This window comes from Salarias fasciatus, chromosome 7 (genome assembly GCF_902148845.1).
Source record: "Salarias fasciatus chromosome 7, fSalaFa1.1, whole genome shotgun sequence".
Classification (NCBI taxonomy): Eukaryota; Metazoa; Chordata; class Actinopteri; order Blenniiformes; family Blenniidae; genus Salarias; species Salarias fasciatus.
The window spans coordinates 14,416,753-14,560,931 of record NC_043751.1 but is presented as its reverse complement, the minus strand read 5'-3'; the positions used below and the strand labels follow the sequence as shown (position 1 = coordinate 14,560,931).

At 40.5% G+C, this 144,179-nt stretch overlaps 1 protein-coding gene across 2 annotated transcripts; it reads right to left on the bottom strand.

Annotated features, from left to right (window-relative positions):
- Positions 1-76,219: 76,219 nt before the first annotated feature.
- On the bottom strand, positions 76,220-141,903 carry LOC115392568 (leucine-rich repeat-containing protein 4C-like). Of its 2 annotated transcripts, none has more exons than XR_003931861.1 (4): positions 140,298-140,662; positions 109,515-109,588; positions 90,763-93,163; positions 76,220-76,247 (listed from the first exon to the last, which is right to left on the bottom strand). XR_003931861.1 is itself a non-coding variant. In XM_030097267.1 (4 exons), exon 4 carries the CDS (start codon positions 93,110-93,112, stop codon positions 91,166-91,168), a length of 1,947 nt encoding a protein of 648 aa, XP_029953127.1. In that variant the 5' UTR covers positions 93,113-93,163; positions 109,515-109,588; positions 140,298-140,362; positions 141,270-141,903; the 3' UTR covers positions 90,331-91,165. The 2 variants fall into 2 exon arrangements, 1 of the variants encoding a protein (XP_029953127.1); XM_030097267.1 differs by lacking the exon at positions 76,220-76,247 and adding an exon at positions 141,270-141,903 and having other exon boundaries at positions 90,331-93,163; positions 140,298-140,362.
- Positions 141,904-144,179: the final 2,276 nt, after the last annotated feature.

Below are 144,179 nucleotides of genomic sequence, written 5' to 3'. Positions count from 1 at the left end.
TTATATTGAACTTTTTTTTTCCCCCACTGGGCTAATGTTGCTGAAAACACAAAATTCAACAATACATCAAACACATCAACATATATTTTTCCAATAATGTCAAATTAAATACGACGTTGTGTTCTGCTCCCCCAGAAGAGGGCAATGAGGTTATGCTCAATATTCCAATGTGTGGATAAAGGAAGGTCACAACAGGGTTAAGCTGGATCTGTCTTGCAGGTCTTGATAATCGTATGTTGCAAAACATCTTTGATTCAACAATGTCAGAGAGATTGGAAACTTTTTTTCCAAGGTCAACATATTTGCAGGGAACACATAGCCAGAGAAAGGAAGCAGTTTGTTCACAATAACAAATTAATGTGGAAACAATACAAAACGTGATTCGGTGAACCTTCTTTAACCCATCAGTGCTGAATTCTATCTGCATAATCGAGAAGCTCCACTCTTTCTCATGTTTGCTGCAATCTAACCTTGCATCCAAACATAATTAAGTAGGATTAGAGGAAGCCCCTTCTCATTATCTCTTTAGAGTGTCTCAGGCTCATAGAGGTTTTAATTGTGCTTGACTGGCAGGGCCTTGGTGCCCTCTTGTAAGCATTTGATCTTCAAAGGGTCCCCTCCATGTCACGGCACAAAGAGCACCAGATGATCTCCGCTCGCCGCTCGGTTTCTTGGCTGCCGTCAGCACCAGGAGCTCATTCATATGTGCATGTAGTGAGTTGTGTACACCTCACGGCACGGTTGCACAAAAAAAGATCATTATGCTCAGCGTGATTACTGTACGCGGTACAGAAGAGCGTGTGATGCTGAAACACAACACAGCGAGAGAAGAAAGGAGGAAAGCAGGAACGCTGAACTGCACAGCGTGGGTGTCAGGACATAGTATCAGTTCGCACACATCGTATAAAACTCTCACCCGAACAGCATCAGATCACAGAGAAAAATGTTTGTCAAGTCTGAGGCGCCCTCCATTTGAGGATCAGACGTGCATCAAACAGCTTCAAAACAAAAGGCCTCAGACAAATATCTCACAAAACTGTATTTGATAGAACAGTCGGGCCGCCTGTCCTGATACAGTTTTATCCCTCACACCAAACAGCCTCAGGCAGATTTTAGCAAATGTTCCCACTCCCCTTCATCACATGAAAGCACTTTTGCAGTGATAGAAACACAATTTCTGCTTCTCAAAGCGAAGTTGTAGTCCCCGATTTTTAATCTGTGTAAAGCACGTCTTTTAAATGATCCAAAAAGTGTTACAAAAACACACTGAGTTCGGAGCAAATGCCATGTTACAGCCTGTCTCTGTTCATTCAGTTGCTTTCTTAGCATTTTAACATGATTTTATACAGATCTGCAAATGCTAAAACAAATATGAAAAATGTCTAAAAGGTTGGGCAAAATACATTATGATGTAATCAACTAACAACTTACATTATGCACAATTATTTACAATACCAAAAAAGCTTAATTTTTTTTCTAAACATCCCTATGAAACACATTTAAAAAGCAGATGTGAACCAACACACTCCTTGGCAGAGATGCTTGGTGTTACTGTGGTGAGAGGCAGTTCCTCAGTTATCCTCAAAAACTATTTTTGAAAACAGATTTTATGAGATATTTTCTCCTGCCTGGCCTTTGTTTTTTCCTGTTGTTTTGTTGTTTTGTTGTTTTTTTTCCCCCACAGTATGGAAGAATGTCTCACAATGTTTTTCTTGTGTTTCCTGCCAAATTCAGATTTTTTTTTTTTTTTTTTTTTGGTGTTTTGCTGTAGTTCTTCAAATAGTTTGAAACAGAGTCTCACAAACAGTGTAGAGTCATTAGGAACCTGTAGTACTCTGGAAAAACTCATAGATGCACAGGGTACATGGATACAGCTCCCAATCTCAAACCTTTGAACCTTAAAGTGTTTTTATTTTATTTTTTTATTATTGTTAATAAACCTCAGTTATACAGATAGTCCCCATTTACTCAAGTCCCCTGTTTTGGACAGAAGACAATGTGCAGTTACAAACTGATCTGCACGGCAGTGTACAGTACTGATACACATGAAATACAGTAGAAGCGTGCTGAGCACACTGGATATTTATAGACAGGAACAAACAAGCTTTCTTTAAACTCTTCAAAGGAGGCTTAACTTGCCTGTGCAGAACAGTATGAAACCGGGTATCTCACCATTTCCTGGATGCACTTTGAAGATATTGGCAATCCTGATCAGTGGTACCATGAAACAGGTTATCAACTTGATACTGCAACTGAGGCCTTTCCAATCTTGACCAGTGCTGTGCACATACAAGGGGCGGGGCTTGCAGCTTCTGACCAATCGCAAACCCTGCAGAGGAGTTTAACTCATGATGGAGGAGCAGACAATTATTCTTCAAAATTCTGAAGAATTCAAAGACATCACCCAGGCAAAAAGCAACACTGTCGTCGCAGCAAAAACCAGAAAGAAATGCTGGCAAAAATTTGCACACTCTGTAAATATGTAATGTGAAATGATGAAATATTAATTCACTGAACAGTATAAATGGACAAGAAGTGATTCGCTCAATCCTACTTTATCACAGCATAGATGTTTGGGACTCTTCCTTTAAGTTTATTGTTTTCACTGAGTCCTTTTAAAGGCTCAGCTCCCCAGTGTCAGCATATTTTGTAGATGTGTGTTAAAATGTTAAAAATAAATTCATGTTTCTGCAGCTGTGCCACATGTGACCATTAAAGTTAACCTCATTTTTTCACAGGCAACCATAGTGGAGCTAAACAGAGGTGAAAATACTTCAAAGCGCTCAGTGAAAAGACTTTATTTTAACATGTCAAAAAGGTTTGCATCTGTCCTACAAACTCTTCTCTCTGAAACTCTCCTCTCATGGTTCAACCAGCAATCAGGTTCATCTCAGACTGTCAGGTCATTTTGCAACAGAGCTGACTGATCAGGAGGTAAGGCTTTGATACTTGTTGATCTCTTGTCCAGAACAGAACCGGCTCTGAAGCAGGTCAGCCGTTCAACATGAGTTAACCTGGTTATTTACTCTGATAAGAAGTTGGCCGAGTTCAGATAACAAAAAATCAAGAGTTAACCCTGAAGGTGCCTCGACATAAAAAAATACCGCTTCTGGGCTATAAGCAAAAATGACACGAGAACGCTACGTTTATACACTGTCTGGACAGTATAAGTGTACAACATAATGTAGAAATAAACTGACATTTCCAACAGATGACATAAATGTGTAACAATACAAACTGGAAGCGTATGTTGGTGTTGGTGCAGCCCATGAGTGGGGACATCACTGACCCGGGGCTGTTCTGTCTGGCAGTGTTTTGTCACAGGCCGACTGGATGTTCCGTGGTGCAGCACTTCACAGATGACAGTATTTTTCCCTGTAACCTGAAGCCTGTTGGCCTCAGGAATGACGCACTCCTGCATGATGTCCAAAAACATTGCTGACGCTGAAATGCTTTAAGATGGGATTTTTGCAGCACTTGTTGTCAGTAAGTCTTTTTTTTTTTTTCATTTCACATCTGCCATCAACTTCTTTATTGTTCCATTCCACCTCTTTGTATCGGCATCGTTCACACTGTTTTTTTTTTATTTTATTTTTTTATCTCTGTCTCTTCCTTTGGCGGGTTCTCTCTGTGACACAACACGAGCATGAGTGACAACTTAAGTGTGAGCGCAACATTCAGAGCGAGGAAATTGCGGTGCCACACGGATTCTCGCAGTGACGTCTTCTCAGCCATGTGCCCGAGCTTTCAGTCTGTGGCCAATATCGCAGCTTCTAAATAAAAAACAATCCATATACTCACAACATCAGTGTGACAAGTTCAATCTATTTGAAACACTATAGAAGAAGTAGAATAAATAAAGTCTAATCTATCATCTATATTTTGTGTCCACTTCATCTTGAAGCCTACCTCTTTTCAGACATGTGTATTGGGTGTGTTTCTTCTTTTATTTTCTTTTATTTTCTCTTTTGCAGATATGCGTTTTGTGAGGAAAAATAACTAACTAAATAAATAAATAAGCCTTTGATACAACCTGCAAATGGAACATCAAATAACACACTATCAAAAGTGTATCATGTCTTACAATTATTGCACTGCAACATTTCAATTTTCAGCATTCGGTGCGTAGAGATTTGTTTTTAAAATTGCCTCTTGGTGCAAAAATAAATAACTGTTACAACACAGGAAAAAAAACCCAAAAAACTGGAGATTAGTTTGGCTGGGATCACTGAAGCTAAACAGCTGTGTGATCACAGCTCATCTCCTCACACAGGCTGAAGAAGGTGTGGGCTTTAACAGGTCGGGCTTTTCATGAGGTTCATCACTCCGGTTCTGAGCCGGAAAGGAAGCTGGGAAAAAAAAAAATCATTGAAAACATGCAAACTCTAAAAAACACATTAATTACCTGGAATTTAACTGGATTCCTGGTACCAAACACTACATCTGTTTACATACATACTATTTACAGGTAGATGCAAGAAAAAGTAGGTTTGGTTTCAAAGGGTTAATATTTCATCATATAAGAACTTCTCCATTTCTTTCTGCTTTACTGCATTGTATAACATTGTGTAACACACAGCTGTAGTACGGGGTGATTAGATTGACTGCATTTCATTCTTCGCTCTCTGTTATCACTTTCCATCGTCACGGGTTCAACGAGAACGGTGCTGAACTGAATAAATCATTTTTCATCTCCATCCTCAGCGAACTGTGCGGTGTTGACATAGAAAGAAAATATGAAAAAACAACAACAGCAGAAAAAACTGGAATATTACACAGCTCTCATGTGTGAAACACCAAGGAAATTGCCTCAGGTGGAGATGGAAACATCGACTCTGCGAGAAGGAAAAAAAATGTGCTTGGACAGGGTTCTCCAAAATTCATGATTTTGGGCGAAAGATCACGCAAAATGTTAAAGTATATCTTTGACAAAAAAAAAAAAAATGATACGGCCGTCTGCACTTGCTCACCCCTGTCGTATCCAATGGAGGTCCAATGATGGGTAAGCATTTTGGAGTGCTGTATGAGCAGGATCTGTGTCCTAACCAGCAACTTTATGCATTAATGCAAAACTGGTTTAGTGTAAATAAAGCTAAAAAATGCACCCGTGTGCAGAGACACTAAATAAAGGTTTCACTTTATAAACCAATGCTTTAAGGAATCTGAATTTTATTTTTATTCTTCTTAATGCAAAAAGCTTGAGTTCTTTTTTTTTTTTCAACTTATATTCATAACGGCCCATGTATCATTTCCCCTTATGTTAATACAACGGCTTGTACTCTCTTGACATTTGTTGTTCCATCATGCTTGTTCATTTATTGGCGTATCGATCGTTAGGGTGATTTGCTGTGTGTTAGTATCTTCCAACAAGCACATTGTTCAACCTTTGCACTGACAGCATTAGCCTTTTAAACAGTGAACGCTCCGTGACTCGTTCACGGTGCAGATCGGTGGCCAGAGACGTCCGAGCCAAGTGGCAAACCTGAAGATCATCTCCTCTCCGAGATGAGAAGTAAAGAAAAATAAGACATTTCTGGATGATCCAGAGGGATGAGAAAGGGGTAAAAAATGTATTCACTCAATATACGTAGAAGCAACAGTTGGCTTCCACTGTTAGTCTGTCACTCAATATATTTAAAGTTAGTGCATTATTCACTGATCAAGTGGCTCAAAAATCTTTATAAAACAGTTTTGTAATGATGCAGAACAATAGAAGAAGAAAATAGAGGATAGATAAAATATTACATTTTGAAAGTTTGAAGCTGTTTTCTCATATCCTGAAAAGTATTAGCTCATTTTCAGTGTGACAGCAGCAGCATTTCCCCCCAAAAAAGTAAAAAAAAGTTTCAAAAGTGTTGACAATGAACTGGTGCAGCCACTGAAGGTCATTTTCAACAGTTTGTGGTGTAATTCAATGTGCAAAGGTAAATCTGAAACTAGAAGACAATTTCAGAAAAGATCCTTCTGTTCACAGAACATAAAAACAGTCTTTTGTTAAAACATTTAAGACTCACCTTGCATCTAGTTTGCCATTAGAGAGCACAGCGGCAAGAACTGTGATTACTGTGTAGCCTAATGGAAACGACTGCACAGGCTGAGGGATACTTCCACAAACCAGAGGAGAATCAAACTGAAGCAATGGAGACTGAACCAGCTGGAATCTCAAACCACAAGGTGAGAACTAACTTAAGCAGTTGGCGTTTACAAACTTTTCTTCTTCTTCTTCAAAAAAAAAAGGCATTTGGCATTATTAACCCTTTAATTCCAGTCATGTTGCTGCTAACAGGATTAGGAATGCAGACTGAATTTCTTATAGCCATCGCACCCTGGATGTTTGTCACATCTAGATATTTCTCTGCCCTCCGGACAGCAGGGAAACAGAGCTCCATGACCTCCCGGGACTTCAGCCAAACAACCGTCTGATCGAAAACAAGATTCACCAGAGTGTCTTCCCTTTCGAACATGAGCTAAACAACAAACATTTTAATTCAGGTTTTCACAAAAAAAACACGATATTTGTATTTGGTTTCATCTCCATCTCCATCTGCTATTTCCATGTAATCCATTGTTGCTGAACACCAAAAGTTTTGTGAATATGGGATCGAATGAAATGAAAACTTAAACAATGGATTGCAAAATAGTATTACTTCAACATGGACATAATCTTCTTCAGTCTTTTTTTTTTGCCATCTGCAAAGGCTAGAGACAGATAAATGCCCCTGGACTGCAGATGAAATTTCAGAGTTAACATATCTCCAATTGTCAGAGAGTGAAAAGACCTTTAGACTCATTTTCCAGCTCACACAACAAGAGAGACTCACACAGTGAAACCCTGCTATCGCTGCACAGTCTCCTTCTTTTGAATTTTCTCAGATCTTTGTGATTTTACTCTCTTGGACAAGTCAAAACAAGCACCACAGGATGGATTATTGATTATAGCTTCAGTTCTACTACTCGTTGTGCGTTTCTTTTTGTGGCCTGTGGAACTGATGTGACAACACAGTGGGCGCCACTTTGGAGCAGTGAATGAGGGCTAATATCAGACTATACACAATGCTGCGCTTGACTTTGAAACTCGTCCCAATACCAGTGTGCCTTTGGAACGGCAATCCTTTTCACTTCAGCCGATGATAACAACTATCGAGTAAAAAGACATTTTACTCACCGGAGGGACGAGGGAGGATTTGCATGCAACATTTGTTCTGGCGGTCTCATCTAGAAAATCACAATCATTGGCTTCGACTTCAGAAACAAGTGTTTTTCTGCAGAGGCCAAACAGGTTTCACATCGCACGTTTAAGCTCACACAACTGCTCCAACAATTCATATTGTTAACTTAGTTCTTCATCATGACATTGTAGGGCTGCGTGATTTGGGAAAGATTTCTGATTGCAAGTGCTATGATAGATATTGTAGTTTGTGATTGTACCTATAGATGCCAAATGCATTGCAGGGTCACCTTTTCTGATAAATTTTAAGTTTCTTGCTGCTTAGATCCATTTACAGTAAAGTTGGAGTGGGAAACCCTGATCCTGCAGGGCTGCATTCAATCTATCCTCATTTCAACATGTCTGATCGGAATGACTGACTCATCGTCAGGATTTCTGCAGAACTTCATCATGGTGCACTCATTAAATTCAGACGTGTTGGAGCAGGAAGGCACTGAAAAGATGCAGGACCGTGGTGATCCTGGATCAGGACTCCCCACCCCTGCAGTAAAGCTTTCATGCTATTTTCAAGTGCAAAAATGATATTGAATGCAAATATGTCTGCACAAATAGATCCCAAAACAACCTAAGTTTAATTGAACACTTTCAGTTTTGAAATATGTTGCCAGACTGCAGACCGCCTCCTTCAGCTGCTCTCGAAGAAGTCCCCATAGTGCGCCTGAGAGAGATCGGCACAGTCGCTTTGCATTTAGACCCAAAACTCAACTAGGTCGACTTAAATACAGCTGCTGTCTTTGATGCTGATCATGATTTTATTTGCCTCCTCTTGTAGTCCAGCAATAAGTGCATGAGCCTCTGTTGCCTGAAATCCAATATAATCCTGCGCTTTTTTTTCTTTACTATGTTTCTCTGTGGGCAACTCAACCAGCTCTGCAGACACCATTGTTATCTCTGCTTCTCTCCAGCTGGTTTGTTGTTGGTGGACGGACACGATACAGTTTGGCCGATGGTGCATGATTGGTGAGCATCACTCAAGAAGTTTAAATGCATTTTCTCTCAAAGATAAGAGCCCTATCTATTTTTACTTTGTGGAAAGACCAGGGAGTGTGTCTCATGTCATTTCAAATAGCAAAGTCTCACACTGTAATTCGCCTTTCTATTTGATTCATCAACCGGACCTACATATTAGTTTTACCGTCTGTTCAGCATAACAGAGTTTTAGAAAGAGTAAACTTAAACTTGGATTATCTTTTCCTGCAAATCGGAAACAGCTGACCGCAGAGCCAACAGTTTATCTGAGTTACTATTTGCTTATCCAGTTTCTAATTAAAACAGGAAGTGCCTCCCTTGTGGCCTGCGCGACTGAAAAACAACCTAAGAGAAACCGGTCGCTGGGAGCCACAATAATGTATCACCAAATGTTTGTAAGCCAATACTTCCATTAATTCTCAGGGCGGCATTAACATCTCCCTTGCTGACCTCAGCAGAAACACATTAGTCCCTGGCGTGATGGATTCTCAGTGACTCCATGCATCTCTTCCCCTCACCGTGATCGGCTGGCTCTGTGTGTGTGTTTACATATTAAGCGTCCGTGATTATGTAAGTGATGTGAACTTTAGTGTTGGGACCCAAGAGAATACGCCTGACAGTAGCAACAAAACAGCAGAAAACATACAAGGGTATTTAGACGTTGGAACTGGTCACGCTTCGCAATAAGGAAAATGACAATACTTCAGGGCTGGAGGTACAAACATGGCCGGGGTGTTATGCAAAAGCATTAGAGCATAGCCCTGTATTACAGGTCGGATTAGATAAGTGTGGCGCTTCACTTGAGTGGCAGATTCAATTTGCTCAGCTGTATTGCAGACGAGGCCTGTCTCAAGAATGAGGCTGTGGAGCGGGTGAGAAGTGACTCCGTTCAGCACAATATTGAGGTAATATCTATTATGTATTACACCTGGCGAGCGGAGGTTTAAGGCCGCAAACCGGCGGAGAAATAATACATCTTCATCTCAGCTGTTTAGAAATAACACTGAGACAGTTTCTTGGAACGTGAGCAGAGATTACGGCTTTTTAAGACACTATGTGTGGCGCTTAGCAGTTGTTAACATGGTGCCAGTGTTTGATTCTAGTAATCATGCTGGCGTGCAAAGAACCGGATTAGAAGTGCTGCTCAGGAGGGACGTGGTGGTTTTTGGAATAACAAATATGTGGTGTGGACACTGTTACTGTGTTGTGTGTGTGTGTGTGTGTGTGTGTGTGTGTGTGTGTATGTGTTCCTCCCCCTGCAGTCCCTCAGTGAAATGCATTGGAACAGCTTTACATGAACACATGCCTCTCTGACAAGATGAAAAGGCAACCGAATGATTACAGTCTGTCCCACCACAACTGTTGTCAAATGAAATCCTGCTGATCTGCTGATCAGAGATTCTTGGAGACGGTAAACTATTTCTCATTGGCAAATATCTCTTAGTTGCTACGTCAATATAAAGCATCAGACACAACAATAAATTCTAAGTGTGCAATTTCTTCTCACTGAGTAGTTCTTTATCAAAAAAAAAAAGGTTCAATTGAGGCTATGGGATGAGTTTGTAAAGCTGGCTGTCTTATCGATTAGTATATAAAATCATAGGCAAAATGTGCATTTTTTTTTTTAGAGAAAATTTTAAGGTTGATCACATAAATGTGATCTAAATGTATGCAGGACGCACTTATACTTTCCTGCAGAAATCCTTCCTGTAGGAGTGTGAGACCCCCACTCTTAGGGAAGTGGAATTTACCCCGCCTCTAGTGGACGCATCCTTCCTTTCTGCTGAGGTGTTCAGCTACAGGGAGGAAACACTGAAGACGAGCTGATTCATCTCTAACAGTAATTAAAGCTACTCCAACAGCAGACCAGACAGAACACATCAATTCATTGTATTTTAAAAATCCATGCATTGAGGTTGAAAGTCACACTATAAGCCCAAAAATCACACGTAGCATGTTTAATCTCAATCTCAACCCCTGGTTGTTTTATCACATTTAAACTGCATTACTCCCGAACATGCCTGAGATTTATTTCATATTCCCTTATCATGATTTCTTGTAAATACAATACAGGAACCATCCACCTGCCTCTGGTTTCTGCACTAATGTCATTCCAGTCACAAACAGCAGAGAAGGACCACCGTCAGCAGGACGAGTCAGCTGGTAACGGCGCACATGGCTTCCTGGAAATGCGAACACGTTTAATTGTCAAGCATGCTGCAAACATGTAAACATGAGCGGTTTTAGCTCTTGTCAACTCAGTATCTGCAGCAGCCTCTTGTTAGAGCAGTTCCATCTGTGCAATGTAAATAATAACCTATTTTAAAGCACCTCAGATGAAATGTAAACATATCGACACACACACACACACACACACCATACTGCAACACATCTCTTCAGGCATTGCCTCAGGTGATGTCCACTCATTTAAACGGTTTAGAGAAAGAAATACCTGTAACCAAACACATCATTATGGATAGATGCAGGGTAAAAGGTCTGTTGAAGCTCAGGGCATGGCCTGTGGCAACGACTGCATATAATTGTCTCACCCTGAATTGAGAGATCTGAACTCTGACAGGCTTGAATATAGGTGGCAAACACAGGAGGGTCGGGATGAAGACAGCAGCGGGGAAGAGGAAAAGGGGCAAATCAAAGTCTTGAGAAACACTATTTAAATCACCAAACTCCAAAACAACAAGCTAAGACAAAATGTGAAGTTAGTAGCGTCGAAGAAGGGTCGAAATGTTAAATACAGAAGCAGCGAATCACTGTCCTGAGAGTGAAGCAATCCAGATGTCAAATGTATTGTTCAAAGTAATTTTCAATCTAATTTTAATCACTCAATTACAAAGTGACGTTTGAGATATAGTGTGACTTTGGCTCTGGGTAATGATTAGCTGTGTGCGGTAAATGTCTGTGAGAGCAAGGCGTAAGTGTACAGGATCTCTATGGGCATGCATTATACCGCCATCTGTATCTGTACATCAATCTGGTGGAATGACATACAGGACGTCTGCAAAGGAGACATTTAATGCCTTGTCAAAACATTACCCCTGTGACTGTTCTCCCTAACTTTGACAGACTACCTTGTCAAGGCATGGAGCGTTTTATGTCTCCCATCTGCCTCGTCCTGCTGACAGGCGGCTGAGTCAGACGGTCTGGCCCAAGAATGGATGCATAGCGCCACACTCAAACACACGCTCACACACACACACACACACACACACACACACACACTCGCCGACCCATTTATCTTTTATTTGTTCACTTATGCAACGTGCGGCTGATGTGATATATGACTTTTGCGTGTTATCAATCTGTTTACCTCCAAATTCTGTCACGACACTGTGATCATGAGGCTACGGTCACAGTCTTAATCAGTTCACAGCTTTATGAGCCACGACAAATTGGTCTGACTTTAAATAAAACTGTGAGACAGCTTGTTGGGTTTTTTTTTTTTTTTCAATATTTGTGTTAAACACAACTTGTATGAGATATCTTTTTTTTTAAGTGTCCTCTTTCACACTACTTGATTCATTGCTTCAATAAAACATATTTATTATAGACTGTTTTTTTTTTCACGCCAAAACTGTCAATCCACTGACTTTACGATGTTAGACAACAAATCAGATGGTCATTCTCATCTCCTATCATCGGTGTATCCGTGTTACTCTGGATGTTTATGTCCGTACCATGAGCCAAAGGCTGCAGCTGTACTCATCGGCACAAACATTTCTGACTTGCTTTGTGTGCCTTTAGGTATATCTGTATCTATGCACCCAAGATTTTGCATTGAAATTCCATCATTGCTCAAATTGTGGCTGAAAAAGTTGACAAATTTAAAGATATTTTTTGAGTCTTTAAAAGGTAGTTGGATCAAAACAAATCTGATTACATTAAATTAAGCTGTGGGGGAGTGAACGTTTCTAAATTGTGCAGCTCCCATACTTGTTTCATCTTTTATTGAAAATAAATCATGATTGCAATTTTTGCACTTCTTCTTTCAAGTTATGAAAACCAAAAATACAGTTTCTCAGATTATTTGAATATGAAGTGGATGTCTTCATTATTACAATTACCAGAAAACTTCTATTAATTTGTGTTGAAATGACTGACAAAAGAATTATAGTTTAAATGAAATGCATGTGTCTTAGGTTTGCATTCAATATTACTTTAGCAATTTAAGATGACAGTTAACAAAACACACTGGTGTCTGCTTTCTATATCTGTGCTTGTTGGCATATGATTGAATTTGGATTCAAAATAGGGAACAAAAAAAAAAAAAACTTCAGCCCCTCTGGAGACACAATGTCAGTCTTCATGTGAAGAAAATATACAGACATCACAGTTCACTCACTGTTTATACTGAACAACTGACCACTGGGGACATTCATCTCAGACCAGAAGACAGTTAGAATAAAGTCACATTGTTTCTTGCTGCACAGGCAATTTTTTTTTTTCTTTTTTTTTTTTCTTTTCTTCTTTCAGTAAAAGCATGTCCAGAATGTTTTGCTGGTTAGAAAGTCTGTTTTCAGCAGATAAATGCTTGCTACTTCTATTCATTAATTACCTAATTATTCTACTGTAATAGTAAAAGCAACACAATAGACCTCATGTTTTTAGCACAATGTTTCCATTATCTTGGTATGTTTGTATTTTTTTGGATATTCTTATAAGGTCTGAGGGGAAAAAAAAAGGTTAACAATCTGACTCCAGTCACTGGAAAAACAAATATGGTTCAATCAATCAGCCCCTTTTGAGGCTTTGCCGCCAATTTTACTAAGAAATTTGATGAAATTTGCAAACTTTGTGCTGTGGCTGAGGTGATGGAACATGACATCTCTCACCTGAGGGTTGACAATATCAGACAGAGAGGGAGGAAGAAATTCATAAATAATCAAACACAAGTGCCACAATCCTACGCGGTGTGATTGATTGCCATGATAATTTACTTGGTGAACATATCTCCGTCCCTGATGTAATTAAACTGAAGCTGTTTTACTCATGCAAATCATCAAATGATACCAGCACAGAAAATATATCGGCTCTTAAAGCGCTACTCCCAAAAAACAGAAAGGCAAATAAGAAACCCTTTTGCGTGATTGTAAAACTGGTAGTTTCACATGCAGGATGCTACTTTGCTATTTGTTGAATTGCACTGGAAAAATGAAGGGAAATAAAAAAAGAAAACGTGCCTCCTAATGATCAAGGATGGAAGTTAATTAATTTCTCAGAAAGCAAATGTGTTGAGTGGAAAAGGTGGGAAAGGTCACAGAGAGGTTCACATGTGATGTATGCTTTGTTAGCATTCGCTAATTAATCATCCTCCACATAATAGATGCATATTGAAATGAGGTCTGATAAGCCAGGGATGACAGAAAATGGCTGTGTGAATACTATGATTAAATATCATCAATGTGAAAACTGCTTTTGCTATGATGTACTCCATATGTTTTTGAAAAAAAACATACAAAAAAAAATTTTTTTTTTCCATTCAAAGAATAAATTACATTTAAGCCTAAAACTTTGACAGTGACATCAATAAAAACGGTTTCATTCGTCAGACCCTGTTTGCGCGACAGCATTTTCAAGTGAAAACACAAAACTTTAGTTGCTTTTTGGTTGATTGTTTATACAACATTAGTGGTTGGAGTAACTGAAAACTCGGGCTGTTAAAATTACTGTAATAATAACGAGTTCATTGTAATTCCTAATGACGTCACAAAATTATTTGACGCAAAATTAACTCGTGCACGTTTTGTTACCCTCGTCTCGCACCATAGTTTGAGAAACAAAGGTTTGTGATGTGATGCTGCACACTCCTGTACAGTAGGTGGCGGTATGCACCTAAAAGCTGTTTGTGATCCACAGAACACAAAAGAAGGAGAAGCAGTTTGGAAAAATAAGACATAATATGTCAAATGAGTTGCGTGGCAGCGAGTGGTACCTCCACAAGATAGCGCCGCGTGGCACGTCAGCTCCAGTCCGCAGCAGCGTGAATCCAGCGTCTACGTATCTGATGTCTGTGGTGACAACATGTTGGATTAGCAGCAGAGAAGAATAAGGAGGCTGTGCCATTCTCTTCTGTTATGAAGGCTCCAGGTAATTCTCTTCTAATACTGACCAAAAGGACTTATTGGCTCAGGAGTCTGTTATTGTGACGCATGAGCTCAATCAGCCTGTGTTGAAAAATGTTTGGAAAACTGGAAATGTAGCTGTTTGGACACTACACTAGCCCCACTGAAAACACAACTTTTTGAAAATGCTCCAACTCGGACATCGGAAGCTCTGTCCAAAAGCAAGTCGGTGTACTCACCATTAGTAGTATTTTCACATACTCTGCATGCATGTGTGTGGTTTAATCACAAAAACAAGCAGCTCCAGCTAGTGGCTCAACTTGAAAACCACATTGATTTCATCATTTCTGCTGGTCCCGTGTAAACGGACATCGTTTCCAAAATGTTGCAGCACAAACACAAAACAAACTGAAATGAAAATGCAAAACGATGGTTTTTCACTTAAAACTTTGTCACATAAACAGGCTCTTAGTTTGCACTGATTATTTGTCTGTCATCAGTTGTTGGTTTTGGGGTAGCACGTGTGTTTTTTGAGGAGAAACAACAATAGAATTCAAGAACTAAACATGCGGTTGACTGTGTGTGCAATACTCGGTATTAGTTTGCAATCAACACAATGTACAATTCCACTCAACAAAACATATACATACATATATGTAGAATTTTGGATTCTATCACATATTTTGAAAATCTATTAAATAAACTTTGTATGTCGCCCATCAAAGCACACAACGGGCTTTGAAGAGCCAGTGGCTGCTCTCACTGTGTCTTAATTGCTCTTCTTTGTCATTTTGGATAAACTGGACGAACATATTGTGTGAACTGATGTGAAATTTGTCACAGGATTTTCTCTTTGTCATGAGAGTAACACCGATGACCCCAATAATGGAGACATTTTAATTCAAAAAGACCAATTGAAAACCAGTTTTCAGCTCTCTGTGATTCACCACTGAAATAAACAGAACAAATAACCTTATTAAAGTTTACATTGATAACTATTTTTATTTTTATTGTTATTTTTGTTGAGCACAGGCTTCTCTTGCACATGACAACTAGGAACTGCACTACATTTCCACTATCCAGTATTTCCACTGCATCACTTCAGCAGTGAGGTAGATTAAGGTGAGAAACTGAGATAATAGCAAATCACAGCAGAAATAATAGCTCACCAATGGTATTTTATCCAGAGCATGAGAAATGATTTGCGGCACTGAGAGCTTGGCCCTGTATGGTAAGTAGCAGATAATGCTACAGGCGCACGGCAAGGCTGAAGGACAGGAGCTCTTAGGACTGTCAACCTCCGAGCACAGCCGGGCCCACTGGGATGATGAGCTAATGCAATATCTCTCCTCGCTGTCCTTTGCCTCTGATCCTCTCTTCAGCCTACCCCACACTTCACTCGCCTCCCTTGTTTCCTTTCCCCCATGTCTTATCCTCCTCTCTCTCTCTCTCTCTCTCTCTCTCTCTCTCTCTCTCTCTCTCTCTCTCTCTCTCTCTCTCTCTCTCTCTCTCTCTCTCTCTCTCTCTCTCTCTCTCTCTCTCTCTCTCTCTCTCTCTCTCTCTCTCTCTCTCCCATCTCTTTCTGCTACCTTTAGTTTTTTGTCTTCAAAAGCATTCCCTTTTCACCCTCTTATCCTCCGACTCCTGTATCTCTGCTGTCTGCCCGCCACCAGCTTTGTATTGTAGCTGCCAGGAAATGAGAAAGGCACTCAATTACGGTGCTCATTGAATCATTAATGTCAAGGTGGTGTCTTCTGCCGGCCAGTCGGCAGCCGCTAACAGACAGCGTGCCTCGCAGCAAATCTTCTGCTGTATGTCCCAGCAAGACAGACGCGGTTTGATATGGGCCTCGCTGATAACAAAGTCCTGGATGGAAATCACGGCAGACACAATGATAAGAGCAGTATTAATGACGGACCTGGCCGGCCCTGTACACACAATGATAGGATGGGCTGGGCTCCTAATAGCAACAGGAACATATCAGATGGAAGATTGTCCGGCCAAAGAGACTCATTATAATGTAACCTTGTAAACCTGCCTGTTCTGTGAACATGACAAAGCTTTTGTACTACTTAAACACACATGAACGATTATCTTGTGATTGCATAAGGTTATTGGTGCCAAGAACAGCTGCGTGGAGTTCCTTATCGAATTCATAAAAGGCGCATGCACTGTACATTGTGTTTTTACAAGTGAATCTATGCTTCTTGTGTGGCGTAACACTGTGGTCAGACAGTCTTGTTTTGAAACAGATTTTGTTTCATTGAAGCTGTTTTTTGACTCTGGCTTGATTGCATTATTAGTGTGATCCATTTGTAGAAGAGAGAGCACAGCCAGCGGAACCCTGCTGTGCACCACGTGGGCAGACTCAGACTTTGAAGGGCAACTTCCTAACAACACACAGCAAAAACAAAAGGGAGAAGAAGAAGAAGATGAAAACCCTGTATTTGTCACATGTACACCGTGATGTGATGAAGCTCTGCCTCTCTGTGCCGCCGGGGGTTTGGGAGCCTTGCTCAGGGGCCCCGGAGATTAGGGACAGAACAACCTGCAGGTATCAGGGATTTGAACCTTTAGTTACCAGCTTGCTTTACTTTTCACCACTGCTCCTGGCAACAAAGACATCCAAAAGGAAGAAATACAACATGCTGCAGGTACTTTGATCTTCTTGCAGCGTTTCCTCTCTTTCAGATATTGTTTGTGCATTTGGTGGGTTTGTTAGTCAGAACTGCAACTGCCACAAGTGTTAACAGCTTCTGACATTTCTTTACTTTTGTGGCACTAAAACTCCTCTTTTCTCAAAATTTCAGCCAGCTTCTTGAGAGATGTTTCTTTGACAGCCTGGGAAGCAGAAATAGATCGAAATAGGTGATCCTGCCACAAATGAGACAGAGCTGCAGACATGGCTCATGCCAGAAATATCTTCCAGGGAAAATATCAACTATTGCTCAGCTGCTTTTACCTTTTTTTAATGGATTATTTCAAGATTTTAATGCCATGACAGACTGGTATTTAATGTTTGAATACAGGGATACTACTTTTTGACGATCAACTGAAATACCACTCAAAATATTGGGCTAAACATGTCCATCCAGAACATTATGACCATGTGTCTCATATGGCATGGATCACTCTTGTTCTACCCATATAAATAAACTGCTGTATCTTGTCTGTTGAAGACTGCACGGTCAATCTTCACTTCCCACCAGAAATAGAGTCTGAGCTGCTGAGTCCGACATCCTAAAAGATATCTGCTATTCTTGATTCTGAATTTAATTTGCCTTTTCAGGATTTATTTTAAGGTTCTAATTTGGGCATTAAGTATTTATTTCATTTTTAACAGGAAATGTCCTACTTTATGTTAATCTTTAATGAAAAAGAAAAATTAAAGTACTTCCTCATGGAAGCCTGTTGCGATGTTCACTGACAACATAATGGCTGCATGCATGATATCATGTATGCCTTTCTTTTGCTTCTCCCAACAAATGTTGATGAACTATGTGCTCTGACAGCTCTGTCAGAAGCAACATCAACTTCTTAAGTTAAAACTACATTAGCTGATCTGTTGAACAGGACGACAGTGACCCATCATGCATCAGAGTCAATGATTCCATGTGGCTGGTTCAGCCTGTCCTGAACATTGTTCGCTTCACCAGTAAGTGGTCATAATGTTATGGCTAATCAGTGTATGCAGGACAATTGGTAAATACTTATATCATTTAAAGTCATTTATTTTTCCTTTTTTAATCAGGATTTAAATGACAGTCTTTAAACAAACCTGTTCAGGATGGCGCTCTTGGCCACCGCTGTGGTAACATTAGCATAATGTTAGCTCCTTGGCTCGTCTCCAAGTTCCAGTTCCTCTCCACCTCCAGACAAAGAGAGGTTAAATGGGCACAGGTTTTACCCATTGTGCTCAAGAAGCTCCTCTCCTGGCTGTCCATGCCTCTTGACCTGCTGTCGACCACAGGTCTGATTCTGCTGTGCTGCTGGAGGAACAGCATCTGGTAAAAAGTAGTGGTCAGCAAATTACCGTACTATGGTGAGCCTGTTTATGCAACTGCACATTGTGTTCAACTCAATTCAGAGAGTATTTCAGGTGTACACCCTTCTTCGTGAAAGATTTTTTCACACACAGCATTATAAACGTGGTCATATTCGGTACAATGGAGATGTTTCATTCATGGCAAAAGGCGGGGTGCCTGAAATGCATATGATGAGGAACGAGATAAAGAAAAAACACAATAGAGTGACAGTGAGTGGGAATTCACATTTATTGAACAACAACTATTAGTAGGAAAAGAGATAAAACAAAGAAAGTAAATGTACCTATTCAGTGTATTGACTTACGTTAAAGTAGCATAAATTATAAGTTATGAAATGTATTTCAGTACACACACAACACACACACACACCTTAACTCGTTAATTGGCAGTGACACAGATCAACATTCAAATTCAATCACAGATTCAGGTGAAAAACTAAATTAATTTTTCAATCAAACAATAGTTACCTGACTGAACCCCACAAACAAACTATGACTTAGTCTTAAAATGTTTTTTGGAAGAACTTTCAGTTTTGAAGCTGAAAGCTTTGCGGTATAAATATACCATTATCAACATTTCTCAAATACTGTTAATTTGGTCAACAATGTTCCCAACATTTTCTGGGATTCTTTCACAATAATTACACATAGCTATTCTACAAGAAAGCTCTGCCACCTCTGAGGCCTCTTAAGAGTTATATAGTGTCTCTAACTTTGCAGCAGAGTTGCTTCAGTTTTTAGGCTTTTCCTTTACGTATTAATACCTGATACCAGATATTTCTTAGTACCTGATCGTCTGTGGTTCCAAATGAGCTGATTTGACCTGAAAATGTAACGCCACCAGACAGCCACCATTTCTAAAACACAATCAAAAAGAGAACGATCACGATCAGAGATGGATGCACAGAAATGAACCAAGGGGAGCAACGGCGAGGTGCAGATGTGTCTTCTGGTGGCTGATGAGTGGATTCAGTGGGAAGCTTGGCGGAGCGACCCGTGACGTGTTGCAGAACAAATAACGTCGCTTCAGTGTCGGGTCGCCTTGATACGAGGACTCTGCACATGCTGAGGTGGGACTCATCATCGCTCATTGTCATGGAAAATGGCCGAGGTCGAGTCGAGCCGAATGCTGGAACTGCGCAGTGGAAAAGCGCCAACAGAGAGCTGGAACCTGCTCCAACTTCCCGCAACCCTTAATTGTATAAAGACAGATAGAAGATTGATGAATGGATTGTGTTTCAAGGATTTAAAAACTCTGGTTGGTAAAACTTCAACCTCTACTTTAAAAACTGGAGATTAAGCAGACTGTGTGTTGATTGATGTTTGAAAGTTGTGAATGAAATCTCCATGATTCCCTTCATCCATTTGGCAACCGCAGGGGTGTGGAAGCTTCACGCCAAGGTCTCTCCATGCGTTCGCAATTCTTTGTGAATGGGACAAAATACTCACAGCTTCCATCTAAATATTTTGTCCTTGTTGCAGCCGTCAAAGCATGAACTATAAACTCATTCTTTTGTCCTGCAATACAATCCTCACCTTTTTTCCAGCACCTACCCCAATGCCACCCAATCACCTACGAAAACCGACTTTGCTTCACAATGAAACACTTTACTTTCCCAGAATACAACTAATTAATTACACAACATCCAAAACTGATTATTTATTCTTACGCGCATAAGGGACGGCTGCTGTTTTGTGGAGGTGTACCAAAGCACCTTTAATTTTACACTGACATCCCATTCGGAGCCATTGCCAAGCTCCAGCTTGAAACCAGGACAGAACAGATCATTACACAGTCTCTCCCTCATATAATGAATTGCTTTGGACTCGCGCTGCCTGTCCACGCTCTGTTCTCCAGCTGAGCTCGCCCGATCATTTCTAAAAAGTCAACAGATGGTCGCTCTTTCTCCTTCACTTCCCTCGGCTCGTGGACCGAGGCTGTGGTCTGTCTGCCCGTCTTAAGGAATCACCCACAGTTTCTATTTTTAAAATCGTACTTACATAATTTGCACCACCGTCATTCCCCTCTTTCACTCCACACGACCTTGCTCTGCTCACCTCGACCCTTCCAGGCTGTGGTAATATTTTGCACATTGATAGCACCACTGAAAGCATTTAGACGAAAATGAAACTGCTAGATTGCAGTGACTCATTCCGGGCTCTTTCTGCATGTTCTCTCTTTGCCCCGTGTAACTTGTGCCCTTGTCTGCAGCCTCCCCCCAACTGACGCATTTTATTTTTCTCCTGTTTTTCCCGCAGTCTCTGGAGCAAGATGCCCTAATCTCTGAGCCGCCTTCAGTCCTACTCAAGGTTGCACTTCACATCTTATGGGTGTGTTGCTTTCTCTATCCTTGTACTAACCTTTGACCAACTGGCTGTTTTTCCTCCATACCCTAGCCCCTCTAATGACATCTTATCCCCACAGCAGTGACTGCAGAATCTCTGCTGACGTGCCGCCATAGCATGAAGACCCACCTTTTCTGAAAGGACACACTCTCACATTTTATTTACCTCAAGACTGTGATTTTCGGAAAAAAAAAAACTAGAACTCAATGTGAAATGTTTAGTGTAAGCTGAGTGCCACCTACGGCTATTATATGAGAACACATGCCATTCCTGGTCACGAATCCAAGGAATGAGCGAGTTATTCTCCTGCAAAGTGTTTTGTGTTATTTGCTTTGGATAAAAAAAAGAAATTAAAAAAGAATCAAACACATAAGTGAAATGTGAGTTTTTCTGCAACCATTACAACAAAGACAGTAATTAAATTGCCATCCAGCTTGCAGAACTGCTTGACCTCATCTGGGCACAAAATCAACCAGCTTCTAGAACAACTGCAGAGAAAGTTTCCTCCAGCTCTCTTCAGTCAGCAGAGCTTCCCGTTCATCTGCACAAGAGCATCAATGCTGCTCCGCCGGCACGCCGCTTTCACTCCACAGCCTTGGTAGACGCCGTGAAAGGTTGAAGCCGTCTTCACAGCAGTCCTTTTCTGCCATATTCCACATTCACCCATCACATGCACATTTTGAAGGAGCAGATATGCAGCTATTTTAAAACATCCAGGAAGCGGCGTATTCCATCTTACACTTGCGCAATGCACCAATTAGCGCATAGAGTTTTAACAAGCTGACTCATGGTGTGCTATTGTCCAAGCCTCCCTGGTAACTTGTGTGGCTAATTTACACGGATTATCACTGTTTGCTTCTGTAATGAGAGCATGTTGTTCTATCTGCAACATCTGCACAGATGCTAATTATTCCAAAGTCCTCAAATTGCTTCATGTAAAATGTTCTGTTGTTATATATTTTTCATACTTTGTTCAAGAGTGATGCATCAGTTTTAGGAGAATTATGAAGAATTGTGCCACACTTGTATCAATAAAACTAGAACCATATCGATAGAAAAAACACACACACACAGATACTTGGCCACTGTGTTCATTTAGAAACTCAGTAACAAAGCATTCTCTTTACAGTGCAAAAAAAGACAAAATAATCGATTGTCAAATTGCAATAATTAAAATAAATTTTCAAAGGAATATAACAAAGTCAACATCAGACATTGACAGTTTCAAAAAATCCTGAAATGACATATTGAAAGAGAAATCTTAAAAAAGATGGCTTCCATTTCATTTACAAAGATGGTGCAAAGTAAACAGCAATTAATGGGGCTGAATGAAAACAGCCACGCAGACATGAGAGAGATCTGAGGCACTGATTCCTGCTTTGAAGGAAGGCTTCTAAGAGTCCTCAGCTCCTTTCATGTATAATAGACTAATAAAGCGGGCACTCTCTCAAGCAGGTACTATATTTCATTACCATACCTGTGGCATAATCGCGATGCCCTCAGGAATGATTTTCCCCATGTTTACCCCGACAGTACAAAAAAATAGTGACAGATATTGTGATACAAAGAGTCCCAAATGGTTGAAATTAGGAAATTAGGAGGCGGATGTCGTGTGACAATTCCATCATCATCATCGGGAAATTATTGTGACGTAATAACGAAGGAATCTTCAGATTTCTCATCTACAAATCATCTTAAAGATGATGAATGCAAAAAAAGCAAGGAGATGTTACATGACTCAAACTCTGTATTTAACTGGCTGAAATGAGCTGTGAGAGCAGACCTGTGGTGCAGGTAGTGCAAATCGGACTCAAGAGCTGGCACAGGGACGAGGGAGGTGGAAAGAGTTTCTCCTTTTATTAGGAGCATTTGAAATCTGAAGTAGAGTGGACGAGTGAAGCTTGAAAAGAGCCGGCGTGTGATCGACATGGAGGTCCAAGCTGAGGATCGGTGAATTCTCCACAATTCTCCTGCAGGTTGACTGGTGATCCTGTTCTGCAGGTGTGCCTGAAAGTGAGCGTCTGTCTCTGGATGGATGGAACTTCTCAGTTGGTTGAATATGCTGACGATAAGGGAACCAAGCACAATTTGTGCCACGGCCCGTGTTGTTCCAAAACTCGAATATGCTGTTGACAGTCTGAGTGTGAATGACGAATTCACAATGCACAAAAACACCAATTCTGCTCACAGCTGTTGTCCTGACCTACCTTACATTACCTCCTTCTGGAGGATGCCTCGTCTCCCATTGTGGACGCTGCCGTTTGTGTCTCATGCACTTCTTTCAACTTGCAATGATAGTCGGCATTGTAATTATGTCATTGCCAAACGTGTGCAGTTCTGGGATGGCCCACATGGTGAACCCATATGGTGCTGTGTCCACTCTGGCGTGAAATCTCAAAATGTGCATGTGGTCACAACGTGTTTGACACAGGTGTGGACGGAGGGACACCTTGTCTCACGCAGGCTCTCGGCTCTCACTGCAGACTGTTGTCCTCACCGTACCTCCAGCTCGTCCACTTGGAAGAGTTAAACTTTTTGATCACATCTCACGTGTATTTATATCAAGACACACACACACACGCACACACAGGCAACAGGTCAACAGGGCAACAGGTCAAACAGCTGGGCACCGGGATGTGAACTGTCCTTGATGATGTTGCGAGCTCTGCTGAGGCCCTGGGTGGAGTAGATGTCCATCAGAGAGGGGAGAGGGCAGCCGATGATTCGCCGATCCAGTCTGGAAAATCCACAAATCCACACTGAGAGGCATAAATGTTCATGTTGAATATTATTAAATTCCAAATACATTTAAAAGATACCCTTGCAGAACTTCTTAAGATGTCAGACAAGAATTATTTGAGCTTCAAAAGTCATCAAAAGTACATCTTTAAACCTTTTTTTATTCAAATATGATCATAATGGATTGTGAGTGCATTAAAAGCTATTTTTGAACTCATCTTTAAAAGTTGCACCAAATCTATTTCCATTTGTGAATTGAGTTCAAAGTAATTCAGGTCATAAACAGCACCGATCACAACATACATTCACTTTCTGATGAATAAATTAAAACAGTCTACATAGACGAGTGTAGGTGGCAGAAACAGAGAGAAAGAAAAAAAAACTTAGCAGAACAGGATTTTGAGGTAACGACCATCTGCTTCAGCAAGTTGGAGTCAGACGATCTTTTTTCCCATTCTATTAATCTGAACAACACCAGAGGAAATGATCACATACGTCTGCAGTGTCTCGGTGTTAAGGAGCCTTTTACCATGTTTCAGATCTTTTTACAGTTCAGAGTTGTTTTGGTTTCTGCTTCTCTTTCTGAGCAGTGATTCCAGCTGCTTCTCACAGCTGTTCAACAAAAGGAAAAGAAAGCTTAAATAAACAGCGTTGTTTACTTGCCCAGCAGGTACCAGCAGCTCAACTGTAACAGTTTTATAGTTCGCTATCCCTCCGTACCATCTGCACAGCCTCATCCATCTCGGGGTTGTAGAGAAAGCTGCTTAACCGTTATTTGTGCACCTTTTCATGCGAACTGGGAAAACTGCTGAAATTAAGATAAACGGTTGTCTTGTGTTTGTGGAGTGGACAGAAGCTTGACTCTCAGATAAATGTTCACTTTTGCTCCGTGTCAGCTGCTGTTTTATTAGACAGCCGTGTGTGAACATGCTGCTCCATTCAGCCTCATGAGGAAATATTACGTCTTTATGCTGTTTACAGTTTGAGATTTTTAGTTCTGAGAAATGATTTCACCTTACTGTGTTTAACATTGACAAATCTCTTATAACTAGCAGCAGTGCATTTCCTCTGGACTTAATTTTAATGTACAGCCATAAAAACTATGCTAAATATGGTATTCTATACACATGACCTCTTGTTTTAGTCTTTTACATTGTTTTGCACAGTTCATGCTGTGGATCAGTTGAGCTACATGGCAGCTCTCAACTCAACTTCATTTATACAGCGCTTTACAACATGTATGGCGACAAAGTGCAAGAAAAACTGAAAACAAACATAAATACAATAAAAGAAAATAAAACAACAAGGCAAAGACAGGTCAATCATTTTGTTTTGATCTATAAATAAACTGAACATTAAAGAAAACATTCTTACATCTTTATGTTCAACATCACACCCCCTTTAAGTCAAGTTTACTCTGGATTTGTCTTTTTTCCTCTCTCTATTGGTTTTTTTTTTCAGGTTTTTGTGAAAACTAGCTGGATTGGCACCTGCGCCGGATGCTGATTGGTCAGATATCAACTGTCAGATCTGGGAGGAATTTCCCAACACAGAGAAGCTAGCTTAACTGAACTGAAGCCATGCTATTGCAGCAAGCTCTGTGCATATACTGTTCTGTATTTGCTCATAAAATGAAGCCCCTGGCATGACGCACAGCACATAAGAAGGGATGGTCTTGCTGCAGATTATCCAGGCAGTTTTTCTTTTTCTTTTTTTTTTTTTTTTTTTTTAAATGAGTGATTACAGGCAGATTTCATTTAAAAGCATACCCTCTGACTGGCAGACATTTTTCCAATTAGTCACGACTTCATGATCTGCTTTCAGTAAACGTTGTCATTAACAGCGCATGGGTGAATAACTGCCCCCCTTCTGCATAAACCTTTGCCCCTCGCGGTCAGCATTGTGGGTGAAATCGCTCACTGCCTGCGTGACAAATAAATATTTAGCACACTGAATTTTGAGTAAGTTTCGATCCGTGGTTGTTTACTATTCTGGCATGTTCCAGCGTGCCCAGCTGGGGTCCTTCACACTGAACTAATGTGGGAAGAGGTGGTTCCCTCCATGATGAACTGCTTCAAAACTGATCCCATTATTTCCAGGCCTGTGCCTGGCAGCGACTGTAAAAGACATAAAGTCTTGGTGCTTAATCCTGTTAGTGCTGCAAACCTGACACTGCTTATTGGCTCTGTGGTAGTGTGTGAACATTCAGGACCTAACTGTTTGCCCCCTGAATATACTGTACAAAATTTAATTATTACAGTTCTGCCATGCTGCATTGCCCCTGTTAGGTTATGTTCTAATCATGTATGCAATGCAAGAGTCCTTATAAGCATTATATATCTATATATACAGTATATGTGCAAAATATTGCAAAAAAAAATAGGAGTGATTCTTGAATGTCATTATCAGGGAAAAGTAGTGGATATTTTAGCATATCTATTTCAGTTCTCCTTGATAGAGGGCGGGTGCTGATGACAAACGGAGTAAAGTTACTCTGCAGGTGAAGATGGATTGGCTTGTCAGCCCCGGGGATCAGAATGAGCCGTGCTTTGGCAGGTCTTTGTCAGGGCTGGGATCGGGGGACCACGCCTAGAGGAGGGGACATCAGTGGTTTTAAGGTGGTGCCAGTGTTGGAAATAGGACACTGATGTTCACTGTGGCATGGAGATGGCACACTGTGACTGCTGAAATGGCCATTAGTCAACGAGCGAGCTTAAAAGACAACGTAAGGGGTCAGCAGTCACTTTAATAAAGTATCAAGGTCCTGGAAAGTCGCATTATTGTAGGTACAATACTGTGTGGTTTAAGTATTTATTTATTTTTAAAGGGACAGTACAAAAAAAATGTGTTAATTGAAATGAAATAAAGCAAAAGGGGGGATTGTTTAGTTACAGGTGACAGAAAAATCTTGACCGAAAGTTTCAAAGCCGCCCGCTTTGATACAGAAAATCACGACGTCTCACTTGAAAAATAAGTGTCCTATCGCAGAGGATAATGGACCAATCTGCATGGTAATGGATGTATTTGGAATGGTAAGTGAGGAGTTAGACAAAGCTGAAATGGGCTGTCATGGTTTGGTAATTGCACTGGAGAAAGCATACAATTGCTTCTCGTGGAAGGATGAACACAGCATTCAAGAACGGGCGACTCTCAAAGACAAAAACACTTGCCAGAGATCATTAACTCATGGATAAAATTAAAGTGCAGAGAGCTGTATATTTACTTTTGGGTTGTTTTTTAATCTTCTCTACTTATACTTGATATCTGAAATGATATCTTTCAAAAGTCAAATTTGAATCTTATTTTCTTTTCTGAAAATTTTTGCTGTTCATTTGGATTATTTGAGATTTGCATTCCGTCAACTGTAATAATGCAACTGACTGTTATTACACTTGACTATCTACAAATAAATAAATAAATAAATAACTGAAAATACTATTGCTAAAAGCACACTTGTGGTAAATCAGTGGACTTAAAATCTGCCCGTCTGCAAAAATGAGCTGGAAAATTACAACTGCACAAATTGATGCTGCAAGCATGAAAACATAGGTTGACTTACCAACATAATTAACACATAGAGAAAATGTACAAGTATTTATTTAGGTTGGTGTGTTTGATTTGCTTCATTCTCTGTTTGCTCACAGCATTCCAGGTTTTATATGTTGGATTTCAGCTCTCAAATCAAAAAATGCTTCAGGTTTCAATACTGCATTTTACATTCTCTTTTTTTCAGTTCAGAGAATGGGAGTTTTAACAGAATAAAATTAAGGTTTTAACTCAACTTTTTCTCTTTCACCACAACCAAAGAAATCTGCACTATATTATACACTGAGATAAAGTAATGCAATCAAATAGTGAGCAGAGCCGTGTCACTTTGACCCTTTGACACAGACTCATTATCTGTGGCTTAAAAAATTGGATCTTTTTGACTGTCCTTGAGCCTGCGTATGATGCCACAATCTGAAATTGTCAACAACTATAATGTTGGCGAATCAAAAGATGAAAGATCAAAACCCGGCACACGACATACGCTTTTATGACATAGATGGAGGAGTTCAACAAGCTTTACTTTAAATGTCAGAGTAGCACAGAAATGCAGATGGTCTGCTCTGGCAAAAACATATCCAGTCAGTCATGCACAGATTTCAGAGAGCTTTTTCATCAGCATTATGACTGTTTTTGAAGTTGTCTTCACGTCTCAAGTTTTGTCGCCACTGAAAACCTTTATTAAACAGTTCACACTTCTCGCTCATCATTTTCATTATTATGTTCCAATTTGGCTCCATTATGAATTGATGTTAACACACAATGGTCCTCATAAGACCTACATATGTACAAAGGAAAAGCACTTCATGTGTACAACGATGGTGTTCAGAGGTAAAAACAACATGCTGATTTACACTTTGTAAATTTGTCAAAGAAAAGACGGGATCAAATTGATGTAATTCCATATAGTTTTTCTTCTGTGAGGCTCGGGTTTTCAGTCCTGTAAGGAGACATGCATTCATTCATGTGGTTTTTGAACCCGGAGTGGTCATGATGTGAACCACTCACATCATGATCCCAGACTTTATGTCAAGGACTACTTTGATACAACACCTGTCCCTACCTCTTCACCAGACTCTTGTAGCGAGACACTCATTTTGAGCAATTTCTTCTTGAGCAGGCATACGAGTTTGTGCCGGCTGTTAAAAGGTGCCAGCGACGACGCACTGGTTTCACTTGTTTGGTATTTTTATTTTGCACAGCTGTGAGCCATGTACGCATGCTTGATTACATTAGGCTGCCTTACAACCTTATGAGATTCAACAAGGCAAAATAAAGGGATGAATTACGCAAATGTTGCATTAAAACTCATATGACTGAGCCGAGCAAGGCGGTCCTATATCTAATTTAAAATATGGCAAAATATAAATCAAATCTTGATCTAAAACATGACTAAGTCAATGTGAACACAGTATGTCTTGTACATTATTGTGCTGTCTTGTTTGTGTACCTGGTGAAAAACCTCCAATAATGCCACGGCGATGAGCCAAACATGAACATCGGAAGTTGGTGAGAATTGACTGATGGAGCTAGACTGACTGATTATAGTTTTGAACATGCTGCAGTCTGCCTTATGTGCCCGACACATTATCATTATTGTGTCATCGGAATGAATTATTCAACTCGAAGTGACAACTTGTGCACTGTGCAGCCTCAATAAACAAAAATAATGCCTATCATGTCATGCATGGAAAATACCCCGGTGGTAGTTTCTGCTGTGTACTGGGTGGCCACAGAAAACAACTCCATGAGTATATTTTTAAAAATTTCCAAACTAATCCCTCAAAATGACAACATTCGTATACATAATGTGGCTTCAGAGTGCTTGTTAAATACAACCGATTCCACATTCTAATTTCATTTGTTTGAATTGTTACATGTCAGTGTTCCATGAAACCTTCTAAAAAGCTTTCGGGAAATTATTAATGAATTGCCAATTTACTGTCAAATTCAATTCAATGAAATCTCCTGAGCATTCACGGATGCTCTTTTAATTAGGTTGAACGGTGCCCCTGCTGAGCGATAACACACACGCCTCACACACAGTCTGAACAAAGCTCTGTGCCTCCTGGTTTGTGGAAAATTACTTTTTTCCACAAACAATTACTTTTTTCACTGGCAAACCTCACGCCAGTCAAATACATTGATCTGAAAACCACATTTAGAATGCAGTTTGAATGTTGAGTGCAGGTGTTTAAATTAATCTCAGTACACTGCAGAGTCACAATATGCAAATAAAAAAAAATCTCTTCATTTGCGATAAGCAGAATACTATGTAATTACAAAATGACTGTCTTTTTTGGATAAGTTTGAAAAAAGAAAGTACATTTACAGCTGTTTTCATTTTATGATGTGTTTGTAGAAAATTTAAACACAAGGAAGTTCAGGTAAACAAATGGAGTTGAACTACGACCTCCTAAAAATCAGTGATTAAATGTGCATTTTCTAAGAACTGCATCGGTTTGACACTGTTTTGGTTGAGTCAGGCTTCAGGCCCAACAATTCAGGTCTGTGTATGAATGGATTAATCATTTCTGTTGTCTGTATTCTTGTATTATTTAATTGGCTTCAGTAGTTATTTAAAGGGATTGAAGCAGCTTCAACAATGCTAATTTTTTTGTAACCTTAATTCAACACTTAATGACAGCATTTCTTCATCTTGTAATAATGTGTGGCAACCCTGTGCAGATATTGTTTTTTTCCTGATATTTTATTGAAAAAAAACAAAAAAAACTTTTTTTTTTCAGCTTTGGAGCTCCATTCATTGGACACGTTACACAGAACTAAGAAAAACTAAACAGCCTGACCAGACATCACAAGGCAAATGAATCAGGCCATGGTCCTCAACCGATGGAAGGCGGTCTGCCCTCTCCGATGGGTTTGTTGCATCGGCCCATCGTGGTGAAGATGGAGCTGAACCGAAAGGCGGAGCTCTCGATTTCCTACCCTCACCTATGGTCATGAGCTCTGGGTCGTGACCGAATGGACAAGATCGTGGAAGACTGGAAGACTGGATACTGACCGTGGATAAATGACAGGAGATGGATGTATGAATGTTTTTGCATGTGTTCATTAAAACTTTCAGCTTTGCTGTACTTGTGCTTTCTTTCGCTTGATTAGAGATTGCCATAGCAACCATTTTCAAGATGCTCTTGTACATTTTGTACACATTATACACTTCTGCAGCAGGACATCTGCCTGAGTCCTCCATAAAAGGACGTCTTCACAGTCGAGATGCTCAGATCTGTAATTAAGGCACTCAGGTAACAGTTCATGTGATCTGGGGATGTTCTCAGCAACCCATCACACACACACACACACACACACACACACACACACACACAGTTTTGTGTTTGAGGCCGGGAGCAGAGTCTCATGTCTCTCACCAAACTAATTACTCTGTGTTTTACAAACAAAGCATTGTAAATAGCCCTTACCCATTATTCCTGTTAATAACTGTGGTTCTTCCACTCCTCAGCCCTCAAAAGAGGGCAGGCAGAGCAATTAGAGGAAAATCAATGCACCTAATCATTGTGGTGGAGGGTATTCTTATGAGATTGTTAAGGTCGGGCCACAGGAGTATGACTGAAATCTACAACAGTGAATACGACAGTGTGAGGATGTCGGCAGTGAGAGGATTTCACAAAATGCATGTTTGGATCAAAGCATGTGTAGATATTTCAGCAACTGGATCTTTGTTTGTTTGTTTGTTTTTTCACATTCTTGTAGATTTGGTAAAAGGTTCTGACTGCAATTAGTATAGACCACCATATAATTGAGCTTTTGTGTTTAAGGACCGACAACGCTCTAAAAGGGGATAACTCCGCACTCCCAACATAAGAACAGTTTGTTCTTCATGTAAGTGAAGCTACATGAGAAAGCTGGATGGATTGCAGGATGTAAAGCTGCCAGAGCGGAGTGACTTTATGAAGACCTGGCTCAGGCAACACAGGACACACGGCTGAAAAATGGCCTTTGGAAGTATCTCAGATATGGTTTGCGCTAATCATGTTATCCTGGCAAAAATAGACGTCCTCACAGGGCGAGACACGGCATCTTGGACACAGACTTATCAGAATCAAACCTGCCATGTTGGTATTGTCCCCCTTTAGTCTGTTTGTTGCCGGGGACTGAGGAGTTACTTCTGATGTATTTTTGCGGTCCAGTTAATGTCAGCTGGTAAACATTTCAAAGATGCCTGCAAACCAGGCTGAGGCCTTTCACTAAAAGGTCTGTTTTAAATTCTTGGTATAAAAATGTGTCTTCCTGCCTAATGGGTACAACATTTTGAGGCCTAATTTTCAGTGTTGACTTTTGAAGCCAAGAGGCAGATCCTCCAATTAAATGCTGTTGCATCACCTATTGTTTCTGGGTTTTTTTTTGTTAATGTCTAGACAGTGTTGACAGGCGGTGTTCCCAGGCTCTTACGCCGTGTCCTCTAAAAGAAGTGGGGAAAATGTTGTCGAGCTCAGCCCACTCTGTCAAACGAGCGAACGCCACGGCGGCCGCTATAGGTGCTCGCTCTTGTTTGGAGCCTCCACGCTTCGCTGCGAAGCTGCAGACACACGCTGTTTTCAGAGCCGATGAGCAGCGGGGAGGCCGATCAGTGACGTACAGATCAAGTGGCACAGGGGACACGCGCGGGGGGGGTGGGGGGATGGTTGAAATGACCTGAGCTATACCAACATTTTCAAAAGGTAATGAGCTGGGAGATTAAATCACAAAGCATAAAAGGACACGAAGAATATTGGCAGGAAGATCTGCTTCGGTAGTCATGATGGATTTTAATTGCCAGTACCATTTTGTCACTCAGGTATTAGCACAGATACCCTGAGCCTAGACTTTGTTTTCATCCAAATATTCCTCGGAGGTACTTCATATCTGTTTTCATGTCTCATCCATTTTTATTATTATTTTTTTTTTCTTAGAGAAAGTTACTGAACTGAATGATTAAACTGAACACAGAGGAAAACTTACAAAGTTTGGATAAAACCTGAGTAGAAGCCCAGCAGATGCTTTAAGCCATAACAGGATACTGGGGTACTTGAGTGATGTGCTGATTGTTGATGTGTGTACCAAAGATAAATGAATATACATTGTTCTTGCAACCTGTAAAATAAAATGAAAGCATGCTTTCAGAAACTTCAGTCATATGAGTCGAGAGTAAATAATCCGTTGCATAGCGTGTAGCGTGTTTCTCTCACAATAAACTGAAAACCAAAACCAATCCAGAAAGAGTCATTAGACAGTAAACCTCCAGGTGGGCCCTGACATTGCTGAAAAGGATATATTTTCCCTGCATTTTACCCTTTGACCTGAACCGGAATGTGTTTTAATCAATGTTTTACAGTTTTTAATCAATCTGCAATATTGAATAGAATGCATTACACTATAAATATCTGTTGTTCCTTTATTTTTATTTCACTTTATAAATTATATATCATTAGTTTGTAGTGATTGTGTTCATACTACAGAATTTATTGAGTATCACAGAGAAATTCTTCCTAAGCCTTTGAAACTTGGCCTATTTTTGAGACCTCTGCTCTGTCTGTGCATGTGTGTGGTGTAAAGCAGCAAAGGATTCACATCCAAAATGTGGGAAGTCATCCTCAATCATATTGTCAATATTGATCAATTTTGCTGTTCGGCAGAGGCATAACTTCAGCATTTTTCAGTTTTCTGTCTGTTGTCTCGAAATTGGAAGGCCCTATTGTGAATGTTCTATATATGCTGTATGGCGTCCCAGCAGTTTCCAACCTGTCTGTTCATGTTTGAGCTGTGTTTCTGAAACCAAGTACAGCTGACGCTGGGCTACTGCGTAAGGCTCTATCCACACCTTAAATGTCTTTTTTCAATAACAGCAGCACGCAGAGTGAAAAGCTGGATGAATTCCTCACTTCCACCCAATAACTGATTAAGACATTTTATGTGTCACTTGTTTACATCTCAAAATGTTTACTAAATACATGGCTGCAGTCGTGGTGTATATATGTACAGTGCAAGAAAAACAAAGCCAAAGGTGTCATTCATTAATGTTTTCCATCATATCTTGAGCAACCGTGATCTGATTTCATACTGTGCACATCATTTGTACACAACAGCAGGGAGCAGTAAAGCTGAGGGGCTGATCGCGTGCAGACGGCTGCCTGCAGCTCCTCATCACTGTGGCTGCCTCCTCTTCCTCTTCCTCTACATTCTGTTTAGGAAAGTTTCACAATTCATATAATAACTGGCTGATTTGTTTTATAGATGCGTGTTGATTATTTCCTTTGACAGCCATGGTAAGTAGTGAATGGACTTCACTCATTCACACACTCACGCGCCAGTGGGCAGCGAGCTGGCAAACAGGACGTCTTCCCCAAGGACAATTCAACACAACAGCGACCTATAAGAAGTTTCCTCTCTTTTTAAAACCTCATATTTTACTGTTTTACCATTACTCATTGTATTTCATTGTCAGGGATTCACAGTCTACGTTAAGCCTTCTTTTGTCAAAAGACAAGGAAAGAAACATCTCAAAAATAACACATTCTGCGTTGGCACTGTATTGGCTCGATTTCAAATTAACATTTACAATACATCTCACAAAAGTTAGGGCACAAGCAACAAAATCAGCCTTTTGCAACCAATTATAACAATTGCTAATGGTTCAGTAGCACGTGATTAAAGAGTAGTTTAAGAGGTCGGGTTTCTTAGGAGTTTATCTTGACAGAAACTGTCACCAACACTATCAGAAGTTGCATTTAAAACACATGCAGTGTGCGAACAAAGTGAGTGAATGTATCTTAAGGGGCAATCAAAAGATAGATCACAGGAACTAAAATGTAAAAACACCAGAAGAAATGCTGGATGGCGAGACTCAAACATACAAACACACAATCTGACAAGAGGAACATGAGGGAAGTGAGTTTAAATACACTGGAGCTGGAGACACAGATGAACCACATTAGGTAGTCACAGTCTGAGGAGACGTAGTCAGGAAGGGAGACAAGCGTCATCCGGACGGAATCGATACCTGACAGAAACTAAGACCATACAGTTATTGTAATGTGTCTCAATTCTGATCTTATGTGGGACTTACTTGAACGGCTTTTGGACAATGTAGGCAGGGAAAAAAAAAGCATGGATTCAGATAATTTAAGATTTATTTCACATGTGGAAATAAATCGAGAATTTATCAGAAATGTATCAATGTAATATTCCCAAGCTGATTAGGCTGTCTGAACATTGCATCTATAATGTCATCAAATCTGCGACGAGCTAGTTTATTTTGTCACATAGTGAAAGCACAGTAAATACATGAGAAGCAAGAAAGCTATCCAACAAAATCACAGGGTTTTTGAATTTTTTGAAAAAATCTAGAAAATAGTTATAGCGTATGCGTAATATTCAATGATGGCACATTTCCTGGCAAAAAATTGTAAAAATGTTTAGCGGACTTCTCAGGCATCGCGACATGAGCATGAAACACGTCATCATCCATGCAGCGCTTGGTCCAGAAGTGTTTCTGAGGTTGTGGGCAAACATAATTATGAGAATCAGATATGGATCACTTGATAGAACAGGTGTAACTGCAGTAAAAAAAAAAAAAAAGAAAAAAAAGAAAGGATTTTGGCAGCAAATGTAATCTGGGTATTGACATTGAGCTACTTTGAAATATGGGCTCGTGTGATTTGCATGATTGTCCTTTTTTTGACTTTTTTTCCATTATCTAGTAGAGTTTAATTTTTTGGTCATCATTTGTGAATGTTATCTCTGCCACAAACAAAAAAGCAATCACAAGGCAGTGATTGGCTTTACCTAAATATGTGCCTCCATGATTTTTTTTTTTTAATACAAAGTAATGACTTAGAGAGACCACCATTAGGACATTTTGGGAGAAAAGCAATGCAAATGAAGAAAAGATAAAAGGAGATGAAATGCTCAGCTACTTGTAATAATGAATAAGGGGAATGAAAAAAAAATCAAAACAAGAAAGGTAAAAACCAGTGGAAAACTGTGTGGCACAATATAACTTATTTAAGAGGAAACTTGCATATGCAAGCGCATGGACACATTTTTAATGCAAATTCCAGCCTTGAAGTCAGATATAATAGAAGTGCTTTTCAAGCTACACAAAAAAAGTACAAAATATCACTATTTCTGTGTGACCATGTGAGAAAGATGCTTTATCTTTGATCTGTTGCATCCTACAAGAAATATATGGCTGTACGAGAAGAAAGATCATGTATTACAGATATTATTAACCAACAAAGTGGTCTGATAACTTTTGATGTGTCACTTTTCATCGTGATAAACATCTGCAGCGAGGTTTAAATCTCTGATGATAGCGGCAACGATACGAGGAAAAAAAAACAAGGACGACGACTATGAATAAAGATTAATGGCAGGAGAAATCTCCGAGTGTGAATATATAAACCGGAAAGTGTTATCCATAATACAGGACCTTCTGCTTTGTGCATGCATGTTATTGCTAGACAGGTTGACACAAGACGTCTGTGGAGAATATGTCGATGTTACATAATGTATCACTAACTCCATGCATTAATCATCCGCTTAAGTTGTAACATTTACATCACATAGGTTGTGCTTTGACTGAAGGCAGTGCTGTCTGCCAAAGTCTGGAAATTCAGTTTAATTTTGTGCAGTGAACTATAGCCTCACTCCCGCAGCCTTCTCTTCAATTAAACTTACTATACTTACTATATGAATCCCTCTCTTTCACTTAAGTGCTAATGGAGGGGATGAGTAAATCAATAATGCAAGTGTTTAAGATAATCCAATTCTGGGCACTACTGTGAGCCAGCATCTTCTTTGAGAGGCAGCAAAGCCTGCAACAAAAGCAAGAGGATATTTTTTTTCTTTCTGTTTCCACTTGGCAGAGTCTTAGCGAACGGAGTTCGAAGGAGCTTCAGAGTGACTAAAAAGCAAGGTCTTCCAACCTTTATAAGAAGACTGTTTAATTACCGAGAAGAAAACTTTCATTGTTGTTTCTTGTTGCGCTTTTTACCGGTGCTGATTTTCCACTTCTTGCAGATCCAGTTGCTGCTTTCTTTTTAGCCAGCCTACCTGTTTGTGAATCAATTCTTCCATCTTTTATGTTTTGTTTCATTCAGTTTGAGGTTCCTACAGACTGAGTTTCAAAAGGGGGTCTAAGATAAAGCAGAGACCGTAGAGTGAAGCAAATCCTTACCGTTGCTCTCTCACTGCACGGACAAGTGTTTAATAGTGAATTCTCACCCTGTTATCATAATATATGTAAGTGTTTATTAATATGCATGTATTTCTCTGGACTCACATCTATCAGAGACAAAGCCTGTGGGTCAGCGCCTGCTGTCACCCGGGGCTTTCTGAGGGCCACTAGATGTGAAACACAGGAGATCAAAAACAAACAAATAAAAAAAAAAAAAAAATGCTGAAAGGTCATAGTTGCCTGGAGGTTGTGTTTACACAACACCAGTTCCTCCGGCGAGTGGTCAGATCAGAGTCTGTTTGACAAGTCTCCCAAACCACAAACAATACATCTTCCCGAATGTCCACCTCCAACAGATTCACCTGTGAACAAATCCTGAGGTGATTTTCTTCTCACCGCAGAGATTTTTCTTAATTTTCCAAACAAAAGCACTTGATTTTTTTTATATTGTTTAGTGTATGTTGAAAAACTCACAGAGCAGCTTTCTGGTGCCCCACTTATTTTCCAGCAACATCAGTAACCTGATTATTTTCTTCAGTCTGTTCACAAACATGCATTAGTGAATCAGAGGCATGCATTAAAATAAAAAAAGAACTACTTAAGGGAACATAAAATCTTAGAAGATCTATGAATACTTATAACACTGATTGTCAAAGCTTTGTTTGGTTTGGACTCCCTATAAAAGGCACCTCCATCAGCCAAAACACAAACAACCCCCCCACGTCAGGCTTAGGTACTCTGTGCAGTGGCACTCTGTGGCATAAAAACAGCTCATTTCATTATAGAAATTACAACCCAAATCCTTTTGATTCGGCCATCGGCTGCATATAACAGCTTGATGATATTTTGTTATGAGGTGAGGAAATATGATCTGCAGAGAGGAGCACTGACCTGTGTTTACGAGGCCCACCGACCACCTTAACATGAATAGAACAAGGAGGCCTTTGCAAATAATTCCAGCGCATATTTTACAGTTGCAGTACACTGAAATGAAATGTCAACTGGCCGTCCTCTGATTTTATGTGTGAGCATCTCTGAAATGAGAAGCTTTATCGATAATGGATATGGTGCAGATTTCTGTCAGATGGAAATTGCTGTGACACTTTAGTTCTACCTTATGAATGAATAAACAAAGCATTTGATTGAGTTAAGCAAAATATGTCAAAATGTGAAAAAGAAAACACAAACAAAATGCTTAATCTTTGCTCTTATCCATGAATATCTTGATTCTGTTCCAGTATAATACCTCTCATTAGTTTTTTCTTATCCAATATCCACCCAATCAATTTGTACATTTGCTTGTGCAGTTTTTCTGCCGCTCACAAATAGCATTATTTTTGTTTTGCTCAGATTTAATGATAATTTATTAATATTAAACCATGTTTTTAATTTATTCATTTCTGACTTAACCTGTTGAACTACTTCATGTACTGAACAAAATACATTTTACAAACAACAAAAGGTTTTGAAACATCTGAAACATGACCTATATCATTAATATATAAAATAAATAGTTGGGGACCCAGCACTGAACCCTGGGGGACTCCACAGTCAATGTCCAGGCATGATGAGCAGCTGTCTCCGAGTAAGACGTATTGTTTTCTATTATTAAAATAGCTGCTAACACACTCACGACAAGGGGAAATGTACCTCTTTTAGACAAAGATGTGTGTATGTGTGTGTGTGTGTGTGTGTGTGTCTATTAATTGGTGTGGATATTAAGATATGTGTGTTTTACAAGCAGTAGTATGACTTTAGTCATTAATTGGACAGGTAGGCGAGTTGAATTCTCTGCGTATGTGTCATTTTTATGTGTGAGTGTGTGTTCGCAGTCACACATACTAAGGAACTTGTGTGTGAGTCAGCTCGAGAGACCAGTCAGCCATGATTAGATGATGTGAAGTTTGGGTCAAGGTTAACGTCTTCCATCAGGCGTGGTTTGGATTGCAGTGAAACCCCCCCGCCAGTCTCTGCCAACACGGAGGAGACAGTGAGCTCCTTCCCCTAACGTGACCTTGGTTTCATCCATTTTTTATGAGAGAGAATGGCGGAGAGAGTAGGGCACGCCACTCTGGCGGTAATTAGTCAGCAAAAATCCAGGCAGTTCTTACCCGCCGTACTTATATAGTCTTCTATTCTCGTCCGATTCTTGAGTGAATTTTGGAAAGCTCAGTAAGGCCATTTTCACAAAATCAAAGGGCAGCCTGTGTTAGAAAATGGAAAATAATAATAAGAAAAACTTAACATCTATGAATTTCACAAGGGAATACGCACAAGCTTTTTTCAACGTTTTTAAAATATTTTTTTTTTGCTCTGTAAATTAGAAGCATTTGGTGAGGAGTGGAAAAAAAATTCAAAGCAGAATAATTTTGTGCAAGTGAGGAGCAGAGGAAGAAAGAGAGGGAGTGTGAGAGCCATGAACAAGGTCTTTAGAAAGCAGAAGCTGTCAACCAGGGATTAGCAGAATGAGCAGAAAACCGACAATAGGCAGCAGCTTATATACTTTAGACGACAGGATTTCAATTTTAATCCACAATAAACTATGGGTGGAGGGGGTGGGGGGGGTGCATGAATCACAATCACCACCAGTAGGCCCAAATATCCACACTGTGGTGGCTTGTATTAAAATAAGGGAGATGCAGGAAACAATTGAGATTAAAAAGAAACAGAAGAAAATGAAAAACATGTTAATGTGATTATGTTGAAGAAAAGAGTAAGCTCGTAGGTTTGAATTTATCGAACTACAATGCATTTGGAATTCATCTGTTATTGTTTTATAAAAACATATGAGAGAGAGAGAGCATCCTAAATTATCGGAAACAAAAGTCAGTCATGGAGGTATATTTTGTTCCACCTCAGAAGTTTCCTATCACGTAGTAAAAAGATTTATGGATGTCGGTTATAGTTTTGCATCCTAAGATTGCCTGATATAATCTGACAGTGTGGGGATTTTGATAAAAGAATAGGAATGCAACAGGAAGGTGATGCAACAACCAATGTGAATACAGCCAAGTCACTGATTCAGTCAATCAGCATAGATACGTATTCTTTAAAATTTTATAGCATTTTTCCACAACTCACCAAAATATTTTGTAGATTCCCACAGAGGTGTCCAATATACATCCTCTGATTCAATCAATTTATCTCATACTGAAAGTTAAAATGGTGGAATAAAGAAGAGAAGTAACCAGCAGAGTCGAGGAGGTGGCACTGGTGTTGATATGGAGAAGACTCAATTCAATATTTTTTATTTGCTTCTAACCTCAGCAATGCCCACGTGACAAGCGGCAGTACTGCGACATTTAGATATATAAGAGATTGAAAATAATGTTGACGTGATGATTGAGGAGTATTGACAGAGGGCTCTGCCTGCATCCACACTTTGATGAGATGATGTTCACAATAAAACACTGTGTTTTCTATGACTTCGATCAAAGTAGTTGTCACCTCTAATTCAGTGGAGGTCTGCATCAAGAAAAGGCAAAGTGAATGTGGCAGAATGAATGGGAGGGATAACCAAAATTCAACCAAATCAAAGACAACGCCACCTGGGGGCTTGCACCCCAGGATCTCAAATGCTAAACCAAATTAAACCAAAAAAAACAAGGGCCCGCAGGTTCAAAGGATTCACTGGGACGGGAGACGTGAGTTCAAATTAAAACAAACTTTATTAAATTCCTAATGTTAAAATCAACAGACTAACTCAAAATAAATGGGGGTTGAGGCCTGCCAAACAAAACCAAACTGGACAGGGCTGGGGCTTACCACGACAGCGGTAACAGAAAGGGGGGAGGATCCAAAAACACACAGCACCCGTGACACAGCAAACCAAAAAGTGAAAACGGAACCACCACCAGGGAACCGCTGCCGCTCTGGGACCCCCAGCACCTGTCAAAAGAAAAGAAAATCAACAATTAAACTCACAAAATGATGGCAGCCTTCATACCCTGAAAACAAAAACCCAATACCTAAATATTCAAACGAAAGAGGAACAAAATAATTTATACGAAATGAAAAAAACAAATCATTACAAAATAACAAGAACCAAAGGGATAGAACAGAAAACAATAAAGCAACGTAATCACTATTAAACGCAATCGAACAGAAGAAGGAAAAAAAGAAGAAAATCAGAAGGAAAAGTGCGTCTGCATTTCTAAAATTGCCCGAGCACGGCGCAGGCTCAAGCTCCTAGGCTCGACGCAGGAGAGCCACACTTCTCAAGGAGCCTGGGTGGTCCATCAGGCCCATAGGGCAGCAGGGTGTACTGAGGAGGCCGTGTGCGACGAGCAGGTGTCAAGCACATCCAAAGAAGGAGAGCCAAAACAGCAGTAAAGCCCGGGGTCAACTGCAGCTGATGACTGCACCACTGTAAAACAAACCATGAAATCACACCAAAATAATGAAATTAATCTAAACAATAAATCACTGTTCCCTACTGAGGAGGGATTGGCACACCTGGCAGCATGAAGGAGAGCATACACAGCCCGATACAGCGGCGGCGGCGGCTGCAGGAAACACACCGCTCCCACACAGACTCCAGAGCAGTCCAGCTCCCAGTCAATTCACCGCTTTATGGGAGGCCAAACACTATCCTGCACAGACACGCTGTCAGGACAGCAGCCACATGTCTGTCAGTCCCATGAAGGAGGAAGAGGAAGAGCAAGAGAAAGGGCGGAGCAGGGATATTTATAGACGCCCAGTAATTAGAAGCCACACTGCCTCCAGTGGAGGGGAGTGCAACTCCCCACCATGCCACATCAACATTGCCAGAAAAAACACAAAACAAACAAACCAAAACAAAAAAGCGATCCGACCTGCTCGCCACCCGAGGCCCAGTCTGCAGGACTCGGCAGGAGGTCAGACCTGTTCCCTTCTGGGCCACAGAAACAGACCCGCCATGTCGAGTCACAGCAAGGTCACAGTTCCCTGTTGAGCGCATTGTCTCGGTGTGTGTGTGTAAATTAGTATTAAAAAGCCTCACAGTTGGAGGAAGTCACCTCATATTTAGTGCAGTGTAATCTGCACTACAGGCCGGGCACCCCAGGGAAACGCCAGCATGTCCTCATAATAACTTATCTTTACTGCAACTTGCTGTGCTTGAAGGAATTAAGATGGGAGCCTGAATGAAAGAGACTGACACAATTTATTAAGGAATGCAGATTGGGATGATTGGATATGCCTAATCAAACAACTTGATTCAGACAAGAGACCAATGATTGTGTCCTATGTGAAAACTACATTTAGAAATGTCTAATTTTTGTCATTGTAACCGTAATAATTTACATTATGAGTGTTACAAGTCGTTAGAGTAATGCCAATTTGAACCCAGACTACTAAGACAATTTCAAGCCCAATCTCACCAATTTCATGTAACTCATGCTCAGTATAATTACTCGGATTACACTTGTCCAGTAGTTTGTTTGTACACTCCAATGAATTTTGCCTGATGTGCAGGTGGATCAAAAATAGGCTGTTTCTAAATGCTGAAATTCAACACACCCCAGGTATTGTGAAAAGCGATCACGTCAACATTTACTCGTAGACACTGGGCTGTATTTTAGCCACGTACAAATAGCCTCATAGCACTCCGAGGCAAAATACAGAGCCAAATAGCATCTGGTATGACAGGTTGCAGCGTTGACATGGAAACACTCTGCTTTCAGCTAAAATTTGTTTTCTGACACAAGTCACTTTAGAGCACGGACATACTGGTTTTCTCAGCAGAGCCAGGAGTATCGGCTTCCATTAACGTCAATGTGTTTGCTAAACCACTTGCTCCTTCCTGGCCGATTTACTATTCACTTGTGAAAAAAATGTGTTTTTAGAATCTCAGTGTGAGAGCGTTTGCTTTCAGATACATCAGATCAAGTGTGCTACAGATTTTGATGGAACTTTTGCCCTGTGTGTGACCTCTCCGAGTGAAAGATTGACATGTACATAGTGAAGTGAGAACATTTTGCACATTTTGTAAGTTCATTGCTGAAATCTTTCATCACCTTCATCAGCAATGATGTATGCAGATAAGCACACAGTGCAGAGGGTTGCTAATGTTTCAAATCTTAACAAGTCTGAGAGTTATTAGTGACTTACAGCACTTGTTTTTTCAATAAGAATGTTTTCTTACCTGCTTGCACAACGAACAACATTATTCAAAGGTCACAGTTCATATATGCATGTATGACCAATATGAGTGTATATTCATGAAATGTTGATTTTTCAAACTTGAAGCATTTTTTTGTAAATGCTTTGCACATAATATAAATAAAAAATACCATTAGTAAGCAATGGGCATAGCAAGGAGGAAAAGAAAACCTCCACAAAGCATCCATTCGACTCTATTGTCCAATCTATTCACCTTGGAACCAAAAGGGACAAACAGATTAAGTAAAAAAAAAAAAAAATGCATTGAAACTCACTTAAAAAGTTACAGAACAACAGAAAGACAGCAGCTTTGTGCTTCACAACACTTTCAGTCTAGAAGTAGTTTTTGTTTACTTGACTACTGGAGTGCAACAGCAGACAACAAAGATCAGCGACACAGGAAAGGAAGACGTGCCCAAGGGCACGTCGGAATACAGCCCGAGTAATAGAAACAAAATGACATTTGGCCCTTTCCTTTCACATGGCTTTGAGTCTTAAGCATCATTGATGGAAAGAAGAGTGAGGAAGAGCACAAGATTATTATAAAGTATTGAGACAGAAAAAGGAGAGGAAAGGTTAATTCCTGTTCAGCCCAGCCTGAAGACAGCACACATTACAATGTGCACTTTAAGCACACAGAAGACAAATTGAATTCAAACTCCCATCTCTCAACAAGTCACCTGGCTGGGCTTTTCACTCACTAGATAAATCACTCTCCATGCTGGAAGAGAGAAGGCTGAGCAGACGCTTATTGTCTCCCATCAACTGCACGCTATTTTTATGTACAAAAGAAGAATACATTTAGATGCATTTTCAATGAAAACATCCCCATGAACCCCATCTTTTCATATTACATCTCACTTTACTGCCTATTCTGTCTCTGTTCATTTCATCTGTAGATCCTGAAATTCAAATATACTGAATTATTAAGTTTTTAAAATTTATGTTTTACTAAATCACAGTGATATTTTTCAAAGAATGCGACTTGTGATATCATATTTTGAGAGATACTACAGTTTCAAAAACATCATCATGGAGGATAATGGACATTTCAGGTATACACCAGGTTTATTACTGAATTTTTGAAAAATTAATCTTCAAAATCTTTACATGTCGATTAAAACAGATCTAAATTTAATTGTTTTCACTAAACTTCTTGCCGTAACTCTTAGAAAGTTGCCCATCTCGACTGGGCGTTGACGAAAACAGCCACTCCGTTGTAAAAGATGCTATCCCAGCAGACACTTGTTTCATTTCAGTCATCATGTTGCAACATTTGTTGTAAAGCACACCTTGCTCTCATCAAGGCTTCTATTAGTCATTGACAGCTTAAGTACATTTGCTTTCTCAGCAGCATAGAGAATGTCGATATGCCCCCATTTTCTTTGGCTGAAATGTGATTCGGCGGGGCTGATTGCTGATAGCCTGTGCCCTAAAGCTGGTGCTGATTGTCTATTACAAAGAGCCCGGCTCCCTGAGGATTCAGCAGAACAGGACTGAGCAACCTCACATGTGCCCGCGGTCTGTCCTCCTGAGAGAGGCAGGAAAAAAAAAAAAAAAAATGCAATTGTAAGTTCATTCAGCAATGTGTTTTTTTTTTTTTTTCCCCTGCTTACAACAGATCTATTTTCTGCTTCACCATGAAAAGACATGCCAACGGGTGGCTCAGCCGGAGGCGTTTTCTTTTCATATTTAAAATTGATTTTTTTTCCCTTTTTTTTTTTATTTTTTTGGATGAAGTACAAATAGGAAGCTTTTATCACTGATACTAGCACTAAGTGATCCTCACATTTATAGTTCAGGAAAGTGTTGCAATCATCATTAAACAGATATTTTATGTGGTATAGTGACCGTCTTCATCTTTGCCAGAGTATATAACATGCCTCGACGTTTCAAAATATATGAAGCATGATAATATTTATAGTAGGAGTTATAAAGAGACATAGAACAGAAGCTGTTTTTTTTTTTTTTTTTGGTTCTCCAGTTACAATGAACTCTGTCATGCAAATTTCTTTTTTGTTGCCATTTGACTGAAGGTAGAGGCACGGTGCATCAATCATCTTTAAATTAATTCCAGTATTGTGCTGGGTGCAGTTTGGAATATAGAATAGTTCATGGGTCTATCATCATATTGATGAAAAAAAAAAAAGAGAATTTCAAAAAGTCAAAGGAGAAGAATTTACCAGTGTCTTTGTAACATCTTGCATTTTTTCAAAACACATGACCTGACTGAGAAATATTAGGAGTTTTTTGGATGTGTGTTTCATGTGATGGAGAACGCGAACGTAACCAAGAGGAATACACAGTTCACACAGAAAATATTCATATTTATATTTGTTGTAGTGATTTAAGTTGGGCAGCAGATGGCGTATTGTCGCCGAAAAGCATTTCAAAAACAAGAAAAAGGCCTTTAGAGGTAATGGAGTAGGTTTGACTGTTTTCGCTGACTGGACTCTGGACGGGTGACTCACCTCGGAGAGCCGGGCGCTCCAGTCACTCACTCAGGCCTCATTAGCGTCTGTGTTGCTGTTGGTGGCAAAGCCGCTAGTTAAACCAGTCAAGCCTTGTCTGACCTCTTGCAAAAGCACTGTGGGGTGTTTGCTGCTTTGAAGTCTTCTCATGTTTGATGTGATTCCTCATTGGAAAGCTGAGACACCCTGCAAAGCCGGTAAAATGGTGGATGGTCTTGACTTACATGGAGAACTGACCATCATCTTTCCATGAGCAGTCACATTCACACACACACGTGGAACTGTGAGCTGGTTTCAGTTCAGTTCTGAATGCGCACACAGCGACAGTGGTTTGAGACACCATCCCTCGATTTACGTTAATTTTAACAAATTGATCAGTGAATGAGTTAAGGAAGGAAGAATCAACAGACTCAAGTTAGTGAAATGACTTGTTTTTGAGGCTTGCAACTCTTAAGCTGCAGTGTTTTTTATAAAGATGCCAGCTAATATTGTAGATCCGCTAACTTACAAATGATTTATCATTTCAATCTCAGAGAGCTCAACAGCACTAATCCATCCAACCATCCAGAATTAGCCTTTTTTTATATCAGTACTACTGACACAGTGATGGTTTTACTTGGTATTGGACCATAAAGGGTATCAGAGGAATATCACATCCTGGATTTTATGAGCTAGTTCAGTGTCCATCTTCTGTTTTTTATGCTTTTGAGGTGCCACTTCCAGTTAGTATATCAGCATTATTAAAAAATAGCTTTTTTTCGATTAATTCATCAGTACTGTTCATGTTTTATTATGTCATGTTGTTGTAAGCAGTGAAGTTAATAAGGAAACAAAGATCTAACTGTCTGATATACAGAATGATCAAAAACAAATCAGGAATAATTGTGCTTTTCTTGACTTTTAAAAAAACCACTCAAATTAAAAATGTCAACTTGATGTCTTTTTAAGACTTGTTAGTCATCTCTTTGTGGGCGCCTGAATGTTCCATCCAATATTGATAACATGATAAACAAAATGGTGATATAACCAAATCTCAATGGCTTTTCATAGAACAAAAATATCAGTTCATCATGACAATTATTAATTAGTCATTCAATGTTTTTTTGTTTTTTTTTAACCAAATGTATTATCAGAATGTACACTCACTGACTAAAAAAACTTTATTTTCCACAGACTTGTGAAAAGATATGACTGTGTTCAGGGAAATCTGGAGAAATATCCGAACAGCAGCAGCCTGCATGCTCGAAAAAAAAATTAGCTGAGGTGTACAAGAAGCGATAATCTCCCCTTCTCTGATAGATTATGACAATTCCTCACATTGTCCTTGAGTGCATGGTGGCATTCTCACAGAGGCAGTGTGCAGTCGTCAGCCCGCCACCCACTTGTGCTGGGAAAAGCTAAAAACAAACAAACCCTCCTCTGCACCGCGGCTGGCAAAAGCATCGAGCGGAGCACATTCCAGGGAGCAGACAGAGGAAACAAAGGTAGCTTGAGAGCAGGGATATCTAACAACATCCAAAAACCGACTGCGGCAAAGGAAGAAGCTGTCGAGCAATGCTGTTTAAGCTCTCTTTTCTTAAAGATGAAATCCAGCCGGCAAAGATTTTACTCTGGTTGTTTTTTTTTAGACCAAACTCTGTAAATCCTAACATATTTCACTTTTTGTGATCATCATTAACTGGAGTCAATTCGACGCCACAAAAATAAATCACTGTTTTGCACAGTGAAAAAAACTATTACACTACAAACAATCTGTCATGCTTTTCTTTACATAAAACGGGACATTAAAAACAAGTATTTAAAAGTAAAACTGGAAGGATTTAAATAATTTACTGAAATTTAAAGATGGAAACACTGGTGACAGTTTAGTGGGAGAAGTTTAAGAAATATTTCCTTTTTGCATAAACGTGTTCACATCACTAGCAACACAGAAAGGCATCAATAGCATTTGATACACATGAGAGGTACACTGACACAAGTTATGGTCATATTTAGATTTTTTTCATTTTGTTTTTGACAATCGTGTTTGAAAGAGCTACTAAGTCAGTCAACCTGGGAACACCCCGCACCTGTACATCCCGTCTGAGGTCTTGGAGCGTGTTTATTAGGGCCGACTCGGGATGTCCATGAGATTTCTGTGCTGCAGATATTGCCACCACCTCATTACAGCCAGGGCTCCGGCTGGAGGGCCAGAGTGACCCCCCAACCCCAGGAGGGGAGCACTGAGGCGGAGGCCAGACAAGCCCCAGATATCATGGGAAGAATGAAGTCCTCGTACCTTGAGGATCATTGGGTAACAAGATCTCCTTGTAAAAGGGAAAATAAATGAATAAACCCAGAAAGCAAACATTTGAAATCAATCACTTCAGCTATTCTTTTACTCATTTCGATGACTTATCACCACTCAGCAGTTTCATATTTTACAACACAAGAGCATGAAAAGATGTATGGAAGTAAAAATTTGAAAGCATTCATAAAAAAATGCTATATTGATGATAATATTGATATAATGATTGTTGAGCTTCAAATCAAATCAAACTTCATTTATGTAGCACTTTTAATGCAATAAAATGGTGCAAAAAATGCTTTACTGTACGAAAACAAAATGAAAACAGAGTAACTGCCATACATATCAAAGATAAATGAGTAAATTAAATTCTAAAAACCTACAAGTAAAAAGGGAGGTATTAATTGAAAGACTTTTTAAAAAGAAGGTGTTGAGTCTGTTTTTACAAACGAACTTTCTCCAGCAGACCCTTCCATAAACCCTTCCTGTGCTGGAGGGGTGACCGCAGTATATGGTCTACCTGTGGTCGTCTCCTAAATGGGAGGTTGTTGGTTTGAATCCCATCTATTCCTGTCCTCATGCTAAAGGGCAACTCCGGTTTTTTGACAGCTGGACCTTATGTATAGGTGTGTGCATGCTCATACACTCACTCAGACAAACATCATGCAGCTCGGAGTCCTCCAGAAGTTATTTAGATCCAACCGATTTAGCGGGGGAGACGGCAAGGGAGCCTCAGCGCGGGACATAATCTCTGCAAAATCACTCATTTTGGCTATATTTTTTCATCCATCATAAAGTCAGCTCCTTTACCATCTTCAGGTGGGTCAGCTGACAGTTTTCGCTAACTTAGCCACAATTAGCTCGGATGGGAACGTCGGAGCTCCTCTCCCCAGCAGAGAGGCACTCTGAGTCGGCTCTGCTCTGCTCTGATGGGATCTACTGCGCTGAGCTCTTCTCTGACACTGTGCTAACTTAGCCACAATTAGCTCGGATGCTGGAGCCTCTCCCGTCAGCCGCGGCCTGCACACAGCGCTCCTCGCCCGGCTTGGAGACCTCCAGAGACTCTCGGTGAGGAGAAACTTCCAGGAGTGCCCCGCAGCCCGCGCACAGTGTGCCTCCGCCAGGCAACGGAGCTATGCAGCCTCCCGGCGAGTCAGACGGCCAGGCGCCATGACAGCCGAGGCTGACTCAGAGTGCCTCTCTGCTGGGGAGAGGAGCTCCAACGTTCCCATCCAAGCTAATTGTGGCTAAGTTAGCGAAAACTGTCAGCTGACCCACTGAAGACGGTAGACAAACTGACTTTATGATAACACTGGCAATGGATGAAAAAATATAGCCGAAATGAGCGATTTTGCAGAGATTATGTCCCGCGCTGAAGCTCCCTTGCCGTGGCCCCTGTTAAATCGGTTGGATCTAAATAACTTCTGGACGACTGCGAGCTGCACGACGTTTGTCTGAGTGAGTATATGAGCATGCACACACCTATAAATAAGGTCCAGGTGTCAAACAACTGGAGTTGCCCTTTAAGGGGGGCTTGGGCAAGACACTGAATTCCAAACTGATCCCAGTGGATGGATTACACTGCTGGTGTGTGAATGTGGTGGAGCACTGTAGACCTACGGTTGTAAAGCACTTTGGGCTTTGCTCAATCAGTGGAAAACACTATATAGTCTGTGTATGTGTACACTCACTTAATCTTAGCTAAGCATTAGCCATATTGTAGATTATCACTAAACATTTATCATACAACTGTAATTTCAGTTACACATAAGTCCTTTTCCTTTTAAAATAAAAAAAGAAAATAACGTGGCAAAAATTGCCTGCATTGTTTAATGCTATGATGTGTGAGAGTGAAACACTTTTGAATTTGACAATTTAATCCAAAATCTACACATTTTCTTCTCCATTTCAAAATTTGGACCACCAGTTTATCACATAACAATCACATAACAGAGGACACCAAATTACCCAGAGAAAGGCATCATACCGTGAGAACATGAAAACTTCTCACAGAGAGGCCCCAAGTCTGTAACCATGAACCGGGTATCGTCTTCTTCGTCTGTCCATGCAAACATCTGCCTACTCGCCATCATTAATGCCTGGTTCTGTACACATGGCCCTGTGCTTTCACAACAAAACATAGATAACAGCACCCACTAGTGGTCCAACATTTGAACTTCACCGTTTTCTGCATTTCTGCCGTTTCCATGTAAATAGACATCAGTTTTAAAACATTGCTAGGTGGGCGTGGGCGTGGGCGTGGGCGTCTGCCTGGGGGGGCGGCTTGGGTCCGGGCTCTGTGATGACCGCCGGCTGTCTGGGCTCTGAGGGCCTCTCTGGCCTGCTTCTGGCCTTCTCAGAGGTCAGAGGTCATATATGCATGATCACTATCACCATCACTGTCACCATCATATTCACATGATCACGTTGATCTTTAATCACTCTTCACATACTGGGTTACCTTGTCTTCTTGTGGTGGTTAGACTAATGGTGATCTGTAGCAGACCTCTCTTGATGCACGCCCCGAGTTTACTACTAGTTACGACTAGCTATATTCAAAAAAAAAAAAAAAAAAAAAAAAAAAAGGGTTTGTAGTGTCCTTGCATTTCCTTCCTCCCCTACACCTCCTTTTATTTTTGTGGCCTGGTCTGTTCACTAATATGGTTCGGGAAAAAAAAAAAAAAAATGTATGTATGGTTCTGTGATTTTCTGTGTTGGTTGTCGGCTCTGTTTTGGTGTTGCCTAGATTGGGGGTTTGGGATTGTTCTAGGTTGCGTGTGGTGCGTCGACAACACTGTTTTGTATTGTGACTTTGTACATAGGTTGTGCCCCCCCCCCCCCTGTTCTCCCTCTCTTTATCTTTCTCTCTTTCTGTCCCTGCTCTCTGAGCGTTTCCGTCCCGGTCCTGTCCGGCAGCCATGCCGGATGCCAGCTTTAAATAAAGGCAGCAGCAGGAGGAGACTCAGTCTCGTCCTGCTGCTAATATTAAAATCTGTTTGGATAGTAAAAGGCTACAATCATACAATATTGCATGCCCCAGCTGCCGAACAGGACAAGGGAAAAAAAAAAAAAAAAAAAAAAAACATTGCTAGGTGGCCGACAGGGGCACGATGCAAAGCACAAAACGATGCAAACCATCTTCAGATGAACAAACGCTGTTCTCTCTCTATCCCATATTTCTCCATGGAGCTGTTAGGCTGAGAGCGCCCCCTGCAGGCTTGGAGCACTTCCATTTGTAGCAGCTGCTTATGAAGCATTTGTTCATTTGAAGATGGTCTGTCGGTTTGCATCGTTCTGTGCTTTGCGTAGTTTCTCTATGCAGCGCATTTCATGATGATGCATTTCGTTTTGTTTTTTGCAGCATGTTTTTCCATTTGCACCATGTTCCTTTATTTGCGTCTCCTTTAGATTTGTGCTTTGAATCGTTTCTCTACTGGAAGGCGTTTTCTCTACCTGAGATGCACTGAACCGGTGCGTTTGGCCCCTGTCGGCCACCGTACATTACAGTCTGAATGTGAAACTTTTATGAAATGAAAATGCAAAAATGATGTTCACTTGTATCTCCTTTTTGTAAACAGGGTCTAAGTTGGATGTGTTGGAGTCACTGCGGTGTCTGTATTATAATCTAAACCACCTTCTCACCCCTCTTTTACATTTTCTTCACAGTCTGTCACCTGGAGACCTTCATCACTGTATTCAGTCCAAACAGTCCCGCTAAACAATTGCATGCATTAGCAAAGACAAAGAAGTTTGGCCCCCAAAGCGGCTGCTGAAAAGACACGCTGAGAGGGAATAAATGATGACAATTACTATTTGATTCTCAGCAGGAGTCCCAGAAGCAAAGGTTTTACATAACCATCTTTTGCACTGAATCACTGTTCAAGAAAACGAGTCCTTTATGCTTTTAAATAAAGATGTCCTTAGAGGGTTTCCGTCTCAGGCTTTCAACTGAAACAACATCGTGATTGTTTTCTAAAAATACTTGAAGACCCTCGGTGTCAGGCGGTATAAAGAAAGTTCAAATTATACACCAGCTTTGAGTGTTATTTTCTTGCTCCGTCAGGCACCATGAAAAACCCCGGTCGCATGAAACCATGGACAAATGAGTACAAACACAACCACTAAGAGGTGATCCTTGAAAATAAATCACTACAAGTCGACATCTAAATGCATTCATCTTGCCGCAGAAGCTTTTTCACATGCAAGAACACTGAGGACTTAGTTCCGATCTGCAGAAAAGAAAACTTAATCCTTAAAACCTGAATTATAGTCAGTGTCCTCACCTAAGGTGCATTCATCTATTGATATTCCTCTGTAGGCCTTTAATAGAATGTCTTCGACTGTTTTCCAAAGAAAGTTATAGTATAGTAAAAAAAAAAAAAATGGCATCCTTGAATGTCAAATGTGAAAAATCACTAAGCAAAAGACCGGCTCCAAAGGGGACTGAAACACCAGACTCTTTGTTTTCCTCAAAAGCCAAGTGCTTGTAGAATCAACTGGCCAGTGGAGCTAGACAAATGTGCCCCGAGGCTGACCCCAGGCTGGCTGGAAATGATCTACCGAGGGGAACCAGAGACCTAAATGTCAGAGACAGTCATGGGTCATGGGTGCCATTGCTCTGAGGCACGAGGGGCTGCCTCGTCTTCATCTCACTAACCTCCCCCGTGAGGTGTCACTTCGGGTGCTTCCAGCTCGGGTCACACCTCAGGTTTTGTTTTCACAAACCTTGTCTCTGTGTCTTGTGCCGCTCAAGTTAGAAGAAAGGTAACTCTGTGTGGGCAGTGGGAATAAGAGAAAAAAGAAAGGAAAGAAAAAACACAAATCTCAAACTGAAACAGGGCAACAGCTGCTGATTGTGTACAAATGTATACATAACTGAGAAAATATAAAGGCAACCCTACCACCATGGTAAAAATGCATGTATGTATTAGAGTAACAGAAAACATTTTCATTCATTAATGAAATAAGGTAATTACCACACATGAAGATCTCAGGTGTTGCAACAAAATGTTCCAAATATGGAATAAAAATCTATCAGACGGTGTAAAACTGACCAAACTGATGTTATGAAAATCATTAAATAGGCTAAAGTTCTCCCTGGATGTTTTCAAAAAAGCAATCCCAATTCTGTAATCTGATCCTAACCGGCACATGGTGCCATGAGCAGTTAATAAAAGCAGATTATGAAGAGATAGTTTATCCTGGAGTTTCACAGACCTGTGGCCTGCTCACAGGACTGAATCCCTCCCGCACACAAAATGCCGCAGCCGAAGTATCTCTTTTTCCTTCTTTTCATATTTTAACTTGACATATTTGGTTCAAGATTTTTATGGCTTGAGAAAATTATTGATTAAAATGTGTCTGCTAAAACCTTAATGGGCATAAAAGATGCACCAGTGACAAATGCTGCTTTTGGATTCCCTCGTTTTTCTCTCCATATTCATTACATGGTGGCAGAACTGCTGTCACATTCAACATGAGCGCACGAGTCAATATGAACAAGTCGTTTGTGATAATCACTGTCATATTTTAAAATCATCCTTGAGCAGATGATGACTGATAATGACAGTGAAACATTAAGAAATGCAAAAACATAATAGAGCAGTAATTCATCTGAAGAGAAGGGTGTGGGATCTTTTTGCATGTAATCTGTGAAGTAATTCCTTGGGGAAGAAGTCATGGATTCATTTCAGTTGGTAAATATGCGTACGGCTGTAAATATGTATCGCTGTATTGTGGAATCACGTATTCCATTTTGTTAATATAATATATTCAATTTTAATGCTTTTCTTCCAGTGGGAAGTTTTCAGAACAGTCCACAACTCGAACGCACTGTCAGACAAAAGATTTTATGAAACTCTTCAGCCCTGTGATTTGCAAGGATGTTATTTTCAAGCTAATTAATCCAGGACTAAAACAGATTAAAAAAAATTCTTCACTGTTTTCTTTTTTTTCCACAACTTTCAATGATTTGAATGCATAACTGATATATATTAGAAAAAAAGAAAAAGAAAAACACTGAGAAGCAAGGAAAATAGTACTGCAAAGACTTATTTATATCCTGATGATTTTTTTGATTGTGTTTTTTGAGGACGTGCTGGCAAGAAGTAATTTTTCACTTGAGGCAATGACATTTGTGTGATTTGAGAAGTTTAAAGTTGCAGGCCTTGAAATGCAAGAGAAACTCCCCCAACTTTTGTCTTCTTCAGTTTTTTATTATTTTTATTATTATTATTATTTGTTTTTGCAATTTTGAGAAAATTCCTCTGCAGACTCAAAAATACCACAGCGTTAGCGATATGAACACCAACGTCAAATCAACACTGGGAAAATACCCAAGCTTTTCCCAGCATATGTCAGAGGCACTGAGATGCTGACAGCTGTCATGAAACCCCGAGACACCCCTGAACTTATGAGTGTTTCCGTCTATAAAGTGAATAAACAAAATGAGAATGAAGGGAGTGTTTTCATCTAGAGCTTAGGACACACCTGAGGACTGGCGAAAACCTACTTCGAACTGAGACTGATTCAACGTGCACAGGATTTAGTTCTTTACCATCGACGGTGATGAAACTAAATACGACGTAACTGGAAAAAAAATAATAAAAAATAAAACTTACCACTTAAAGGTACCAGCAAAACACTTCCACTCTAATCCCTGCTAGTTTCAAAATGTAAGATTGTCTCGAATTCATAAGGACAGCCATCCAATTGAGATTCAGGGCAAACAGGCTTTGAGACTCCGGAGTGGAGAAAGAAGGAACTGGAGGTGATTCAACTTTGTGAGAGCTAACTGAAGGTAATGCTGTGTACATATATTCTTATTTCTTCCTACAGGCAACATCACCAGCTCAGCCAAAGTCACCGTCATTTCTCAAGAGAGCTGCAGTGACAGCAGAAAGTGGATCATCAACAACTTAGTACGGATTCAGTTGTGTTTTTTGTGATTGTTATAAATTAAACTGAGCATCGTCAGTCTGTCTTTCCTCTCTAATGTGTTCCAGAGACATACATAGTTAGTATTTGCATCCACACCTATTCTTTAATACCCCAACCTGTGAGCTAAATGAGGGATTGTCTTCCTCGGGCTCGATGCTGCTCATTTGATCACCAAATTTTCTACTTCACGGCAGATACTCATAATTCAGTACCGGACAGGCAGAAGGGACCTTTTTAAAATTCAGCCTGTATACATCATCAATTAAGGCATGAGACAAAAAATAAAAGAAATTCTGCCAAATGTTGCTTATATTCATCTGAACTTGGAGAAAAGACTGAAAAAAAAAAAAAAAAAAAAAATCCAAAATACTTTCAGGGCCATTTGTAACCTGAGAGAGAAAATAAAGGTTGACATGCATATCATATAGCTGCAAGGCTAATTCAGACGGCCGTATCAAACTTCAGAGGAATGCCTGCACATATATTTCAGTTCACACAAAGATTTATTGACCAAGTTTCGATTCTTGATGGTCCTTCAACATTTTTTTCCCCTAGTGAAAGTGATTCATGGCAGTTCCTCTCAATACAATCTATTTTTTTGCTCTTCACTACGTTGAGACCGGCGAGTTTGATAGACGGGGTTCTGATTTGAATTTCAATATTGTCTGTAATGCTTCTAATGATATATGAATAATGCAGCCGTCCACTTTGTGGATTTACTTACCGGGCATTGTATTTTATTTTGATCTGCATTGTGTAAGTAATGTTTAAATTATTTATGATGCTTGCTGATAAATCATTTTTTCATGACCAATCGCTCCCACCATCACAGAGCAGTTCAGCACAATAAATAAATATGGATGTGTTTTGCTCATCCAATGAAAGCATGGTGACCTGATGAGGATTTACGAAGGATCGAAACCTTGTCGATAAGTCTTTTTGTGTGTCTCGATATAAGAATACAGGCTCTTCTTTTAGAAGTTTGGCATTTGGAAGCTGTGCCATAGGCTTAATTGTTAATGATTAGTTGATTCATTTATGGTGCCAAGATTAGCTTTTTTTTTTAATTTATTTATTTTTTTTATTTTGTACGTTGTTGAATTCAGTTTTCACAAAGAATGGTCATGAACTTTCAAAGTAAGAAGCTCAACATCGCTTTCAGTTATACAATTGAAAAACATTACATTTCCCAGGAATGGTATTGATTGAACAATAATAGGAAATCAAGTGTGGAGCAGCTATTGCTGCCTGCAGATCTTTAAGAGTCTGGAGAGAGAGTCAAGTTGTTGCCAACACAAAAGACACAAGATGCAATATACAAAAGAGGCTGTCGCTTTGATATTAAACTAGAAAATACCCCCAAGAAATGTTGATTATGCCAGGTTTATTGGAGGAAGGTGCAAGGAGGAGGACCCAGAGAGCAAAGGAGATGCGTGTTAAATTCATATTTATAATCCATAAAGGGGAAGCAAAGTCCAAAGACTGAAAATCCTCAAAGTCCACAAAACAAAGCGAGGAAGACAAACAGAACATACCTGAACAGCTCCTTATGAATCCAGAGCAGCAGGTGACTGCAATGAACAGTCAGGCACAGGTGAACAACATCAGTGCAAGGAAACAGCAATCAGACATGAGGAAGGGAAACCGCAGAATCTGAAATGAGAGACAACGTTAGAAACACCGTAAACACTGACAGGACAAAACAAGCGTAACGTGTTTATGGAGTTAAGTTAGGTGTCTGAGGGATTTAAGGTGTGTGTGTGTGTGTGTGTGTGTGTGTGTGTGTGTGTTCTCGTATTTCTATCCTTGTTGGGGCCAAATGTCCCCACAAGGATAGCAAAACGTGGAACGACGTGCCTTGTGGGGACCTTTTTCCGGTCCTAAGTAGGAGAAACAGTGTTTTCTTGACCATGTTGTTGTTACTGAAAAAAGTAAAAGAGCAAAAACATTTCTTTAGGGTTAGGCTTTATTGTGGTGTGGGTTAGGGTTAGGGTAAGGGTCAGGGTTAGGGGCTAGACATGAATGGGAGTCAATGGAAGGTCCCCACAAGGATAGAAATACGAGACTGGGCGTGTGTGTGTGTGTGTGTGTGTGTGTGTGTGTGTGTGTGTGTGTATGGTGGTGGTGGTGGTGGAGATGGGGGGCGGGGGGGGGGGGGGGGGGGTGGCTGTTCTGTCCTAAAGTCTGAAAACTAAAAAGAGAACTGGAGTATTTAAACTAGAAAACAAATTAAGTTTCTTGTTTGCATGATTACAATCATTTTTGTATTGAAACAAAATATGACAATATCTGAGATGATTAACAGATTTTCCATAAACCAGACATGTCTTCATGAAACTATCTCCCAAAATGTTCATATATCATGGTAGTAGAATTGCTCGACCAAAATGTTGTACCATCAGGGAGAACTGAGTGTGTGATACAATACGTGTGACTCACCTCAACCAGAAAACTAAAAATGTGTCAAACTATGTTGGCTACAAGGTAAAAATGTTAGTTCTGATTGTTAAAATTAAGGTCACAAGCTTCCCATATTCCTTATTCAGTACTTTGAAAGCTTCATCCCTTATAGCCAAACCCATCTTTTTTGTTTTTGTTCAAAAATAATTTACCGCTATATTCCCATAGTCTGTGGAGCCTCTGTCTTCTTGTGTTGTATAATTTGTTTGTGTGTACTCCATAAAGTGCAGGGGTGCTGACGTTTCAAATGAGGCAAGTGGGTTTGAAGAAATGATGCTTTATGAATCTTGGGATGCTGTTTGACACATTAAAGTAGCTTATCTCCCTTGATAAGCTTGTCCTGTTTAATTTGATGTGTAACATCTGTATACTTTTACATGATTAGTGCATCATTTTATGCCGTCTATGGCAGAAATGTCTGCCCACCCCCTGATTGGGTGGAGGGGCTCATTTTTAAGGGGTTAAAACATAATAAGCCTTAATCATGTTGTCAAAAATGATAATTTGCAGTTCCATGAAGACAAAGCTTCAAACTGTCCCTATGTTTAAATGCTGCCTGTCTCAAAATGCATTTGCTATAAGTTAGTGGGCTTGTATATAAATGCAATTACATGGAGAAGAGGTTGTTCCATTGAGTTATACAGCTAATCTGATAAAGCACATGGCCAGCAATGTGCGCTACAATGAATGTGACTGCAGTCCTCCTGCACTGCGTTTGTACACTAAACCATTTGGCCGTTTAGTATGAATACTTTAAAAACTTCTGACAGTCGAATCAGTAAAGCTCGGAGCTCACCAGCAGCAAAGCTGTCAGAGCGCTGACACTGATGTTCATGTTGGGCTGTCAGCTCGCTCCCTTGTCCTCTCATGTGCTCTGCTGCGAACTTAAAAGACACTTAAGGACTATTCTGTTGGAGCATTGGCATCATTGGCAGTTTTGTGGCACATCATTGATTATTTTACTTAATTCCCTTGAATTGGTAAGAGCTTTTTAATATGTTCATACTTTGTTTGGTAATACTGTTGTGAATAATAGATTGTTAAATAATTACAACAGTAATATTACTAACTCCACTGAAATCACGGAAATTTCAATGGGCACCATTATCATTGTATTTAATTGTTGCTGCAGTGTTTTTCTTCTTTTATTTCTCCTGCAACCTGAGTGAGGTGCTTTAGTGTTAGCCTAAGCGATTTCAAGTATCACTATTTCACCACATCCTTGTTTACAAGAGAATATTGTAGGGCATTTGACAGCGACATATGCTATTGATTTATTTCAAAAAAAATTCTAAGATGATGTTAATAGCGCATTGTTTTCATTTTACAGATGCTTTAAGTTCTATGTTTTATCTTGCAGCCCTTTATGTTTCAAAAGTCCATTTTGTAATTCGCGGTATCGATGATCTTTGACATAGTTATTGTTCACTAAAAATAGAATGCGAAAGACAGTAGGCAAGGTCAGAAAGGATGAGAGTTTTGCTGCCGCTGCCCACTCACATGAAGTTAAAGTAACATAGACGGGCCCCCAAATGGAAAGGAAGGAATCATGAGGGGGCATCTGCTAAAGTACATAGCATAGAAATGTTACCATTATGGATCCCATCCATTCAGAAACGGTGACATGAGAGACCACTATTACTGGGATATGTCCAAGGTAGGGCTCCGAGACGAGAGGTTGCAGCTGTGTCAGAACGAAATCGATGGACATCGAGGGAATAAATAGGCCAATCACTCAGACGGTCAGTCATATTGAGCGGGTGGCAACAGGCCACAGGCTCATAACAGTTAAGAGACACATGAAAGAGAGCCAATAATATGAAATATGAGAACATACTCGCCACTGTACATTACAGGTGTGGGCCCTCAGTCGCTTGCAAAACGCCGGTTTGCTTCCATTAGACGAGCAGCTTCTCTCATCGGTTTCTACACAAAATTAAAACGTGTATTCTTTAAGCTATCTTAAATATCTAGATATTTCAAAAATACAAATTCAAGCAGAGATTTGTCTACATGTCAAGAGACGAAAAATACACGGATCCACCTCTGAGTTCGTCTCTGCTATGTTCAGACTTCAAATACTTTGTAAAGTCCTTTATGTGACTGACCCTTGATGCAGTGTGTGTTCACGTTCACATGCATTCAAGATGATGGAGCCGATTTCTCTGAAGCTGACCTTGTTTCCTTTGTCACTGGGGTTCAGAATAGAATGTTACAAATAGATACCTGGCATTCCTCTGCTAATAGCTCCGCCGCAGTGTGTCAATGCCGGCAGATTACAGTTGGTATGCAATCACTCTGAGTAAACGATGTGTATAAGGTCCCCAGTAGACTGCACGGCTTTTAAAGAAGAGCATTCTGAGCGTCCTGCAACTGAGGAGGATTGAAAAAGGGAGAAACTATTCTTGCAGCGTATAACAGCCAGCACAAAAGTAGAAAACTATGCACTTTTTTTTTTTTTATGGATTCATACATTTTCCTCCTAGTTTCTATCGCTGAAAAACTTGAGAATAAACAAGAAAAGAAGAGCACTGCTAGTTGTCTCTGCAGCTCTGAAAAGCTGCATGGCAGAGCAGGTCCAGGAGATTGTGAGCAAAGGTCCACATGTGCGCCACCATCCAGCCCAGCAGAAATACACCGACGCCCTCTCCAGGGACAGCCTTATTGATAGCTGTGGTGCTGGATCTCTGAAGTCCACATTTCTTTCCTGAATATGTCATAAAAGGCTGACAAGGCCTGTCATATTTCAAAGGCTTATCCAAATCCAACCTTCTCTTGCCATATTTTTTGGAGGACACAGTTGTTGTTATTCTGCGCAGCCTTCGCCGCCCCACAGTCTGCTGCTGCTATATAGAACTGAATTCTGTAATAATCAGACTGAACAACATGAGTGAGTTCCTTCAACATTAACATCCCCGGAAGAGATAAAAAGAACGTTGTCACTGCTTATATTCATGTTGGAAAGAATTAGAGAGAATTAACCTGAAATGCATGCGTTTGGACTATGGGAAGAAACCTGTGCATGTTCACAGAGTGTCTGAGAGTGAAAAATTGATTTACCTTTATTAGAATCTCATTTTTCATTCCACCAGCAGGTTCAACTCACAAAAGTAAAAACAGAAGCAATAATTAATGTTGACCTTATTCCTTACAACTGAAAGGTTTCATTTCTATTTTCGCTGCTATAGGACTGCTGTGGTAAATTATTGTACAGTATCATCAGTGAAGATGCAACCCCAAGTTCAAGATGTTTTAAGTTTTCATCTCCAAACGGTCTTGTTTTTCGTTGTTTTCCTTGCAATGTATTTTTAACTCTGTGCGTTGATCTTCAACTTAAGAGAAAAGCCTTTTAGAAAAAGATCATTCATCCATCCCTGTGTTTGTGTTTGAGCTGGAAATATCAAAAAAATAAATAAATAAATAAATAAATTACAAGGGACCCTGGAAGTAGATCTTATGACCACAAGCCAACTGTCAACATTTTTTTTTTGTTGTCTTTCTTTCTGTTTTTGGTCTCACAATTGCATCTTTTGGAGCAAGACTAAAACAAAACCGACACGCTGGCAAACAGAATAAGGAGTATTTTCATCTCGTGAATTTCTGTCACAAAGTTTTACCAGCTGAAGACCTCTCAAATGGATGTGACATTGCAGAATTTCTGAGAAATAAAACAGGGCAATGCTTACTTCTGCAAATACAAGTTTGCTTTTATTGTTCTTCTCGAAATATTTTGCTTTACTGCTTGAAGCTAAGCGAGGGGATACAACCTGGCCAAATCAAGGTTTATTTCAGAAAGGATAATGTTAGGCTCTGTCTGAAAATATGAATTCCAGAGGATGACAAGTCACTGATCTTTTTCTCTTTGTTTGCTTCTCAGGAGTTGAAGAAACAACTTTGGTCTGACTGCATCAGATCTTTTCAAACTTGAAGAAGCTCAAGTTCAACAGCTATTTTAACTGCTGCCTTCCACAGTAACAAAGAACGCCAGAACTGGTGGAAGTACTGCCAAACAAACCCCCTCAGGTTGTTCAGACGGGAGAAAAATACCAGCAAACAGATCACCATCTGACAGGGCTTTTATAATGGAACAGGACAGAGTGTAGGGACAGCACACGCGTCCTGTCTGCCAGCCAGCTATGTTCCTTCATTTTGCATAAAATTCAATTCCAAGCAAATAATCTGTTTAAGCCCTAATAAACAAACATTAACAAATTACTGGAGACGATTGTCCTCTGTTCATTACTTTGGTGGTGAGGAATCCTTAGTGTTTGCTGTGTCTTCTTCCTGTATGAATGCACTCTATTAAAAAGGTAATTTTACACTACAACTACTGCAGCATGTACAAAATATGTCATATTTTCAAATGATAACATTGTATTGAATTTATAAATAAAACAATGGCAAAGTTCAAGTTATCTAGTGCCTAATGTGGCTAAATCTAAATTAAATTGAAGATTACTTGAATGGATAAGTATTTTGTATACACGTGTTTCTTTGAAATCACTTGTCATCTGAATCTCTGACTGCTTGAGTGATGAGATTGTGTTATGAGCAGGGAGGGTTTTCACAAAAAACACAGAGGCAGTGAAGGAAAGAGTTCGGGGTAAACCAGTGGCAAGTAGTAATTAAATGGCTCCTCAGCTTCACATTACTGCTGAAAAGGGCTGACAGAAGAAAGTCAAAGAAAAGAACAAAATGGAGACAAATGATCAGTAAACAGGGCCCACACACTTGAAAGATGCTTGCATAACCCCCCGAGATGTTGCCGACAAAGGACTTAAAGCTGCGTCTTTCCACCGCACATCAAAAACTGACACTGTAGGAGGAAGTTTTGATGGTTTCATTGTCTCTTCTTTTGGTCATATGCAGCCAGATAGATAAACAGACATATGCTCAAATACACCGATCCACAATGATTCACTCATACAGAGCAGGCGGAGTGATCGTATGGGTACGAGGAGGTAAAGCTGTTAAACTTAAAGTTAGTTTCAGTCAACTGAAGTCTGCCTTCCCACATCACCAACGATTTCTAACACTGCAATTGTTAGTGGTGACTTATTCCAATTAATGTGGCCATTACTAAATTAGATCAATGCCCAAACACCAAATAAGGCTTGACTAATTAGTCATAACACATTTTGTGCTTAACTCCTTTCCATTGCAACATCCATAATGCCCGCAGTCAATACATTTTATGCCCTGGAGCATAAAATTGCAAGGATGATGCTTGTACTGTAAATTGATCCATTATGAATCATAAATATAAATCAGTTTTATGTGAAATACACAGTGAGCTCGCAAGCAGCAGCGTTGGGGTCCACTTGAGGTTAAACTGCGGGTATACTGGTCCAAAGCTCTTTCATGAGGGATATATCGAAATCTGCTTACGGGGTTTATCATATAAATCACAATATCACCTTTTTTTCCCCAAAATTTAAAAATAAATCACTTATGTGGTTCAATAAAGACTTGTAATGGGAGTCCTTTGGCATCGTTACTGTTTGTGCTGCTTGATTGACGTGGTGAATCAAGATATTGATTTAAAATCATGAGTTAATTATACAGACTAATTACATCACTTTTGACTGAAATGAATTGATTTATCTAGAGCTAAATCAGATCACATTCTCTGGAGAGCAGAAAAAAAATCATGTATCATTTCAGTAAACAAAAAAAAAATGGAAAGATTAGTGAAAGATGTGCAGAGATAAAATGTGAATCTTGGAATAACAAGAGCACACCAACACCAACACCCCCACATTAATTTCGTACCTGCTGTAACCTGTTGTTTGGCGGCAGGCAGACTGCAGTCTGTCTGCAGTCTCCCGAAGCCCGGGCGCCTCCATCTGGGATCTTGGAGTTTGGCTGATGGTATTGCAGCGACTTTGACAGCAGAGCATGGGAAGCCGTCATCTGAGGCCTTCTCACAGATCTCTCACTCAGCTTTATGGATGGGCCTGCGTTCAGAAAGCCACGGTGCGGTCGTCCTGGCTCTGGAGTAAATGCAGCGCAGTGCTTACAGGCCACAGTGCAGCACTGACCATATGGCTGACGTTCCTTTGGACTCCTGCAAGGCCAGAGAGAGAGGTTTTGTGTAATCATTAAAATGAATATATATAAATAAGAGGAAAAGTTGCCAGCATGATGCTACATGTGGGTCCACCATGAAAATGTCAATTAAATTGCGCTGAGCTACCAAAAACTCCAACTGAGAAACATCCAATCATCCCTCTTAATCCTGAGCAGGGTTGCGTTTGTCTGGATCCAGTCCCGGCTAACGATGAGCTATAACCCTGGACAGACCCCAGTTCATCACAGAGCAAACACACAGACAAAATCAGCCACACCGAAGGGCAATATAGGCTCATCAGTTAATCTCACATACACGTTTTTGGACTTTGGGAGGAAATTAAAGCACCCAGAGGAAGCTTACACACACATGGAGATTGCTTTAGTTTAAGTGTTTAATTTTTTTCTCTCTCTCTTTTGTTCAAAATATAGATTCAATATCTTATGTCAATCTCAATTCAGGTTCATATACCCACGCCCACAGCCTGATGGGAATGGCTCCCGCAGCCTGGTACATTTAGTTTCATAAAGCAATATAGAAGACGGATGAATTGGTAATTCTATTGTATTAAAACTGAAAGCAAGTGTGGAGAATACTAAATCAATATGTCAATGCGAAATCACAGCGAAGCACTGCTAAAGGATCCCTGGTGATGTTTAAAGAAAGGCAACAATTAAGAGCATGACGGCAATTTCCTATGTGACATAATTCATAACAACCTGTTTGCAGCTTATTAGGAATCCCACAGCAAAGCTGCTTGGCTGAGCTGAGGCTTCTTTTGAATTAAAATGAAAGAAGTTTAGGTCATTATAATAAAAAAGTGATGCTTTAGGTCCTGAAGTACACATAAAATGAGGCTCTTGCTTGGCTTATAGTGTCCTGCAGCCATGTCCCATCATGCCATGTTCAGTAAAAAGCTCCGAAATGCTCAGGACCCCATGACCCCATGAGAGAATGACTTATACCAGCTGCTGGTTTCAGCTAAATGCTCTCATTTGTGCCTCCTTTATGTTCTCCTCTGCAGTCAAATATTCCAAACCGGCTTACTTTTTTCCAGGCTATGTTGTCTTAAGTTGCTGTTCCACTTCATTTCTCTCCCAAGCGTTTGCCACTACCAGCGATAAGTTCCCGAGACCAAATCCTTTTTAAATGCACAGATCAGGGAGAAGTGTGGAGATAGAGGCTACTGGTTTATTGCAGCCAAACTCGTCATGCTCGATACTGGGAAAAGCCCTTTGACAACATCCCTGCAAAAGCTACGATAACGTATCATGTTCGATCCTGTCACTGCTTGAACAGACAGATGCAGTGAAGTTTTTGTAAAAGTTTAACAAAGAATGAACTTTGGACATTTTGATTTCAATGGTATGCATATGCAAGCGTGTTGTTTGGATATTGCAATAATTTCATTCCAATCTGTGTGTGTGTGGGTGTGTGTGTGTGTGTGTGTGTGTGTGCTTTCACACACTCCATAGTGCGAAATGCAGGGATACTGGGTCATATCAGATGGGCAGACAGCTGAAGAAACCTGCTGCTAGATTAATACCTCTAGTTGGATGTATTTCTGAGCCCAAGGCAGCACTGTGAGTGACAGATCTAGCGTTCATTTGCCAGAGTGACAACTCATTCCATCTGCAAAGAATACAGATTATGTAATGAGCCATGCTTAATTATATTGATTGGCATTTGTCTAAGATATTTTTTTTGATTGTTCTATGTCAATATAAATTTCAATATATTTCTCAAATTGCAGCTTAAAAAAAACAACAAACAAATTATGACCAAGTGTCTTTTAAGTGCATAAACTTTCTTTATTCACTTGTATAGCTAATGTTCCAGCCATTTCACTCACAACCCAAGTGTGATTTCAGCCATGAACAACACTGGCAGCTACTTGAGGTTGAGTGTCTTGTAGACCGGGCAGGATTAAATCCCCCACTTCAGGTTTGTAAGACAACCTGCTTTAGCGACGAACCACAGCCTTTGATGCAGGCTGAAAAGAAGTAATTACAAAGTCGAGGTTCCACACAATGTTGTGCTATTGTTGCTTTCTTTTTTCTCTTTCACTTTGACGTCTTAGGATGCACTTCTCAAACAAATATACCACGTTTTGAGTCAGGTATGCATCTTTTGTAATTCACTGAATGCACAGAATTAGGACTCAAATTAATGTGACATAAATGTGTTTGATACAAAAATAAGTTCAATAAGTTCCCTGAAAAAGCATAAAAGAATTCAACTAATTTACATTGAGCAGAACATTTTGGCTTCATTGTGCATTGTATCATGTAAAGTGGAGAAAAAATAATGGTATATTAGGAAATATATCCAAGAAAAAACCCTGGCTTTGCTTTCAATCACACTAAATAAACACCTAATGCTTCACATGAAGCCCTGACACATATACACCATCTGCTGTGATTTCATAAAGGAGGTCTGTTCGTCTAAAGCAGAAAGGCTCCATGTGAAAGCGCTTTTTATTCTTTTGTGAAATCTGTGATTGAATTCTTGATCCTTGATGCTATTGTTCTTTACTCACTAAGTTTTTATCTGTTTCTCTTCCTGTGAACATGGTGTGTGCTGGAGCAATAGCATCTGCGTAGACCTTTCATTTGGATGGCTGCAGCAGTGAAAGCAGTTGTGTGCTTTCATGATTTCACTACAGCTGAAGGCTACAAATAGATTTTTCTCCTCAATAATTTATTAACAACAAATACATAGTACTCTGACAGGAAAGAGTGAATGTTGCTTAAATTCTACTTTAAATTTAAGTGTGACAGTCGTGTCTCCTGATCGGCATCATGTCAACACTGTTGAACAGGAACGCTTTTCCTGTTTCAATACGAAATATTTTTTCAAATGTAAGAAACCAGATCTTACTACTCAGTATACCAGAGAAATACAATACAGGGAAGCCGTGGCTTTTATTTCTGTTTTTATTCACGAAACTGTAATAATATCAATCAGTTAACCTGTGGTGGAACTGAATCAGTCCATTCATTTAAATGCAAGTTACTTTGTGTGTGTGTGTGCACATTCTTGGTCGATGCTTCCGAATCGCCTCAAGTGTCTTATTTAGTTTACAATATTACAGAAACAGGCAGAAGGTACAGCTTACCCCATCCATCTTATTACCAATCTATAGCTTTCAACATTAATAGGCTTAACTCTGGGCTTAATCCATAATTTCATCTCTGCTTCCGAATACATGCAAATCCTGTTTTTGACTGTAAAAACAACTGGGGTGAATTAAGGATCCTGTAAACAGGGTTTTCTTTCTTTTCCCCCCGAGAGGTGTGTAGTAAAGTGAGCATGTTGCTGTGACATGCTGGAGTGCACACACTTCACTGTGCTCACTGTGGTTGTTTCACTTGACATCATTGGAAAAAAAAGACAAAGTCATAATGACCTTCAAGAAGCTATTTATTAAACACGCCAATGTAAATGCCTCCACAAATCTATTGTATTGTGCTGCTTGACTTCTTCAGAGTCACACATTGTTTCAAGATTTCCCCCTTGAGCTCATTGTGGTTGAGCCATTGGTGCACCGATGAAGAGATGTGAAGAAATATATTAATAATAAGTGAATGAGAAGAATCTATTCTGAGCCAGAGGCTCTCCAGGACTTTAATTTACATGAGTACTGTATTTTGTTTGTCCCTCTGAGTGTGATCGATGGCTCCCCAGATCCTGATGAAATGGATTGCATCAGTTAATTAGTTTTTGTTGGACAATGCCACAGTCTCACCTGTGAGATATCACCGCGTGCCTCCGTCATTCAACACAGGAGAAACATGAATTTATACTCCCACAAGTGCCTGTCCAGACTCAGCTCCTGTATACACTGTATGGATTGAAAAATGCTCTCTAAAAGGTATTTTCAACAATATATTACCTGAATAGCTGTAATCACCCTTCTCTCGGGGCCTGACCATATGGCCTTACTCATGATTGCCAGTTCAGTGTGGCAGAATCCCAACACACACTGTGTGATCATTTCCTTGATAAGCACGTATAATAAACAATCATTTCCACAATAATCACTAATGACACATCCACCTGTCATATCAACACATGTATTTTTGTAATGGGTGAAATACACTGCTTAAAAAAATAAAGGGAACACTGAAACAACACAGTGTAACTCCAAGTCAATAACCCTTCTGTGAAATCAGCCCGTCCACTTAGGAAGCGACACTGATTGTGAATCAATTTCACCTGCTGTTGTGCAAATGGAACAAACAACAGGTGGAAATGAGAGGCAATTAGCAAGCCATAAAGGAGTGGTTTTACAGGTGGTGGCCACTGACATTTCACCGTTGTCATCCTTTCTGTCTGATGTTTTGGTCACTTTTGCATGTTCAGAAGTTCATACTGCCTCTCAACCCAAGAGGTGGCATGAGGCGCGTCGACAGTCTACGGGAGTTGCTCAGGTAGTGGAGCTCATCCAGGATGATACATTAATGCAAGGTCTGGCAAGATAGTTTGCTGCGCCGGTCAATACAGTGTCCAGAGCGTGAAGGAGATACCAGGAGACAGTCTAGTATACCAGGGGATATGGAGGGGCCATAGGAGCAATAACCCCAATCGCTACAGGAAGAGCACTGCTGGAGCCTTTCAAAATGACCTCTGGCAGGCCAACAATATACATGTTTCTACTCATATTGTAAGAAACAGACTTCATGAGGGTGATATGAGGGCCCGACATCCACAAGTGGGGCTTATGGTTATAGTCTAACACCATTCAGGGCGACTGGCGATTGCCAGAGATCACCAAGATTGGCAGATCTGCCATTGGCACCCTATGCTCTTTACAGGTTCACACATTTCATATGTGACAGATGTGGCAGAGTCTGGAGACGCCATGAAGACTGTCCTGCCGGCAACAGCCTCCAGCATGACCGGTTTGGCGGTATAGGTCAGTAATGGTGTGGGGAGGCATTTCTTTGGAGGGCTGCACAGTCGTCCATGTGGTTCCCTGACTGCCATTTGGTCCATGGATGAGATCCTCAGACCCATCGTGAGACCATATGCTGGTGCAGCAGGCCCTGGGTTCCTAAACCTCATGTGGCTGAGGTGTTTCCAGTTCCTGCATGATGAAGACATTGATGCTGTGGACTGTCCTGCACGTTCCCCAGACCTGAATCCAATCGAGCACATCTGGGACATCATGTCTTGTTCCGTCCACCACAGACCATCCAGGAGTTGACTGATGCTTTAATCTAGGTCTGGAAGAAGATCACTCAGTAGAACATTAGTTACTGCATCAGAACCAGAGACGGGAGGAACTGCGCTAAAATAAAGTGCGTCATTATTTTAAAGGGACTTAAGGCAACTTTACAAAATTTACCTCAGTGCTGCCGCGATAGGCACTGTGGGTAACTGCAGCCACCAGCCAAGGCGGCACGGGAGCGCGCACAAACACTTTACAGACTGTCTGTCTTCACAGCACTGCACCAGGGATGCTAATGCTGTTTACTACGTCACAGTTTACTGCAAGACCACAGTGCATATTATATATAAACAAGCACCATGTCAAGCGACGAAGTGAGTCCGTGTCCACGGCGGCCATGTTCTTCCTGTTCCAGAGCTGTTGGCAACGCCCATCCCCACGATTGTGCGGGAAATTCGGACGCCAAACTGCAGCCAATTATGTGGCACACAGCTTGTATAAGGCAACAGGCAGATAAGCGGATTGGCCTGTTATTTTAGGTTTTTAATGCTTCATGGCCCATTGGCATTGAATAAACTGGAAATGCATGTGTAGTTTTTCACAAGTCTTGCCTCAAGTCCCTTTAAGTAACAACTAATCAAACTAATGACTTTTTTCTTTCTTTGACATATCAAAATATTTTATTTTTTAACTGTAATGCAACTGTTACTCTTCCATTGTAATTAACTACTTTTAAGATATGATATTTTGTCCTCAATGCATTCCACTATGTAATGAACGCAGTTTTTCGAGTGGGATATTTAATTCGTTGCGATCTAGGATCTGTTATTTTAGTGTTCCCTTCATTTTTTTGAGCAGAGTCCTTTTTTTTTTGCCAGAATCTTTCTTTTTCATGATACTGATGCAAAAAAAATTCAATATGATGCTCCATTAGACAAGTCCAATTTATCCATCCAATGTGAGAACTGAATAAAGTATTTGACCTCTCAATAAAACACAGTCCATTAACATTTAAAGCAATCATTTTATTAATTTCCATGAACTTGGTCAAACAAATGAACTGGGTCAACTTTAAAAAGAACTATTCTCCTGAAAATGTATTTGCAACTACAAGCACAATTTCTGGGAGTTTTCACACTTCCCACCATCGACTCAGGTAAAGTACCTTTTAAATGCTGTAATTCCTGAACTCCTTAACATTCGTTGGTGACTCTAACTTGTGTGTGTGACTGTCTGTCCTTGTGATGGACTGACAACTTGTACATTTTTCACCTTTCCTTCGCCCATTGAGTAGGATCGGTTCCATTGCCCCATGGTTTGAAGTTGGATGAAGCTGCATAGAGGATGGATAGATAGATAGTCGTCTTTAGACCATCCTGATTTTTAAATCTCAAGCATACAATTGCATGAGCCGTTCCAATTTCCATTGGATTTTTGTTATTAGTGTGATTATTGTGATTTCCATTGCTCACTTGCTGAAATAATTCCTGTTGCAGCTGCAGTAGAAAGGCCATCATGGACAATGCTGAGAATCCTCTGCACAGTATCCCAGTAGGACAAAGAAGCAGCTGCAGTGAGAGGCTCATCTCAATGCAGTGCAAGATGGGGAGGTTTATTCAGGAGGGCCTTTGTCTTCCGAGACCATCAGACAATATAACAACTGATGACGTGTTAGTGTACAGTCACCTGCTACCTGTGCTGACTCACCAACTTTTATAACATTTTAATGACTTATTTAGCTTCTAACTGAATCTCCGGTTTTTATTCCATCTTAACTACGTGATATATACAAACTAGCTCATGAGGCGGAGGTCTTCTGAATCTCACTACTCAAAATGTTAAAGGACCAATGAACACCTACCTGCAAGCGGTGGCACCGTCTCGCCTTGTGATAAAGACAGAACGCCTAATAAGAGTATCCGAATAGAACTGGGAGCCTCAGTCTATAACCACTGAGAGTGTGTTGGTAATGATAACGCAGGTATTGGTGACACAGAATTAGTGAGACAATAGTGCCGGTTTCTCCATTCAAAGCTGTTCTATTTGCAAGCTCAAATTGGCAATCTGTTTTGCATACTAACTACTAAGTGTGTGATTTAAAAACAATGACCTCTTGGTTCTGACACCACAAATGAGTATCAATATGTACGGTACTAGGAGGTTCCACTAGGCTTTTAGACTAATTGCATGAAGATGATAATAGATTATCTCTTTAAAGCACTTGCTTATTTATCCCTCAGCATACTTGTGTTGGCTTCCACAGGCTTTCATAGATTTCTGATGGTCTCTGGTCGTGTTTCCTCACACTGCAAGCCAGTTTATTGCATGTGGCTGCTTTTATAGTCTCATTTTTTTCCCCCTGTTCTTGGTAGCTGTGAGGATCATTACTGCTTGCGTTTCAACGTGCGCTCATGAAATATATATTTTCAATCTCCAAATTGTCAAAGGCAGCATTTTTATCCCTGTTTTGATTGCATTTGACCTCTCCAAGCTATGTAGATTTTTTTTCTCCTGCAATATTCATGATTTACTTTATGTTTAAATATCTAGTAAACCTGAGAATATTGATAGCAAAAACATCCCTAATCAGTGTGCATTGCAGCAGTGGTCATTTGCCAAATGTACAAGTTTGCACATCCCAGTTGATGATCAGATGTGAGCTGTGTGTTTATTTTTCTGCGTGGGCCTGTATGACCTGTTTTTTTCTTTTTCATCAGTATTTACATATTCACTGTTTATTATCTGCAGGAAATTTGCAACATAGGAACTTTGTCTAAATATATTTTCCCTTTAGAGTGCAGTTATCACAGTTTTCAGCTCTCAAACTTACTTTAAACAATCCTCAACAAATGTTTATTGCAGGAATAATGCTGCTTTTGTTTTTAATCATCAGTGTCTGGATCGCAGTATACTGTATGATAAATTCAGTTTACTCATGATCCTCATTTTTAAAAATTATTATCCTTAATGGAGCCACAGCAAGAAATACATTAGTCTGAAGCGTGGCTGTTTACAGTTTGTGTGGGAAGACATTGTATTAATGAGCTTGGGCAGAAAATCTCTGTTGTGCTGCATTCAAATTGCTTCACTTTTCACAATGAAAAGAGAAAAAAGCAACTCTAAACTGTATTGAACGAGCTCGTCTATGAAGGCAATCAGATTCAAACCAATTTCTCGTGTAAAAGCGGATGCATGTGGTGAAAGCCGTCAAATCACAATTAGATATAGGAATATGTAATTACGTCTGTTATAGCCACAAAGGGCAGAGTACATTTTCTAATTAAGCTGTGCATGTTAGATTATTGGGGAATATATCTTTTTATTTTTATGCCCTGAATTTGCATTGCTATCTAACAAATCTACTCACATATTGATGCTGGTTGTATTTTCATACCAATTCAAATCTTTAATGTTGCAAGGCTGGAGGTTTTTTTAAGAATTTGTGAGAGGGGAAAAACAACAACATTTAACTTATTTAGAATCCACACTTCTTGTCATTTTAAAGGGGCTGTATTATGCAAAATTCACTTTTTGTATGTTTTAACCTTGTTATATAGTTATGAACTCATCAAAAACACTGCCAAAGCGTTTTTTTTTTCCTTCATGCCTTCGTGTTTGAGCTTTCTTCGTTTTTGTGCTGCTCAGAGAGGCAGCCCCTCCCGTACCCGTGAAAACGGTCTGTTAGCCCATATTGACGTCACTATGAGAAGATGCATGTGTCGCGTGTCTTTGCGTGTAGAGAAGCTAAAGCTAAAGAGCTAAAGCTAACCCTTAGAGAAGCTAGCGCATGACATATTTGTTTTGAAGCGCTGATTGGTTGAAGTACGCTGTCAGTCAAAGTCCACAGGGGGAGAGGCGGGATTTTCAGTGAAACAGAACGTTTTCTCTTCCGGGTTTCAGAATTAGCCCCATAAAATCTTTTATTTCACACAAAATGACTTTTCCTTAGCGCCAAAAATAAACTATTACCATGTTAATGTCTATACTAGGGTTTGGACTAGCTAAAAAAGCATGATACAGCCCCTTTAAACATTTTACATGCACGGCAGATGTGACTACTTAGAGGGTAGTCTAGATTATTTGTTCATGACGGGTCATAGAATTCTCGATTTTCATCTGGCTGATGCTTTCATCCAATGCACATTTGAGAAATTATGTAAAACAACTTTTCTTCCGCAGAAGCAAGCTTGTTAAAAGGTCTTGCTTAAAGATCACAACCCAGAGATCTCATGACAGCTGCAAAGCTGTAACCTTTGACCTTCTGGTCTCCAGTTGCCTCAGTAACAACCCCATATTCAACATAGAATGGAAAACCTGGCCTCAAGCGAGTGCAAGTATCAACAATAATACCACACACGGCAATGCATATGCATTTAAATATGATATGAAATATGAAATGACTTGCAAATTGTATGTGATTCAGCAGCGCGTCGGTGTGGTGCTTAAACTGATCAAGCAGATTTGTTACAGATGTTTCCAAGCTTCTGTGCTCATCATTCAACTTAGGATCCAGCAGTTTGATTCTGTTGCTTTTGCCCCCATGCGTCGTTTCATCTATATGTCGTGATCAGTGGGTACAATATAAATGTAAAGGATCGCTGATTGGGGAAGGATTCATCAAGGCTGACACACACTAGAGGATTCTTCACACATTCACCGTTTTAGAGCTCACACACTTGAAGACAGCAAAAGACAGATCTTCCTCTTCTGGTCTTCTAGTGTGTGGTGTTACTCTGTACTGGACTTTAGGCCACACACAGCGCCGTTTAGGTAACGGGAGCTTGCATTATGAGAAGCACTGGGAGAAGCTGAGGTGGAGCAAGCAACCAACAAAAACCATGCAGAGAGACACGTCTAAAAATCCAAACAGAGAAAAGAAAGGCTCACAATGAGCACAGAAATCACACAAACACAACCAGCACAGATGAACCGGTGAGCAAGACGCACACAGGAAAAGCCCGATATATGCCAAAGCCACCCAGTGGAGACAATCACACACTCAGGCGAAAGACATCAGGGCAGGGAACAGCAATCAGAGGCGAGGAGGGGAAGCCGAGAGACCGAGTCAGAATCTCAAAAGGACACAAGAAACTACATGTGAACCATGACAAATGTTCTGCGACTAAAAACAACCCCTGGAAAGTTCAGGAAACATAAAAGAGATGAGGCTGATTGGGAAAGCCATCTCCAATCTCAGAGGCATACTCTCTAAGCAGGATATTGTGCTCATAAAATCTAACTTTGAACTTCATCCTTCTTGGGGAAGGCTGTTGATACAGAGAGTTAAGTCCACACAAGAGAATATATGTGCATAAGTGAAATGGGAATAAAACCTATTTTGTGTATGGATAATAATGGGATCTGGTTTGATCTATCAAAAAATGAAAGGAGAGAAAAAAAGGCTTGCCGATTACAAATAGCTCTTTCTCTCGTCATCTTATTAGCATATTGCTCTTACTCTGGGAAAATGCCAACAAGATGATGATCTGTTTGACTTGCTGGTTCAAAAATACCTCAGAACGCTCATATTTTTCCTCCGGTAGGCCTGACTCACAGTAACACTGTCATCTCTCAATAGCAGATGTCATTCATATGTCTGAATTTGCCACGAAAGCAACTCCGTTTCTTATTCCTCTCCTGGTTTGGAAGCACAGCCACAGTCTGAAAGAGGAGGTCTGGAAATAAACTGGGAAACTGCATGTTTAAGGCTGCTTCATTGACAGTGTTGCCATGGTGATCTTGTCTATAGAACAATTGATTTAAAAAAAAAAGAATAATGAGCACATGATAAATGCATAGTAGATTTTTTTGTGCATCACACACTGAAATGCATTAATATGTAGCTAAACTTCAGTTTAATGATCATAATATTTTTCTTATTTTTACTTTTATCTGTCAGCATATTTTAACAGACGATAAAAACAGGATAACTTCATTTGGAGAATTGACAGAAGTTGATTTTTTAAATACAATTTTCTTTCCTTTCGCCACTTTAAAGCTTCTTAACTGTGAGCTAAGAGGAACTTTCAAAATGCTTCCCTCTTATCTCATCTGCTACGTTCTCTTTTGCACTCTTTAACCTAATGTATGATGTTTATCGTGCATTAAGCATTGCCCTCCTTCCAACATTAATGGTACAGTGTCCCCTTAGGAACAATTTCAGTACTCCGACTTCCTTTTGTCCTCCAAATAACTGGGAATCACAATCATTCCTTTAAGTGCTCTGATATGGATTCCAAAAGAAAGAAGAAGAAAAAAAAAAACACCTGTTCCAAAAGTAGAGATATGCATTCAGAGAAATAGCTGGAGCCTTGCTTCAGTTTAATTTCATGCCTTGGGGGGTGCAAAAGCCTTTGATCTGGACATTCATCATCCAAATACATTTTGCTCCTGCATTGAGCTTTAGATTAATGAATTGGCACCGTTAGGAGGATTTTTCCCTCTTAAGACCTGACCTTCAAATGTGTGCTTGCCGCTTACTTTTACACAACAGCGTGCAGACTACAACACAGACTTACTTTGCAACTCAACAGACTGAATTGTGTGTCCATGTTTACGTCGCGTACAGAGCAAATTCATGAAGCGTTGCTTCAAGTGACTGCATGGTATCTCCAGAGCACATGACAGAGTTGGGCGCCGTGCAATTGCTTCTGTTCAATTTTCGAATTACTGTGGCTAATTTAAAAGCATTGCAGTAATAATTGTGCAATACTGAAGTACAGTTCCATGAAAAGCAATATGCAATTCATTAAGCACGAAGATATACAGAACAAGATGAGCTGCTCTATATAATATTATTAACTAGCTGTTGAGTGTTGTTTAGTGCATAAGGAGTAAAAAATAAAATATATTTGTCTTATCATTTTTTTTGTTGTGTTTTTTTTTTGTCAGGTTATCAGACACTAACACTAATATCGTGCACCTATTTACAAAAAAATCTAATTTTACGAGCTTGTCTTCATTTATAATTGACACAGTGATTCATGAAAACAAATGTGTTGAACAGAAGTGGCTTATAATTGGAGTTTTGTATAAGATTAAAATACTAACCAAATAACCATTGTGATCAAGTAAATATGATGCTTTTATTTTCGAAAATGTGTAGAAATGTTTTTTTTTTCAATAAATACAATGTAAAAGAAGCACAATAAAGTAAGTTATTTAACTTCTCAATTCTTTTCAATATGTACTTTTGACATGTTTATGTCCCTGAATAGGACATGTAAATAGACATATTTAAAAACAGCGACTGTACGACTTTAGAACATTTACATCCTCATGTTTTTTTTAATGTATAATCTTACAGACGAGCCATCAATATGTAGCTGCTTTAATTTCACAAATTAGCTTGGTTGGGTTTTCCTTGCTTGTCTTTTACCTACATGTTGAAAAATAAGAATCAAATCCACATGACAAATGTTTTGTAAGACATTTATAACATGTAAATGACACAATAGCAATTCTGTATCCACATCTTGTTTCAAAAGCGACCACCAAGGTCACAGATCATCCACTGCTCAGCTTGAATGAAGAATATTGTGTCGGCTCTATTTGTAATGGACTTGGATGTTTTCCAGTTGTTCAGTAGTATCCCTGAAAACTTGCATTTAACTGTCATCCGCATTAAAGCTGTCTGCTAATAAACACTGCGGTGTGTTTTATCAAGCTGCCTCATTTGATTGCTAAACCCAGCCCACTGAGTTTAAAGCTTCCCGATGCACAGGAATATGAAATCAGTTTTTTTTTTAGATCACAAATGATTTCATATCATCAGTGAAATGTACTTAATGGCATATTTACAACCAAACAACTGTCTCGTAAAGTGCTCGAATCTAATATTTCAGCGCTTACAGGATATAGAAAGAAGAAAAAAACTTTGTAAATCAATAAATCCATATATAATAAAATTAGAAACACATCCTGTATGTCATGTATTGATAACAACACAGCAGGTTATCAGTCAAAATAATTGGTCTTCCTGCTGCTTGAAAGTAGCTGGAACAACCCTGCTCAATATCAATATTCAATACACTGGCCTCATAACTCATATAACATGATGCTAATGTCTGAGCTTTGTTCACATGCTCTCTAATATGTTTGTGTTACAGGCTTTACCAGAAGAACAAGGCTGAGAATGTATGGCTCATTAATCACTTCTCATGGAATTACTTTAACTGAAAGTATAACATTTTCTTGTAAAGTCATCAAGTTGTTGGTAGTTATAATAAATGTGCAAAAAAAAAAAAAAAAGATGCTTTTTTTTCAGCGTTGTAAAAGCCTCCAGGCCAAGAGTGATGCCTACGCAGCAAAGCAGCGTGCTATATATAAGGTCAGCTGGATATCTGAAAGAATAAGAATCTGATTTAGTTCTACTTCACTATCTTTAACATCCATCAGGAAGAAACCCATGATTTCTATTTTATTTTATTGGTCATTCTTTCTTTCAGTGACCGATTAGCACTAAATCACTCTTGCTGACTCAAGGTCTCTCCTTTATTCAGTCACAGCCCTGACGGAGAGGCCTCACACCTTCATCCTCCCTCAAACAAATAAATACATAAAACTGACCTTTTAGATTTACTTTCATGATTTAGATCAATTTAAAAGAAATATTAATAGCAATATTGTGGATATATGCTCCTCAGTTATCATAGAAGGATATATACATATATATATACATAATAGGAGACCTGGGTGTAATCGCTATTTTCAAACCTCCACGCAATCGCTCAAACCTTTAGAGGAAAGATTGTAGATGTCTGTGAACCTTCCAAAAGTTTAAATAAGATCTCCTATTTGAATTTCTGTTGGGAAAATTAACAGCAATTGGTGTAGATGAAAAGATTTTCAATGGTTTGTTACTACGCGAACTGTACATCGCCGGGTAAAGATGCCACCTGCAAATGTCTAATCACCTAATTAGTGGATGCTCCCTCACTGGGACGGTGAAATTGATTTTCACTGCTATGCAGATGACATGCAACTGTGCATTTACCTACCACCCAAACATAGGAGCAATAAACGGAACACAATATTGACTACATTATCCACTTGTAAATGTCATGAATCATTATCGAATGTGCATAACTCTTGCTCGCTGCTTCTCTGTTTACAACGTGACTGGTTATTTTGGGGTTTGGCTCATACGATACCAGCACCCCCAGGTCCTCCGACGCCGGAGGTCACAGGGACCAGGGCCAACACCATATGGAGTGCCAAGTGTGGCATAATCCATTGTTCAATAACTTCAATGGATAATGTCTCCTTGCTATGCAGCTGCTCGCCTTCTATAATTTATACTTTTGATTGGACGGAAGTCAGGATGTCAATATTTGCGGAAGATTTTCAGAATGTCACCTTCGACCCACTGATATGAAAGAGGCGGCTTGTTGAGCCACATGATGGTTTGTTTAGGATTCACAGATGGTAAGTTTGGCTGTTTATGACTAGTTTCAGGCATGATTTTCTCTTGGTTAAACAAAAGAAATAATTTGCAGTGTACCAGATAAATTATTTAGAGAAAAGTATAGTGTATGTTTTGATGCTGATCAAAACTGAACACTGTTTTGTTGTTGCTAGTTCATGTTATTCTTTAACTTATTCAATCACTTCCTGTAAAGCAAGGGATGTTGGGAGCCTTTGTCTCTGCTAGATTCCTCTGTCCTCCTAATCCTATATCCAAATTACAAACAAGAGTCCTAAAATCGCATAAAGGCATCTGAATGAATTTTAATCAAAACACTCATCCATCCATCCACTGATTTATCCAAATTAGGCTAGCAAGACGCTGGAGACAATCCCAGCTAATAAGGAAGGACACCTGATTTTATCATTTAATATTTTGCACAAACATATTTTTGAATGTTTTTTAAGGTCCGATTCACATAAATGTTTAATTCATTGAGTCAATGTTAAGTAATACAAGAAATGCAAACTGACGAGAACAGGGTCCGCGCACGGCTGGGTCTGAGGATGCTAAACAGGGTCGTTCAGTCAGTGCATCCCGCTATCACAGTTTCCACGGGAACACAGACACAGTTCACTGCAGCAGCCGACTCCGCCTCCAGTTATCACCCACACAGAAAGAAGCCTGACCATTATTACAGTACATTTGTTGAGTGTACATGTGCACATATGTGAGCGCTTAGGAGAGGCTGCGGCCGACCGAAGGCAGTGAATGGCTCTATTTATACGGCTGGTCACCCACATCTCCGCAGGCGAAATGCAGCGGAGTGGCTGCTTTGCTGCATTGCTGCAAAGTAAAAACATGGTAAACAATATCATATTAGATTATTGTTTTTTTCGGACTTTTTTTTTTTAAATAAAGGTTGATGGGGATCATTTTTATGATAGAAACTGAGTTGGTTGTTTTTATAAATAAACCGGAAACATGCACAGAGAGCAATATTCTTTAACAGTTGCAGTGATGAATACACAGACATTTACTTGGAGAGACGACAAGCGCATAACTACGTTTTTTAGAATCTCACGTCAAAAAAAAAAAAAAAAAGAGAGAGAGATTCCAGTTCAATGTAAGTAACAATGTAAGTATTGGATCAGGAAAGAATTGGGATACTCAAATCTGAAAAAAAACTGATACCGGTATTGGGGCCCAAAAACTCTTATCGAAACATTCCTAGTTCACACCTGATTTCTTTGCTTTTGAATTTTTCTTGTTATTTTTGCTTTTTGCTGGTGCAGGTTGACTTTGATAAAACCCATTAAATTGCACGTTTTGCATTTTCGTGCCTCCTCTTAAATAGTTCTCAGCTGATTTCCTAACAGAGGATTTCATGCAAATTCCAAGGCAGCTTTTGAAAGCAAAATTCTCTTGACCCCAGGACGGAGGTTTGACGGAGGTGTATCTAACTGTAATTTTAAGCGTTCTGCGGTCAGCCCACTGCGTTACTCAGAGATTTATTGAGCAAGTGGGCAATTTCACATTCATGAAAAAGCTTCATATTTTAGTCATGAGAACATTCTTAATGCATAAATTAATATGATTTTGAACATCACAAACACTCAGAATTTAAGAATAGAGGCTGGTGCAGATGGTACGGCTTGAGGCAGATGAAAGATGTTAGGCAACATTTTAAACTTTAACTTGACGTTTCTTTACTCATTCCTGTTAAATGCAGTTAAATTAACTCCTTGAACAGTGATGAGGATGACTTGATTGTTGCATACTATCAGAAAGACATGACTATATGCTCAGCACGTATAGGTGAGACATAATTAATTAAAGATTGAGACCTTAGACTGACATCCCTGTGGTAAAACTGTAATATCAAGTCGCTTGTTTAGTCCAAATGGCTCTTGCACCCTGTATTAAATGGCCATGGGCCATTTTGGAGGTATTGCACATTATTAGAATTTTCTGAATTTTTTTTGAATGTCGCAGAAAGATCACACTACATGAAATGCAATACATGACAGGGCGAGTAGTTTTCAGCATTCCTCCGTCCAGGAGGAGCTGAAAACAGTCGGTAGATTCCGGCACAGAGAGAAGCCAGCTGAGGTGGTTCAGGCCTCTGATCACTCGGCCTCTTGAAGCTGTCCTCTTGACGGTATGCCAGGCGCTGCAGCTGGACCCCAAGGTCAGTCCAGGAAGCGCCAGAGATATTATCTCTATTGGATAGCAGAGGAATATCTGGGGTACCCCCAGGATGATCTGGAGGAAGTAGGAGGACAAGAAAGACAAATCTGAGTATTTCTACCCTCTATAGTTCCACCATATACAGTCTAAAGAGAAGGCAAATACCAATGTTGGTATGTTTGTAGATATAATTAATACAAAATATAAAATGCAGCTAAATGATGCAATGACGCTTTTCCCTAATCCTAATGTTGATGTTTCGATCAACTTTCTTGCCTTGTCTAAGTGTCAAAGAGTCCTTGAACGAGACCATGAATCCCAAAGTGCTCCGACTGGTGTTCAAGCCCCATGCAAGCTGTGGAGGAGCTTCCGAGCCAGCTCTCCGTTCAAAGGATCGGATCTTCAGTCTGATGAATATTACTCAGAGTTCAGAGGTCTGGATGAGCTCTGCCAAAGCAGCTCACTGAGTAGCCCACAAGCCAACCAGTAATCCAACCAGTGCCGTGGGAAATTATTTCACAGAATCATCTGCGTTTGCTTACTGATTTTTTGCATATCCTGGCAAAACCTTGTAAATGTTTATGATGGGAATCAAACTGAATTTTTAAAAAAAATTATTCCAGAATATGATTTAAAGTGGTGATAATGGCAAGTGTTCATGCTGTGAATTCTTCAGCCAACGGTCAGTTGAGCTGTATGATCACATCTTCAACTCGTCTGATGTCTTGTCTGCTGACACGACGTGGCATCTGAAGGAAATGGGCAGCCTCTAACCTCAAAAGAAGCGCTGTTTTCACATCTGGCAGCTGATGGTCTCAGGGTTAAAAAAAACAACAACAATAAAGGCACACCATCAAATGAATGAAGCTTGTTGTAATTTATACAGTAATGATTAGCACGCACTTCATAACAAGTATCACATGGCCTTATTTTAAGTGTCATCTCTCTCTCCAGACATGATGTCATGTCTTGCCGTAGATACTTAAAAAAAAAAAAAAAAAATCCAAAGCATTTCTAAATTCAGCAAACCAGATGAATGCAGCTATCTTTTTCCCTCTGCACTGGTGCTCGCCACAGTTTTCTGCTGCTCCAAGAGGAGGTGCACCCCTCACTTTAATAACTACTGCTTTAATCCTCCTCAAGGGCTAAAGTCAATCACTGGTAACTTCACACAAGAAACATGTAAGAAAAAAAAAACTTTTATGTGTCTTTTTTTTTTTTTCTGGGCAGTCAGGGTCAGCAGTGCTTACAGTTTTTCACAATTGCTAAAACACTAAACCCCATTGCCTGAACCAAACTCTCAGTGGCCTAAACTCATTTTTCGAATCAAACACTCTTTTGGCAAAAACTTAAACACTGTTCAGGTCCTATGCTCAATTTTCAAAACCCATCTGCTCTTTTTTGCAAAACCTTAGACACATTCTCAGTCACTAAACACATTTCACAACATTTTTGCTAAATTGTACTCACTGGCAGCAAAATGTGAACACAACTCCAACACAGCTGTCATCTTTTACACACAACAACTCAAAACTGAACACACACGTTTCTAATGATGTGATCAGAGCAAGTGTGCACAAAGACAAGATGCTGGAGACTGAATCTCCATGACCATGACCATGCAGTAGTCTGCTTTTGTTATGTATTTATTTTTTGTTATGACTGTGAATTTAGATATCACTTTGACTTAGATGCTTTTTTTTTTTCCTAAATGCATTTTCAATATGTAAAATAAAAATTTTCTGTGCACTACACACTCTGAAAACGGCTGGTTACTGTAAAAATAACCCACATTGGGTGGAATTGCTGACCCAGCGCTGGGCCCAAAAGGGACCGAGCCAATGCTGGGTTATTTCTACCCAGCCATTTGGGTTGAAGAGTTGACCCTGATGCTGGGTCAAGATTTACTTTAGATTTACTTTACTGTGAAAATGTAAACCCTTAGAATTCAGAAACACGTGCCCTCTGCCATGCAAGGCTGTCAAACCCTCCACTGGAAGCCAGCTGGGGTTCAGTGCAGTTCATTGACATGTAGAGGAAAAGATTTGAACTAACAACCTCACAACTACAAGACAACCACTCTGCCAACTGAGCCACAGCCACACATGCATAGGGGGAGGGATGTCTCATATGTCTTTTCCTTCTTAGCCATTTCAATAATCCTCTGTGAGAACACAGGACTCCAGTTTTCTGTTGCGTATGTTGTTAGAAGTCTCCAGATGCAAGAAGGACAAGGAGCTGCAGGAGTGTTCAAAATGGTGATTTTGTTCAAATCATCAATTCACTCTGCTGGGTCGACACAATTCATCTAATTTGGGGTAAAAGTGACCAAATTTGCACAAAATCTAGGGCTACCCAGGAAATGTGTTGGGAAAATAACCCAGCAGGTTAGAGTGTGGACTGCTTGCTGTGTCCTCAGTTATTTCATGTAGTGTCTAATGAATGATCTGAAGTGAACATGTTTTTACCTGCTGTGTGTAAGATCTGAACACATAGTGTGGTTTTGATCACAAGAGAACTGGTTTTGAGGTGATAATTCGATTTTGACAGAAATGTCTGAGGTTTTTGTGAATGTAGTGTGGATTTTTGGATTTGTGTTTAAGGTTTTGAGAAAATGGATGGAGGTTTCAAGAAATGTGTCTTAGCAATTGTGAAAAACTGTAAAATGCAAACAGGCTAATATAATTTAAAAAAAATCATTGTATAAGACAATCTTAACCAAGAGATACTTTGTTTGGTCAGGTTGAAATCCTGGTTGCAGCAGAAAGAGCATCCAGCAAGGTGCACTGACTTCTGTGACTCTTTAATCTGGATTCTCTGGGTGTGGCAAGGAGTGTCCGCTCAATGGACCGGTAGTTACGAATCAGCTCATGCCTCTTAGACTTTTCCCATTTTGAATCCTGACAGACGACCTTTCTGTGGAGTTTGCATGTCACCCTGTCTGCATTAGTTTTCTCCAACACTTTAAAACATTGCTTTTCAGGTTAGCAGCCCTAAATCGCCCCTATATGTCTCTGTGGCCCGAAGTCAGCAGGGATCGGTTCTGTTTTACGTCCAAACCAGGGGCGAGTCGCACTGCACACTGTAATAAATGAATCTATGGCCATGTAAATTATAATCAATTTAATAGGGAAATGATAATCAATATTATTATGCTCTTGCTTTTGTCATAATCATTTGATTAAAAAAAACATAAAAATGTTAGGATAAATATCTACTTATTTTAGTTAGACAAAAAACAAGCATTTTGTTTATGTGATTCCAAACACAGAGATAAATCAATGAATCCAACTTAATGTTTTTGAACAGTTTTTAATTGAGAACCACTTCCTGTTGAAGCAGGAAGTTGTCTTTTGAATGCTGCCCGCCTACAAGACACTTGAAGGCTTGCATGGTAAGTCTCCAGCTTTTTCCATATTTCTCTGCAATATGACAATTATTAACTAAGTTGTAGAAATGTACATTATTTTCTCATGTAAAAAGTATCGAAATAATATTTAGGTTGCAGATAGGTTACAGTTTTCTGCGGTTACCTTTCCTATGCTTCTTTAATAGGCTATTGTTAATACATTAAAATTGTGTAAATAACTTTCACCGAGTGAAATGTTGAGAGATGAAGCTGAAGGTATAGGTTGTCTTGTCTTTCTTTTCTTTTAAGTTTTTATTTTTTTTTCAGCCCGGTGTCGCGAGATTGTCATATATGCAGATATATGTTCGATTTGAATGTATTACTTGGCGTCCTCGCGTATCTAGACACCTATATCTAGATATCTATGTCTATATGTCTAGGCGGTAGTGTGACATAAGCAGGACCTATGGAAGCTGCAGTGTTGTTGTGTGTGTTTTTTCGACTGCCGATTCGAACGCATGTTTCTGATCCCTGCTACGTAGATGTAGGTGTCTAGATATGCGTGAACGCCAAGTAGTACATTCAAATCGAACATATATCTGCATATATGACATATCTGGCGACACCGGGCTGTGGTGGAGGAGAGGCTGAGTGGACCGTGATGAAATATTGTTGAGACTAATGAGTTTTTGGACGATTAAAGCCGTTTTAGGAGTGGATATACACATGCCCCATCTGCTAACAGTATAGGGATGTGCGCCGCTCAATTTTGGATCTAACTTTCTCCTGAAGCACTGTTTGGATCAGAAAAGCCTTCTGGGTGAGTATATTGTTGTACTTCATTCTATAAACAACGTGAAAACTGTTTAAACCGAACCTATGCTTTAAGTATAGCAGGTTCAAAGCATTTAACACACTTTGGGATCAGACTTTTGCTCTGAAGTACACATTGTTATGGTGTTACCCTACAGTTTAATTCAGGACCCCACCCCCTCTTTTTCAGCTTTTTTTTACATGCTGCATTTGTCAATATCTACAGATTACACTGACTGACGATACCTGCGTGGAAGAAAAAGTAGTGTGTTCATACGTTTTGCTTAATGTGGAGTGTTTTATTTTCTTGATTTTTATTATTGATATGGTCTCCATGCACTTTATTACACTTTCATTTCATTGGATGATTTCTGTATATTTATTTTACCCATCATTTAACTACTGCCTTTTAAAAAATAATGGACAGAAAACCAAGGATGTGTCAGCTTAGGTATTCAAATGTTGGGTTGTATCATTTGCACTATACTGTGGTCAAGCATTCATTGTACTGTTTCAATTTTAGGATGCTGGCGGCATTTAAAATAAAGTCAAGAGTTCTACATTAATGGTTGAATTTGCGATTAATTAAAAATAAGATTTAATTGACATAATTAACGGGGGCCACACGGTCGTGCAGTGGTTAGCGCTCCTGCCTCACAGCAAGTAGGTCCTGGGTTCAAATACCAGCCGGGGTTCAGGCTTTTCTGTGTGGAGTTTGCATGTTCTCCCCGTGTGTGCGTGGGTTCTCTCCGAGTACTCCATGTCCAAAAACATGCATTTCGGATTAATTGGTCACCCTAAATTGCTCCTAGGTATGAATGTGTGAGTGAATGGTTGTATGTCTGCGTATATATGTGTCAGCCCTGTGACAGACTGGCGACCTGTCCAGGGCATACACCGCCTTCGCCCACAGCAGCTGGGATCGGCTCCAGCCACCCGCGACCCCGAAAGGGAAGAAGTGGCAGATAATGAATGAATGAATAATTAAATAAATTCATTGATTAATTTAGATGATTATTACTAAACTGTATATCATTGAAGTGTAGAATTAAATTAATTTTCATAAATACTGCTAAATAATTTCTAAGTTTCAGCTTATTTCAATTCAAATTAATATTTTAGTTTAGTTATCAGTTAATTCACTTATGTTTTGAATCAGAATTTACTCATTTTAAATGTGTAATTATGAAACGCCTTATTTCACTTAAATTTACTCAATATCAAACATAGTTGAATTTAATTAATAATATTGCTTGTAATGTGTTGCCTTAATTTTATTGAGTAGATAGGGGGTACTTTTTTTTACAGTGCAGAGGGTTATGGTGAATGAATGAGCAATGCTACAACACCACAGATTATTCTGTTATAAGTTTTCGCTGAATATTTCTCCATCCATGATATCAATATCCCTGACTTTTTCCAGCAGTTTGACAATACACACATCTGGAATTTAATACACTTCAGAAATTAGTGGTTCTAAAATCATTAATTAATCACATCCCTCTCCAATTTTAGTCAGTTTTATGGTTTCCTTTTATTTTTCTTCAATTTTACCTTCTGTCTTCCATTTTTTTATTCCAAGGTTTATTTTCAACTAAGGCATGCTGTGGCTGGATATTACTTTATGAACAAACACAATTGTTTGCTCATGTGAAACGTAGTTTTTTTTTCAAGTGACATATTCTACAGTCTTGCATCTGAACTAAAATATTACATTAAAAAACACTGGCATACTAAATGAAGCACTGGCATTAAGCATCCATTAAATTATCCGAGCCTGAGGAGCAGAATAAATAAGAAAATGAGGAGTTTAATGGTGCATTAGTGAAGAACTAGTGGAACAGGCCCTGGGCTGTGTTTTGAACAGGCAACTATTATGAAAACCAACCTGTCAGACACTTCAAAGAACAGACCAGTCTGCATTCGCACTGTTTCCATAGGGAGGATGCAACTTGTTGAAGAGCTGCTGACTTAAAAGTAGGAACAAGTTTGCATGAGTTTACGGAGAATCTGTGACATGAAGCAACTTTTAAATTAAGTTAAAGAAATATTTTTGTCTTGAGTATTTTGATACAGAAGTGGAAAGATTGTTGTTTTCCATTGTACCTGTTTGTTTATGTGTCCTGCAGTTGATATATTTCTCATCAAGTATAGTTTAAATTCATTTCTGAAGCATATTTTCCAGGTTTTAGCTTTAATGTCAGAAATTCTCGCAACACATGGGAGATATTTACTTTTACACACAGTTTAGATGCTGTCCAGACCATAGATTTTCTCTTGGTAGAAACAATTCATCCAGTGGAATGAGCAGTGGCCATCAAGTCTATGGTGCAAGGTTCAAAGAGTTGTGCGTCAAACCCTCAAAAAGGGATCAGAAGAAAAGAGACCTACCTGAATTTCCTCAGAGCTGTGATGCACAGGCGGCCTGTCCAGGGGCGTATACCCTGCTTTAGCTGGGTTCAACCCTGGTGCCCCATCACCCTGTGTTGCATAAGGAAGACAGATGGATGGATGGATGGATGGATGGGTGGATGATGTATTTGAAAGATCACACATTTTGCACATGTCCTGACATCATTTGTTTACATACTGTGTGTATGTTTATATCTTTTAATCAAGTGGTAAATCTGTAGGTCGACATCAGCACATCAGTGACTTGAAGCATGTTCAAACGCCGTCAGCCAAATTGAGCGGCAGCTGTTCGCATATGTAAGGCAAATGGTGACATAACTCCACCTACTGGAGTCAGAAGTCAACATCCAGGATGTCCTCTGCCAGTGGACAAAATTCACATAGTAAGGAAAGCTATCTCACCATGCACTGATGGATCCGCTGACTCCCTGAGCTACAGTATAGCCGCGCAGATACTTCGTTTACTTGCCACTCCTCCCACTACAGAGTAAATATTTGCGCATAGCTTTTGATTTGTTAAATGAGTTCATCAAAGGATGCTCAGAATTCTATTATTCGTCTAATTATCAAGTGAAACAATAGCTTGTGAATAGCAATAATGTAGAAAGTGCTGTGAGAAACACGAGCATCCTATTTGTCTTGTAGTAAATACTTGACATGAGAACCTAAAATGTGTTGTCTTTAAATATATTGTATCATTAGTTTTCCATTAGCTTTTAAACACACATTAATGACAATAATTTAGTAGATGGTGACAGTTATTATTCTAACAGGGAAAATAGCTGCTCAGACGCTGTAAATATGTATTTCTTTTTTATTTATTATTTTTTTTGTATATGTTATTGATTGATCTCTTTTGGGAGAAATATAATGACAATGGTAGTTGTCCAAATTGGTGTCAAGATAGATTGCTGGGTCGATGAAGGGAAACTAGAAATAGTACTACCCAGGAAGACACACTGGAAACCTGAAAAACGGACATCTGTGAACCGAGAAACGCAAATCTGCTTCTCCAGGCCACCGCTACACCTTTCTTGTACTGAGTAAGTACTGGACTGGACCACTTTTTGTCATCAGAACAGCCTTAATTCTGTGTGGCATGAACTCAAGAAGGTGCTAGAAACATCAACCACATCGCAAATTCTCACCCTCCCATCTGAACGTGGCAAAAAGTCAAGATTAATAAGACAAGAAAATGTCTTGCACTGTCCAGTATTGGCGGGTCTGTGCAAGATGTAGCCTCAGAGAGCCGTTCTTGTCTGACAGGACTGGCATCGGATAAGTTGTAGCCCATCGGCTCCAATGCATTTTGCGGTCAGAGATGCTTCCCTCTGTGTGTATAATGGCCGATTATTTGAGTTATTGTTGCCTTTCTGTCATCTTGAACCAGTCTGGTCATTCTCTTCTGACCACTGGCATCAACAAGGCATTTTTTCATGTTGAGAACTGCCGCTCTGGAGAAACTCCCAGAAGAACAGCGCTCGAAATGTTCAGACAAAGCCATCTGGCCCCAACAGCCAACCAGCCACATTTGAAGTCACTTAAGTCGCCGTTGTCCTCCATTCTCATGCTCAGTTTGGACTTCAGCGGCTAATCACACTTCCAACATGTATTGATCACTGCTCTGTGATTGGTTCATTCACTATTTGCATAATTGTGCACTTGAAGTGTTCGTGTAATTCGATAATCTTGCGGATAACACATGAAAGCAAGAATTGGACAATACAGAAAAAACAACAATAGTTTATTTTAACCATATTTTGTGTATGAACTACAAACTCTGGTCTCTATAATCATCTCCATATTTTTTAAAGGTCATGAAAGAATGCTTACATGAAAATCAATCTCTTATTCTTTTACAGCATGTTTCTCTTCTTTTCACTTTTAGAACAGGTTGTTGGCACATGTAAAATCAAAAATGTTAAAAAAAATTCTTTTTTTTGATTTTATTTTCAAAATGTCTTTTTATATAAATCTACCACTAGAACAGCATTCCCTCTCAGAAAGAAAAGAGAAAGTAATGTGAAAAGGAATATTGACCAAAATACTTAGATAGCTTACATACATGAGACAGCTTGACTAAAATGCAACAAATTTACCAATGAAACTTTCAGATGGTGTAACTCCAACGAAACAAAAAAAAAAAAAAAAAAGTCACAATTCGGAACAAAAGCTGAGTGAAAGTGTGATCTCCGTCCCACCACCTCCAACTGAGCACAGCAAAATGAGACACGCTCGAGTCATTCTGTGGTTTACAAATGTGACTTAACACAAGTGCAATAATGGGATAAAGAGTGTTCGGGTAGTGAAAAAAGAAAAAGAAAAAGAAAAAAGCATCACATAGGGCAATCAATTACAGCATTCAGTCTGGATTATTACCCCGGGACCTCATTTTATTTAGAAAATCTATTCCCCATATCTGAGTGCAGCACATTCACTCTGAACAGCTAAAGTATTGAGTTGAACTTAAATTTACAGAATAAATCAGAACTACCTCGATCATCAGATTGTATAAAAACATACAGTGGGCCTTCTGACTGATTAAATATAACAACAGCTACCTGCATTTGCTTCCCAAATGTATCAAAGTTCCCATTAATAATTTCTGTTCCAGCATCCATTTGTATATATATATATATATTTTTTTTTTATTTGGCAGAGACATAAATGTGATAATTAAATAAAATTATGCCATTTCCCGCAGAACTAATATTATAACATTTCCTCTGTATTTGGAAAATATCTAAGTGAAGGGGTAATTTGCTGCAGTAACCTCACAAATTGTAGCCAATGAATATTCACATAAACAGCCGATGCAAGAGATCACAGACACACACCCCAGGTAATAGTAGGTCTCTGCATTGTTATTATTATCTTGTTTACATTCATTCAGTTTAATTACCTTCCGATGCAAACCGGCACTTTATCTCATATGCTGAATTTGAAAAATGGTAAAACATAAAATTACGGGGAGCATTTCATTTTTGTGTGGACATAATAATCCCATTTGAGTTGAGAACATCCACTTAAATTATTAATAGTGGCTGTAAAATACTTGCAGTTGACATTTAGTGAGTTTTCTCCTGAATAAGTGTCAATAAACTCCAGTCAATTTATACTCTGCTGTTCTCTATATTGACTTTGAGTGAAGAAGGTACAGCTTGCATGGTTGAACCAGTTGAAGATCAGGAGACTTTAACATGACAGGATTTTACATAGAACATTAGAATTAACAAATACAGTATTGCCTGTATTATTTGTTCAACTGAACAGACCACCGATGAGTTTAAGACTTCTCTGCAGATTTATCTGAAGTCTAGTTGATAATTCAAACATACTGTATTTGTAAAAACCACAACTGGATGCTCTAAGCCAGCTGTGACCCACACAATCTGACCCTCAAATGTTCGGATTCCCCCATTTTCCCCACGTGTCAACAAGTTTGCTTCGATCCAAACATATCCCATCCACAGACAGGTGCCGTGACAAAAAGATAAAGGATGCTACTCTCCTCACCGGTCAGTGGTCATAATGTTATGGTTGACATGTGTATTTATGAAATCTTCATGGAAAACAAAGGCAAAAATATCAGTAGCAGTAGTTTGTGTGAGGCTACCATATAAAAATTCTTACTGTAAAACCTTAATGTAATAAAACCTCAAAACTGAGTTAGGCGTGACAGTCGCCTGACCTTTTTATTTTTTACCGTTGAGCAAAAACTGCACTTACATGCTAAATATAAATCTCGGGCCATCTGCCAAATGTCTGTTTAACCAATGCATTTACAGTGCCTGGCACCACTTCCCTCAGTGCAGGCTTTGAAACGGTTTCCAAGGTATGGACGCCTGCAGAGCCGTGTCCACCCAAAGCCCAGGGGCACATCAATTAAAATGGAAATGATGTTGCTGCTTGGAGGAAGAGGAACAGGCAGGTGTAACCCAAACATCTGGTTGATGCCCGATCCCACACATTCACCCCTAAAGCCTCTTGCAGCATAAGCCTTGCCACTCAGGGCCAAGTCCTGTGGTTGGCAGGGGCAGGGTGTGAATCCGGGGCTGCCAGCTACTGCCCATGTGGAAATGTGGTGCACAGATGACAGGCAATGTGCTCAGACAGCTGTATAAAGGGTTTAAGCTCTTTCTTTAGCTCATCGGTCTGTTTCTGACAGTACCGCCGCAGTACTGCAGATGAGGTAAGGGATCCCAGCATGAAAAAGGTGGCTTCAAAGCAATCATCTCCATATGCAACACTACAAAGCGCAGAAAGGTAAAGGTGAGGCCATGAAGCACTGGAAGCCTTTGGAGGCAGTGAAGTTTCGTCAGAATTAAACAACTACATTTACGCGGACGTGTTGCCTTTAAAATTCAGGCCAAATTACGTTGTTTCTACAGAATGAAATAATGCTAACACTCTCAAACAAACTCTGAGTTTAAATCTCTCCCAAAGAAATCAATGAGATCTTTTATACAATATTCAGAATGAGCTCCGATTGGGATAACAATACACTGCATATACATTAGGTGCATTGAATTATTGATCAATGTAATTTCACTGAACACAGAATGTTGTTCTGTCTGTAAGCCTCAGCTTTAACCAATGAAAAAGGCAGCTTGCAATTTCTTAATATCCCCAGTCTAGTGATGACAGAATAGAGAGAGCCTATGGAAGTGGCAAATATAATTAAGCAGTGAGTTGTAATCAGATTCGATCGTTGGAAGTTCTGCCACTCACTGTAAAATAATGAGCGTCTCAGTTACAGACGGTCACAAAAAAGATTTCATCATTTAATCCACAGCTCGGGAAAATCATTTATGTGCTCTAGAGTTCTTTGATACATCCAGAAAACTAGGTTACTATCTTGCCTCCTCACAAATTTGCAGCAATACCCCTCTCCCTAAAAATAAAAACAAGAATGAAATTGGAACAATAATTTGCTTCAGGAATTTTCTCTGCTGACAGTTTTAAAACATATTACTAAACCAATGCTGTGATATGAGAGGAATTAAAAAGCAAAAATAAAACAACACATGAAATAAGTGCTGAAAAAATAATTGCAGAATACAGTTTTTTCTTGATTTAACCACAATATTTTTTCTTAAATAAATAACTTCTGTTTTGTAAAGACACTTTTTGAAACAGTAGACATACTCTAAATCCCAAAGTCATTGAAATAACATCACCAGCCACTGATTTGTCAAACACATGAGTCTGTTCCTCCGTGTTTGAGCCACAGTCCTTGCATCCTCTTGTCAGGAAAGTCCTGTCAGTAATGCCTCGAAGTAATTCCATCTGTAATGTCTCGCAAAAATTATTAGATTTGGGTCTCTTGTACATTGTCTTTCGAGCTGGCCCGGATTAACAAAGGTTCGTGCGCTGAGCTGTGTATGGAGTTGATAGTGGAGGCATGGTTGTACGCGGCCTTGTAGGCGTTGTAGTGGTTGAGGTGCTCGTGCTCGAGAGGAGGCAGAGTCAGGTGGCCCTCCATGCCCGGGCCTCCCGTTACGCAGTCCTCGTCCACGTTGATGATCTCGATGGTGCGCGTGGGCGCGTGGTGGTTCTGCTGGTGGTGCTGCTTGCGCATCTTGTAGAAGATGATCAGCATGACGGCTGCCATGAGCGTGATTGCGACGAAGCAGCCGATAATGATCTTGGTCGTCTTCATGACTTCGTCCAAGCCGTTGAGGGAGCCGTCCACTCCCGTCTCTGTGACGGGGATGGTGTACGTCTTCTCCGTGGCGCGGGTCGACGGCGGGGTCCGGACGGTCGTCGTGGTCGTAGAGGTGGATGAAACGAACTCCCACGTGCCGGCGGAGGGAGTCGGGCCCACCTTCTGGTGCACAGTCGTGGTGAAGCCTTCATTATGTGGCGTTTCTATTGTCTCCACTGTCACTGTGGTGAAGTAGCTGAAGCTACTGTTCTCTGTCGAGGACACGTTGAGTGTGGCAGATGCCGTCGTGTTACCTGCAGAATTACTCACCATGCACGTGTATATGCCAGTGTCCTGCATGGTAACGTTGGTGAAGTTCAGTGTGCCGTCATTCAGCACGGAGATTCTGACCTTGTATGCGCCGTGTGTCATGATGGAACCGTTGGGCGTGATCCAGCTTACCGAGGTCAAGGAGCTGGCTCTACATTTCAACTCTGCAGCGCTTCCCTCTGTCACATTTAGGTCTGCTGGCGGCTCCACAATAACAGGAGCATAACAGTGAAAGTAATTCTGGTCCAGCTCACCGATGTACCGTCCCTTGTGAGCCGTGGGTGAGCTGCAGCGGGCACAGCAGCTGGTGTTCGCTGGTACCATCTCCTTTAGCCACCAGCTGAGCCACAGGATGTCACAGTTGCAATTCCATGGGTTGTGGTGCAAGTGCACTCTTTCCAGGTGATGTAAAGGGGTGAAGAGATCATGGGGCAAAAGGGTAAGGTTATTGTGGGCTAAATTGAGCTCCACTAGTGACTGCAGGTCATCGAAAGAGTTCCTCTCTATGGTCTGGATCTGAGCATGCATCATCCACAGCTTCTGCAGGTGGATGAGCCCTTTAAATGAACCTGGCCGGATGACGGATAACTGGTTTCCTGACATCTCAAGTTCATCCAGCTTCACCAGGGGAATAAGATTGGGAATTTCTTTCAGATTGCACATTCCCAGATTTAAGTAGCGTAGATTGCTCAGCCCTTCGAAAGCCCCGTCAGATATGTAGGAGAGCCGCTTGAGCTCCCCGAGGTCCAACCGTCGTAATGAGGGCACTCTGTTGAAAGCATAAGAGGGAATACTCTCTATGGGGTTATTCCTCAGCCAAAGCTCCTTTAGTTTGGACAGGTACTCAAATGCCCCGTTTGGGATGGTGGTGAGCCGGTTATCAAAAAGCTCCAAGGTATTGAGGCTGGCGAGTCCATTGAAAGCGCCGAGCTCAATTTTGCGTATGTGGTTTTTGCTCAGCTGCAAAATCTCCAGATGTCTGAGGTGCTTAAAGCTGTCCACCTTTATGACCTGAATGAGATTTTCTTGCAGATTCAGGTAGCGCGTGTTGGTAGAAATGCCATCGGGAACATCCCGCAGGCCTCTGCGGGTGCAGATGACTTTGCTGAACTGGTTGCTGCAGGAGCAGACCGAGGGACACGTCTGAGCACGGACCAGTCCGGCCACCACCAGCAGCTGGAGGGCCAGGAGCAGCACAAACAAAGGGTCGGACAAGGCCCGGTTCCACCTAGGACCTCGCATCGTCTGCTGCTGCTGAGAGGAGGTCATCTTGTTTAACATTCATAATTCACTGACTGGTCTTCCACTCTTTGGAAAGAGGATTCGGGCCCACTGCAATGAAACAAAAGAGAGAGACAAGAAAAAGGATTGTTAGTCGAATCGAGCAGAACTCTGTGTGTGACTTCCATTAATTTACATTTCAATACTCGAAAAAGAAAAAAAAAAAAAACAAAGGAACAAACAATGTAACAAGAGCGAAAGAGAAAAATGGTCAGATTTGAAGGTTTCCGACTCACACCCACACATAAACCAAAGCATGATCGAGAGCCTCGCAACCATTTTTGTTTTCGAGCGCACTGTCCTCGCGCTCTCCGTCACGTAAAACAAAATCACAATAAAACTGCAGACATCTGTGCTGTATCTCTGCGGAAGGAGGAAACGGAGGGAAGAAAAGCGGCTCTGACTGCTGTGTTGTGTGATTTATATTTGAGACTGAGGGGACATAAATAATAAGGAAGCTTGCCACCCACCAGTCCTTCAATCGAGTTGAGATATCTGGAAACGTCTGATTACAACTCACAGTTCCTCAAAGGCATGGAGGCGACTGGAATGTCAAACAAGTAAGCCAAAATGGGAGCAGGGAATTTGCTCGTGCGGCTCTTTATGAATAATGCTGGAAAATGTGGTAACACAAACAATACATTTTTTATGTTGGGAATGTATGTATGAAAGAAAGATGGTGCCGTGACAGCTGGATGTTAACTTCTAATGCTCCTATTTATTCCTCAAAGTTGTTGTTGCAAGCGTCGTCTCTGTTGCTGCTCAATGAAAAACAGTTGCTTTTCATACAGTATACATCACAGGCGTAAACAATACGGATTACTTCCAATAACAGATATCTGATAAGACAAAAAGTTCAGTGAAATGTTTGATTTTGGTTCATTTTTAGAGGATAATACAGAGTTTGTGCAATCGTCCTTGTTACAGCTAGGAAATGGTTGAAATCAAAGTCCTATTTTCTGAAGGTTCAATGAAAAAAAAAGATGGTTTTGAGTCATAATTTGAGTCATCATGTTTTATTTTAATCGGTTGGGATGGTTTCAAATGCTGCAGCGTACACCACTCACACACCGGTGGAAATGACAAGCCGGATGGAAAAAGACGGAAATGATATCGTGGTCATAATAATAACAGCATGCGCTGATGAACTACAAATAATGTATTTCTAAACTAATAAATTCTATGCATTAAGCCTTAAATCTTTAAATATACATTTTCCAGAAGCAACTTCTTACAGATTTTTTTTTAAATGCTGCAATAATGACATTGCATTTCTGCCATTGCAGTTCCATGTTGTTGAAATTACATTTGGATTAAGATGTTAATAATGGTCTCTCCATGATATAAGCCACATCTGGAACCAGGCTGCAGTCCCTCACTGCCGTTTGAACCATTGCATTGTCAGACTTTTCCAACCTCAAAGCATTTTGCCGCTAACAGCTGGATCCGTAACGTGATTCATTACTGAATCTGAACTGAATTTGAAAGGCGCCCCATAATTAGATCTTTACACACTTAATCAATGATCGGTCATTAACTATAAACACAACTGAGCAAATGGTTTAACTCACCCGAAACCAAATGTGGTTGAGGGAAATGTGTCAGTAGATGAAAGTAATAAATAACCAAAGCTGTAATTCCCCTGGAAAATGAATCTGTTAAGAGGTAACTAACATGCTAATTAGATTAGCTTGTTTAGGTATGAGGTGTCTGCATGATTTTAACAAGTTACTAATAAAATGCAGAGAGCAGAAACTGTTCTTAATCATTTATCACACACACACACACTGCTTGCTGTATACATAAGCATCTGTTAAGTTATGCAGAAACAATATCATCATTATATCGTATAACAATATTTGCTTATCATGCAGTTGCCAGAATTAATTCCTTGCATATTTCATTTTTAACATAACTGTGTGGTTGTTGCTTACTTTATACTCTATGTAAAATACAGCAGGGCCCTATGGGCAGGTCGAACGTGAGTCATGCCTCACACAACATTTATAGAGTCTCTAATCTACCTGACCTGAATGTTTCTCTGGATGTAGGAGGAAAGTGGAGCACATTCAGAAAAAAAATCAATGTGAACATGGTGAGAAAGAAGTACACTCCAAACAGAAGGCGGTGGAGTTACGTCTGCTGGTGTTACACGATAAATATCAATCAAAAAGAGTGTACTGTTAAAATACACAGCGCTCCAACCAGTCTGTTCATTTTGAGCTCAGACTTTATCTGTGTTAAGGTTGTGAAGCGCACCAAAGCTCAGTGAAAACATGCAAACTCTACCGAGAAAGGCAGGAATTAAACCACAGGTTGCTGCACCGCCCTGCAGCCTCAAACAAATACATCAAATCTTAAAAACAGTCATCAGGGGATCGCTACCTCTCAAATCTGTTTAAACTTCTAAACAGTGTAATCGCATCAGCTCAAAGACACAAGAGTTCTTTGGGGAAGAGTTTAATGAATTAAAAGAAACACTTGCGATATTTAAAGACTCTAATTACAAACATAACTTTATTTGTATTGACAATGAGTCAACTCTCAGTGAGGAGAGCTTTTAAAAAGCACATTCACGAAATTAAATATTCAACTTTAAAGATGAGGGGTTTGCTTTAAAGAGACCAGAGCAAACACACTCCAAACTGACACACGCGCACACAAACAAACACAGTTCAAACAACTATGAGAGATACTTGAAAAATAATACATCACATAACGCTGACACACATATATTTTTTTTTCTTTTCCAGAAATTGGGATATTCCTGCCTTCTTAAACCACAGCTGCTTTAACGCGAACGTTGCCGTCGGATCACAGTGTTTTCTGCTCAGTGTTCCGCACACAGCATAATCTGCAACAGAAAGCTCTTCACTTAAGGAGCAGGCTATTACTGTAACTACTGATTAATTGCTTGATTACTGACTCCATTAATTCTTCAATTACAAAATTCAAATTCCGAGCAGCCGGAGCCCGGGGGTGACGAAACAGTGTGTTTTCATGCAGGGGAGACCATGCAAATATGACAGGGGAATTAAAAAGGAATTAAAACCCGGAAAAGTATTAAAAAAATGAAGGGGAACATTTTCATAAACATATACGATCAGACATGAACAATTATTTTACAAGGTGAAATTCCATCAATTATATGACTACTGTTCTACTGTTGTCACTCAAACCACGCTATGGAGCATGTTAGAGAAAAGAGCAGCCCTAACTTCAACCAAAACATTTTTCATGTGAAACTTCACAATATAAAATTGCTGATGATGAATTAAACACCTAAGTTCTAATTCAGCGATCTGCCCTTTGCAGTCAGAAAACCCTCACGGTTTCCTTCTCGGACCAGTGTGACGCGCCAGGTGGAGCCAAAACTGCAGCTCAGACAGCGAGAGGTAGTCATTATCCAATCAAATCAATCCTTTTCTAAAACAAAGAACAGATCAGAAACAAACCTACAACCTACAACCTACAACCGGTTACAATATCATTTTATTTAACCTTCAAGTGACCGAGTGGGGTCATTTATGCACCTTTTTTCTCATTTTAATCAGAAAAAAGCCTTCTACCATGAACTTGTCAATCTGTTTGTCCTCCATTTGTTCACAGAATTTTACAAGAATCGGCCGATTCATGTGACAAATAAAATCCAAACTTGTGAGATTTTCAACGTTATAGCTTTTTGTAATTTGCCAACTGCAATCATAGGATTTTACTGTTTGCAGGAAGCACGGCCAACAGACCTAGAAGAGCAAGATTTACAGCTGCACAAGCATTGGGAATGATCCTTGATGACCAGAGTGAGGATGAAAATGGCTTTTTATTACTATTTCTTTATCATATACAATTATTTTGTTAACAGAAACATGATTCTCTCAAAGGTCTGACTGATGGGCTCATTGACATTTGTGTTAAAGTATTTCCATATTTGCTCATCAGCGGTTCTTCTATATTTTGATGCTATAATTATCCTACCAGGTTGTAAAACACATTTTATTCAAAGAAAGATAACTTTCTAAGATAAATCCTAAAAAATTATTTATATATAAGTACTCCAATATAAAGTCAGTAGGGTCATAAATGACCCCACTCCTCATATTAGTTACTACAATAGTTTGGTCCCTTGAGGGCTAATCTTATTCCAATTCAATACTTTGCTGAGTTTTCTGTTGATTCAATTAAGCTTCGTTTTAGCCCCACCACATTTTTATGTTAACAAACCCTGAACAAGATTTATTTATTCAGTACTGATTCAATTTTAATTCTGAATTTTTGAATGTGAATACAATACAATGTAGAAAAAGCACACCCTCCATTTTAGTCTTTTGTTTCCTCTGTCCATTTTTGCTGTTTTCAAAAATTGTAGAATTTTCTTGACTTTGATGTTTTTTTTTTGATGTATCCGTCAAAAAAAATCTAATATCTTATCTGCTGCTTTCAGACAACAATAACAAAAAAAGTCTACAAAATTTTTGGAGTATTTCCATAACTTCATGTTTAATCGCTTCAACAATATGATTCTGATTGAATGAATAATAAATTGCAGTTAATAAAGCTTTCTTTGGAATATTTACTCTTTAATAGCTCTTCCTGTGCTGCAGGTTGTGGTCATACATTTGGCTCTCCGGAGTGAAAAGGTATAAATATCGTTCTTATCCTGCGTGTCCCAATCCACTATCAACTCATCCTCCTCTTCAAGAGATCAAACCTTGAAGAGAGATAAACAATGACTCAGCAGAACAGAATCCGAACTGTGGCAGCGGCAGGGACGACGCTGATTTACGAAACCAAACAATATGTTTGCACACTGACAATGAAAGCTGCGAAATTGGATTTACATAGTGCAGTGATGGAATCAGACCAAAAGAGATAAGGAAAATGAGATTAAGAAAAGAGCCTTTTTTTTTTCCCCAAAAAAAACTTTTGTCCTCACAGATTATGAACTGCCAGCTGTGCGTTTGTCTCATGGTGAAATCTAACTGTGACCCAGGTTAACAGCAGAACTCACTGAAATGAAATCCATGAAAAGGAAGAGTAAAATATAAGTACAAGTGTCTCTAAAATATAGCAAATAAAAAGAACCTTGAAAAAGTGAGGGGATAATTTTGAATGAAAACAGGCAATGTTAATTAAAAGAAAGCAAATTGGTGTATTTAGGAAAACAACAGGTGTACAATTCTGAGATTATAAATTAGAAAGCGCTGCAGAAAAGCCAGACTGTGGCGACGGGCTCTGCATAAAAATATATCCATAATCAGTTTGCCTCAGACTGAGTATAGTGTTTAACAGCGGCTTCACCAAACGTGTAAAATCTGCTTTTAGGAATCCCTGAAATCAAGGAGTGTCTGAGGAGCCGTCCGGGTTCATAAAGCACAACCATTACAGACCATGTAGTGCTTTGTAAACTGATAATAGAAGTTTAAATCAATAAAAAAAAGCTAACAGGTAGCCGGGGTAAAGACTGTAAAATGTGGGTTTTGTGAGCTTCAGTTTGGTTTTTGTTTGCTGAATTCTGAAGTAACTGCAGATGATGAATTGCACTCGTTGAAAGAGCAGAAAGGAGGAGAGCTGTTCGGGAGTTTAACCTGCTCACAGCGAAGACTCACTTTTTTCAGAGAGGGGAAAAAAATAGAAGCGTGTAAATACTACTTTTGAGACGAGTGAAATGTAAGAGAAGGCAGCTGACTGTGACATGTAATAAAACTCCGGTCTCTAAGAGGATGTGGAAGCACATTTAATTCAAACATGAAATTTGAACGACTTTTCTCTGTCAATGATTTTAATATCATTTGTGTTTCAGTGATCGTTTGTATCGAAACAACCTGTCAGTCGTGGTGATTCCTCGTCAGACCGCTCAACAGTGACCAACTGGAAAAGCCTCAGACAGAAGAAACTCATCATTTTGAATGACACGACGAATCAATATGTCCTCATAAATACAATAGATCCCTGGCTGATAGTGCTGCGCCCTGTTTGGCATTCAAAAAGCATCTTTAATCTAATCCGGTCTTCACACCGTCCAACAGCACAAACCACACACACTCCTTCAGCAACAATGTCCACATTATTTGTGCTGAAATCTCGCCAATCACTGGTATTTATGAGCTTTTTTTTTTTTAAATTTCAGTTGTGAGTCACCATACGATAACGTTCCTTTCTCCTGATGTAAGCCGCACGCCGTAAAGAAAAAACGTTGGGTTACTGATCTTGTATCAAACATTACGACTGTTATCTGACACTTGCATCACATCCAACATCAAACAACCGAGTGCAATACACCTGAAAGTGTTTATTTATACCAAACCAGCCGGTTTTATATCTTTATTCCACTGCTTTCTGGAAACTCTGACCCTAATAGCATAATCATCATTTTGCATGTGATGTTTGGTTTCTGTTGGTAACATTATTTATCTTTTATGTGTATTTTAGAGAAATCACACCGAGTCTGCGAGAGCGCACACTGCGCCGTACAGCAGTTTCCACTGGGCTCTGCTTCTTTTCACCACTACTGTAATTCCGTATCGTATTTTTTGCATTATAAATCAGCCGGTGAATTATTCAGCAGGGCTACAGGAAATTCAAGTTGGGCTAAAGTCTCCTAAAATAGGTCTGGTGACGCCGTGTGCTTGGCACAAGGTAAGGAGGGAGTTTCTTCTGCTCTCCTTCTGTGGTCAACAAGCATGTTTTTTTTCTCTGTCACGAGCACGTCTACGGCGGTTTTTTAAAGGGCGACAGTGCGAAGGTTTTCACCGATGCTCGAGTGCCTGCTGAATACAAACTTTTCAATGAAGAGTGACTGATGGTCCCTTCATCTGGCACACCGGCAGACCTGAGGCCAAAATGACGCCGAGAGATGGCAGAGCGGTGGATGTCGGTGACGGAGGAAGGACGGCGTGCATGAGAGAGACAGAGAGAGAGAGAGGAAGGGGGATTAATGAGATATGAATCAAATCAGGTCACTTCTTCATAATGCCAGCAATCTTTGCAACAGCTCCAAATATAAACCAGAATCCTTTAAGGATTGGAGTGTGGGAGGGTTACCCACCGCACTGCATCACAATCCTCCACGTACGGCTGCATCCACCCTCACAGCGCAAACACACCACCGCCGCAGCAAAAACACACTCTGAGCATGCAGTCATACACTTTTATTACCACTGCTGATCTTATGATCTTCAGTGAGGCAGAGACACGGCACGACGTTCCCCCCTCCAGCCATCAGACGCTGTTGTGTAACTGCTTAGACAGTTGTGCTAATATTTTGAAGATGAGAACAGTGTGTCAGCGTGTGTGTGACTCATCTGGCTCGCTTTGATATTTCTAATTATTTTCATAAATGTACTTGTCAAGTTTGTCTTCACGGAACTTGCATTGAGTTTGTGCCTGATGTCGTCGTCGTTATTGTCATTATTGTTGACCACTCTCGACATTTACGTATTTTACCAGCTAATGCAGTGGAGGCCTGTGCTGAGCTTTTAGTGTGTACTAATTATCACCAACAAACAAATGCTTAAAGATAGCCTTTCGCCCTCATGCACTTATTGACACATCAGCAGACCCATTTTAATGCTGTATATTCTAAAGATGGAATACTGAACCAACCATTTTATTGCTACAAACCTGTAGCTGGATGTAGTCATAACAACATCTTCTATAACACAGTTAAATACAGATATTGTGTGAACAGAGAATTTAGTTTTACATTAAAAAAAATGTTGTTCTAAATCCTGATATAGAAATTCATATCGACTTCTCAGTGGTTGCTATCGATGCAACAGCATATTTGAAATATGTGTAAAAATATGCCAGAAACAATCTGCCTTTGATAATCAATGGCAGAGAAAAATCTCTGATGAACTAACAATAGAAATAATGACTGCCGTAAAGAAAATCAAAACACAGCAACCAAATAACAACAGAAATATGAAATCCGAGTTACTCCTCTCTCTTGAAAATAAATCTGCAGCAGAATATATCTTACTGTTTTCTGATCAGATAGAGCAAAATGATCTGCCAATAAAGCATACTTTGGAAAACTGTTTTCTTTTTACACTTTGCTGCATTGTACTGTTGTGTCCTGACTTGCTCTTGTGGGTAAAATATTCAATACTGTGTAAGAAAAGTGACACTTTTTGACTGTATAGGGAACTTGGATGTGTCTACCGCTGTGTCCCGCCTCTCCACAGATGAATGCACTTATTTTAAGACACCACAAAAAAATGAAGTGTTCAGGGATGTTGGAGAGAAACAAAAATATATAGCGAACGGCGGTACTGTAGCTCCTTTCGACGTCTTTTGTTTTAAGCAGCCATGTGAAACAGACAAGCCGAAAGCTTTGAATAGGTGCTAACTAGCCAAGTGAGACAAACTGACAGCTGCTCCCCGGCCCACAGCCTGACATCCCTCCGCTCACGGCTTGTCTGTCTCGTCCATAACAAGTTTATAAAGTGAAGCTGATGCATCTAACACATATTGATTTAACCAGCCTAACCTTACTGTAGAAATCCTTCAGATATTCTCAGTGGCTGAATGCGCTGTGCGACAAAACACTTTTGGGTTATGATTTTAGAATATGTGTTTGGTGCTACTTCCTGTTCTTCGGTCTGAAATCGCATCAAATACAGTTTCCACCTCTGATTTTTTTTTTGCTGTCTCTGAGATGCAGTGTTTGTAAGTTTTGATATTTGCTTCATTATCTCAATGCCCGGTTTGAGTTTTCTGCGACGTTGCGGGAAAATGCTCTTGCCATCTCGTTAACATCGACCAACTCTTCCAATTAGAAGTAATTAGTACACAGCGAAGGGAGGGGAAAAAAAAAAAACAGCAAAAGCCATTAGAAAAATACAAACTCCTCTAATGAGCCGTTGTAATGTTGGCTGGAATTAAACATACAGTCTCAGTGAGTCTGTCGATGATTTGAGCGCACTGGCTGACCCATGTTTAACACTATCAAAATACTGGAAATGCATATGTTGGTCAATATGGCATGGTCAAAACACGATTAATACTGTTTCCTAAATTTAAGATATAAAGCAAGGCTATAATCTGCTTTCAAAAGAAAAAAAAAGACTGACTTTCCCTTTCTGTGTGGAGTTTTATATGGTTTTTTCTCTTTTTTTCTGGCGCTTCTTCCCACAATCTCAAGACATGCTTGTTAGGTTAAGAGTGAGTCTGAAGTGAATGGAGGTGTAAGGGTGTGTGAGATTGTCTGTCTCTCCGTGTTAGTCCTGTGATGTACTGGCGATCTGTTCAAGGTGCACCCTGCTCTTCGCCCAGCGTCAGCTGGGAGAGGCTCCAGCCTATAGAACCCTAACCTGGAATAAAGTGGACACTGAAGATGGATGAATGGATAGAAATCCATAAATCATTTGAGGGAAAATAGGTGTAAAATTGGTCTAGTTGGCCATTCCTCAGCCCGAAAGCGTTTCTGACTGCGAGCTTGGGCGTTTCAATACAACCGGTGCCGACCTTTCCTTCGACTTCTGTTTTATTTCTCTACGATGACAATAACATCAATGAGATGAGCAACAAGCGGAACAAAATGTTTTTGAGATCGAAGACTACATCCAATGAAATTCAAATGCAAAAAAAAACATGATGAGATGGCACAAATTTAGTAGACAATAAAGATAATAGAGCACTTTTCTAATGTTTCTGGCTTTTCCAGGTGACATCTTCAGCAGCTCAGCTGATCCTTCCCGAACAGCCAAAGCATCGACTTCCAGGCTGTTGACAGTAAACGTGCTTGATTTTTCTCATCATGCTACAATAAATGCGTCATGATCTCTCGAATTAGCTTCATTACAATCTAATGATTAAGTTACTGCTCTTCTTGCCAATGCCGTGTTTAAACCTCTCAGTGCTGTTGTTGTTGTCACAGGAGCACACTTTGGTTAAATGTCAGCTGCAGCGCTTTTCTGTTACGTTCAGGAAAAACATTATTTGGTGTGAAGACCGTCAGCTCGTTGAGCAAATTGACACACTTAACCCTGATCATCCTCCTGGATGAAAGCTACGGTCCTCACTAATGAAGACTCTGCCCATCTTTAGATGTCGTCTCCTGCCTCCGTGAATTGATTCTATCATAATTACGATAGTCATTCAAGATTTTTGGAAATCTGTCGACCGTGACTCCAGCAGGTACAACTCAGCTCTACTGCTATACCTCTGTGTGTGTCATATATAAACCAGCAGCTGCTGTTTAGTTGGACTTTACCCATTCAAATCTACTAAACTGAATTTAAACTGAATTAATGATTTAAAGGACTTGTAGCTCTTTAGTGTTTGGGTTTCGAGTGTGACTTTCTACTTCATGACCAAAGATGAAAAGCCTCCAGACTGGCTTTGTAAAATTATGCACTGTCCGCCCAACGCGTTTGATGTTCCTTGAAAGAACATTTGCTTTTCCTTTGACCCAGAGACGGCGACTGAGCTGCATTAGGACACATTATGGGCTAAATTGTTGCCGGCTGTCACAACAGCGGAAGTCTGTGCGCCGTAAACTGCAGCTGTTGGGCGCAAATCTGCACTATTGTACTCGGAAAGTATGGCGGAGGAGCTCGTTGACTGGTTCTCTTGCTGATTTCTGCACAGACAGACTGTGGCTCTGATTATAACTGCAGCCTTGGGATGACAGAGCTGTCACCGTGATTGTGGGTGTCGCCATGGCTGTGCTTTGGTTGTTACGATTATGGCTGCGAAATGTTCATTTTTAATGGGTGTCACACTGACTATGTGCAGCAGTTATGTGTCTGCAGTCACGGCGGTACCGGCTATGCATCATTTCCAAACTACTTTATCCCTGGATTGCTGTGGCGTGTTGGTAGCATACTTGTCACAGAGGTACTTCAGGTTCAAGCAGTAATGCAGCTGGACACATCCGACACTGGAATCCAAACAACAAGCAGGCCCAGCCGCTGTCACTGTAGCTCTGCTCAGCAACCAGTAGGTGTACGCCGCTCCAGATCAGCTGTTCCAAAGAGTGGGGAGCACTAAATGCATCACATAAAACGTATCATCTCCCCTTTCAACGGCGTCGAGAGAGTGATCCTTTAACCGGCAGTATATCATGGCTGGAGTGGACCAACAAAAAAAAAAAAAAACAGAAGGGGAATTCATTCGTAGCTTCCCATGGATGCATTTAGTCAATAGCATAACATAAATAAATAATCAAATCAGTCAATCTGTCAAGAAAACAAAGAGATTTAAACTAAAAGCTGAGCCGTTTCACAACACCTCTCCAAACTAGCTGACCAAGTCATATGAAGACCTTCTCACATGCACTAAATCACATTGCATGTTGTATAATATGAACGACTCCACCCAGCATTTTAGCCCCGTTGGTTTGTTCAATAACACATTTGCACCCATTTTTTGTTTTTTTTTGTTTTTACATGAAAACATTAAATCAAGCAGGCGTGAGAAGTTCATTTAAAAGGATCACTGATATATTACTGTAAAATTCTGCAGGCTGATCTGACAGCAGCTCAATACTATCTCCACATGTTCTCCTCGCCGCTTATTGAAAACCATCTCAGTGTTTACAGTGACACATCTTACTCCGTTTCTGAATGAGGCCATTATTAGCAGTGATGCCTTACTGAGTCAACACTGTGGTATCTGGAGCTGACAACGTGATAAGGGAGGCACATCATTATTTCCAGTTGAAAATCCAGGTACAGCTCAGTTTACTGCAGAGGCAAGGCGACTGGCCAACTTCATTCACACCGCGGACCCTGGAGTGGCATTTTTTCCTGATGAATAAGCCATATAGTAATATCAGCAGGCATCTCTGGACAGAAATACCCCACCATGTGCTCGTTTAGCACTATTGGCCTTAAAATACTTGGGTACATATGGTCCATATGTCCATCAACCATATACTGTGAGGTTGGTTTCTAAATACATGTTAATGATCGCTTTATTTCTTTAATAAACAACTGATTTATGTAATTCCAAGTATTGAAGTTAACAGTTTCTAGCAGTTTTTTTTGGATAGATGTAAATAAAGTACATGTTCATCATCTGAGAGCGCAGTAGAGAAGGAAAGATGAACATTTTTTAGCTAAACACACGTCATTCAACTTCACAAACAGGAACAGGTACATATGTATTCAAATGAAAATGTATTGACAAACATACTCTGTCCATATATTTGAGTTTGACCATTTTTTTATTGTTATATTCATAATACTAGTAGTAATCGTAGTAATATTCAAAAATGCTTTGAATTCCCTTCACTGACGTTGTTTGTCGTCGCAGGTTGTGTGTATACGATAGTGTGTCCGTACTATGTGCTTTCAGCATGTGCAAATTCTCACTTGCTGTGTGTGTGTGTGTGTGTGTGTGTGTGTGTGTGTGTGTGTGTGTGTGTGTTTGTGTGTGTGTGTGTGTGTGTGTGTGACAGCCTTCTTGTTTCACAGTAAGCACTGTGTTGGTGGCAGAAGCTCGTGGGTGACAAGGGATATTGATAAAATCATTCTTCACGATGTGAACGTTTCAGAGAGGCTGTGGGCAGAAAATGGCCACTAAATACTCTTCAGGGGTGTCAGATGAAGGAGTCTGTGTGCGATGCCGCTGTCACACCAGTCTGCTGGAGGTCAGGGTTAGCATGCATCACTGTGACTCCGCTCGAGTCGCGCAGAGGTCACTCTGAGGCTGTGAACCCGGACGTCCAGCCAGAACGGCCTCCCTGTGATTGAGTTTGAGCTTGAGAGAACAAGGGAGATAAAAAAAAAAAGAAAAAAGAAAAAAAAAAGGACACCGGGAGCACATTGATGTTATCTAAAATCCTCAGACAAAACCAGAGGCTCCCTGTGTCAGAAAACAAATTAAAACACAGGCTGAAAGTGTGAATTAGCTCAACTGGCGCTCAGATAAATTCATAATCCCTTTGGACTCACACGAGCCAGTCTAATTTCTGATGAGCAGAAAAAAAGAAGTGTTTGGGATTAATGTTAAGATGTAGAGCAGAATAACATCACTGCAACGAGTCGATCTATTAGAAGAGCAGAGCTGGATGTCTAGACAAACACTCCACCTCTTCTCATCTTCTCTGAACATATGACTGATTTTAAGGTCTATTCAGTGTTGTCATGCTCAAGGGCACAATCTTATAATGTCCTCCTGATTGATGTGACAGTATAGCTTTTTAACATCAGCGGCTCTGAAGGTTGCTTCTATAGACTGTACAGAATCCACTGTCAGAAGGTTAGTTGTTAGCAACTAGAGAAGCAATAAATAGCCTCAATGCCAAATAAACTGAGTTTAATGCATTTCATAGTGGTGGCAGTGAGAGTGGGGAGACCTCTGCTGGTATGGAGATGTTGCAATAAAGACTTAAAAAAAAACAAAACAAATAAAGGCGATTGGATAAACTTCATCATTCATCTTGATTTGCATTAATGTAAAGCTGGCATTGGTGATTAAATGATTATTTTCATGAGGCGAAAAGAATTCATGAAAGGCGTGATCACTTATGGCATCTCGGATGTGCAGTTCATATTGAATTCAGTCCGTGTTTGAAGGGCAGACTCAGAGGAAGGTTGTTAAAAGCTGCGGCTGTGCTTCAGTCTGCTGGAAATCAATGTGACTCGGAGAAATTGTTTTAATTCCTGACTGCATGTGTTTAGCCATCACTTCCCTTCAGCAGTCACATTTTAGACCAGAATATTTGTATCAGTGTTCAATCAAAGAGGAAGATTTTTTTTTTTTTAGCAAAGTAAAACAGAACAAAATAATGTAATTATGCTGTTTTTCTTTTATACAAATGACAAAATCATATTACAAATCATAAAAAAAAAGATAGATCAATAGAAAGATTGATTTAACGCCTTATTTTTGTGAAGCAAAAATATTTGTCCTGATTTTCTCAACCCCATCAGGGTGATTTCCAACACTCTTATTTAGAAAACACAAAGAGCCACTGATGGTGTGAGCTTGCACTCGCTCTCATTACAGTGTTTCTGATTCAGTAATACACCGAAATTCACCACCACACATGGATCATGCAAGTCGGCAGCCATTTCCACCTTTTCACCAAAAGAAAACACAACACTTTGTAAGAACTAACAACGAGTCAATTGATTCACATTAAAAAAAAATCCAATATAACGAAGTGGAGACGCTCACTCGCCTGTCTCACCGGGACAGGTACAGTAGAGGGTGGAAAGAATAAGAAATTCGACATGAAAAGAAGCTTTGAAGTCAGTGAATCAGAAAAAGGAGCTACCCATGTCATCCACATGAAATACATTCAGTGCCATTTAAGCTTTTAAAAAGGTCTGACAGACAGTAATTTTGTAAGTGAGCTTTGAAAGCATCGCGAGGGATCCGGCGATTTCAAAGAGGCCCGACAGTCAGTGTCCGACTGTGTGCTGCGTAATCTGTGAACAACTGCAGAGCGATTTCTCCTGATGGGATAATAAATGCAGAAATGACAACATATGGCCGACGCCGACAAACAGCATCACGAGCCTGAAGCAGCAGCCAGTAGAAGCTCTCTGACTCCGCGACAGCAGTTCACACCAAAAGTAGAGCAGACATGTAGTGGAAGTTATATGCATGAGTTGAAGCAGGACTACTCACACCAGAGGCATATTCCTCTGTGCAGTTCAAAAAGGCTCTTAGATAGATAGAGAGAGAGAGAGAGAGAGAGAGGGAAAAAAAAAACAAAACAAAACAAAACAAAACGCCTGACAGGAAGGTAAAATGTCCTGTAAAAACAGAATTCATGTGAGCAAAGAAACCAGCAGTGAAACACAACTGAGAGCCGCTAAGTTCTTATTTTTCCACCTCAGAGGCATCATATCACACACCTTTTTTTTTTGTATCTCTTTACTTGTCATTGTAGCCTCTTATTCCTCATGGCCGACATCTACAAGCATTCCGAATGTCTCTTCCTGTTCTGCCTAATAATCAAATTTCTGAATGTTTATTTTTCCAGTAACAGAGATGATCTCTATTGGCACTGAGCAGTGACACATGCTTTTAAAATAGAAAGTGTATTCATTGAAGTCCATTTCAATTCAAACCGGTGATCTGAATGCCTTCCGCACCACAATAATCTTCTGCATGCAGGTATCAAACCGCTAACAGATAATGTTTTACATTCCCACCCTCTTCCTCAGGACTGTGGACAGGCGACGGTGTGTTTAGTTATCTTGCGGGAGTCTTTATGTTCAATGATTGCTCTGCGTGATCGCGAAGCTGCCCAAGAAAGTGAGGCTATTTTAAAGGACCCAGTGCACCCCACGGCGCAAATATTATCCCCTCATAATGTCTTCATTTTCCAAGCCAATTATTTTTTCTAGACAGGATGCTAAGCAAATTCAAGTGCGGTCTCAGTAGATCTGTAAATTATTCAGTCTTTATGGATTAAAAAAAAAAAAAATCAATAATACTGAATTGCAAAGTATTTCTGCAGGAACATGAAGCTTTTAACGCTTTTAACGAGTTACTTAATCACACTGTTTAAAACCACAAATCCATGACTGCTGTTCATGTTTTTTGTCCTCACATCACCACTGATTTTATATCCTTACATGAATATTCTCTGGCTTAATCATGCGGAAACTAAATTAGGATTTGTGCTGCCCCTTCGTTTACTTTTCACACAAATCTTCCTCCTGATGGCGGAAGGCTGGAGGCGACACGCGGCGCAGGGGAGGCAAGCATACAGGTGATTTATAGTTCCTGCATGCCGCTATATCCTCACATTTTGAGCAACGTAGCAGCCGTTAGCTGAGATAATAGCTGTTATTTATTCAAGCCGAACAGCTATAATCTCAGAGACTACTTCAAACATAAAAGTCAATTGTACTTACAGTAGTTTTAATCAATTTCTCACAAGATCCTGATGCTGCTCTCATTGTTCGAACGGCTTCATGACACGAAACAATGTTCAAGGTTTTTTTTTTAATAGGAAGGTAATCAAGGCTGAACTTTCTGTTTATTCACTATCTTTCTGCTTAATTCTGTTCATTGGCAGCTGGAGTCTGAGGAAAATGCTGTAATTCTTAACAGCAGATGGATTTTTTTTTACTCTTTTTTTATTTTGACTTAAACTTTTAACATAATATGTAATTTTCAAAGGTGGCACAAAGAGTTCCATTAAAAAAATACTTTTGAAAAGACTTTATATTCTGAAAATTGACATAGGAAGTCTTCACACTCAACAATTTGTCAATTCTGCTCCTTCATTGTCATAAGGTCTGACTGATACTCTCACTGTTCCTCTGTATCGCCATCAGCTGACGGCGAGGGAAGCAACAAGCGACTTTAAAGAAAGTAACTCATGGAAAATACAGATGATTTATGTTTAAATGTGGGGAGTGAAAACAAAAAGCCGTGAAAGAAAGAAGCGATGAATACAGAGAGGAGTAAGATCTAATCCTGCTATTACCTGCCGGTTCAGTCACAGCTCAGAGGAGTCGTGGTCATCCTCATGTTAACTTCCAGTCCACCATAACGCCGGTCCTGCAGAGACGGGAGGTACATCGTGAGAACGCTTCAGAATAGATCACAGATTTAGAGTAGTACAGTTTGTGGCCACAGCGTTTCTCGAGTCCCATAAGAGTAACAGCTCATGAATAATGCATTGTTTTGAAAAGATCATGATGTATCTACTCAACTACCGAAAAATGCAATTTTTAAACTCCCCCCCCCCCCCCAGGAAAAGAGTACATCTAATTCAAAATTCTCTTTACTGTTTCTAAATAATCATTGAGTCATCTTGTTAGTTTTCCTTTCAACTACTTCCTCGGCACTCTCTGCTGATGCTGATGTTTTAGAGCCTTTGAGAAGCTCCGTCTAACAAGAGGGACTTTCCAGTGTATGTTGGAGGAAGACGCTCCTCAGGGACGAGGGGACAGTCAGAGCCACGAAATCTCCAAAGCACACACCCACATGTACTCGTACACATAGCCCGAGCACACAGACATACACTCACAAGGCCTACCCTGCTGAATAAATTATAGGGGACAAAAGCAAATGGTGATCAAGTTTTCTAGCTCGCACGCCATCCATCAGTACAGTGCAAGAACATGGAGGGCAAATAAGAGCATGTTTGATACACACAGCCGTCACCCTGACTTTAAGATCTCACTCATTTTTTGCTGCATTACAGGTTTTTATTTTCCGCAGTTAGATCCATTTGACCACACAGCACAAACACAACTATGAACAAAAAACAAACAAACAAAACAAATGCACTTCTGTAAATGTTTCTGTTAATTGAGAACTGTTTCCTGGCATCAAATGCTTGTGTTCATATTTATAGTCGCAGGATGTAGGTGGGGCTGACTCAAAAGAAATTACAGCTCCATGTGCATCTAAAAGAGGGGTTGTGTCACTCAGCATCAGTGTGACTCACTGACGTGTAGAAAACTATATCACGCCCCAGCCTGACACATCTAATCGAGTGTGGTGGCTTCATCTTTTTTTTTTTCTCTTAAATATGACAAAAAACACATGATGTATCAGTCAATTTATATATTCAAGGTGAAATCTAAAGCAAACAAAAGATACTTGTAGAGAAAGAAATAGCAAAAACATGATCAGAAACGTGAAATATAGTAAATAAGATTCTGCAGCGCAGCATGAAGTTTAAAATAGAAGCTGTTGATCCTAAACTTCAGGGGAGAGTGATGAATTGTGGTTGCAAAGTAGATGATAGCGATGATGGATAAGGACTATAGCACTGTAATTATTATCATTGTTGGCATTGTCAACAACATCAATATTGCAAACACACACACACACACACACGCCATGGACACACACACATCAAAGCACAAGCAATATAGCACCCTGTGGCTTTCTTTCTCCTGTCATTACTTTGTTCAAAGCTTTTTTTTATGTCACTTCATTTCACTTTTTTCAGTGTATTTGTTTTCATAAAGATGCATTATACACAGAGAGGTTTCCTGACAAAATTCCAAAATATGCATCTCAGGGTTAATTGCTGCTGTTGGATTTCCTGAAGGTGTTTGAATGTATGTGTGATTGTGCATCTCTCTATGATGTACTGGCAGCCTGTCCAGGGTGAACCCTGCCGTTCATTGATAGCTGTGATAAGCTCCAGTGCCCTGCGACCCTGAATTGGAAAAAGTGGCACAGAAGACGGATGGATTGATGGCGAAGGCGCCGCACGCAGCCGCGATTACTTAAGACGAGCCCACGCTCCACAAGGACAGAGAAATCTATTTGTTTTCTCTCCGAGAACAAGGTTCGTTCCGGCCAGGAAATTTCATATTTCATGAGGAACTGCAGTGCAGTATTCTTCATTACAGAAGCTTCCACGTTAGCCCTGCCCACTTCAGATCTCTCATCAATCACACAAAGGTGTCAGACGCCAGTCCCGGTGCTCCCTCCCTGAAGTTTAAACTGTATAAACAATGAAAAAAAAACAGCAAATGAATTCATATGTCTTTGTTTGTAGTACCATGATTTCCATTTATAGATGTCCTCCATAAGATTTTAGGTTCTGCCGTTAATTTCTTTTACAAAGTCATACGTTACGGCCACCAGGTAGTTCAGGATGTGCTGCAGCCTTAATCCTGAATTACAAACACTCGGAGGCAGAAGTTACAGTGCGAATAAATAACCACACTTTAGCACCTTTGTTGAGCTTTACCTTACATCTCTGCTTTATATCTTCTCTTAACTGCGCGCAGTAATTTATCACATCGCATATTCAGCGTCAGCCGGTTCAATAAAGTTGAAGTTAGACTATATCTTTAAGGTTCTATCAAAGATCTACTCGGCCATATGTCTTCTCTCTTTCTCGCTCCTGTTTTTTTTTTTTTTTTTTTTTTATCTTTCGTGAACTCACTGAGATAAAGGCGCTCTCTGAGAGAGTAGTAGCCCAACAAATCAAGACTAATGTCACTGTCTTCTGCTCCAGATCTCAGCATATTTTGACCTGATGGTCACACTACATCACCCACTGGAAATGACCCCAAATGCATGTCAGGCTGAATCAATTGGCTACACGGCCACTCGTTCAATTAAGATCTTCTGGTGGGGTTGAGCGCTGTGGTTTGCAGTGCGGTGAGCACAGACTCCCAGAGGAGCCGTAAGTGCTGAAATCAGCTCAGCTGGGCCCGCGATTTGTCATTATCTAATGGTAAATCCATCCATGTCAGGTAGAGGGCTCTCACCCAATCACGAAGTGACAGCGGGGAACAAGAAAAAGTGGATAGATAGATAGATAGATAGATAGATAGATAGATAGATAGATAGATAGATAGATAGATAGATAGATCAGTGTGTCTGTTTCAGTGCGATTCGCCTTTAAATGCAACAAGATCATATCAAGAAGCTTAAAAGTATCCATAAAGTACACAGAATCCAAGCCATATTTTCAAATGGACTAAAAAAAGAAAGAATAGGAACTGAGGAAGATGATGGCAATAAGATAAAACAAATTAGCAGACTTGAAAGTAGGCATTAAGCTTGAATACAATTATCTGGAACAAAGAAAGCTATTTTCTCATTTTCCCAATTACATCATCCTAATTTAATTAGAATATTTCTAAATCTGTATGTCAATATGATAATAATGAGTACAGTCTTTCAGCAATGTACACTAGCGTGAGTGGGAAATACGAAGAGCTGGCTGTTCTGTCTGGCTATATGTGTGTGCGTTAATATTCATGTTTAAATGCTCAATATTCACCTCAATATGAAATATAGGCAAGCACTGCATGGTGTTTCAACAGTAAAGCCACATTTTTTCTGAGTCATGTTGACATTTTAAGAAAAGAGCTTTTCACAATGGCATAAAACAAATGATTTAGCACTGAATCGGTTTAAAGGACAACAAGAAAATATGCTGTGGTTTGTTTGCAGTGCTTCATCACTGCACTGCATTGTTTGCAAAAAGATTTTCAATTTGCTGTTTAAAAGAAAAGCTTTCAGAGGCCTTGGTGCGTCCCGTAGTTTCGGCCGGACTGAAGGGAGGCCACTGAGAGAGTGCAGAGTGGAATTAGTGCAATCAGGGGAGATATGGAATTATTATGTCTGATTCAGTGTCTGACTGAATTAGCATTTTGAGTCCAGAGAGATTTCAAACAGGAGAGGAGGGATGGGATGTGTTCCGAGAGGAAGAAAAGCCGACAGATTGAGAGAAAAAAAACAGAGTTGCAAAGACAACAAAAAAGAGGATATGAGGAAGAAAGAACAGTCCTTTGGCTCCTGCTTTCACTCAGGCCAGTAGAGTCTCTTTGATTAAATATTTCTGACAAGGAAATGTTACTCATCAGCCTGTGGAAACTGATTCAAAGTCACCCTCGTATTTCATGTTTTTTTTTTTTTCTTTTCTTTTTTTAACCAGTCCAGATACCAGCTGTCAGTGGTCCATGATGTGGGAGGTAATTGGTTCGGCCACATCTGAAACGTTAGTCTCTCTGAAGACGCGGCGATCCGTTCTCATGTATGACACTGTAATTACAGACGAAGACGACCGCGTGAAGATGCTCGTACTCTGATAAGAAGGACATTGCTCATGACAAAAAGTGAGGACTATTCAAAAGGAGGCATATAGGGACACAATAACAGTGCTCAAAAGAGAAACTCAGGCAGAAAAAAGGCAGTCTGAAGAGAAGCCAGGAAGATGAAAGACACAGACGGCATGGTTAGCCCCAGAGAGCAAGAGGAGTAAATTACAAATATGGAATTTCTCCCTCGAAATGTCTGACGCTCGTATGAAAGGCAGGCAAAAAGCCTCTGAAGAAAAATGCACGAGAGCGAATGCCATGTCAAGAAAGAGACAGTAAGCAGGACGTAAAATCATATGCAATGCATGCAAGCAGTAACACCATTTCAGGCAATTCCTTGAAAACACTGAGCAAAAAAAAAAAAGGAAAAAAAGGTCAAAAGGGTTGGACAAGCAAACATGTTAAAACAACCTGCGGAATACAGAGCGACAGAAAGTAATCAGGGTTAGAGAAAAAGACAAGGAGCGAAGTACAAGATAGGGCTGTGGAGTGAAAACCTTGTGAGAGAAAAGGTGAATACAAATTAAGAGGAAAAAGGCAGCGTGATACGAGGAAATCTTTGGGTAATATGTGAGCAAAGGAAACTGAGAGACAAAAAAGAATGAATAAGAAACTTTGGAGAGTTCTATTTTTTATTTCGTTCCTTTATTTTCCTGGAGTGATGGGCTTTATGGTGAGTCACAGGGTGTGTCAATCACCAGGAAAGAGACAAGAGCAGAGGTTCATTCAAACCGCCGACAAAGGAAACTGCAAAAATGACAAATAAGAGGTTTGTTTTTTTTTTTCTTCTTCTTTTTTCAAATGTTCTGTATTTGGATTTATTGTTAGTGGAAAAAAAAGGCTGCAATGAGCGGACCGTTTCCTGTAAGAAGAGGATTCTTTGTACCGTCACTGTCAGGTATTTCATTCTAAGTGCGTCATGATGGTGAATAACTGCATTTAATATTATTCAAGTGGGCCTCATGCTATGTGTTTTACAATTATGCAGTCATGCTTTAAAAAAACACTACTGGTCAAAAGTTTGGATACACCTTCTCATTCAATGTTTTTTTTTTTCTAATTTCTATTGCAGATCCTCCCTGAAGGCATCAAAACTGTGATTGTTTCTCAATGAGCTTCATGCGGTCGTCACTGAAAACGGTTTTCACTTCCCATGTGTGACTTGTCAGGGTTCATCTGAGGGATTTCTTGCCTTTTTAATGGGGCTGCGACGATCTGTTATGTTGAGCAGAACAACTGTTAGACCTCATATTATGGCAAAAAAACAATTCAGCTAAGTAAAGAGGAACAAGAGTCCATCATTACTTTAACAACTGAAGGTCGGTCAGTCCCGAAAATTGCCAAAACTTTGAATGTGTTCCCAAGTGCATTTGCAAAATCCATCAAGCGTTACAACGAAACTGGCTCGCATGAGGACCGACGCAGGAAAGGAAGACCAAGAGTCACCTCTGCTGCTGAGGATAAGTTCATCTGAGTTAACGGCACCTCAGATTAGAGCCCAGATAAATGCCAAACAGACTTCATGATTCAGGTCTTTATGGTTAAATAGCTGCTACGAAACCACAGCTAAGGAAAAGCAACAAGCAGAAGAGATTTGTTTGGATCAACAAACACAAGGAATGGACATTAGACCAGTGGAAACCTGTGTTTTGGGCTGATGAGTCCAAACCTCAGATCAAATCTGTAATCACGGCAAAGGGTGGCTATTGTGAAGAATCTAAAATATCAGTCATGTGTTCATTCAGAATGACGATGCCTTCAGTGAGAATCTACAATGTAAATATGTGGGTGAATGCAGACATAGGCCTAGGCATACACCGATGAGCAATTAACACTGATTTACCTGAACTTCATGTTCTCGGACAAAACCCACAGATAACATGCAAACTCCATCTTCGCCTGTGACCCTGTAGAAGACGGATGAATGTTGAATTAACTCATGAACGCCTCAATGTTTTGTACTATCATGTGCACGTCTTTGCAAATAAAAACACACATCCTTTGAAGATTTTTGAGATCAACATTATTTTCAAAGAGGAAAAGTAATTGGATTTTGATGACCCCCAGTGACCTCTCCTACTCCTCTGCCCTCGGGGCACACATTACATCACGTTGCATTTTTTTCTTGAGCAAATATTTGAAAAGAGCATGGTGCAACGAGCCTGAAATTCTCCAGAAACAGCCTCAGGCTTAAGATTTTAGCGTGTGCTTCATGCTTCAGGTCGCACCACCCTTCAGATCAACAAGGTCCACACGCCACAGCATTCTTTACCACGTCCATATGATAATAGAAGCTAAAAATAACTCGGCTTTGCAGTCCCATAGATACCGTACTCCACCAAGGTAACCCACATTCTTATTTGTACACTGCTCTGGTGCCACTGCTTTTACCGAGGGGGAAGTGAAAGCATGTGCTGCTCCGAGATCTTTATTCAACACGAAGGTCATCTCATTATGTCAATAAACCGGACAGACGGCTGCATCAGCCTGAGTATGATTCAGGTGACCAGCATGTTTCACAGTCTACAGCTCAGTGGGATGTTCCCTCTGGAGCCGGGGCGGGGGGGGGGGGGTGGCTCCTCTTGGCTCCTCTTGGCTTTCATATGAATAAACTGTTATTTTTATGTTTAATTTGATTGCACAGCGAATATTCTTCTAAAAAGACCTCTATCCTGCAGATTGAGTTTATCAATGGACAGAATCAGTTCTTTGTTTCTTCATGATGCAAAGCGTCACCCTGATGGTTTGTAATGGCTGCAGATCCCTTTTCCACACAGTAAGTTGCGCATTCCTGCAATGGTCATACTGGATGGCTTGTTTACAATAGCTAGTTAAAATTACCAGTATCTCAGTATTCTGATCTAGAGACTTCAGTCTCTTCATTGTGACCGTCAAAACTTTCTCAATCACTGCTCAGCTTGGAGAAAGGAAAGATAATAAGCCAAGAAATCACTCAAACAAAAAAGACAATGAAATACAGACAATTATGAGGAAGAGAGGAAGAGCAAACAGTAGGAGCAGTAATCATGTAAACATTGGCAACATCAATTTTCATTTTTTTGCAGACTATATTCTTAATCTTTTACCACTTTTCAGTCGATTTGATTCAATGTTTTCTCATTGTTGTATGATTATTTACCCAATGTTTACTCAGAAAAAATTTAAAAATACCTGCATATGATGACAGAATTTGCAATAATATGCATCCTTATTCACATATTTCACTGTCTTTCACTGTTTGTGTCTTAATGAACGTGACTATTTTTTTCCTGCCACTAAATCCATTTATTCTCACAAATTAAATCATATCCTTAATTCCTTTCAGTTGTACCTGTAGGAAGCCATTTTCTTAGGATACTCCTTGTAATTACTGCAAGGGTTTCTCACACAGCTCCGTCTATAGATCTATATATAAACGCATTCATTCATCAAAACAAAAAGGCTTCATGTTGGGTTTCAGCTGTGAACCTTGGAAGAGAGAGTGACTACAGGAGTCGAGCTCCTCTGTTCCCTGTTGGGCTCAACGCTGGGGAGGCTAAGCGGATTTAAAGAACGATATCAGCGCTAAGCAGAGCACTCATTACAGGTATCAGGAGTCGAACCTGATAATGGAGTTAAGAGAGAAACTGACATGCTATCAAAGACAAGAGGGCCAGATTATAATGCTGAACATTATCATGTGTAAAAAAAAAAAAAAAAAAGTACGTGAATGTCTATACATTCAAATATGTGCAAAGCTGTATTTTCCTTATGTGAATCGCCAAAGCTGAACACGAGCTGCAGAATTACTGTGCTTATCTCAACTATCAATGACAGTATTTTAGAGCGTGTGTACCATGTAATAACCAGGTATTTCAGTTGGACGAGGTAAAACGTGTGGAAATGGGAGCATTAAATCTGAAGAGTCCTATCATCCAGGGGAGGAAATGCGGTGGTAATTATCTGTTTCACCAAGGAGCAGAGGTCCAGACTCCCAGCTCCCCCCATGACTCCTGCCTACGCTCTTATCCTGTCTTTAGGAAACCCCAGGGAGGGCCATGAGATAGCAGGGAGCACTTGTCAACTAGCCAGGAGTCTCTCTTTTGATGAAGCCATCAGTCTTACAGTACTTTCCAGAACAATCTTGCGCCGGGCTGCCCTTCAGCTTCATTGCCTGGCAGCACTAGCAGCTATGCTTTGCCAGTCATGCTTGCACAGAGAGCAAATGCTTCATTGTGGGAGAGATAAGTCACTGTAAGTCATCCCGTGTAAGCAAAACTGTGCCCATGCACCTTGGAAGAGGCCAATAATACAACAGTGGAGCAGTAATGGAAGGGTGCAGATCGTGTACTCCACTGTGTGCGGGATCATGAAGAAGGAAATATTCAAGTGAGAAACATGAAGCCTTTTTTTGATTCAGTAATGCAAGTACTTTTTTTTTTTCTGGCTTGATCAGCACCTGAGAATGTGATGCAGAAATGCACTGCCCTGAAATAGGCATCTGTGGCCTATTGTTTATACAGCATTGGCAGACTGAGACATGCACATTGTGTCTACATGGCATGAATTAAAACACCGTGCTGAGCTGCAGACTATCAGAGAGTCGAAAGCTCTCAAATCCCCAAACATTGTTATTGCCATTACATTACATGCAGACACACACACATACACACATAATATGAAGCACTTACTACATATGTACCGCTTTGCATGTGAAGAGCTGTTAATTTGTTGTCTATGCTGAATGATCGTTTGCATGCATGCAGTACTACGTCCACGACTTAGTGTCAGACACTACACTCGATGATACGAACACGTCAGCAGACTTTATAAGTCAGGATTTTACGACACAGACAGCTTGAGCGTGCAGTGGTCATCTGCATTGGATGGATGGAGTGAACACTTTGCAGTGTGTGAGAACGGACGGAGCTAAAGAGGGGAGGCCGAGAGATAACTACACGGAAAGCGAGCGCAGCTCTTGGGGAAGCTCTCTTTCTCTCTCAGAGGAGAGGGAGGCCGTCTGAAGAGGTTATTTATTTTTCATCTGGAGATGGAAACTGAAGAGCAGTGGGGAGAGTCCCGGTGGAATTACAGACTGGAGATGTACCCTCCCGGGGCTACTGTCTCTCTCTTCTCCCTCTTTCTCCCACTCCTACTCACTTTCTATATCCCACCTTTCTGATCTTCACCAGAGATCTGCCACTGTTTCTCTGGGAGAGGAGGAAAGGGAAGAAGAAAAAGAGGAGCTGCTCATTCTCAATGCCATCTTTGCCTGCCTCACAGTCAAACTCTATTCATCCCACACTCGTGTGGTCTGCAGAGCTCCGCTCAGCTTTCCTCAGCAACAAATGCACCGAGCAATCTGAGCTGAGCTGTTTTTCAGGCTCCTCCCAGACCTGCCTGTCTACGTGGGAAGCATAGCTTCTTATCCCAGCCCTCCTCATTAACAATATTCCCATTACACTCCAGAGTCATTAAAAGAGCCACTTGTCCTCCCCCCCATCCCCTCTGGCATTTTCCTTTCATCATTCCCTTCCTCTGTTCGGATGAACTCAAGGTGTGAATGTCTTGGCTGACACCTTTACTCCACCAGGACCCGAGTGAATTATTGGGAGGCAGAGAAGTGAGGCTACATAAGCTTTGAAAAGCCGCCCCTCCACGGCCCGTTCCAAGCATCCTGGCGTTGTCATGGGAGCCAATGAAAGGCTGCCTTCCCGTTCCCCATTTCTCTTAATGAACAAAGGTGTCAAATGCATTCTTAGATTCGGGTCATTTGGGAGGTTCTCATAGCTGCAAAAAGTCAAGATACTAAAAATAAGAGTGCGCCACAAAGTATGCAAGGGAGCTCGTACTTCCATACCGATCTGAGGTAATCCCTTCCCCACTCTCCCATCCAGAGGGGGGGGGGGGGGGGGGGGGGGGGGGGGGGGTTCAGGCCTTGCAGTACATAATTAAGATGACATTGTTTCTACAGTAAAGTGCTCCTCGGCAGCAGAGCGTTCTTGTAAGTATTCTCACCTGGCGAGAGTGTGAGACCTCAGAAGTTTATCATCTCCAAAGCGCTTTTCTCTTCTCGGTATCACAGCGCAACATAAACGCTTCCTGCTTTTCAGAAGGCCGATTAAAAAAAAAAAAAAAAAAAAAAAAAACTGGATGAGAAACGATGAACCGTCACATGCTTTCACGTTTCCACGGGCAGAGAGCGGGGGAGAAAAGGGGGCGATTGGACCGTGTGGGATGGTGGTGGTGGTGGTGGTGGTGGGGGGGGGGGGGGGGGGGGGGGGCTAATAGAAGACCTGCTGCAACAGTGGAGCGGAGCTTGTGCAGAGACACACTCTTCATTCTTCCTCAAATAGAAACAAGCCCAGTCTCTGTTAATCTCCCTCACAACAGTAACGAGAAAATGGACTCTGCTTTCACTGCCTCTCCAAGCCACCAGCTAACAATGGATGTGAAAGAAATCAAATTTCCACCCCCCCATGCGATAACCTCCTTATTTTCTTCTATCCCTCCCTTCTCCCCTCTATCTCTTCCCGCTCTCCATCCCCCACCTAGTTAACTTCATTGGTTGGAGAGGAAGAATGCTGAGGAGGCAAGACCAAGGAGAAAAAAGCATCAATTAGATTCTAAAGTGCACTTTATTTTTTTTTTGTCGCCATATGCCAAATTAACTTAAGCTATAAATATCAAAAAAAGCACAATGGAAAAGCAATGAACTTTAATTATCCAAGTACAACCTCAGCATGGGTCATTGCTCACTGCACTTCAATTCACTGCCCCCCCCTCACACCGGCGTGGAGGCCACTGTTTTCCTCTTCTCACAGATGTAAATTTCCCAAAATGACTCTGGAACCTAATGATCAAACCTGCAGGTAGAGGTCTGGTACACCACAAGCTCCCTTTCATGGGTTTATATTACAACATTTTTCTTTTTTCCTATGGACTGCATCTCCATTGTGTCCATTTTTATAAGAAGAACACATGATGGAATGCTGTTGAGAAGAAATTCAAATAAGACAAGTTAGTCTTTATTGTGCCTGAACAGACTATATAATGAAATTAACAGTGCTGTCATCTGAGAGACACACCAAGAGGAAAACTAAGCATGATTAATAAGACTGGGTTTACTATCCGTCAGTGCTAAATAGATTTTGATGACGTGTGTGTGAAAGAAACCGTGAGAGGAAGTAGAACGTGTGAGACAGCAGCTGTAGTTTCCTTTCTGGAAGCGATGCCAGGTCAGATGGCAGAGCTGCACATGAGTAAAATGTCACTATCGTTTTCCAGCGTTTAATCTTTTCTTTTTTGTATTTTAAGTGTGTTGTAAAATCTAACCTGGTGGAAACTATTTGAGTGTGACCAGGGTCCGTCTTTCTAAATCCACTCAGCTTCACTTCCAGACTGTCAATAAAGCTCCGAATGGGGGCTTTGTGGTTAAAACACGCTTGTGCAACTTCCATCTCACAATGAAAACTTAAGGTTATTAATAGTGTCGTTACCACAGTGGTTAGTAAATACTGTGTACACATTGTCAAGCTGCATGTAGAAACTACTTTTTAAATTATTAATCCAGACACCATATGATTTAATCATTTGGCTTTGTCTCTATAGTGCACTTGAGGATATCAAGGACATCAAGCAAAACAGGAGGGAGAGAACTGAAGGAGTGAGATGAGAGCATAAAACAGGGTCTAAGTGTTCCAGTCCAAAACATGAGCAAATATTGTTGCACACATGGTGTTTTTGCAAGCAATTATTCAAAGAATCTCATTTTTAAAGCAGAGTCTGTGCTCTCTGTCTGTCCTGCATGTCGCCATGGAACTGGATGTTTGGATTCACTTCAAGCAGGATTTTTGGACTTTTTTTTTTCTCTCTCTCTCTCTCTGATTTAATGTGAATGTGAAGTGCTGTGAAATGTTGCAATTGAGGTCACATAAAGCAAAATGAATTAAACTGGGGTTAGAGTTAAACCCTGAACTCCGATATTATTCACTTAGTGCTGACAGTTGGGTTTAATATGAGCAACTGGACATATGTACATAAATTTCAACTAAAAGTGTATTTTTGCAGCGATATCAGGTTGAAGCAAGTAAGTGATGGTTATATAATTTGTAAGGTAACATCAGGGGGTTCTAAAAAAACAAACAAAACTGAGATCTGAAGGACATCACCCAAAGGTTACAATGTCAAAGTTATATAGGTCAACACACACACACACACACACACAGACACACGCACAAACACACACTTTCCCAAATGAGAAATCTACTATAATATATTCGCTATATCATAATAATATAACCTTTCATACCCATTTCGTGTGGCGACCACCTTTTCATCACACATGACAAATCTTACTGCCCCAAATTCAAAAACCAATATCGGTCGTGTGTGAGGGTAAAACAGGACACACACCTGAGGACACCTCGAGCCAACAGGATGTTGGAGTGACACAGATTATGTCTTTTTTTTAACCTCAACAACAGGAGACATTTTCCACAAACTACAAACTTGTACATGTTTGTGGTAATGGGAGTGATTGTACCAACATTTTCATTCATTTTTGCAATCGTCAATTCATATGAAAGATTCAAAAACATTGAGTCATTGATGAAATCCGGGTTTCTTTTTTTTTTTTATGTTTTTTAAAAATGAAAGTAACAATGGCTGTTAGTTTTACTAAATACCAAGAAATCCTTCTTCTTCTTTTTATCCTAATGATTTATGTGTTCAGGTAATATGAATGACTGAAGGCTCCAGATCTGATATTGATGCGGGAGGCTGGCTGATACAGGAAACGGATCTGAGAGTCTGGCATTGTTGATGCTACTTGATATATTTTGTGTTTATGATGTTTGATCTCTTACAAAGCCTCCAATATCCTCTCACATGAAATCTCAAATAAGTCAGCACATTAGTCACTCACTTGTCAGACTCGCTCACTGCCACATTAATTTAGGATAAAGCGTAAGCCATTTCTCAGCTTTGCAAGTCGGCATGCACGATGGAGCTCAATTTTCTTCTTTTTTCCCATACATTCTCAACTGAATATCAGTTTTGTGTTGGGGTCCAATCAACCCAGAAGTCAAATACATGGTAGCTTCAGTATCTCTACTTGTTGGTTTATAAAGGTTAAAGTTAAACCTTTATATAAATTTCTGTAAAATATGTCTTAACTAAAAAAGAAATACACCAACAGTTCTGCCAAAGGATACTTTGAAATTACTTTAAAGACATACCATTATCTCAATTATGCATTTAAATCCCTTGCAAAGTGCTGTAACACGTGTGGTTGGGTATTTATGAGCGGCCGCCTCATGCTTTCCATGTCCCTCTTCAAGTATTACGGCCATATTTTCAGTTTTGCTCCTGCAGCTGCCTGTAGCAGTGGTTTAAAAGTAATGTTCTGGCAGTAGTTTGCAAATTCAGCAAAATAAAATTTACCTAAGGGACCATGGAGGAGGCCCTGATTTCCTCTGTGCCCACACAGTATAATTTCTGGCTACACCACTGCTGCATCAAACGTGAGCCAAAAGCGTGAGTCATATCTGAGGTTGTGAGAACATGTAGACAAGTCAGAACAACCAAAAAAAGGAAGATTATCTTGTTCCGTTGGCTATTACTTTGATACCGTTTTAACTTTCATGTCCTGTTATGATTGTTTTCACTAGCCCTGTTTTTTTTTTTTTTTGTGAAAAAGCAAAATGAGGAAACATGAATACATGATGATATAAAGACATAAGCAACATAAGCAGATGCTTTTACCTTCCTAAGAAATATTTCAACTTTATACTGATATCTACAAGGACAAAGTTCAATGTTTGTGTAATGTTTTTACCAATAAGATTCATAAGCAGTGCTAAACCGGCACCTGAGCTGAAGTCTGAAGGAAAATACAAGCTATTAATCATTACATACAGAGAGATACTGGGAGAAATAAACACTCTCAGATAATTTAATTTAAATATGCAATTATTCAGGGAAAAAAACCCCCACCAAATTCGTTTATTTTCCTAAAAAAGTGAAATACTTTGAAACGGAGTGATTGCTTCAAACTAGACTGTGACTAAATCATACAAAACCTACTGTGTGTGAGTACGCAGCATTGCTGTACAGCACACACAAATATTTTCTGGGTTATAGCATAAGTACAGAACTATGACCTCAACTCATAAAAGAGTCAATTTATTATGCAAAAAAAAAACATATAAAAATCAGCCATTCAAAGTCACTTAGATTAGCTTAGACAGCATCTACTGCTGAAGCCTGCATCACAGTCACCAAGGAAACAATCTCACTGAGCAGGAAATGAATCAACCCTCCCCTTACGCATTCTCACACACACACACACACACACACACACGCACACACACACGCACGCACACACGCACACACACACGCACGCACACACCACCTCTGATTTGCTTGTTGAAATAGGGCTGTTATACAATTGAATTATGGTGAATCATTGTGTGTTAGCGTCGTCTCCTGGTGGTTTACATAACTGAGATTTAATAATAAAACAAGTGCGTGAATGCTCTCCCACAATACAACTGGTGCTCCCTGTCCAAGAAACGGTACCTGGGTTTGTAAGAATGAGTCAGGCAAGGAGGCAGAGAGAGAGAGAGAGAGAGAGAGAGAGAGAGAGAGAGAGGGTAGAGGGATGAAATGAAGCGGAGAAGTACATCTCCCCTGCCACACTCCTGCCGTTCACCCCGCAGAGACACCAGTGTCTCGGCCACAGCGGTTTTACAGATGCAGCAATGTCTTGAGGGCTTGTGCACTTAATTTGGCATCAAAAAGCATAGATCAAAACAAGGGAGCGCGCAGTTTTGTATCAGATTTGCTCACAAGACGGGACGAACTTCCAACACGTGTCCCATTACAGCTGATGCCGGAGCGCCGCTGAGTGCTACAAGCAGCGTGCGGCGCTCAACGGCGCGGCGACACCGAGGCGTCGTCTGGGAGCGTGACTGCAGCCGCTAATGAATTCGTACAAACTACATGTGTGGAGACGCCAGACAAACACGAGCAGACACATACAAACACGTCTCGTCTTACAGAAATGACAATTATTTGCAACTTCAGAGGGGAACGTAACAGCGACTGGATTCCAACAGATCATATCCTATAGCGGCTTCATTTGGGCTGTGATTTCAAGTTGGTTATATTTCTCAGTAGTGTGAAGAGGATATTATGATAACCTGGTGATTTCAAAGATCATAAATGTATTGATCACAATAATGTCAGTGTTATCTTCCTGTTTCTGATATCTGTAATGTCCACCTGGAAACAACACGAAACGATGTTTAGGATCAATACAAGAGAGGTTTATAGGAGCTGTGTGGGAAGAAGACGTCACATTTTTCAAAAAAAAGAATGTACAATTTGTTCTAAATTGTTCTTCTCACATCAACCCAAACAACCCTTTACAACTGCTGCCTGTAATTTAGGGATGTTAACAACCCTCCACCTCCTAAGATTTACCAAATTCAACAGTTGAAAAGACCTTACACGATGCAGTCGTTTCAGATTGTTGGAGATTTCTTTCAGATAATCCACTCACTCTTTCTGCTAAAACACTTTTTTTTATTGGATTTCTATTTCTACAAAAAAAAAAAAAAAAAAAAAAATACATGTACTGTTCAATATAATGAGTTGAAAAATGCCAAGTGTCTGTTTTTATGTAGAACTTCTGACCAATTTGGCAGCCCCGAACCTTCATTCCTGACAAATTACTGGCGGACAAATTACAGAGCTTCAGCTGGCGACGAACAAAAGCCCAACTGAGGGACACGCTCAGCTGGCAGACATTTAACTTGAGCTGGAGACCCCCGGAGTGCGGGCGAGCGAGTGTGTGCGTGCGCGCGGGTGTGTGTGTTTGCGGCGAAGAGAGAGCGAGACACAGAGAGAGACAGACTCCATGTTAGCAGTCACATCACATCACAGTTTGCAACCACATTGATTAAGAGAGTTACCATGCAGTGTAATTTGGACACGGAGCAGACTAAACGATTACTGGCAACGACCGGCTTCATGTGTGGACATCAGATGACTTTGAGGGCTGTTGCATGTGGAAATAAGTCAAGGAAAGTCTATTATTTTTCCTTATGTATTTTATGCAAAATGCCTCCTCTGGAGGACCGGCTGAATAATGCATGCTCTGTGCAGTTGTAATTATATGTATGTACAGTTGGGTGCTGTGTGTGTGCGTGTGTCATTGTGGAAGGGGAATTGCATGTCAGTATGTTGTATGGACTCTACTGTGTGTGTGTGGGGTGTTTTATTTATTTCTCTCTATTTGAGGATGCGGCCCATTGAGAGACTCAAAGCAAATTCTATTGTAAACCCCGAGCTACTGAGGGACCGCAAAAGCCAAAGCCATCCATCAGAGCTGGACATATCCCCCATATGCAAACAAATGAATTAGAGCGCCGGCCTCCCTCCGGATCCATGAGCAGAACAAGGTGCAAGGATGTTTGAGGAGGTGAAGGAATGCCATGCAATAAGGTGGAGATAAGAAAAACCCTCTTGTGGCTACAACGTGAAAAGACAGGAAAATGTAGGGATAAATGAGAAATAAGGGGAAGGGAACTGGTTCTGTGGGGGGTTAAAACTCATCACACCTACAAAATGCATATGAACAAAGTGGCAGTAAGATTTGTGGTCATCCCTTAAAGTTCCTGTAATCACTAGAAGTGGTTGCACAAGAACCTGACTCCACACAGCTCTGTGTCACTTTTTTTTTTTTTTTTTGCTGTCGTCCTCTAGGAATGATTAACCCAGAAGAGCTTAATATAGATAGAGAGGAAGAAATAGATGGGAGAAGGAAGGATGAGTGAGAGAGAGAGAGTGAGAGAGAGAGAGAGAGAGAGAGAGAGAGAGGGGGGACATTATTGAATTCCATGGAGAGTCTACTCTTTACCTCTGCACATCAAACCGTGCTCACCACCGTTTAGCAATCTGTCTGCTAATTAATCATGTGCTGTAATCAGTTGGAGGCACTAAAGAAATGTGAGCTCTTCTGTGGCTGCGCTGTCTGCCTTCAGAAAACAAGCAAAACACTGGGAATGAAAGACTCTGGGCTGTTTCCATCCTCTCCGTTTGCAGCAGTTCTCGTCAAATCGGGCGCTGACCTGCATGTAGCAACATTTAGGCTGCTTACTGATTTCACCTCGCGCTGTATGATGTTTTCTTTCTGTTTTTCACATCTATGAAGCATGATGTGCCGATGACTCACTCCTGTGTATTGTGAGCGCGTCAGCCACGGAAATCAAAGCGCCGAACAATCGACAGATTCTGGAAAGTATATCATCATCTCCTACCATGATAACTGGAGCAATATTCATTATTCCGATAATGATCTCCTGAGTGGTGATTGGAGATGGACCGACTGTGTCGCCACCGGGGCAAGCAATCATGTCTGCAGCTATTCTGACTAATTGTAACACGGTGGCGGTGGCAGCAGGGGTGGGCTGGGTTAGCGTCCGCCACAGAACAGCAGCCAAGCCCGCTGCAGCTCGCACAAAGCCATCAGTGCTAATCTGCTACGAGCTAACAATAGCGCTGATACGCTTGGTTTCTGGAGGAGCTTTGCTCCCCTCTAGCAGCTACTGGTATTTAGCTTTCCCTATCACTTGGAGAACAGCCGAGCTTAAATCGGCTGGTGTGTTCTCCAAAGACTGACCAAATTCACCACAACACCAAGGGTGTAGAGAAACACGTTTTCCAAACTAATTATATTGCATGAAGAGAGATTAGTGCAGAAGATAATGCGAGGCTGGATCGTGGAGATTGGGCGGTGAGATACAGCAGTTTTCAACACAGTGGTGAGGCTATTGGAGGGAAAAGAGAGAGAGAGAGAGAGAATGAATGACTCCATGGAAAAGACAAAAATGAAAACAACACCTTTTAAAAGAATGCAAGTCAGCAGAAAAGTGCTCCAGGTTCAGGTATTTGGACTGAATCATAAATTTGAAACATTAAAGCAGCACTTCGTGTGTTTATATTGTGCAGTGGGAGAAACAGAATCAAAATATTAGTTTATCTCGGAGATGGAGCAGGTGTCTTCTCAAAAATGGACACCTTTTTTTTATTCGTTGTAGCAGTTATTTATGGTGTTTCATATTCAGTCCTCCGTTATTTGCCACTGTGCAGCTGCACAGGTGTAACATGGGAGACACACTGCCTCATGGGCGCCATAACTGACAACCTTTGCCCAAAATAGCTTGATTTACTAAAAAAGAATACAAAAAAATGTGTCTTAGATTGAGTTTTATCTGATCTTCAGTTGCCGGGGACACGATTACACACAGTAAATTTAATATACTGTTTCATCTGGTGGGTTTGTGAAATTAGGCTGCAGCCCTGTGTTTAAGACATTTTCAGTAGTTTTAATGAATCATATCGCGACAAGCACAACGTCTATAATAAATGACTTGAGACACTTTTCCTAGTTCATAATTAATGGCTGAAGTAGTGGAGCTTTTCCACCTGTTTATCCACACTTAGATTGTGATAATGCTGTGCACAAGCTTGTTAACCTTCATCTATCACTCTATCAGCATTGCTCGGAGTGAGGAATTGCATTTTTTTTCCTCTGTATGCATGTGTATGTGTCTGTGTGTGTGTGTGTGTGTGTGTGTGTGTGTGTGTGTGTGTACACGCACTGGCTTTTTTTTTTTTATTTACGAGCTGGTTATTTTCTTTGGTCACATTTATAAGAAAGTGCGGTCTGACACATTTAATAAGGGCGTTAAATCCTAGAAAGACCCTCCGGCATTCAGCTTTAAACATGGCAAATTACATCGGACCTCAGCTGCACTGAAAAGACGGAAACTTCCCCGTGGTACGTCAAAGTGTAATCCTCTATTTTATCACACGCTCTCAAGCCTTCTTTATTCATCCATTCGGTTTTTTTGTTGTTGTTTTTTTACTCGTTTTTTTTGGCTAATTAAAAGACGGACAATGTGGGTTGTGTGAGGCGCCACGGCTCCTGTAAATTTCTCCTAACTCCACTCCTAAAACTGTGAGCTAACTGTCATTCAAACCGCTAGTTTACTGCAGAGTCCAGGAGCCAGAGCGTCATTATGTCAGACACTCGCTTGATTAGGTGGAGACGAAAGAGCAGGTTTCCCGCTTCTGCCAAGCTGAACGGCAGCCAAAGGCACAGCCAGAGAGAGCGGGACTGCAATGTCGCGCACAACACCGGGTTAGTAGGTATTTGGCGACTGAGCATGAGCTTGCGGGACTGACACACCGAATGCTGCGGCGACCGCGCTCTGCACGCAGGACGCGCGGCACAAACAGCGGTGGACTTGGACTGTTACCCATTTTCAAGGTGAGCGAAGTATTAAACTAAGTGGGTGATAGGGTTTAAGATCAAATAAAACTGGTAATACCTCGTCTGTAGCAACTTCTCTCCATGATAACGCCAACTCCCGTAAACTGCAGCGGTTCTCCAGAAAGTGATTGAAGTAAGAAATAAGTTGGCAATGAAATACAATTGCATTTTACAAAATAAGACACTGTTATGTCTTAAAGCTCTGTTCAAGGTGATCTAAAACACCATTAATGTACTGCAAGACCCCCACTTGTATGTTTATGGTGAAACTTTTTTAACTCCATAGCAATTCCATCCATCTTCAACTCTGCTTTATCTAATTCCCAGTTGCAGGAGGCAGAGTCCCAGCAGGATATATGCAGAAGTCAGTGGCGGCTGGTCGTAAATTTCTGAGGTGAGGTGGTTCATCACTCTTCAGTTTCAGCCGATATTACGAGTGTTAACTTAAACGCAATGCGTTTACAAACCACACAGCGACGGGCGATCTGACAGGAGCACCAAGCCACAGGTTGGTTCAATCTTAAGGCATTCATTTATATTCTTAATCAGTGATTGGGGCGATATTTCTAACACCCGAGCGCCGTCTGCTGTCCAGCCATGGATGGCTGAAGGCATTCAGCACTCTGGAGAGGTCATCAGTCCATCACTAGGCGAATCCAGACATACAAGTGCTCATATGCACAAGAACGCCATGTGAACTCCAGTCAGAGAAGCCCAGGGACATTTCTTACACCAATTAATCAACTCGCTTCTCTCTGGTTTTATTGACAGCGAGTGTGGCTGCAGAGCCGATGTCCGTCACAATAACAAAGTCACAAAATAAAACTTTCTTCCTGCAATTAATACGCTGTTTTTTTTCATTCGCCACAGTGCCTTAATTGCCATGTGCTCCTCGTCACGTTCTGCCCTCTTTAGATGTAGTTACCAGACCAAATCTTTTCACATATTAGTGATTTAATGGCATGTGCATTAGACATGGTAATATGATATTAATACGTAACACGTGCTAATCATCAGGGCATAATAGCACCCATAAATTAATGGTTTTAACGATCTATTTATCTGCTGTGTGCGGTTCATCCTGGGCCTGTTCCCAGCTGGAGATTGGCAATGGGCAGTGCGCGTCCTGGAGCAGTTGCTCGTCCAACACAGGGTTTACATAGAGAAGTGCCCACACATACATTGACAACTGCGGATCATTAAAAAAAAAAAAAAAAAAAAAAAAAAAAAAACCCAATCAATTTGCCTAACCTAACGTGCAGGTCAGAGTAAACATACGCGTGCACGAGGAGAACATCTTGAATTCAGCCGCAGTGTCAACAAACCAAATTTGCAAATGAGAGACAGTGCAGTCCAGAAATGAATGTGGAAGCCAATTACACACGGCTGCAGCATTTCCTCAAGTGTTCTCATATTTAACTGAAAAAAAATTAAGAAATAAAAAAATCACAACTCGTCTCGACAGGTGAAAACTCTGTGGACAGCGCTGCACTTCATCAAAATCGCTACGCTTCAGAAATTCACGCCGGATCTTTTGATTCAAACATGCAAAACAATGCGGTTCCTTTTAGCATAATCCAGCACTGCTCCATCAATTAGTTTGGATTAAAGTCCACTTCACAGAGGCTGTAATCACAATGTAGCCCATTCTTTGATGTTGGAACAAATGAATACAAAAATGGCAGAACTGTCTGAGGAAGATTTGTTCTCCAGTTTCCCCACTGAGAACGCTACATCTCCCCAAAGTCAGTAAATCTCGTTTTCCTCACAATGATGAAATCCTCCACTGTCACATCGAATATGAGATGGTAGATCGCAGCACTTTTGGGGAGGAAAAATCTACTCCTGCACACTCGCCTCCATTCATTGGACACTATTTGCATTTTTGACCTTTTTTTGGGGCGTTTACAACGATTCTTATTTCACTTATATGGCTCATACAGCTCATTTACAGAGTGATAGCTGCCATTTTCAAATGGCTAAATAAATGCCTTATCACTGCAAAAAAAAAAAAAAAAAAAAAGGAAAAAAGTTGCTTTTCTGGAATCTGACAATATGTCAGAGTCTCCATTGCATCACTTTCAGTCTTCATTAGAATCTAATTTGTCTTTAGGAGACAGAACACGATGTAATATCCCATTTTTATGCATCGTTTTAGCCCGAACTACTAGAAAACATTATTTGCCAGGAAGGTTCATCATTCAAAAGTGAAACACCAAAGAGAAACTACAAGGAAAAAAAAAATTCCAATTAGTGGAGAGTCACGTAGAAAGAGCAACGTGCTGTGAAGTTTGAGGGCGATTGTCCTCACACACACAGCGATAAGGAAATGGTGAGGCAGCGGTTCATGACTTATACATCCCCACAATCAAGCAATCACTTATTTGCCCTTCAAAAGACCTTGTCCTGCCTTATCAGCCGACCAGCCGTGTCCATTGTGATCTTGTCCACAGTACAATGGGAAGAGCGTGCGTCTGTTCTGCTTCCTCACTGAAGTGGTTCTAACCTTTTTTCCGCCGTGAGGGACGCCTCACATTCAAATGACCTCTTTTAACTACAAACCTGCACATTTTAATTCAAACCTTGCATAAAGAAATGGCAAAAGCAGAACAGTGCCTGGGAGCGTGAAGGAAAAAAAACCACAAAAAAAAAAAAAAAAACTCCAATTTGATGGCTTGGACATGATCGGGCCTTTACAGAATAAAGACCTGAAGCTAATGAAAACCGAAAGAATCTGACTCTCTTTTATGCTACGATTAGTGTTATGCAAATGCAGACCACAGGAGAGGGGGAAGAGGAAGGACTGCATGCCAGTGACCGTAGGAGTCCCACCTGTTTCATCAAGCCCCTTTTAACCTGTCCGCACAGCCTCAGAAAAAAAAAAAAAAAACAATACGTTTTTATCTTCTGCTGCGAAAACACTTCATCCCGGATTTGTTTTTGAAACGGATGATTTAACATGGACCACCTGGTTTCAAGTCTATTTTTTTTTTTGTTACACAAATGGTGCGATTACCCTACAACACTTATCTGCAGATCAGATGCAGATTTAAATCAACACCCACCTTTTCAATATCGGCGGCATCGGGGAAAGAGGGGAGGCAGAAAAAGCCAAGCTCCGCAACTGCTTTTCAGGAAACAAAGGGATAAATGGAAGAGGAGCCGTACGCAGGGATCGACCTTTGTTTCCGACACCCACGCTCGCACACGCATAAACACACAAACTCATTCACGCACACGCACATAAACCTCCACACCGCGCGGCCCCACAGAGAAACGGCAATCCTCGCACTTCATGAATATTACAATGAGCTGGATCTGGGTCATTAATATGACACAGTCGTTACACTGGAGCCCAATTAGCAGTCAACATAGAGCCTGGAACGTTCCCCTGTTACTATACATAATCACTATATCACCGCGACAGACTCCAGAGCGAGAAGGATCAAACCACACATACCAGGAATATCAAGGACTCATCTCCAGAAAGCGCCACAAGACGAGGAGGTCACAGCTGTTTGATTAGACTCTAAGAACAACATTTATGAATCTTGTACCCGAGTTCAACCGTGCAGATTTCTCCCCTTCGAAACAAAACATGAGGCAGTACTGTTACAGTGGATAGTCCGGGTCTGCCTTTAAGTTTAAAGTTTGCCTTAAGTATAAAGATGAATCAAAAGTTTGTTTAGGTCCTGCAGCTATTCACAAAGAGTTACAAAGAGTAGCTGAGAAGCGGCTCTTTTTTTTTAATGCAGTTAACATAATCAGGGTGACACCAAAGAAACTTAAATTTCACTTGTTATTGGATTTTCATTGTCAAACACTGGCAAAAGCCATTTTCCAGGAGGCTTAGAGTAACACAGTTGAGGATTGTACATTGATCGTTGTCTGCGTCGCTAAATAAATTCTCTTTACTCTGGTGGAGCAATCTGCATCGTCTCCAGACAAGATTCAGACAAAGACACTTTATTGCATAATCCTATCACACCTCAGTTTGTGGAAAGATGCTTTTAAAACAAGATTTTAAGAATTGAAAATATATAAAATATCGACTGAAAGGCTACTTCTTGGCTTTGTAGTGGATGCGTAGCAGACATCTGCTCTAAGGGAATCATTTATAAAAAGGAAACTAAAGAATATTGGAAATATCTAAGTAAAGTCAGCCTCTTGCTTGTCCTTAAAAATCCTGAAAAAAACCTTTTCGTACTCCGTATAAGCCCAACTACACTTTTTAATCCTAATATACAAGAACATTAAGCTACCAAGATATTTTTTACCTGGTGTATCTTACATTAAACACCTACCCAGGTTCGTCGTCTGGCTATGATTAAAATTATGCTAATGTACTCGCTAAAATAAATGAATTATGACAGGGCCTTGAATACTGTGCGACTTTTTTTTTTCCCTCCTCTGTGACAGACGGGTGTGCAGCCAAACGCTGAGGAGTCTGGCACGGGCTGCAGGAGGGGCTCCACTGGGCTGCATGGACACACACACCACACACACACACACACACACACCACACACACACACACACACAACCACACACACACACACACACACACACACACACACACACACACACACACACAGAAACACACACACACAATTAGCTGCCTCTTGCTTTTTCTAACAATGTAATTTATATGGAAAAAAATATTTTGCTTGTGAACTTGTGATGTTTTTAGTTGTGTGACTGTAAATTGTGACTGAATTGGATTTTTTTTTAATTGTAGAAGGTCCCTCTTGATATTGGCCTGTACTGCCCTCTATTCCATCTAATGTCATAAAATTAACCAGCAGGAAAACAAAAAGCTTCCCTCCGGATCTTCTGGTTGGAAAGTGCAGGGGTTTCATTACATGAGGCGACATCTGTTTAGGATTAGGTCTTGTTGTCTGTGAGGGAGATTACCCATTAACCAGACACGGTGTGTGCCCTCTCAATCCTTCTGTCAAGTCATTCAGGGTTTTCTGCAGCATTTCTCCTCCTCCTCCTCCTCCTCCTCCTCCTCCTCACACATGCGCGGAGGAGCGGACTGACAGCGCCTGTCACAAGGCCTGACCTGAGCAGCGAAACAGACGGTACCTCAGCAGACTCTATACAGACAACTGGATTAAATCAAGTGTAAGTCAATCCTTGTCAGATCAAAACTATCATAGTAGGGCAGCCTCGCCTACATGCAGGTGCCAGGATGAATGACACATTAAGGTCAGAGACTAACAGGGTGAGTAGGTAGTGGGAGAAACACAGAGAGATACTGACACTCACATAGATACAAACACACATTACGCTCTCATGCATGGACACACACACACACACACACACACACACACACACACACACACCCATGAGAGAAACAGATAGATAATGGAGAACACAGAAACCAGGGTTTGCTATCTGTTGTTAGAATTAATGTGGTCTTTTGTGCCTTCATAATGGTTCTGTATTTCACAGTGGGTGCACACTGGTCTTGTCTTGGTCGTGTCTTCAGAGGTGTAAGACACCGGGGCTGCGGACAAAGGGCAAGGTTTTTATTCCATCAGAATGATCAAAGAGGCGGTGTCTGTTGGGTTCAACTGTCGAGCAACGCGACTGCTAACTGGGGTGTTCTCACGCTGCGCTGTATTGTGGGGTTTTGACGGATGACCGGAGTCCTGCTGTGAAGCCGAGTCGAGCTGCCATCTGATTGCCAGCCCGATTGGACTTATGAGTTAAAACACAGATCTGGGAGACAGACGGCAGAGCTCAACCCAGATGTCCAGATCCCAGGCATTCATTCTGCACTCCTGGGTCTCCAGAAGGCTCCAATTTGGGGGGCACTCCCATTCGCTTGCACAGACATGAACACACACAGTACCACACACAATATTCTTCCCTTTGATTTCAAGAATTACACACTACTGCTCAGATTTTCATGATGGGATATTTCATGTACTCTTGGTTTTCAAATGTGTATTTGGTAATCAATCACTCTCTTTTTAAATTAAAATATGTGCAAACACATTTTTTTCCATCACAAAACTCAGGAGATTTAACATCGAAATGTTTGTCAAACTGTATGTACAGTTACGCTATGATAGCAACAATAAATCTCCACTGCCGTGTCGCACAGTGCAGCTTTACTGTAACACAAGGCAAATATTCACGAGGGCACAGAAAGGCATGGTTTATAACATTGACATTGTTCCGAAAGGGCAGCTGCATTATTCATTTTTATTTTATTTTATTTTGCTCAGCTTGATTCATGCACCTTCCAACAGCCACAAGGCTTTTTTTCCCTCTTGGTATTACTTTCTTCCAGGGTTTTCTATATTTTCTATGCTTTTTGCTGGAGTGAGATATACCAAAAATTAAAGGGATTCTCATCAAATGTTTTTTGGTTTGTTAGTGAGTTACGAAATCTGTTCAACATCCCCCTGCAGACGCGGCTTGTAATTTGTTATGGACAAAACACGGTATAAAAGAGCTGCTTGAGTTCCACAGGGAGGAAGCCCACCAGCTCGAACGGGGTCAAGTATCATATTACAGCTACAGGGCATTTCCTTTTCATCTCAAAACAACACTACAAGTTAAAAGGTAAGCAGTACATCCTCTGCACACACGCATGCAGCCTGTTTCTTGAATTCACCAACCCCTGTGGGGTTGATTCGGCTAACGCGATTCAGGCTGCATATGAAAATGCTCATTGCAGAAGCAGAGATAAAATGCAACAATTCAAACCAAACCGCGGTCCATTAGACAGTTTACCCTGGAGCAGGTAATCCTGCAGTGCGTTATGAGAGAGCCCACACGGCTGGGTGTCGATTCTAGTTTTGTGACTGAAGGCTGGTGTCCGTTGACAGCCGCCGTTTTACTTTGCAGCTCAGAAGCTTCCTAGAGATGCGCCAGTCGTGGCTCTGTTGCTATGCGACCATTAAAAACCTGTTTGAAGGGCATCTCTCCAGTTCAAATGTTTTTAAGTTTGAGTCTTTAGAGCACAGAGAGCTGAGGATGCACCGCTCTAAATCTAACAGTCAACAACAGAAGATTGAGCAGACAGCTCTTAAGAGGAAGCTCACTCTGCCTTCAACTGTCTATTGTTTTTTTTTTTTTTTTTTTGGTCCTGAGGACGATCTGTAATCTACACCTCCATTTGGCACACAGTAGAAAAATTAAAAGAAGGCAATAAGAGAAAGCCTCCATACCCTTTTCCCTTTCCCACCTCATTTAACCTTTTAATTTAGCAGCTAGAATTAATGTGGTGGCCAGGGCTGGTATCGTTTTAAACAGACAGTGCCCAGCTGCCCGAGGGTGAGAGGAATGTCTCCACCGTGGTGAATATGTATATTTCTGTGATAATATGTATATGAGTGTCCGCTGGTGTCAGGGACTGAGGCACGGGGGAAGGAGAGAGAGGGGGGTATTGTCTTACTTAAGCATGCTGCCATTAACAAAGCCGTCACATCAGTCGTTCCTCGGCTGCTGTCATTTTAGCAGCATGTGACACTCGGGAAGAGGTCAAGAAAATAGAGAGTGACAGCGGAGATGGAGGTGAGGCCGACTCAGTCAAAAAGGCGCCGTCATCGGTACTGGCAAGGTAGGTGATGTAAAGCCAGCGGTGAGTAATCTTGCATCCTGAATTCAGGTCACTGCTCTTAAATGAATTTCACGAAAGGAAGCAAGAAAACAGGGAGGTAGATGGAGTCATTTTTACCTCACAGTGATGATTCAAAATACCACAAAAAAAAAAAAAAGCAAACAAACAAAATGTTGTTGCATTAAACACATTTGTTTATATTTCATTTAATCCACTTCTGTTCACACAATAAGAGTGGCAGCAAAGCAAACAAACAACAACAAAAACAGGAGCGACACAGTCCCCGGCCTCCGAAATGACAGAATGGCACTTTTATGATGTCTCGCAGATTATTCCCCCAAGATGGATGGGCTGAGCCGGAGCACCGATTGATTAATCCATCGACTGGTGGTATGTGCTGCGGCCATCCTCCTGCTCAGCTGTTCTTTCCCCGGACAGAATATTCAGACAGACAAGCCGGAGAGGATGACTAATGAGCAAAGCTACTGCGGATACCAGTCGTGTCTGTCTGTGTGTGTTTGCAGAGCGAAAGACGCTCGCTTGGTTCTGCTTAATAAAACTGATATCACAACAATTTTTGAATTGTAAATGTTTCTGGCTTACTTAATGGAAATGCTCTATTCGATGCACATTTAGTTGTGCTTGCACCATGCCAAAAAAAACTTCCTAAAACTTAACTCTTGACACTTTTTTTTTTTTTTAGCTGCCATCACTGGTCCACTGTGTTGCAGCAGATTGAAAACAACTGCTTTGTCTTGAGGGAGAAAAAAAAAAAAAGTAGGAGGCTGCTCTTGTTACAGTGCACTTACAGTGACAAAACTGTGACAAATTGCCACATTTTAGCACAACACTCTCTTCAAAAGATTACATGCGTCATCCAACAGCCCAGTTTAAAAGACACCGAGGCGGGTTTTTTATCACACTCACAATAGCTGCCTGTGCTGCACACTTGCAGCAGCATGTCAGCGGACATCACGTTAGAGATAACTCACTGATGGCTTACAAAGGCATCTTTCAGACGTCAATTCCTTAAAGGTGACTCTTGCTGCCTAGCTCAGCAGCCGGGCAGGATTAACCAATATGCCTGTGCCACAGAAGCAATTATCAACCTTGATGCACTTTGCGAGCACTGTGCACGTCACTTCTGCAGTTTTGGTTGTAATCTAAATACACGACCACTCTTGGTGGTTGAGAGTGATTGCTATGTTAGTTAAGGCTAAAATTAACCAAAGATTGGATTTGCAACAAGTGCCACAAGGACTGTCTCACTGCAAATATTCACACACTGGGAAGTCACCCAATAATACGAATGAATTCATATGTATATTAACCATTGTTGAGTTTAAATCATGCGCTCCAGGCTCTTATAGAAAATTAAATCGAAATCCTAAAATTTCAAATGTGGGCTCTTTGAGAGGATTGAAATACTTATTAGAATTCAAGACAATTCATTGTCTTTGCTCAGAATTTAGTAATAATATCATCATTATATGGTTGTGATTAATGCTGTTCTCATATAAAGGGTTTTTCACCCACAGCATTGAGCTTTCAGCTCCTATCTGGCCAAACACTTAAGACCCCCAGCACTGCACTGCTGGTTTCCAATACAAAAGGAAAAAGGGGGTAGATAACAGATCACTGCAACCATTCCCTCGTTCACTGAAAGAAACCCCCTGAATGAGATTTTATACGCAAAAAAGATGAAAAATGTAGGGGTAGCTCCATTATTGATACAAGTCCCTGGTAGTGAAAGAAATGAATGCTAATAGTGTCCTAAGCTGGGCTTTACAGAGATTAATCCGATTTGAGAAATGAACATTTTATCATATGGTACAAAGTGCTGGCCTTCATCTGAACTGAGTCACAGGCTGAGAGGAGGAAAAAAAAATGACAAAGGGATTGTGGGAAGGAAACACGGGTATCCAGCTTGTCGCTTTGCGAGACCCTGGCACCTCATTGCAGCGGTGCCCTTTTCCAGATGACAAGTTCATTAATTTTCTTACATGGCTGCTTGGAATGATTTTCAATAGATAAGTCAGACAACAATGGCGGGGGTAAATTGAACATAAAATAGACGTCTATGGTTGCAACGTTATCAGCTGAAGACTGGCTTTGTGTGAGCAGCAGGAAGTCCCACTTGGTCCTCTGCTGCACCTGCTCTGGGCTATTTCCCACTGCTTAGAAGGACTAATAGGGAGACACTGGGGATACAGCTGTTGCCGGTTGAGCCTAGCAGAATAAACAAACACTAATCCAGAGTCACCCAGTGAATCAGTCAGTTTTAAAGTCATTTGCTTGGTACTTTGGTTTTATCCTTCTGTAGCCAGTCATGTCCCAGACCTACAGAGCACATCCATCTCAGGAAAAATCTCCATGGGGACGGAGAGGTTTGAGAAGTGTTTAATGGTGAGGAGGAACAGTCTTTCTGCTTATTACCATGAATCACTCTGCACCAGTTGCCAACAAACAACAGCAATCTTGGGAATATGTTGGGGACATTTATCATGTTAAAGCCTCTGACAGCGCAAAAACATAAAATCAGTAGTCTAATTTGTCTCCCCAAGGTGATGTTACTCCATCATATGGAGGGCTTCTCTTTCAGTGGGTGAATAATGTTTGCAATGTTTCTTACTTTCAAATGGGAGAGATGGAATTTATCCTTTGTCTGAAGAGTGTCAGCCACTTCTATTTATACCTTAACCCACCAGCATCAATTTTTTTTTTTCACCAGCATGACAGACGTCTATTTTTAAACTACACAGTTCAAAAGCCAGGGTATGAAAAATGGACCATGTTTGCTCTAACCTCTGCTTGGACAGGGGTGTCCTCACATCACGAACTTAGAAAACAATCACTCAGATGATCGAGTGAGAAGAGACCAAATTGTCCAGACAGTTATTAAAGCATTTTTTTTTATATAAACTTCACATACATTTCACACATGCCTCCTCCAAAATGTGTCATCTGTTGCTTAGTTGCATACAGTTAAAGAGTTTAGTCACTAATCTGGTGGTTCAAGATTCTAAATCACCTTTTAAAAATAACACAGAGGAACATATATGTCCTCAGTGGACGGGTAAAAAGGGAGTCAAGATTTTCATTTCAGCACCACAGCAGGGGACAGCTCCCTCCTAGATTACAGGGGCATGAAGGACTAAATGAAGACAGAATGAAAATGAACAATATAAAGCAGATTAAGTCAAATACAAATGCATCTGCAAGAGAGACAATGCCCCAAATTCCCCATGGTATAGGTGTACGACTGAAGAGTTATCAGAGGATACAGTAGGGTACCGGCACACGTGCTAAATATGGCAGCTTTTCAGATGCCGAATGTAGGTTGAGAGCAAACAGGTATAGACTGGTTGGATTGATGTGTGGACGCAGAATATCTCAACCCCTTGTCTCATTTTAGCATATGTCGACGTGACGCCACTAATTCATTACCATTCAACTGAAAAGTATTAATATTTTACATATTATAAGCGGGACTGTCAGTGAAAATGATGCCTGAGCATTCAAAGCGCATACATCTCTTATCTTTCCAATCTGTGCATATACAGGTCTTTAAGTTAGAGGCCGCAGTGCCAGTGAGGGTAAAACCCCGTAATGGTGTGTCCTGACTTAGTTTATGCCAAAAAAAAATATATGGGTGGAGGTGGGTGGGGAGGAAAGATTCGACCATTACAGAAGGAACAATTATGCTGAAAGATGCAGTTGTGTCAGAGAGAAGAACCGAGTAATTGTTTCTATAATCCAATTTATTCACACCACAAACAATGACTTACTTATTCGCAGAGACGTCAAGGTCTTGAGGATGTCTGCTTTAGGAGAACGGCACCTCTTCCGTTCCCTCACCAAAAATCGCATCAGGGAAGAAGAAGAAAAAAATCCGCAATTCTCAGGCGATTTGGATGAATCCGTGGTGGCACTTTCTTCTCGGACTCATTGTGTTCAGACTCTCAAAACGACGTTGCACTATGTAATCCACACATTAGTCCCGATGACATGCTGTTAACTCTCACAGCGACGATAAAACATCGGATTTACTCCTTTTTTTTTCTCTCCGGACGCACGAAAAACGGAGGCACCCACAAGTGCCATTGTTGAAACTACTCTCCTGATGCAAAGCGAGAAACACTCAGGTCCAACATTTTTTGGGGAAAAAAAGACACTATCTTTCTTCTTCTTTTGAATCTATCAAAGCTTGAAATGTATGGTTGAAAAAAGTGAGATGTTCAAAAAGACGCACAGCGCAGGAGCAACTAATGTGGTCAAAGTCCAGCCAAATCCACCCTGAATAGGCTGTGATTCACCAGGCATGACAGAGCAGCATCCATACGGAGAGCCGGGTTGTTTTAACGCCCTGCTCGGTCACGTCTGGTATGTAACTTTTCATCAAGTCTCAGTTACTTCTTAGTCACCGTGCCTGATTTGATTTCCCCACACAAACCAGTGCGGTTTTCAAAGAAACGCGTGTTTGCGTTTCCCCACGGTCACCAGTGAAAGAAGTCCCGCAATGTAGAGGCTGAGGCGGTATCCTATACATTAAAAAAAAAAAAGTATCAAAGTATCTCGTACTCTTTAGGTGGCTCCATTCTCCATGAGAGGAAAAACGCGTATTCAGAGATGCAAAATGAATAGAAGAAAAACACAAAAACCAAACAAGTGTTGTACTCCAAAAAAGCCCAATCAGATAATTCAGCAGGGGAAAAAAGAGCCAAAGGAAAATCTAAAAAAAAAAAAATCTAAATTCTTACATTTTTCCGCACTGAGTCTTGGTCGCCAGTCTGGACGTGAGTTATAGCTCACCACAGGCAGTCATCACTCCTGCGCCCTTGCTCCATCCATACGTGTTGCCAAACCGTGCCTCGCTTCGCCATTGACGACACACGCACACAGGAGTAAGAAATTAAGGATTGTCATCCAGAAGGTGTCGATCCTCCAAAACAAGCGCCGTCCTCTGCTCCTCTGTGGACCGCAGTGTGGATCAGGCTGCTTCAGCTGTGGTCACAAATCACCCCGCTCCGAGGCGCGCAGGGAGGCTGCGTCCGTCGGTGCGCTCCGCGGTGCGTCGGTGCGCCGCTCGGCATTTTGGTGGCAAAATAACGCGCTCGGCACAGCACGGACCGGACAGTGAATTGATAAATTCAGTAGGGGGGCATCGTGTAGGTTACCTCCCACTGACAAGAGGTCTTTCTTTTTTTTTTTCCCCTCTCCCCTCCAGCTGAGACTGTTCCGCCAGTCACTGTCGGTGCGTCGACTCTGCCCTCAGCCGCAGAACTGAGGGAGCGAGGGCAGGGAATATTGTTTCCTCTCGCTTTTCAGTCCTCATGTTGCTCTGTCTGAACTTCTACTGTTTCTCCACTACAAGGGTTGCCATGCATCCCTGTTGCTCTGATGAGTAAATAACCCTTATTGATTCTTTGCATTAATCTTTCTCATCGTGTTTAATTACGAAAAGTAGAAACGAACCCATGATTGTTTTTTATGCATGTGTGTGCAAGAGAGTTAAAAAAACAGGCAGTGGACGAAAGAGAGAGGGAGAGAGAGAGAGAGCTTCCTCCCATGTGTATCTTGCAAGTGGGACACCACTGCCACCTACCGGCTGCCCTGTCCCGGGTAATGTGTGATATTGTGATGGTGGCCTCGGGCTGATTGTCGCATAGGACTGCTCTCCCATGACAGAATAGGTTTTGTTTGTATAGGGTTATTTATACTATAGCTATTTGTATTTTAAAAGGCTGGGGGCCACAGCAGGAGACGCAGGCTCACATTATTGTTTATGTCAACGGGAAACTGTATCCACACGGCGGCTGAACGTGCATGAGGTTGGTGGAGAGTGAGGGGTGTGCTGTGACAGGCTTGACAGTTCAGAAAATAGATTAATATGTGCTATAATCTCTGTTAGCTTCAGCACTTTAGACCCCCACTTATAAATGCTTGCCGAGCGCTATGAATTATAAAATAGGCCTACACGTTGCAGATTTATTTTTATTTCTTTTTTTTTTTTTCCACGATGCCTGACACCGGAGACTTCAGGTTTTCAGAGAGATTAGTGCTTGTGAAGCATTTATCTCAGGGAACCTGCTGTACTGCACATATTATGTGAAACTCGGTCATATTATACAACAACTATAATGAAGCTCGGGGAGAAAAAAAAGAAAGGGAGGAAGATATTGCAGATATAGGGCACTTTGAGCAGGGCTCATGTGGGGAAGGTTTGCCTTCACACACCATGTGAGAGCAGATGTGAGAAAACATTTGAATGCCAGACCAGAGATCTGTCCATCTAGCTGTCAACATCTGATCTCATTTCCCTCAGTGCTGAAGGCGCTGCATCATTCATTTGTCTTCATAACTGTCGACCTGCCTGTCTGTGCGTCTGGCTCATGGTAGTAAAGAGTACCGCCCTCTTGCTTTCCAGTTGAAGGAGACATCATTAAATAACTCCCCTTTCCCACCACATTCTTCTTGCTGCACACGCTCTGCAGCTCTGAATGAGTGAGTGAAAGGAACCCACAAAGAAGCAAACCCACTCCCCTTTATATGTTACAAAAGAGATACTTTGATCAGTTTGCAGTTTACAGCGTTCACATTTAATAGCCGAGGGGAATTTTCAGTACTGTAGTCCATAATGTTTGTCATGCAGTCTGGCTGAAGTGCCTGATGGTTTTGATTTAAACCTTTGACTTCACTGTTTTAATCTCTCTGTCCAGTTTACTCTTATTTGTCTATTGGCAGAGAGTGAAGTTTGCATGTTTCCTATGTGTCGTACATTCTTTCCTTGGTTTCCTTCAATACACTAAAGACAGACCAGTTCGTCATTCACTGAACTGGGCTAATGAGTGAATCTGTGTGTAGCAGGTTGTCCCATTAATGGACTTTCTTCCATTATAAATGGGTTATAGGTTGAAACGAATTGCAGTCATCACCTAAAATCGACTTGGGATTTTTTATTCAGGATTGAATGTTTAGAACATTTGTCTGAACTTCAATGGAAATGACTTTGAATTTCTAAATCCACTGGACGTATGTCTCCCTTTACAGACCATGAGGCGTCACTTTCAGATAGTAGCTTTGTGGCCTATTTGGATGAGTTACTTAGAACTGTTTTCAAGATGAAAAGCTCCCATACAGCTAGTGGGAATAATATTTGTAGTCAAATCCTCAAAGCTATTATAAATCAAATTGTAGAGCCACTTGTCTACTTCTATCAATCTCTCTCTTCTTTGTGGAGTAAATACTTGACGTGACAAAAATTGCTAGAATCGTCTCATTGTGCGAGTCAGGAGACACATTACCCGTCCTTTCTAAGGTAGCGGAGAGAAAAAAAAATACAGTATATTACACTCTTTACTGTATTTCTATCATTGGATGTTCTAACGGATGTGAATATGCATGAAATCATGATGCCGATGAAAGAGTTCACCTGCTGCATGAGTGGGAATTGTGGAAATTGAGGGTGTTGTCAGTCAACATGGCCAAGCCAAAAGAGAAACAGGCAGCTGTTGATGTGTAGCTACACACACACACACACACACACACACAAAAAAAAAAGAAAAAAAACTGCAAACAGCCTCGTAGACTGAACAGCAGCACAAGCATATAAGTGGGAAAATCATTTTCATAGTAAATAAAAACCCTTTAGGTCTGCACAGCAAGTCAAG

Coding starts and splice junctions, on each gene's coding strand:
- LOC115392568 (XM_030097267.1), bottom strand. CDS start 93,112: ATGTTAAACAAGATGACCTCCTCTCAGCAGCAGCAGACGATGCGAGGT.